The 144179-nt window shown below is 43.7% G+C and overlaps 2 protein-coding genes across 2 annotated transcripts; one reads left to right on the forward strand and one right to left on the reverse strand.

Moving 5' to 3' along the window:
- Window positions 1-23353: 23353 nt before the first annotated feature.
- On the forward strand, window positions 23354-65215 carry UBXN4 (UBX domain protein 4). The gene is made up of 13 exons (XM_062186157.1): window positions 23354-23544; window positions 32421-32523; window positions 35782-35810; window positions 36711-36829; window positions 37526-37700; window positions 42292-42385; window positions 50580-50634; window positions 52048-52212; window positions 53036-53163; window positions 56342-56444; window positions 58982-59113; window positions 60042-60241; window positions 62967-65215. The coding sequence occupies exons 1-13, from the start codon at window positions 23463-23465 to the stop codon at window positions 63103-63105; spliced, it is 1524 nt and encodes a 507-aa protein (XP_062042141.1). The 5' UTR covers window positions 23354-23462; the 3' UTR covers window positions 63106-65215.
- A 2321-nt stretch (window positions 65216-67536) lies between these two features.
- Window positions 67537-114711, reverse strand: LCT (lactase). The gene is made up of 17 exons (XM_062186172.1): window positions 114072-114711; window positions 105653-105732; window positions 103271-103354; window positions 98995-99097; window positions 96916-96994; window positions 91043-91757; window positions 85002-85647; window positions 81034-82584; window positions 80108-80376; window positions 77285-77575; window positions 76756-76954; window positions 74234-74436; window positions 72379-72488; window positions 71977-72111; window positions 69777-70000; window positions 68424-68654; window positions 67537-67759 (listed from the first exon to the last, which is right to left on the reverse strand). The coding sequence occupies exons 1-17, from the start codon at window positions 114709-114711 to the stop codon at window positions 67539-67541; spliced, it is 5781 nt and encodes a 1926-aa protein (XP_062042156.1). The 3' UTR covers window positions 67537-67538.
- Between the last annotated feature and the right edge of the window lie 29468 nt (window positions 114712-144179).

Genomic DNA, 144179 nt, shown 5'->3' on the forward strand with positions numbered 1-144179 from the left:
GTCAAGTGGGAGCCTACATGCATCATTGCTGATAGAAAATACAAACAGACCTCAGCAGAGGCCGACCACAGAGACTTGGTGAAACGGCTTGACCTCTCCCCACCTGGCCCTGCCCCAATCTCAATGTATTTCCTGCCCTTTAATTCACTACCATGCCTTCATATGCTCAGGCTGCATCATAACTGTTTGCTAAGTATTTCCCCCTGCTGTGTCTGCACTTGGGTTAATTTTGTTTTAATTGCGCCAGCATAAAAATACTGAAGGAGAGGACCTGTGTTGTGGCATAGCAGGTTGGGTCGCTGCATGGGATGCCAGCATCCCATATGGGTGCCGGTTGGAGTCCTAGCTACTCTGCTTCTGATCCACCTCCCTGCTAATGGCCTGAGAAAAGCAGAGGAAGATGGCAGAAATGTTTGGGCCCCTGCCACCCACATGGGAGATCTGGATGAAACTCCTGGCTCCTGGCTGCAGCTTTCTGGGGAGTGAACCAGCGGATAGAAGACTTCTCTCTGTGTCTCTCCCTCTCTGTAACTCTTTTCTTTTTTCCCTTCCCTCCCCTCCCCACCTCTCCCCTCCCCTCCCCTCCCCTCCCCTCCCCACCTCTCCCCTTCCCTTCCCTTCCCTTCCCTTCCACAGGTAGAGTTATAGACAGAGAGAGACAGAGAGAAAGGTCTTCCTTCCGTTGGTTCACCCCACAAATGGCTGCTATGGATAGCGCGCTGTGGCCAGCGCACTGTGCCAATCCGAAGCCGGGAGCCAGGTGCTTCCTCCAGGTCTCCCATGCGGGTGCAGGGCCCAAGCACTTGGGCCATCCTCCACTGCCCTCCCGGCCACAACAGAGAGCTGGACTGGAAGAGGAGCAACCGGGACTAGAACGTGGCGCCCATATTGGATGCCAGCACTGCAGGCGGAAGATTAACCAAGTGAGCCATGGCACTGGCCCCATAACTCTTTCAAATAAATTAATCCTTAAAAAAAATTTTTGGAGGAATTTAAGGAAAGAGAACTTTCGAATCAGAAAACAGAAAAGTAATAAAAGCTTGTCTTGGCAGGGAGGTAAGGGGAAGCGCTAAAATAGATAAACCATTAACTAAATAGTGAATTATGTTTAGAAGCCCGTTGGAATCATCTCTTTGCTTAACCACTCAGAATTTGATGGTTTAAAACAACAAACTTAGGAATCAAGAATTTGAGTGAGGCTCAAAAATGGTGGCTTGGCTCTTCTCCAGTTGATAGCTGCCCTCTTGATCAGGCTAGGCTGGGTTAGAAGTTCCAAAGTAGCCTCACTCACATATCATTCCTGCATGTCTGGGGTACAGAGGCTGGCTCTCAGCTATGATACTTCATGTCTCCATGTGGGCAGTATCTTCATGAGCAATCTATCATCTTCTGTGGTTCTCCACATGGTCCTTCTCTGTCTCCTTCTCTGTTACTCTTTCAAATAAATAAATCTTTAGACCTATTTAAGAGTGAGAGAAAGTCTGAGCCAGTTCTCTGCTAATGTGCCTGGAAAAGTAGCAGAAGATGGCCCAAGTGGTTGGGCCTCACACGGGAGGCTCAGATGAAGCTCTTGGTTCTTGGCTTCAGCCTGGCCCAGCCCTGGCTGTTATGGCCATTTGAGAAATGAACCAGCAGTTGGAAGATCTCTGTCTCTACTTCTCTCTGTAACTGTCAAATAAATAAATCTTAAAGAAGAAGAAGATGATGATGATGACAACAATGTAAAGGGCTCTTTTTTTTATTTTTTATTTCATAAATGTGAATTTACAAAGTGCAACTTTTGTATTGTTGTGGCTTCCCCCCCCAACCTCCCTCCCTCCCGTTGCCCTCCTCTCTCCCTCTCCCTCTCCCATCCCACCCTTTATCGAGTTTCATTTTCAATTGCCTTCATATACTGAAGATCAACTTAGTATATACTAAGCAAGGATTTCAACAGGCTGCACTCACACAACCGCACAAGGTATAGGGTACTGTTCGACTAGTAGTGTTTTTACATTTCATAGTAAAACACGTTAAGGACAGAGATCCTACGTGGGGAGCATGTACCCAGTGACTCCCGTTGTTGATTTAACAATTGGCACTCTTATTTGTGACGTCAGCAATCACCTGAGACTCTTGCTATGAGCTGTCTAGGCTATGGAAGCCCCTTGAGTTCACCGACTCTGAAGTTGTTTAGTCAAGGCTGTGTCACAGTGGAGGTTCCTTCCTCCGTAAAGGGCTCTTCATACCTGGTCTTGGGAGACTCCAGAATGTCATGTCTAGTGCCTTTTACTGGTCATAAGTCCTAAGGCCAGCCTCCAGTCAGATGAAACAAACTTGTTGAGAGAAGTGGCAAAAGTGGGTAGGATGAAAAAATATGGTTGCACCCATCTTTGGAAATAATTTACTATGAGCACAAGTACACAAGAAAAAGTCTGACTCTGCCTTCAAATCAGACCCCATTGCACCATCCTCTACCTCATCTGCTGACACACCCTTCCTTACCAGTCTCCCAGCTACTCTCATGTGTACACAAAGGCCCAAATGATCGTAAAGAATCCACCCATGGTTTCCTGTTACTACCATAGCAAGCTTATTTAATGTTAATTAATTAATTTTCATCTACTTGAAAGGGAGAATGACAGATCTTTCATCTACTGCCTCACCCCCCAAATGCTAATAACAGCCGAGCCTGGGCCAGGCCAAAGCCAAGAGCCCAGAACTCCATCCAAGTCTCCCACATGGATGGCAGGTGCCCAACCACTTAGTCCATACTCTGCTGCCTCCCAGGATGCATCAGCATGGAACTGAATTGGAAGTAGAAGCAAAGACCCAAACGGGCACTCTGAGAGGGGATACAGGCATCCCAGATGGTAGCATACCAGATGTGCCACAACACCCCCCCCCCCAAACTAAGATTTTTACCTTGGCTCATGATGTAGGCTCCACTAATCACATGTTGGAAAATCTAAGGAGTGACAGAATTTCTGCTATGTGCAGTTCCAAGAGATACCAAAACTGAGCCTTACTTATCCTTCTGAGAGTTTGTGAGCAAATATCCTTGAATAGAGTAAATTCTGCTTGGAACTAAGATCTCTGATGCACCACTATTATCTTCCAACTACTGGGATTCTATTTTGTTTTCTAAGATTTAGAATCCTGATTCCCTTAAATCTCTCCTAACCACCATCTGTGGTTGAAGTCTTTATTGTGTCTCACTCAAATTATTGTAGTCACTTTTTGTTGGGTGGAGCAACTTAGAGTTTGAACTTCCCTGCTTACAAACCTCTGATAGTTCCTATTTTCCACAGGACAAAGCTCAAATCCCCTATCATCTGACTCTTGGGACATTCTACCACTTTCTCCAGCTCTAGTGTATAAACCACACTAACAGTTTGCTAACTAAATCACACTTACTTCTCAATTACCACATGTTCTCTAGTGCCTATTACTCAGCCTTTGATCATGCTACAGGAAGACTCACCTCTTTTCTTAGTGTCCACAGGACCTTCAGGGTCTAGCCCGACTGATTCTTCCTTTGTGCAGCCTTCTGACCTCCTAATCTGCAGAACCCGTCCCCCTTGCCTGTGCTATTGCAGCGATCTGTATTAAATTAGTTAGGTGTTCATGTGTCTGTCTCCACAAGGGCAGAGACCATGTCTTACTATCAGCCAGGCAGTGGTGATGCTTTGCTTTTTTTTTTTTTTTTAATTATTATTTTTTGACAGGCAGAGTGGATAGTGAGAGAGAGAGACAGAGAGAAAGGTCTTCCTTTTTGCCGTTGGTTCACCCTCCAATGGCCGCCGCGGTAGGCGCGCTGTGGCCGGCGCACCGTGCTGTTCCGATGGCAGGAGCCAGGTGCTTCTCCTGGTCTCCCATGCGGGTGCAGGGCCCAAGCACTTGGGCCATCCTCCACTGCACTCCCAGGCCACAGCAGAGAGCTGGCCTGGAAGAGGGGCAACTGGGACAGGATTGGTGCCCCGACCGGGACTAGAACCCCGTGTGCCGGCACCGCAAGGTGGAGGATTAGCCTATTGAGCCACGGGGCCGGCCAGTGGTGATGCTTTTAACTGCAAATAACATAAAACGGGGGTTACACAATGACATTATTCTACATAACACAAAACCCTAAGGTGGGAATGCTTCTAGGATTAGTTAATACAGTTTTTCAAGTATACCACCGAGGATCTGGGTTCCTTACGTTTTTTTCCTCCACCATCCTGTGTATGCTGACTTGTTCTTTGGGGCTAATTCTTGTCATACCTACTGCAGTTCTGGATGTCATCTGCAAAGTGACAACATTCAGAATCAGGAATGAGAACATCTCTGCTTCATGGCTTTCCCAGAAGATTCCTTTTCACCTCGTGTGAACTAGAATTACATCATATCCCACTACCTGAAAAGATCACTAGATTGGGAGAGTGATAGTACTATAATTGGTTAAAGCAATCGAGATATGCCCCCTCAAGGGTGAAATACTCAGGCCTTTCTGAAAGATAAGACTGTTTGTAAGGATAGAGCCAATAAAAATAAAGTTGTTGGCAGGGAAGATTGGATCGGTAGTTAGAACTAAGACTGTCCCAATCACTTTAATTTGAGAGGCAGAGGGCCCGGCATTATGGCATAGTGGGTTAAGCCACTGCCTGCAGCACTGGCATCCCATATGGGCACCAGTTCCCATCCCAACTGCTCCACTTCTGATCCAGCTCCCTGCTAATGGCCTGGGAAAGCTGCGGAAGATGGCCCACATGATTGGGCTCCTGCCTCCCACACATGTGTGAGACCAGGGTTAAACTCCTGGCTCTTGGCTCCTGGCTTCAGCCTGGCCCAGTCCTAGCCATTCCAGCTACCTGTGGAATGACCCAGCAGATGGAAGATCTCTCTCTCTCAAATAAATAAATCTTTAAAAAAAAAAAAAAGGATAAATTAATTCATTTACCTGTTGACTGCATATAGAAGACCTAATTGAAATCTGTATGATGCCAAGGGAAGAAAGGGCCACTGAATTGGAAGATCCTGATTCCCTGAATGACTGAATGGAGCAGAGCCCTTTGCACAAATAGCCCTTTGTATCTCTGATAGACATTAGTCTGTGATTGTGATGTGGGCATGAGCATATTACTTTCCAGACCAGGTTCTTGTGTCACACAGAACTAGGAATTCTGAACACAGGCTAATAACATGTGCAGACAGGAACAAGGTTTATTTAACAGTGAGAGAGAAAACATACTTTCATGCATCAGTGTGGGCTGCCCAATACAGAGAAATAACTGTCATGCATGGGCCAGAGGGTTGCTCAAAGACAGTGAGACGGAAAAATGTGAGTAGCATCCCCAAGTATGGGGTGAAGAGGGCTGTTCCTCGTTTCCAGACTGTCTTGTGAGGGAGAGCGTGGTGCTTTAGCACGTGAGAAGCTGTCTGAGAAGATTATGACACCTCCATCAACTTCATTCGGGGCTGAATATCCCTATAGTCTCATCACTTCTCACACTTCTTGTTCCATATGAAACAGGTGCATCCTGGGAAAGGGGATGTTGGACTGACAAGTAAAGGGACAGCATTAAATTGTGAGGCTTACAGAGACTTCCAGCTCACTCAGACCTAACCTGGCTGCCTAGTTACACCACATCAATTGGAATGAAAATAAACTGTGTTAAGCCACTGAAATTTTAGGATTGTTTCCACATGTAATTTACCATATGCCTTAGACATTTTCCCCTCCTGCCCTCTTCTACATTTCCTGGTTAATTTGTACTCATTCTTCAGATCTCAGTTCAAATATTACTTCCCTCAGGTAGCCCCGTCTACCTCCACAGCATCCTATTTCAGTCTGCCAGACTAGGTCATTTCTACCAGTAATAAACTCTAATAATACCCTGCACCTGTTCTTCAAAGTATGCATCCCAATGGTAATTACAAAAGTAATTGGCCAATTAGGTTGCTTAATATTTCTCTACCCATCAGAATGTAATGCTCAGGACAAAGAAAACAGCTACTGCACTTCTTGATTACTACATCTCTCTGGCACCATCCGTGCCTTCCTCAGTAAACATTTGTCCAGTAACTCAGGGAGGAAATGATCTGGTGGAGTCAAATACTTTGAAGCTTGAAAGGCACATGCTATTCCTGCTTAGCATGATTTTGGCAGTCAGTCAGACATAATGGCTAACATTTGTAAAGCATTTAGCAACCATGTGCCAAGTACTCGGTAAGCACTTGCTTGCAAGTGTCTCTGTGTGATCCTCACTATGGCCCTGAAGGGTGAATTCCATCCTTATCCTAGTTCACTTGTCAGGCAACCAAAGCATCAGAGAGGTGAGAAATCTGCCCAAGGTCCTTCAGCTTATAAATGCTGGTAGTGGTCATGAACCAGGCAGGCTGTTTCCAGAGTTAATTACAACCTGGTAATGCAGAAGTTATCATTTTTTTTATGTGTCTGACTTAACTAAGTCTACAGGAGACTGCAAAGAAGAAAACAATCCTTTCTTACTCGAGAAAATTCAGTTGCTGCGTGAGTGAAGTTTGGGACACATTCAGATGTTCTTTCCCTTTTTTAAAATGTTATCTGCATTCATAAGTCTTACATAGTAACTAAACTTTTTTTTTTTTTTTTTTTTTTTTTTTTTACAGGCAGAGTGGATAGTGAGAGAGAGAGACAGAGAGAAAGGTCTTCCTTTTTGCTGTTGGTTCACCCTCCAATGGCCACTGCGGCCGGCGCATCTCGCTGATCCAAAACCAGAAGCCAGGTGCTTCTCCTGGTCTCCCATGCGGGTGCAGGGCCCAAGCACTTGGGCCATCCTCCACTGCCTTCCCGGGCCATAGCAGAGAGCTGGCCTGGAAGAGGGGCAACCGGGATAGAATCCGGTGCCCCAACCGGGACTAGAACCTGGTGTGCCGGCGCCGCATGGCAGAGGATTAGCCTGTTAAGCCACGGTGCCGGCCATAAACTATTCTCTTACTAGTCTTTGAACAAGTGATTTTGCTCTGTATAATCACCTTACTTCTCACTCTTGTCATCCAGAAAACACAATAATAGTATTTTTCTTTACATGCTTTTTTATTCAAGAGATTTTACAATAGAAAGTCATACAGCCTTCTCTAGTGGTAGACAGTTGCAAGGCTTTCTATGAGATAAAACACTTCTTTTCTAATTTTTCCCCCAAAGAAACCTTTTATTCAATGGATACAGATTTCGTAAGTACAACTTTAGGAATACAATCAGTCTTCCCAGCATACCCACCCTCCCATCTCCACTCTCACCCGCCTGCTCCTCCCTCTCCCATTCACAGTCCCATTCTCCATCAAGATTAATTTTCTTTTTTTTTTTTTTTTATTTTTGACAGGCAGAGTGGACAGTGAGAGAGAGAGACAGAGAGAAAGGTCTTCCTTTGCCGTTGGTTCACCCTCCAATGGCCGCCGCGGCTGGCGCACTGCGGCCGGCGCACCACGCTGATCCGATGGCAGGAGCCAGGTGCTTCTCCTGGTCTCCCATGGGGTGCAGGGCCCAAGCACTTGGGCCATCCTCCACTGCACTCCCTGGCCACAGCAGAGAGCTGGCCTGGAAAAGGGGCAACCGGGACAGAATCCGGAGCCCCGACCGGGACTAGAACCTGGTGTGCTGGCGCCGCAAGGTGGAGGATTAGCCTGTTGAGCCACGGCGCCGGCCATGATTCATTTTCAATTAACTTTATAAACAGAAGACCAACTCTATACAAAGTAAACATTTCAACAATTTGCACACACACACACACACACCAAAAAAAAAAAAAAACAACAACAAAACCTGCTTAAGGACAAGTTTTACAGTTCATTCTCATAACTCATTGAGGACAAAGGTCCTGCATGGGAACTAAGTGCACAGTGACTCCTGTTATCAATTTAACAATTGACACTCTTATGTATGACACACATCAGTGATCACCCCCCCGACTCTTTTTTTCTTTTTTTTACTTGAAAGAGTAACAGAGAGGAGGAGCGAGAGAGAGAGAGAGAGAGAGAGAGAGAGAGAGAGAGAGGTCCTCTTTCTGCTGGTTCACTCTCCAGATGACCACAATGGCCAGAGCTACGCCAATCTGAAGTCAGGACCCAGGAGTCTTCTCTGGGTCTCTACATGGGTGTAGGGATCCAAACGCTTGGGCCATCTTCCTCTGCCCTCCCATGCCACAGCAGAGAGCTGGATCAGAAGTGGAGCAACCAGGACTTGAACTGGCACCCATACGAGATGCCAGCACTGCAGGCAGCGGCTTTACCGGCTACACCACAGCACCAGCTCCCACCTCAGGCTCTTGACATGAGCTGCCAATGCTATAGAAACCTTCTGAATCCACAAATCCATCAGTATTTAGAAAAGCCCATAAGCAAAGTGGAAGGTCTCCCTTCAGAGAAAAGTACATCCTTCTTTGACGGCCACTTCTTTCCACTGGGGTCTCACTCACAGAGATCCTTTGTTCAAGTCTTTTTTTTTTTTTTTTTTTGCCACAGTGTCTTGGCTTTCCATACCTGGAATGCTCTCATGGGCTTTTCAGCCAGACTAGAATGCCTTAAGGACTGATTCTGAGATCAGAATTCTATTTAAAGTGATTATCATTCTATGAGTCTGCTGTGTGGACTGCTTCCCTTGTTGGAAAATTCTCTCCTTTTAAATTCTGTTATTATTACCTGACACTTGATCCTATTTATATGATCCCTTTAACAATCCTGTCTATATATTCACTTTAACACTCAATATGTTCATTTTAACACTTAATATGGCATTTTTACCACCCAGCTTAATGGGATTTGTGGTCCCATGGCAAGTTTTTAAAATGTTCTCTTAGAAGTAAGTCCATAAGTATGTGTGCAGAACTATACAGTTTTACTGTTAAAAGATTACTCCTCCCTCTCTTATTCCCTCTTATTTTTACTGAGATCTATTTTAAATTGACTTTATGATTAACTCCATTTTAAGTAAAAAGTTTAACAAATAGTATGAAGAAGGAAAAAAAAAATTCCTCAACAGTCAAGACAAAGGCCGTTCAAGTTATTGCTTCTCAAAGTGTCAATTTCACTTCTACAGATTTCCTTTTAGGTGCTCTATTAGATACCACAGATCAGGGAGAACATAAGGTATTTGTCCCTTTGGGACTGTCTTATTTCACTAATAATGATGTTTTCCAGATTCATCCATTTTGTTATAAATGACTGGATTATTTTTTAGCACTGTGTATTATTCCACAGAGTATATATCCCATAATTTCTTTATCCAGTCTTCATTTGATGGGCACTTAGATTGATTCCATGTCTAAGCTATTGTGGATTGAGCTGTAATAAACATGGGGGTGTTTTTATTTGTTGATTTCATTTCTGTTGGGTGGCTGTGTCATATGGTAGGTCTATATTCAGATTTCTGAGGTATCTCTAAACTGTCTTCCAAAATGGTTTTACCAGTTTACATTCCCACCAACAGTGGATTAAGGTACCTTTTTCCCCACATCCTTGCCAGCATTTGTTGCTTGTTGATTTCTGTATGAAAGCTATTCTAACTGGGGTGAGGTGAAACCTCATTGTGGTTTTGATTTTCATTTCCCTGATGGCTAGTGATCCTGAACATTTATTCCTGTGTTTGTTGGCCATTTAGGGTTCTTCTTTTGAAAAATGCCTGTTTAAGTTCTTTGCCCATTTCTTAACTTGGTTGTTTGATTCGTGGTTGTGGAGTTTCTTGATCTCTTTATATATTCTGTCTATTAGTCCTTTATTGGCTGCATAGTTTGCAAATAGTATCTCCCATTCTCTCAGTTGCCTCTTCGCTTTCCTGAGTGTTTCTTTTGCAGTACAGAAGCATCACAATTTGAAGTAAGCCCTTTGTTAATTTTGGCTTTGATTGCCTGTGCCTCTGGGTCTTTTCCAGGAACTCTTTGCCTGTGCAGGATCTTTCAGGGTTTCCCAAATGTTCTCTAATAATTTGATGGTATCAGGTTATAGATTTATGTCTTTCATACATCTTAATGGATTTTTATGTAATGTATAAGTAGGGGTCCTACTTCATACTTCTGCATGTGGAATTCCAGTTTTCTCAGCACCATTTGTTGAAGAGACTGTTCTTGCTTCCAGAGATTGGATTTAGCTCCTAGGTCAAAGATAAGTTCATTGTAGATGTTTGGATTGATTTCTGGGGTTTCTATTCTGTTCCATATGTCTATCCACCAGTTTTTGTACCAGGCTCTTTTGGTTATAACTGCCCTGTAGTATGTCTTGAAATCTGATTTGAGATGCCTCTGGCTTTGTTTTTGTTGTACAAGATTGCTTTAGCTCTTTGGGATCTCCTGTGTTTCTATATGAATTTCAGCATCATTTTTTCCATATCTGATAAGAATGTCTTTGATATTTTGATTGATATCGCATTGAATCTGTAAATTGCCTTCTGAAAAATGGACATTTTGATGATATTGATTCATCCAATCCATGAGCATGGAAGATTTTTCCATTTTTTTGTACCTTCCATTTCTTTCCTTAATGTTTTGTAATTCTTATCGTAGAGATCTTTGACATCCTTGGTAAATTTATCCCAAGGTATTTGATTTTTTTTGTAGCTATTGTGAAAGGGGTTAATATTAGAAGTTGTTTTTCAGCTGTGGCATTGTCTATGTACATGAAGGCTGTTGTTTTTTTTTTTTTTTTTTTGACAGGCAGAGTGGACAGTGAGAGAGAGAGACAGAGAGAAAGGTCTTCCTTTTTGCCGTTGGTTCACCTCCAATGGCCGCCGCGGTTGGCGCGCTGTGGCCGGCACACCGCGCTGATCTGATGGCAGGAGCCAGGTGCTTCTCCTGGTCTCCCATGGGGTGCAGGGCCCAAGCACTTGGGCCATCCTCCACTGCACTCCCTGGCCACAGCAGAGAGCTGGCCTGGAAGAGGGGCAACCGGGACAGAATCCGGAGCCCCGACCGGGACTAGAACCCAGTGTGCCGGCGCCGCAAGGTGGAGGATTAGCCTAGTGAGCCGCGGCGCCGGCTTGTTGATTTTTTTTTTTGAAGATTTATTTATTTATTTGAAAGAGTTACACAGAGAGAGGAGAGGCAGAGAGAGGTCTTCCATCCAATGGTTCACTCCCCAGATAGCCGCAATGGCCGGAGCTGCACCAATCCAATGCCAGGAGCCAGGAGCTTCTTCCGGATCTCCCACACAGGTGCAGGGGCCCAAGGACTTGGGCCATCTTCCACTACTTTCCCAGGCCACAGCAGAGAGCTGGGTCAGAAGAGGAGCAGCCAGGACTAGAACTGGTGCCCGTATGGGATGCTGGCACTTCAGGCCAAGGCGTTAACCCGCTGTGCTACAGCACGGGTCCCAAGGCTGTTAATTTTTGAGTATTGACTTTATATCCTGCTAATTTACCAAACTCTTCTACGAGTTCCAATAGTCTCTTGGTGGAGTCTTTTGGATTCCCTGTATTTAGAATCATGTCATCTGCAAGTAGAGATAGTTTGACTTCCTCTTTCCCGATTTGAATCCCTTTGATTTATTTTTCTTGCCTAATGGCTCTGGCTAAAATTTCCAGGACTACATTGAATAACAGTGGTGACAGTGGACATCCTTGTCTGGTTCCAGATCTCAGTGGGAATGCTTCCAGCTTTTCCCCATGCAATAGGATGTTGGCCGTGATTTTGTCATAAATTGCCTTGAATGTGCTGAGGAATATTCCCTCTATACCCAATTTGCCTAGAGTTTTCATCAAGAAAGGGTATTGTATTTTATCAAATGCTTTCTTTGCATCTATTGAAATAATCATATGGTTTTTGTTCTTCAGTTTATTAATGTGATGTATCATATTGATTGATTTGTAAATGTTGAACCATCCCTGCATACCAAGGATAAATCCCTCTTGGTCTGGGTGAATGATTTTTCTGATGTGTTGTTGTTTTTGACTGGCCAGGATTTTGTTGAGGATTTTTGCATCTGTGTTCATCAGGGAAATTGGTCTGTAGTTCTCTTTCTCTGTTGCATCTTTTATGGGTTTAAGAATTAATGTGATGCTGGCTTCATAGAAAGAATTTGAGAAGATTCCCTCTCTTTCAATTGTTTTTGAATAACCTGAGAAGAATTGGAGTTAGTTCTTTAAATGTCTGGTAGAATTCAGCAGTGAAGCCATCTGATTCAATTTCTGTCTTGGTAATAGGTCTATTTAGGCTTTCTGTATCTAGTTTTATTGATTTGGGTCTTCTCTCTGCATTTTTTGGTTAGTTGGGCCAATGGTGTGTCAATTTTGTTTATGTTTTCAAAAAACCAGTTCTGCTGGTTTGAGTCCTGGCTTCTCCACTTTTGATATGGCTTTGACCTGGAATTTTTCCATAAAAGTTCCTATTTTTTATTTTGGATTTCCTTTGTGCTTTTACTGGGAGATTTCTTTCCTTTACCTTTTTTCATAATGATGACCATGTTTCTGTGTTTCTGTGTGCAGCACATCCTTAAGGATCTTCTGCAGGGCTGGATGGGTGGTGACAAATTCTTTCAATTTCTGTTTGTTATGGAAGGTCTTTATTTCACCTTCATTCACAAATAAGATCTTTGCATGGTATAGTATTCTGGTTTGACAGTTCTTTTCTCTTAAGACTTGGAATATATCTCACCATTCTCTCCTAACTTGTAGGGTTTCTGATGAGAAGTCCATTGTGCGTCTAATTGGAGGTCCTCTGAAAGTAATCTGATATTTCTGTCATGCACATTTTAATAATCTTTTCTTTATATTTTACTGTGCAGAGTTTGATTTTAATGTGTTAGTGAAGATCTTTTCTGGTCATTTTTTTTTTAATTTATTTTATTGATTTGAAAGAGTTACAGAGAAAGGTAGAGACAGAGAGAGAGGTCCACCATCCACTGGTTCACTCCCCAGATAGCCGCAATGGCCAGAGTTGTGCTGATCCAAAGCCAGGAGCCAGGAGCTTCCTCTGGGTCTCCCACATTGGTACAGGGGCCCAAGGACTTGGGCCATCTTCTACTGCTTTCCCAGGCCATAGCAGAGAGCTGGAAAGGAAATGGAGCAGACAGGACACGAACTGGCACCCATATGGGATGCTGGCACTGCAGGCAGAACCTTTACCCACTATGTCCCAGCTTCTCTGGTCATGCCTATCAGGAGTTCTATGTGCTTCCTGTACTTAGATGTCCCTTTCTTTCTTCAAATTGTGGAAATTTTGTTATTATTTTACTAAAAAGTCCTTCTTATCCTTTCTCTCTTTCCATACCTTCAGGAACTCGTAGAATACATATGTTGGGTTGTTTGAATGTATCCTATAGATTCCCAACAGTGTTTTTTAGTTTTCTAATTTTTTCTTATTGTGATTGGTCTGACTATGTAATTTCCTGTGTTTTGTCTTCTAAGTCAGAAATTGTTTCTTCTGCTTCACTGATTCTGTTGTTAAGGCTTTCCACTGCCTTTTTTATTTGTTCTATTGAATTCATTTCCAATATTTCATTTTGATTTCTCTTTAAGACCTAAATTTTGTGGGAGAAATTTTCTTTTATGTAATCTCTGGATTTCATTATTTCACACATTTGCTTCTGATTACTTCTAAGTAATCCTATGATCAATTTTTTGAATTCTATTTCTGACATTTCTTCAATCTCATCATCTTCACAATCTAGTATTGAATTGTTGTGTTCTTTTGGGAGTGTCATGTTATCTTCCTTATTCTTGGTTTTTGAATTGGTGGGTTTGTTATTTGGCACTTGTGGAGATACTGGTTGGTTTCTTCTTTATTTTTTTCATTATAATGGCTTTTATCTTTGGACTATGTGTGGATTAGTAGAGTGTCTGCTTTCAGGGAATACCTAGAGGCATGTGGTGGATGTGGCCAGGGAGCTGTGCTCAGTGCTCCAGGGTGAAGGGCTTGTCTGAGGTGACACACCAAGGTTTGGCATTGTAAATCTCCTTTTTTTTTTTTTTTATCAAAGGGGAGATTTGTTCTCTTCTTTTGTTGTGTACTCAGCTCTTAATTCCTCTCCTTGAAGGAGACCAGTGCCTAGGTACTAGCCCCAGTGGGCTATAATATTCATCTGCTCTGCCACAAGGACCACACAAAAGATCTGTGCAGTCTGCAGTGTAAGCTCAGATTCCCCAGCAATGTCCCTCACCAGGTAACCAGAAAGCTCTGAGCCCTAATCATGTGGAGCCTCCCACAGTGACTGCCCAAAGTCTCATTCACACCTTGAGTCCTCCCCTACAGCCTCAGTGTTTTCACAGTCCTGTCACACAAGCCTCCCACATTCACGAGCACCCAGCCCTGTCTGTTTTCCCCACCACCAGACTCAAGAGTCTCTACTTGGCTGGTTGCTGGGCACAGAAATGAGCTGGCATAGCTGTTACATATGTCCAAAGCAGCACCTGCTTTCTATCAGCTTTTTACAGGATGCCATTGAGGGGTGATCAGAGAGAGAGAAAGCATACCCCTCCTTTGTTTTTTCTCTTCTAGTTTGGCAGGTACACTATCCCCCACAGGACTCCAAGCTGGATTCCCTATAGGCTCCTCCTGCAGCTTTTTCACCAGTAGCTTGGGCTGCTGCAGTCTGGTCTCACCTCACTCTCCAATGCTGGTGTGGAGGCTCTCAGCTGCTGGGGTCCTGAGTTGTGTACATCCTCTCCCTCCACATAGGTCCACTGGGTTCCTCCAATTTGCAAAGAGTTTCCTCTGCTGTTTTCTCCCTAACTCTTCCCTGAGTCTGCACTCTTTCCACTTTATTAAAACTATCTTCTCCTAGACTAGAGCAGCAAGCTGCCTCCCTACTCTGCCATCTTAATCCTAGTCCTTCTTTTCCAATTTTTTTTAATGGCTTTATCTTGGAGCCAGAATTAAGGTGCAGCAGGTTAAGCCACACTTGGAATACAAGCATCCCATATCAGAGCACTGATTCAAGTCCTGGGTGCTCCGCTCTGCTTTTGTTTCAGCTCCCTGCTAATGTGCCTGGGAAGGCAGCAGAAGATAGCCCAAGTGTTTGAGCCTCTGCCACCCATATGGGAGACCCAGATGGAGTTCCTGGCTCCTGGCTTCAGCCTGGCTCAGACCAAGCTGTTGCAGCCATCTGGGGAATGGGCTAGCAAATGGAAGATCCTTCTTTTTCTGTTGCTCTCCCACTCTCCCTTTCAACAAAATAATTCTTAAAGAAAAAAAAAATTCCTAAGCAGGGAGAGCACCCATATGCTTGCTCACTTCCCAAATGCCTACAATGTCCTGAGGTCAGGAGAGGTGGAAGGCAGGTTACTGAAAAGCTACTCAGTCCAGGTCTCTTGTGTGGCAGGAACCCAACCATTTAAGACACTGTACCTCCCCCCAACATCTGCATCTGCCTTAGTTGGGACTTGAACCTAGGTACTCTGCTGTGGGGCCCAGATGTCCTAACCAAACCAACTTAGCATCTTAACTGTTAGGCCAAATGCCCACCCCCACTTATATTTTTTCAAAACAGGATATGAGTCTCTATATTTCAAGGTTGATGGAATAAAGACATAAGCTCATTGCCCAAAAGATAGATAAACATTGGAATTCATTCCTTGCCCTTGAATCTCAATTGGGTCTCACACCCTATTGCCTTCATCCCCCACCCACCATGGCCACCTGAAAGACGAGTTGCTGGAATAGCTGAAAGACAAGTTTCAGGAATTCACCTCCGCCTGCTACACCTACCCTCACCCCCATCCCTAGCCCTCCTAAAATATAAAAAGGCCCAGCCCCTGGGGATCAAGGACTTCTGCCAAGTGTTCCATCAATGCACGTGGGCATGGGTCACCCACCTCTACAAATTTATTTTCTTTGAATAAGTTCAGTCTGGCTGTAAATCCATTCACTGCCTCCTCTCTATTCTGTGCCTCTTTTCCTAACAAAGGTAATATTATTAACCCAGTTTCAGTAAGAAATGTAACTTAAAAAAATCTGTTTACTTAAAAGGCAGAGTTATGGAGAGAGAGAATGTGTACAGCAGGGACATATACTTGTGCTGGATGTGCACAGTAAGAACGGTAAACTCAAGTACTCAGTGCAGCTGGAGAGTAAGTAAATGAATATGTGCAGATATTTAGCTTAGGGACTAAGACACAGCTAAGATGCCCACATCCCACATCAGAGTACCTGAGCTTGGTTCTTAGATCCACCTCCGGACTTCAGCTTCCTGCTAATGCAAACCCTGGGAGACAGCTAGTCATGGCTCAAGTCATTGGGTTTCTGCCACTCATGTGGGGGATGTGGATTGCATTCCCTCTTCCTGGCTTCAGCCGCATCTTAGCCCCAGCATTTAGGGAGTGAACCAGTGGATGGAAGCACACTTACTCTCTCTCCCTCCCTCTCTTGCATGTGCACACACTCTCGCTCTTTCTTTCTTTCTCTCTGTCTTGGCTTCTCAAGTACAATTTTTAAAATAAAATCTTGTACAGGCACAGTAAGGACATCATCAGGAAACCAGATTCATTGTATGGGCTTCAGCACAAGTAGGATGAGAATATATCTTACGTATTTCATCTTTCATATTACATTTTCACAAGATCTGTAGTTTTTGTTAGTAAAACGGCACAGTTTTATCCATGGCACGTTCTACACCCCGACACTATCCTAGGCTCTAGCTCCCCGCTGCCATGGCTGGAAGCCAGGTGGCCACATGGCCCAACCACTGGTGTCAGCTCCACCCCAATCCTAATGGGATTCCCTGCTCCTCCTTCCCTGCCCCCCCTACCCCCACCCCCTGCAAAGTTTAAGAGGACCTGTTCCTGAACACGTGGCTATCTATCGATCTCTTGATCTTTCTCTCTCTTGATCTCTTACACTCTCTTTCTCCCTCTTTTTCCTCCTTTGCCCCTTCTCTCCTGTCGGGTTTCCCCCAATAAACCTTTTCCCTTACTTCGATGTTTGGTGTGTTTTGTGGCGGCCTTACAGTTTTCAAGATGTTAGTATTCAGAATCTTAATTTTTGGTGTTGTGATTTTCAGGATTTTAGACTTCAAGGATTTTGCTCTTTGAGAATTTCAGCATTAGGGATTATGACATTCAGGTCATGCCTTTGGGATTACTCTGAATATCAGTTCTGACTAAAGGAGTTTTACAATACAGACTCATGATTCTTTCCCATAATTCCTATTTTTCCCAAGAAATTTGATTCTGTTATGCCCAGTTCAGTCATCCCCAAAGACCACCAAGGAGCCGATACCGCTGTAAAGCACACGAGAGTTTTATTACAGGTCCAAGCCTGGTCTCTCAATCAACACCGACGCAGTGGGTCTGAATTGAGAGCCCCGACCCTTTAGTTAACAGGGTTTTTATAGGGTTTTTAGAGACATTCTATACATTATGGTACCATTTAGCAAATCATCTCATCCCTCAGGAAATTCAAAGGACATCTCTTAGAACTGGCATCCAGTGGCAGGAACGGACCTACTAAAGGTGGTTGGATGGCTTTAGGGTTGATGCCTTTTGAATTGATTGGCCGAAGCATAGGGTCCGAGCTGCTGGGGTGTACGTGCCGAACTGCAGGGTCTCGGGTAGCTATCAATCAATCACCTTATCTGCCCTGAGAAGACACCAGGGACTCTAGGTATTTCTCTGTTATCTGTTAATCGGCTGTTGCTAGGAGAGTTTATTGCAAGGGGAGTTCATTTATTTACTTTTAGGAGCTTCTGGCTCAGAGTTCAGGGCCTGGTCAGGCCCAAGTTACAAGATGGAGGCCTAATTAAAAATAGTTACACCTTGATCGAGGCTTAGGTCTCACAATTCCATATTATTTAAATTTGTACTCATTAAATAAAAGGTTTCTAAAAAATTTTTAAGAAAACCAAAAATTCCTTATTGCTAACTCTGAGCCCTTCAATTAAGCCATTACCTCCCCTTCACCTTTCTATTTATTTATTTATTTGACAGGTAGAGTTATAGACAGTGAGAGAGACAGAGAGAAAACTCCCCCTTCCTTTGGTTCATCCCCCAAATGGCTACCACGCTTCCTCCCAGTCTCCCATATGGGTGCAGGAGCCCAAGCACTTGGGCCATCCTCCACTACCTTCCCAGGCCACAGCAGAGAGCTAGACTAGAGAGGAGCAACGTGGACTAGACTGGTGCCACAGGTGGAGGATTAACCAAGTGAGCCACAGCGCCAGCCCTCTTTGTTTTTCTGCATGCATTATTGTTCATTCTATTGCTAATCTCTTGAGTTCCTTTTTCCTTTGTTCTTTCTCACACTGCCTAGAGCCTACAAGCCTGGATAAACCAAAGTCTGTTTTCTCAGTGCCTACTACTGTGGATTGCTTGATCACTTGAGAAAATCACAAAAGTGTGAAATTTAGAGCCACCAATTTCACCTGGCCCTCAGCATTGCTTGTCCCTATGTTTCCCCAGTCCATTTGTCCTCCAACACTCAGCAATGTTTTGTACCTTGTTTCCCTGTACTCATGGTGCCAATTTCCTTTTTTTTTTTTAAAGGTTTTATTTATTTATTTATTTGAGAGGTAGTACAGACAGAGAGTGGGAGAGTCAGAGAGAAAGGTCTTCCATCCACTGGTCCACTCCCCAAATGGCCACAATAGTAGGAGCTTGGATGATCTGAAGCCAAGAGCTTTCTCCAGGTCCCCACGCGAGTGACCCATCTTCCACTGCTTTTCCAGGCTGTAGCAGAGAGCTGTATCAGAAGAGGAGCAGCTGGGACATGAACTGGTGCCCATATGGGATGCCGGTACTGCAGGAGGAGATGTAGGTCACTACGCTACAGTACTGTCTCCTGTGCCAATTTCTTTACTTTTCCCTCCTCACTCTCAAAAAAACTTTTAATAGGAAAAAAGTTAAAGTCTTCAGATGAAACACTTCCTCACATTGTTATTATCCTTAAACTTACAAACACATATGTCTCAAGTTATTTTTCCTTTCCTCTTTCTGCTATCTGCCTGTGTTCTGGATCCCACCCCAACTATTTGGAACAGTGGCAAATACAAGAGGCAAAATCCAATTTCCAGTAGCCTAACCAAAGAGTACAATGATTAATAAAACAAAAAGTGTTACGTCTGAGTGGTCCCAGGATTGGTTCAGTAGCTCTGTGATGTCATCACAGATACAAGTTCTTTTCAGATTCCATTCTTAGAGCCCAGGCACTGTCTCCTCATAGCTGCAAGATGGCTGCAGCAGTACCAAGCATCATCTGCATGCAACCACATCCATCAAAAAAGGGTTGTGCTGGCCGGCGCCATGGCTTAACAGGCTAATCCTCCACCTCGCGGCGCCGGCACACCGGGTTCTAGTCCCGGTCGGGGTGCCAGCTCTTCCGGGTTGCCCCTCTTCCAGGCCAGCTCTCTGCTATGGCCCGGGAAGGCAGTGGAGGATGGCCGAAGTGCTTGGGCCCTGCACCCCATGGGAGACCAGGAGAAGCACCTAGCTCCTGGCTTTGGATCAGCGAGATGAGCCGACTGCAGCGGCCATTGGAGGGTGAACCAACAGCAAAAAGGAAGACGCTTCTCTCTGTCTCTCTCTTTCTCTCACTATCCACTCTGCCTGTAAAAAATAAATAAAAATAAAAAAAGGGTTGTGCTTTCTTCCATGTGTCTCTTTTTGTTAGGAAAATTTTTTTCTAAAAGTGGCCCCCATTTCCTCCAAGGTCTCACTGTCTACAAGGGGAGGTTGAAAAAACAAGTATCTGGTAGTTTTGCCTCTTAGCAGAAAATGGACTTAGCCAGCAAGGAGTCATGGAGAGGAGGTAGAAGACTGATTGATGAGTGGACTTGTTGGACCTCTCAGTTGCAGAGATGCCCACTTGCTCGGGAGGACGCCCAAAGATCCAGACCAGTTGATGCAAAAAGCACGAGGTTTTTATTGAACGTTTGCGCAAACGGGCCCCCACCTCAGGCAGTGAGGAGCCCTGAGCGGCAGTTTCACACAGGTTATATAGGCAACGAATTAGCATATTCCTAATGCGCATGCATAGGATTGGTCAGTTCAGAGGGACCATTAGCATATGGAATGCAGTGGCAACACGGGATTGGCTGGTTCGGAGGGACAATTAGCATATGGAATGCAGTGGCAACACGGGATTGGCTGGTTCGGAGGGACAATTAGCATGCTGAGGAGAGTGCTGAGGGAACCAGCTGAGGAGAATGCTGAGGAGAGTGCTGAGGAGAGTGCTGAGGGAACCAGCTGAGGAGAGTGCTGAGGAGAATGCTGAGGGAACGTGCTGAGGAGAGTGCTGAGGAGAGTGGCAGCTCTGCTCTGGGCATGCCTAGAGGTTCTCTGAAGGGGATTGACTTTTCCTTCCCAGAGAACGTCCTGCCCGCTGGACTCTGGGGAACATCTAACCTCTTAAGAAGCCCCTGATATCTGCCCAGGCCTAGTTTCTTGTCCCTCTCCCCCATAAGGGTCCTTCAGACTATTGACAGAATTTGCCATATAGCCCATTTTCCCACCCATCTTCATAGAGTCTCCCTCTTTTCTTTGTATCTAGCCTAAGACTAGCAGCTTTTCATCAGCATTTAATCTTGTGTTAATCTCTCATGTGTTAAAAAGGCTCTCTCCCAGTCCAAATCCCTACCCAGCTGGCATCCTTTCTTCCTTTTATCCTCTTCACTCACTGACTCCCTTCTTTACCTCTTTTCTACTCTCCGCCATCTGGCTTCTACACAGAACCCACCAAAACTGCTCTTGCTAAGCTTATAATTGCCTTTATGTTAGTGAAGACATTGACAGTTATTAGTCTCCTATTACTCTAATAGCAGCATTCAACATAACTGCTCTCTTCTCAAAACTTTCTCTACCCTGGGTTCCTTGGATACCATACACTCTCCCATTTTCCTCTACCCCACCCCTCAGCCTTTCCTTCTGGTCTCCTTTCCTGGTTTATACCTTAAACAATCCTGTAAGTGTTGGAGGTCTTAAGAGCTCAGTCATAGTCTTGTCTCACCCCACTTTTCACAATTTCCTTAAGCGACAGCATCCGCTAGTGATTCATGGATCCTCTGAGTATACAGAAATCTTAAATTCCCATCTATTGAGAGCTGTTTGCTGAGCTGCAAGTCCAACGCTGTCTACTTAAGGTCTCCACATGAACGTCTCTCTAGCTCTCCCAACACAAGTCTAACATGGCACTCCAGTGGCATACCCCTTCCCACCAACTCGCTCTGCCTTTAGTGTCCCTGTCTCAGTAACAGAAACCTGAAAGCCTTTCTTAACTCCCTCTTCCTCAACCTCCACATCTCATCAATCAACAAAACCCTTGGGTCTGCCTCCAAAATATCAGAAGTGTCCACTTCTTCTCCCCTCACACATGGACAGCAGCCTGTTTACTGTTCACATTTACCCATCCCACCACCAATCCAACCTGTTGTCATGCTGTAATTGGAAAACACAAGTCGTAAATGTAGCTCTTCTGTTTCAAATTCTTCAATGGCTTTTTTTGACTACTTTGAAGAATGTCTGTAATCCTGAACATGACTTCCGAGGCCTCACTTATCTTGGCAGCCCCATCAGCACCACATTCCCCTTTGAGTTCTAGCCACACTGGGCATTTTTCCGTCCAACTGCTCTGTGTTTGCTTGCTGTGGATGCTACACAGTAGCTTCCTCTGCCTGGAATGGTCTTCTCCACTTGGCTAGATATCCCCCACATATTACTTCCTCCCGGAGGCCTTTTCTGACCTGGTTACTCCATGTTTGGTCCCATCATCACCTGCTTCAACAACACTCTGAATTTCCCTTCTGGGGGCATTCATCATCACTGGTTCAATGTCTGCCTTCGACTGTGCGGTCACAAAGGCAGGGAGGGACCGTATGTCTCACCTTAGCACTTCCAAGAAGAGTGCCTAGCTCATTATACATAAATACTTGATGAATGAATAAAAAGTTCCACATGATTCTTAGGATACTTTTTAAAAAATATTATTTAAAAATGTTTAATTAGCTTCAGTATAGTTTATAGACACAATTCTTAGAATAATATTCCCTTCCTCCCTCCTTCCTCACTCTCCCTCCCGCTGTCCCTCTCTCTTGTTTTTAAGTTTTTGAGATAACATCTTTTTAATATATTATTATTATTATGTTATTTATATAACAGTAAAAAGGCTTAATGCTTCAACAAATAAGAAGTTTAACAACTAAATTATACAACCCCTTAACAGTTATTAGGAACCATGCAATTCCATTAAAGTATTAAATGTTGATCATTTTTATTTGAATGGCAACCAACCACAAGTACCTTATGTGGATTATAGGCCGATATTATCCCATAAAATGGGAAGTGAGATCATTTTCTTTTGTACTGCCATGGAAAGTGGCTGGAAAATAAGTCATTATTCTCTGATTTTGTGTTTCCTTTAGTGTAGCCATAGTTAGCCTTTTAAAAAAAATATTTATTTATTTATTTGAAAGTCAGAGTTACACAGAGACAGCAGGAGAAGGAGCTAGAGAGAGAGAGAGGTCTTCCATCTGGTTCACTCCCCAGATGGCTGCAATGGCCAGAGCTGCGCCGATTGGAAGCCAGGAGCCAGGAGCTTCTTCCGGGTCTCCTACGTGGGTGCAGGGGCCCAAGGACTTGGGTCATCTTCTTCTGCCTTCCCAGGCCATAGCAGAGAGCTGGATAGGAATTGGAGCAGCCGGGTCTTGAACCGGCGCCCGTATGGGATGCTGGCGCTTCCGCCGGTCCGTTCTGTCTTTGTCCAGGAGGACGGCATCAACCCGGAGCGCAACGTCATGGTGGGCGACCGCCTGGACCCGGACATCCTGCTGGGCGCCACGGTTTCAAGGTTTTGGAATGATCTTTACCCGGTGTCTAGGAAATTCAAGGTCTTTATTGTACCAGTGTCTCCCTCCAGGTTGTATGGTATTGCAGAGAGACCGTGGTGGTTTTTATCCTGTCTTTTCTACAGGATTGGGCTCAATTCAATAAAAACCGAAGCCTGGCAATACATTCCTACAAAGCCCATTTAATTCCATGCGCGGACGAATTCCTCCACTTTCAGGGTTTCAGTGAGGAGAACAGGGCGGCACTGTCTTTCCTCCCTCTGTCCTTCATCGCGTAGTGGCTCTCAGTACTGCCCCCTTCAGTCGTGTCTCGGAAAGTAGTCACATTTTTTCCACAATATGGAGGCCCACAAGCCTAAGAAGACTACAATTCCCGTCATGCCTCACGGCAGGCGCCTCCAAACGTGCCGTAGCGGTTACTCATCCTTCCAAGGCCTCCTTCCACTTCCTGGTCTGCGGGACCTGAGGTTCTAGCGGGAGCGCGCACGCACCGACTCGCCCACGAAACAAGGCACTGGGGCCCTGAGCCGGCGGCGACGTGTGGCGTCACGTGGTACGGGGCGGTCCCCACACGCGCGCGCCTGCGCACGTCGCAGTGGGCGGCCGACGGGCGTGCGCGCTAGTGCGGAGCCCGAGCCGGAGGCGGGGGCCGGACCAGCCGGCGCTGCGGGGGCTGAGGGGCCGCGGGGCCCGAGGAAGCGGTTGGGCGGAGCCAGCTCCGGGACCGCGGCGACTACACCCCGACCGAGCGCCAGGGCCCGACCGGAGCGATGTTGTGGTTCCAGGGCGCCATTCCGGCCGCCATCGCGTCGGCTAAGAGGAGCGGCGCGGTCTTCGTGGTGTTCGTGGCAGGTGAAGGGGGCGGGGGCCCGAGGTGCGGCCGGGACAGGCTCTGCGGCCTGCCTTCACCCTCTCGTTAGCTCAGCCGCCGGTCTGCCGCCCTCGAGACGCGGGCACCTCTCGGCTCTGCGCCCGACAGCCCCGCGCCCAGGGTCGGCGGCAGCTTCCCCCCGCCGGGTGCCCCGCAGCGGGCGTGCAGACGCCCAGCGCCAGGCTCCTGCAGGCCGCAGGCGCCTCAGCCTTGCCTTCTTGTGCGGAAGGGCACGGGCGGCCCGCCCGGGACTGCTCAGCGCCTCTCGGGGCTGTCTGGGAGGCGGCGGGCCTGGCAGCCAGGCCGGAGGCCTCGGCCGGGCTTGGGCGCCCTCCTGCGTGCGGCGGGCGCGCCCCCGGCGGACCCTGGCGCCCCTCCCCGGCCCGAGCACCTTCCTCGGATGCCTGAACGCCCGTTGATTCCTCCTCCGTGGGTGGGGGAGGGACGGACCATTAGGCGAGCAGTTGGGCTGCTAATTGGCTGTGGGCTGTCAGGGAGAAAGCTGTGTCATCGGTTGAGCAACAAAGAGGAACCACCTGATGGTCACGGTTGCCGGCGTTGGTGTGCTTCTGACATGTAAACTTTACGGCGGCTTTATAGGGGCGTTTTTTTTTGTTTTTTGTTTTTTTTTTAACGGCAGTATTGAGAGAGGCTGTCTAATGTGGGATACTCTGCTCCAAGTGGAATTTTTTTCGTCCCCCTGACGGTCTAAAAGTAGTAGACATAAAGTCTTCGGTTCTTCTGTTTTCCTAGCCCAAAGTCCACATAGTTTTGAGAACATTTACGAACTCATTTACCCTGAGCTGCTCTCGATGATTTTGCCCCACGTTTTGCTGTTTTATTTTTGAAATTTGTACAGATTTAAGAAGGCTTCCTCTATGGCTTTCTTTGACTGCTGTTAATGTAAAATGTATTTCTTCAGTTATTTGTGTTTGATAGTGGCTTAGAATTCATTTCACGACTTTGAATAGTTCTATAACTTGATACACTGCAATGAAAACCAAGTTGCTGAAATATTTTACATTAATGTTTTATTAAATTTTTGGCTGCATGCTGTTTCTGAGAAAAGCTTGAGTAGTTTGTCCTCTGAGGGGAAAAGAAGTGGATTAAAAATGAAGTTAAATGACATTATGCTTTTTAAAAGTGTAGTAATGAGTTGATGATCCTTTAAATTGTATTGTTCACATAAAATCCCAATTGATCTTCGTGATAGGTAGAGCAGATTTTATTATCCCCAAGTGGAAATGATTTGCACCGAAAAGAAATTACATCTTAAATTTGATTTACATTACATTTTTTAACAGCTTCAGCAAAAGTGTCTTTTTGTTTTTCAGGAAAAAAACTAAACACTTAAATAGTCTGTTTATGTAGTAATTTAAGTTGATCAGGAAATCTAGGATTTTGGTAATTTTTTTTAAAAGATTTTATTTATTTATTTGAAAGGCAGAGTTAGAGATCTGCCATCTGCTGGTTGACTCCCCAAATGGCCACAACTGCCTGGGCTGGGCCAGGCTGAAGCCAGAAGCCAGAAGCCAGGAGCTTCTTCCTGGCCTCCCATGTCGGGGCAGTGGCCCAAGCACTTGGGCCATCTTCTACTGCTTTCTCAGGCCATAGCAGAGAGCTGGATCAGAAGTGGAGCAGCCAGGACTTGAACTGGCACCAATATGGGATGCGGGCACTGCTGATGGTGGCTTTACCTACTATGCCATAGTGCTGGCCCCATGACTATGAAATATTTGCCGAATACTACTAGCTATCTAACAAAGGAATCTGTCCCTAGACCTGTTCCCGAAAACAGCTTTTACAGTTTAAGCTAGTTAATCCCCAACAGTAAGTAGGATTAGTGTCGTTCTAGGAATGTGTACACTGGGCTCATGAAACTAATGCTTACAGATTGCTTGAAGCTTTGCTCATTACTTTCCTTCCTTCCTTCCTTTTTTAAAAGATTTATTTATTTACTTGAATGGAAGAGTTAGAGCTAGGGAAAGACAGATATCTTCCATCCACTGGTTCACTCTTTACATGGCCACAGTGGCCAGGGCTGGTCTGGTCTGAAGCCAGAAGCTTCATCTGGGTCTCATGTGAATGCAGGTACCCAGCTATTTGGGCCGTCTTTCCCTGCTTTGCCCATAACTTTGAAGAATATAGCCAGAACATCACTTTTTTTTTTTTTTTAAGATTTATTTATTTGAAAAGTCAGTGGGAAAGAGATCTTCCATCTCTCCCCAGATGGCTATGACAGCCCTAGTCCGGGCCAGGCCAAAGGCAGGACCTTCTTCTGGGACTCCCATGTGGGTAGCAGGTACCTAAGCACTTGGGCCATCTTCTGCTTTTCCCAGGCTATTAGTAAGGAGTTGCATCCACAGTGCAGATGCCGGCATTGCAGGCAGTGGCTTTATCCACTGTGCCACAATGCTGGTTCCCAACATGATTTTCTTAGATATGAGACCTCAATAATAATTTACCAACTCATTGGTGAATTAAAAATATATTTTATAGCTGGAAAAAGTGGCCTGAAGGCTATACTTACTGTTGGACTATTCAAATGTGAAGCATTTTAGGCAAAAGTTATTGTTATTTATTTTTAAGATTTATTTATTTCAAAGGCAGAGTGACAGAGTAAGGGAGAAACAGATATCTTCCATCTGCTGGTTCATTTCCCAAATGTCCTCAACAGCCAGATTTTGCCAGGTCCAAGCCAGTAGCTGGCTCTCCCACATAGTGGCAGGATCCCAAGTACTTGAACCATCCTCTGAAGGGGAGCAACTGGGACCTAAACCAACACTCCAGTATGGAATTTTTTTTTTTTTTTTTTTTTTTTTTGACAGGCAGAGAGGATAGTGAGAGAGAGAGACAGAGAGAAAGGTCTTCCTTTTTGCTGTTGGTTCACCCTCCAATGGCCGCTGCGGCCAGCGCATCGCGCTGATCCGAAGCCAGGAGCCAGGTGCTTCTCCTGGTCTCCCATGTGGGTGCAGGGCTCAAGCACTTGGGCCATCCTCCTCTGCCTTCCTGGGCCATAGCAGAGAGCTGGCCTGGAAGAGGGGCAACCGGGATAGAATCCGGCGCCCCAACCAGGACTAGAACCCTGTGTGCCGGCGCTGCAAGGTGGAGGATTAGCCTGTTAAGCCACGGTGCCGGCCTCCAGTATGGAATTTAATATGGGATGCCATCCTGGGAAGCAGCCACTTAACTGTTGGCACCACAACACTGGCCTCTGTGCTTGTTCTCTGTAAATTCCTTCACTGGATACTGCTGATAGCACCAAGGATGACTGTTTTCTCCAGAAATGTTAGGCCTGCCTACCCAACTTCAGAGCATAGTTGATAATTTGGTTAAAAATAAACTATAAAGATAATGAAGTTGACAATCATTCTACTTAGTATTAAGTACTAAGATCTCATCGAGGTGAGTGTTCAGCTTTCTACCTCACCTGGTCAAGCAGCTGTTCTCCCTGGGCTGAGCCATGGATAGACTGATCATGGGAGTGACATTTGGGAACTCAGCCGCAGATACAGCATAGTTGAGGGGGTGAAAAGCACCAGCTTCACAAGCAGGTCGCAGTCCCAGCCGCTCACATAACTGTCTCCACTCGGATCCTTCACAGGCCTGAGACTCAAAAGATTACTGCCCAAAACTTTTTTTTCTCTCACTGTTCTCTGCAAGTGGCACCACCACACATCTAGTTAGATAAACCGTAATTCTGGAGTCACCGTTGACTCTTCAGTCTTGTCTTGTGCTTCCTATTGTTGATTGCATTCCGCCATCACACAGATCTTTCCCTCACACAAATTCATTCTGCTTGGTGAACTTTTCTAGCTGCTCTTTGTGTGGCTTAGCTCTTTCATCCTTCATGACTTATCTTAAATGTCATATCAGAGAGGACTTCCTGACTGTTGTAAAGACATACCTCTTATTCTTTCATAGTTTTTTTATTTTTCATAAATTTTGCCACTATTTATAGTTGCTTGTTCAATTTTTTTGTAGTTTTTTTTTTTTTTTTTAATGTCCCATTGAGGGCAGACAGTGTCTCATTGTTTTGTATTTAGTATCTAGCCCAATGCCTAGAACAAAATAAATGTGAAATCCAATAGTGGATATATAAAAGAATGGATGAAAAGGATTCCTCACTCTTCACAGCCTTAAATGTTTATAGTAGAAGTGTTCCCATATAGATTAATAACTGATTCACTTACTTGGAATTTTATAGTGTTCTCACCACATGGTGTCTGAAGATACATTCAGAATGACCTCACTTGCAAATGACAGTTTTCCTTCATTCTGTCTCTTCAACAGCTGGGAGACTACTAATGGGGAATTCATATTTAGTCTTGATCTGTGGATGCATTCTAGTTCTGTTTTTCAGTGGCCAGATTTCTCAGACCTGGATTCCTGGATCTTATCTCGCATAAAGTATATTCAACTTAATAGTCAAGTATTGTAGGAAATTTAGCCTACCAGGTGTGTGGCAGGTACTTAATGTATGCTAGATTCTGTTGTAGGAATTGAAGTCTTTATCACTAGATAAAATGGAAAACAATCCTTAACCTTGTAGAAGCTTCATTGATGTTGAGGGAGACAGACAATAATAGTAACAGACAATAGTAATAATAACGGACAGTAGTATAATAGAAGGTATGAGTAGTACAGAAAACAAGAGCAGGAGGTAAGGGAGTTTTGGGAGTGTCTAAAAGGTATAGTTTTGTCTTTTTTTTTTGACAGGCAGAGTGGATAGTGAGAGAGAGAGACAGAGAGAAAGGTCTTCCTTTTTGCTGTTGGTTCACCCTCCAATGGCTGCTGCGGCCGGCGCATCGTGCTGATCTGAAGCCAGAAGCCAGGTGCTTCTGGTCTCCCATGCGGGTGCAGGGCCCAAGCACTTGGGCCATCCTCCACTGCACTCCCTGGCCACAGCAGAGAGCTGGCCTGGAAGAGGGGCAACCGGGATAGAATCCGGCGCCCCAACCGGGACTAGAACCCGGTGTGCTGGCGCTGCAAGGCGGAGGATTAGCCTGTTAAGCCACAGCGCCGGCCAAAGGTACAGTTTTAAAGTAGGTGGTTATGGAAAGCGTTACTGAGAGGGTATTATCTGAGCAAATATTTAAGGGCATTGAGAGTAAAACATACAGATATTTTGGGGAAGAACATTCCAGATGGAGGAAACATCTAATACAAAGACTTTATTTTTAAAAATATTTTGTTTTATTATTTATTTGAAAGACAGAGTTACAGAGAGAGGTAGAGACAGAAAAAGGTTTTCCATCCACTGGTTCACTCCCCAGATGGCAGCAATGGCCAGAGCTGCACCTATCCGAAGCCAGGAGCCAGGAGCTTCCTCCGTCTCCTACGCGGGTGCAGGGGCCCAAGGACCTGGGCCATCTACTGCTATCCGAGGCACAGCAGAGAGCTGGATCAGAAGAGGAGCAGCCGGGACTAGAACTGGCGCCTATGTGGGATGTCGGCGCTTCAGGCCAGGGCATGAACCCGCTGTGCCACAGCGCCAGCCCCTAATACAAAGACTTTAAAGCTGGATTCTCTTTGGTAGTTTAGGAATAGAGAGGAATAACAAGAAAGTAAAAGGAGGTTAGAGAGGTGATCCGTTGCCTGATGTGTATGGCCTCCTGAACTTTTGCTTTGAGGAATCAGGGAGCCGCTGTAAGATTTTGAGCAAGGGGTTCATATGATTTTTTTTTTTTTTCTAAAGGATGTTGCTATGTCAAAACACTCAGCTGGGATACTATTTAGGTGGTATTTTAGTCATTTAGGTGAGATCTGATAGTTTGGATCAGGGTGGTAGCAGTGGAAAATGTGCCAAGAAATCGTTACATTCTTAATGTATTTTGGAGATAGAATCAACTGAAATCAAGGATAACTAAGGTTTTTTTAGTCTGAGAACTGAAAAGAATGGAGTTATTGTAAACAGATAACTGAGATGGGAAAGCAAAGTATATACTAAATTGAGGAAGGAAGGGGCTGGTGTTGTGGTACATGACATCCCGTGTGGGTGCTGATTCACATCCCCACTGCTCCACTTTGATCCAGCTCCCCACTAAGGGCCTGGGAAAAGCAGCAGAAGATGGCCATTTGATTGAGCCCCTGCTACCTGGTGTGAAACTCCTGGCTTTGGCCTGGCTCAGCCCTGGCAGTTGTGCCATCTGGGGAGTGAACCAGCAGATGGGAGATCTCTGTTTCTTCCTTCTCTGAAAGGCGTCTGTTGATGCCTTGCTGATGATCTGAAAAGGCAGAGTTACAGAGAGGCAGGGAGAGAAGGAGGGAGGGAGAGCGAGAGAGAGAGGTCTTCTATCCGTTGATTCACTCCCCAAATGTCTGCAATGATTGGAGCTGGACCAATCAGGAGCCAGGACCTTCCTCCGGGTCTCCCCTGTGGGTGCAGGTGCCCAAGGACTTGGGCCATCTTCTGCTTTCCCAGGTTATAGCAGAGAGCTGGATCAGAAGTGGAGCAGCTGGGACTTGAACTGGTGCCCATATGGGAGTGCCAGCACAGCAGACTGGGGCTTTAACTTGCTGAGCCACAACACCTGCCCCAATAAGTAAATCTTTTTTTAAAAGATTTATTTTATTGATTTGAAAGAATTACAGAGAGAGGTAGAGACAGAGAGAGGTTTTCCATCCGTTGGTCAGAGGTCTTCCATCCGCTCGTCAGCAGAGAGCTGGGTTGGAAGAGGAGCAGCTGGGACTAGAACTGGTGCCAATATGGGATGCCAGCACCTCAGGCCAGGGCTTTAACCCACTGTGCCACAGCACTGGCCCCACCCAATAAGTAAATCTTTAAAAAATAAATTAAGGAAGGAAGGAAGGTGCATATAGGACAAAACACCTTATAAAAGAGCAGGTAAATGTTTCATTTCTTGAAGATTTATTTATTTGAAAGGTAGAGTGACAGAGAGGAACTGACAGAGGTAGAGATCTTCTGTCCATCCCCAAATACCTACAAATACTGGGCCAACCCTGGCTGAAGTCAGGGGTCAAGAACTTCAGCTGGCTTGCACAAATAAGCTGGATTGGAAGCATGGAGTAGCCAGGACTCAAACTGGTACTTTGGTAGAAGATGTAGGCACCCCAGGTGGTAGATTAATCTGTGCTACAGTACCTGTCTCTGATCTTATTTATTTATTTTTTTTAAGATTTATTTATTTGAAGGAGTTATAGAGAGTTAGAGACACACACAGAGAGTGGTCTTTTATCTGCCAGTTCATTCCCCAAATGGCTGCAATGGCCAGAGCTGAGCCAATCTGAAGCCAGGAGCCAGGAGCTTCTTCTGGGTCTCCCATGTGGGTGCAGGGGCCCAAGTACTTGGGCTTTCCTCTACTGCTTTTCCATGTGCATTATTAGGGAGCTGGATTGGAAGTGAGCAACCAGGACCAGAACCGGTGCCCAAATGGAATGCCAGCACTACAGGCCAGGGCTTTAACCTGTTGTGCCACAGCACTGGCCCCATCTGATCTCATTTTTTAAAAAGCAAAAGCAAAAGTGGTCTGAAACCACCCACATGGGAGACCCAGAAGAAGCTCCTGGCTCCGGATTGGCGCAGCTCTGGCCATTGCGGCCATCTAAGGAGTGAACCATCGGATGGAAGACCTCTCTCTCTCTCTCTACCTCTCTTTGACTCTTTCAAATAAATAAAAAATAAATCTTAAAAAAAAAAAAAAAAAAAAAAAGGCCGGCACCATGGCTTAACAGGCTAATCCTCCGCCTTGCAGCGCCGGCACACAGGGTTCTAGTCCCGGTTGGGGTGCTGGATTCTATCCCGGTTGCCCCTCTTCCAGGCCAGCTCTCTGCTATGGCCCGGGAAGGCAGTGGAGGATGGCCCAAGTGCTTGGGCCCTGCACCCGCATGGGAGACCAGGAGAAGCACCTGGCTCCTGGCTTCGGATCAGCACGATGCGCCGGCTGCAGCGGCCATTGGAGGGTGAACCAACAGCAAAAAGGAAGACCTTTCTCTCTGTCTCTCTCTCTCGCTATCCACTCAGCCTGTCAAAGAAAAAAAAAAAGAAAATCTGTACATTAACAAAGATTGTTCATATCTGAGAGAGCACTTAGGTGTGCTAACCTCAGAAATACTTTTCAGTGACTTAGTCAAGTTTCCCTCTGCCCACATATAAAAGTCTAGACATTATAGGTTTACACTGGAATCAATGTTGTAATAGAATCTTTACAACATTTTTAATGCTGTAGAGCAACAGTATATGAAATAAGCATATATTAAGCGAACAGCTTGATGGCTTTTTACATGCAGATATACCTGTATATCTGTCATGCAGATCAAGATACATAGCATTTCAGCACCCCTGAAAATATGCTCTTTACCAGTCATTAACATTGCTCTCCTCCATCAAGGTAGCCACTAGGCTCAGTTCTTCTACCATAGATTGATTAGTTTTGATCAAAATGAATTGTATAGTAAGCATACCTACAGTAAAGGTAAGTCCAAAACTGAAAACAGAACTATACCTGCATTTATCTTCCTTGGACATAAAGGGTATTGTACTTTTATTTCCTAAAATTATATATATATGAAAGCCAAAATAGAAACTATATGTTTCTTCCCATAAATTCTTATAGTTATAACGTTTCTGTTAATATGATAATAGATAATTTGTTGTAATTTAAAATAATTTGGGTGCCTTTCAGAATTTATGTGTTATTATCTAACTGGTATTTTTTATTATATGAAAAATGTGCAGTCACATTGCAATTTTAGAAAATTCAGTTTTTCAAACTGGTAGAAAATAGTATTTATGGGATTATATTTTATATTTTATTTTTATTTAGTTCAAGTTTATGGGGAAGAGAATTTGCAGTCAGCAGATCCTAGCCTTATGAATCCTTGAAATGTTTTACAGGTGATGATGAGCAGTCTACACAGATGGCTGCAAGTTGGGAAGATGAGAAAGTGACAGAAGCATCTTCAAACAGTTTTGTTGCTATTAAAATTGATACCAAAAGGTTTGCATATGTTTTAACACTAACGACTTTGTATTGTATAATCATGGTCTTTGGTTGTGACTTACAGCGGTGTTCTTGGCCTATAGTGATGTTGATGTTTATTTGTGGATATGTAAGGTGTATTGGGAATTTAACTCCTGAATTCCATTTTCATCATTATATCTTGCTGAAAGAATTTCATGTTTTCCTAGTCTACCTTAAATGCAACATGCACCAGGGATACAATAATAGTTTATGTAATCTCTAGCTTCCAAGAACTTAGAATAACTAAGTTCTGAGTTCAGTTAAATAGCTAAATCATACATTTTATATCTCTGAAAGTGAGTGAATATATGTTTATTCTTTTGGGTCCTGTTTTAATGAATACAGTCATTTAATTTGGTGGGAATGAGGATATTTATAGGTCCCTCATAGTAGCTGATATTCACAAGTCTGTTTATTTCTCCATTCTTGCTCTTCACTTTTTTATGTTATTATTTTCATTATATTTGGAAAGCAGAATGGCATAGAGAGTTTCTCCATCTACTGGTTCATTCCCTGTATGCCTGCAAACCAGCAGCCCAGAATTTGATCTGGGTCTCTCATGAGGAAGGCAGGGACCCAAGTACTTGAGCCATCATCTGCTGCCTTCCCAGGATGCATTCACAGAAATCTAGTTTGGAAGCAGAGCTGGATCTCAAACCAGATGCTTCTGTATGGGATGCAGGCATCTCAAGTGCATCTTAACTGCTTCCCCAAATGCCTATCCCCGTCTTCACCTTTCTTTCTTTCTTTTTTTTTTTTTAAAGATTTATTTTAGAGAGCTGAGAGAGAGAGAAGTCTTCATCTGCCAGTTCACTCCCCAAGTGGATGCAAAGGCCTGAGCTGAGCCAATCCAGAGCCAGGAGCTGCTTCTGGGTCTCCCATGTTGGGGCAGGGGCCCATGTACTTGGGCAGTCCTCCGCTGTTCTCCCAGGTGCATTAGCAGGGAGCTGGTTCGGAAATAAAGCAGCTCGGATTCAAGAACCAGCACCCTTATGGGATGCTGGCCCTGCAGGCCAGGGCTTTTAATGTGCTGCGCCATAGCACCAGCCCCCATATCTCCACCTTTTAAAAACATTTTTATTATAGGAAATTCCAAACATGATTGGAAATAATAGTGTGATTAGTTGCATGTGTTTGTCAACTAGCTTTGATAAATTATAAGCTCTTGATCAAACTTACTTCATCTATACTCTCACTCATTTCTACCATTCCCATGTAATCCTTTTTTTTTTTTTTTTTAATTTATTTATTTGAGAGGCAGAGAGAGAGAGAGGTTTTCCATCTGCTGATTTACCCCCCAGATGGCCACAATGGCCAGAGCTGTGCCAATCCGGAGCCAGGAGCTTCCTCTGGGTCTTCCATGTGGGTACAGGGGCCCTAGGACTTTGGGCTATCTTCTACTGCTTTCCCAGGCCACAGCAGAGAGCTGGATCGGAAATGGAGCATCTGGGACTCTAACCTGCGCCCATATGGGGTGTCGGCACTTCTGGCAGTGGCTTTACCCGCTACGCCACTGCCCCATCCCTGCATGTATATATTTTTTAAAGTTTTGTTTATTTGAAAGGCAGAGCAACAAGAGAGAGAGAGACGAGGGGAGGCAGATAGAGAAGAATTGTCCATCTTTTGGTTCACTTCCCAAACTCCCTCAGGAACTAAGCTGGGCTAGGTTGAAGCTAGGAGTCAGGAACTCCCTCTGGGTCTCCCATATGGGTAGTGGGAACTGAAGTACTTGAGCCATCTGCTGCTGCTTCCTGGATGCATTAGAAGGAAGCTGGATCAGAAGTACAGAGTAGCTCATACACAGACCAGGTATTCTGATATGGAGTGTGGGCATCCTCAAGCACTGGCTTAACCTGTTGTACCACAACATGTGTCGCTGTTTTTTTGATTGCACTCCTGTTAGTGACATTTAGTTTATTCTGATTTTGGTTTGGTTGTGGGTTTTTTTCCCCCATATCTCTTAAGACTACCTCATATCTCTTCTATCAGAAGGCATATATTCCCTGTCTCTTTATGATATTCGTAGCCTTTGGTGATCACTGTCAGTGGATGTTAAGATGTAGTGGGTTAAACTACCACTTGGCTTGCCCACATCCCATATTGGAGTGCTGGTTTGAGTCCTGGCTACTTTGCTTCTGATCTAGATTTCTGCTCATGTGCCTGGGAAGCAGCAGGTGATGGCTCAAGTGCTTGAGTCCCTGCCACCCACATGGGAGACCTAGATAGAGTTCCTGGCTTCTGGCTTCAGCCTGGCCTAGCCCTAGCTGTTTGTATTTGGGGAGAGAATCAGTGTATGGATGGTCTCTGTCTTTGTCTGTCTCTGCCTTTCAAATAAGTGTATTTTTTTTAAAAGAATAAATATTCAGAAATTTACCTGTAAGCTTGTAAAATAAACTTTTTACTTAAAATTTTTCCAAAATAACAAAATTGTTATAAAGCAAATCATAGTATATATGCCTCACAAGTTAGTGAACTGTGTATTTATTGAGCTGTAGTGTGTTTTTTAAAAAAATAGAATCTGTTAATTTTAAAAAAAAAATGTATTTATTTATTTGAAAGGCAGAGTCAGAAAGAGGGAGAGAGAGATCTTCATCCACTGGTTCATTCCTCAAATGGTCACAGTAGCTGGGGCTGGTCCAGGCCACAGCCAGGAGCCAGGAGGTCAGGATCTTCTTCGTGGTCTTCTGTGTAGATTTAGGGGCCCAGACACTTGGACCATCTTCCACTGCTTTCCCAGGTGTACCAGCAGGGAGCTGAATCAAAAGTGGAGCAGCTGGGACTTGAACCTCTACCCATATGAGTTGCTGATGCTGCAGGCTGTGCTTAACTCACAGTACCAGCCCCAGAATCTGTCAATTTAAGTGTACCATATAATTTTGTTTATATTGTATCCTCTGGTTCACTCCCCAGTGGCTGCAATGGCCAGGGCTGGGCCAGGCTGCAGCTTCGAGCTGAGAACCCCATTCAGATCTCTCATGTGGGTGCAGGGGCCCAAGCATTTGGGCCATCCTTTGCTGCTTTCCTAGGCAAATTTGCAGGGAGCGGAGCTAGATCAGAATTGGAACAGCTGAGACTCAAAACTGGCACCCATATGGGATGCTACTTTTGCAGATGGCAGTTTAACCTGCTTTGCCATAGTGCTGGCCCCAGTACAGTAAATTTTATAAAGACAACTTAGTATTTGGAAAACAGTGCATTCATGTAGTGATTTTCTGTTTGATTTTTGTTTTACAGTGAAGCCTGCCTGCAATTTTCACAAATCTGTATCCTTTAAATGAAGAATTGGTTATTTGTGTGTGTATGTTTGTGTGTGTGTGTATGTGTATGTATGTGTATTTACTGCTTATTTGCCTTCTGGTTAATTCATTAAATATATTATTCATTTTCATTTAGGAAGTCATGTATTCTTGTTAACAGAAGCTTCATATTACTAATTGTCCTGAGATGATATAGGTCATGACAGAATTGGGATTTTTTTTTTTTTTTTTTTTTTTTTTGACAGGCAGAGTGGATAGTGAGAGAGAGAGAGACAGAGAGAAAGGTCTTCCTTTTTGCCGTTGGTTCACTCTCCAATGGCCGCTGCGGCCGGCGCATCGTGCTGATCCGAAGCCAGGAGCCAGGTGCTTCTCCTGGTCTCCCATGCGGGTGCAGGGCCCAAGCACTTGGGCCATCCTCCACTGCCTTCCCGGGCCATAGCAGAGAGCTGGCCTGGAAGAGGGGCAACCGGGATAGAATCCGGTGCCCCAACCGGGACTAGAACCCGGTGTGCTGGCGCTGCAAGGTGGAGGATTAGCCTGTTAAGGCACAGCGCCGGCCAGAATTGGGAATTTTTTTAATGAATATCTAATAAGCAATATTCTGGAACAGTTTGGTTAGAATGTTAGAAGTAAACGGCAAGAGGCAGCTGGTAGCAGGATGTTACGATAAAGGAGATAAAGTTACGATAGAGGAGAATGTAGTAGATGTTCTTCACTCAAGTGTGCTGTACAAATCACATGTAGACTACAAGCATAACGTTGGGGTAGCTGGAGTTATTTTATAAACATATTAACAGATTATTTGGGAAATTCACAAGTATAATTTGTTTTTCTTTGTTATCCATATTGTTTCATAATTTTTCCTTCTGTTTCACTTGAATTGTTAAACTTAATTAAACTGTGCAGACCCAGTAGTATGTGTTCCATCCAGTTTTTTTATTGGAGACAGTGGAATTCCCTTGGAAGTAATAGCAGGAAGTGTTTCTGCAGATGAGCTGGTTATGAGAATTCACAAAGTCCGACAGGTGAGAAGGAACAGACTACTGCTTTCATAAATAAGTGAAAATGGAATAGCAGGAATTCAGTGGTATTTTTGGAGCCTGTCTGTATATTCTTGAATGTGCTATGCTGTTAAATGGTAGTAAGGACCATTTTCCTGAACTGAAAGTAGCATTATGAAGTTACAGATACCTATACCTAATAGAAGGTAGTTCATTAAATTTGTAGAAAATAGAAATAAAGATGAGTTTATTTTGTTGCAAAAACATTTGGAATTTATGAAATTTTTTAAGCCTCTCTTATACCTGAGTGATCTCTTACTCTCTATCACCCCCCTGCCCTAGCTTCTTAATGACATCATCATTGTTTTGTTGCAAGAGAGAGTTGCTGTTGACATGCCTTAAGGAATTTACACTCAATAATTTCTTATTTCTATCCACTTTGAGTCAGTGGCTAATATAACTTTATTACTTTTTGTTTGAATTCTGATTTGAAGGGAAATTAGTACTGTGTTTAAAAGAATCTTTTTTACACTGTAGACAGTTTCAGTTAAATTCCATGGTAAGATTATGTCATATTACACATTTTAGATTAATCTACTAATTTGAGTTTAGTACTTCTTATATAGGATATAAATGGACTTAACTCTTACTTAGATCTCTTTTGCAATGGTAGGTATAGATTCTTACCTGTTAATTAAATTGCAATTTGTTTTTCTCTAGATGCATTCACTAAAAGGTGAAACGTCAGTGGCTAACAGCAGCCAGTCAGAAAACTCAGTCTTTGCTCCATCTGCCTCTTTTGAACCTAATAACACTTCTGAAAACTCTCAGTCCAGAAATGTAGAGCTTTGTGCGACATTGTCCACTTCTGATGCAAAGTCGGATACTGCAGCAGGTAAGTTTCAATACACCTTTTTGGATATAAGAGAAATATTCCCAGGGGGCGAGTTTAGCATAGCTGTTAAGATGCTGTTTGGGATGCTTGCTTCCCATATGGGAGAGCCTGGGTTGGAGTTCAGCTATGCTTCTGATTCCAGCTTCCTGCTATTGAGCGCCTTGGGAAGAGGTAGGTGATGACTTAAAAACTTGGTTTGGGCACCTGGCTTTGGCCTGTTTGAGCCCTGGCTATTGTGGATTTTGAAGCAGTGGATGGAAAATCACTGTCTCTGTCCCTGTCTCTGTTTATTTGCCTTTCTCTCTCTCGCTTTTCTCTCTCTCTCTTTTTTTTTTTTTGAAGATTTATTTTATTTATTTGAAAGACAGAGTTACATAGAGAGATAGAGACAGAGTTCTTCCATCCTCTGGTTCACTCCCCAGATGGCCACAACAGCCAGAACCACGCCAATCCGAAGCCAGGAGCCAGGTGCTTCTTCCAGGTCTCTCACACGGGTGTAGGGGCCCAAGGACTTGGGCCATCCTCCACTGCTTTCCCAGGCCATAGCAGAGTGTTGGATTGGAAGAGGAGCAGCCGGGACACGAACCAGCACCCGTATGTGATGCCAGTGCTTCAGGCCAGGGCTTTAACCTGCTGTGCTACAGCACAGGCACACCTCCCCCCCCCCCCCCCCCCCCGCCGCCTTTTTTTTAATTAATTAATTTATTTGAAAGAGTTACACAGAGAGGAGAGGCAGAGAGAGAAAGGTCTTCCATCCGCTGGTTCACTCCCCAGATGGCCGCAACAGCCAGAGCTGTGCCAATCAGGAGCCAGGAGCTTCTTCCGGGTTTCCCACACGGGTGCAGGGGCCCAAAGACTTGGGCCATCTTCCACTGCTTTCCCAGGCCATAGCAGAGAGCTGGATCAGAAGTGGAGCAGCCAGTACTTGAACTGGCGCCCATATGGGATGCTGGCACTGTAGGCGGCGGCCCCACCCACAATGCCACAGAGCCAGCCCCTTCCTTTCTCTTAAAATATAAATAAAGAAAAATTTCTAAAAGTGAAAGAAGGCCTTTAATGTGTGTGTGTGTGTGTATATATATGTGTGTGTATATATATTTAAAAATATATATATTTGTGTTTAAAGATTTAAAGATTTGATTATTTGACAGATTTATGTATTTATTAAATATTTAATTTTTTATTTGAAAGACAGAGTTACAGAAAGAGAAGAAATGACAGATTTTCCATTTACTAGTTCACTCCCCATATGGCTGCAATGGCAGGGCCTGGCAGGCCAAAGCCAGGAGCTTCATCTGGGTCTCCCACAAGGGTGGCAGAAGCCCAAGCACCTGGGCCATTCTGTGCTACTTTCCCAGGTGGCAATAGCAGGGAGCTGTATCAGAAATAGAGCAACTGGGACTGAACTGGTGCCCACATGGGATGCCAGCATTCCAGGTGGTGTCTTTACCTGCTGTGTCAACAATGCTCGTCTCAAATTAATATTCTTAAAAATATTTGGGGGGGCCGGTGCCATGGCGCACTAGGTTAATCCTCCACCTGTGGCGTCAGCATCACATATGGGTGACAATTCTAGTTCTGGCCGCTCTTCTTCCACAGCTCTCTGCTGTGGCCTGGGATAGCAGTGGAAGATGGCCCAAGTGCTTGGGTCCCTGCACCCACACGGAGACTGGGAAGAAGCTCTTGGCTTCTGGCTTTGGATCGGCTCAGCTCCGGCTGTTGTGGCCATTTGGAGAGTGAACCAATGGAAGGAAGACCTTTCTCTCTCTCTCTCTCACTGTCTGTAACTCTACCTGTCAAATAACTAAATAAAATCTTTAAAAAATTTTGGGAGCCAGCACTGTGGCATCCCATAAGGGTACCAGTTCATGTCCCAGCTGCTCTATTTCCAATTCTGCTCCCTGCTATTGCTGCCTGGGAAAGTAGTGGAGGGTGGCACATTAGCAGGGAGCTGAATCAGAAGTGGAGCAGCCAGGTCTCTAACCAGCACCCATATGGGATGCCAGCGGCTCTACCTGCTGTGCCACAACGCTGGCCCCTATATATTTGTGGTTTTTTTTCCCTCAAATTTGTCTAGCCTAAAATTTTAAAGATTGTCTTAAATAGATGTGTGTGTCATTTTAAAGTTTTATTTATTAATTCAGAATACAGAGTGAAGGAGAAAGAGGATTATTAGAAGTATTACCTTCTGTCTCTCAGGGTGTGCATCTTCAATAATCTGGAATCAAGAGTAGATCCGGGACTTAAATCCAGGCACTCTGATATGGGTTGTGGGTATCCCAAGTAGTGTCAAAACAGCTAGGCCAAATGCTTGCCTCAAGATAAAAATGTAAAAAAAGCCCATATAAAAAGCCCACAATTCCACAGCTAAAAGCTAGATAGTTTTCTAGTTAATTCCTTTTAACCTCAGTTATCTAGACAGTATTTATGATGTTTTTCATTTTGTTTGAATTATAGTCCAGTATATTGCTGTTGGTTGTTTGGACTTTTAATATATAGATTCCTATTCTTACTGGTAGTTTTTCTTGCAGTACGAAGGTTGCCACATCCTTATGGTATTATGTAAATATTTTTCTTTCGTCTTATTTTCCCTAAGTTGACAATTAAAGCTACAGGTTTGATCAGATTCAGCTTTATTAGCTATTCTTTCTTGGCAAACTGTTACTTGAAATATACATAGGTAAATATAAATATTTCCATCAGGAGATACATTGTGCCTAATAATCCAACTGACTTTTTAAATTTCTTGTAATAAATTTTCATTATGTTTGTATTTTATTTGGTTTTAGTTTATTGGATTTTTTTTTTTTCATTTTAGAACTTTGTTTTCAGTAATTAGCAGTTAAATAGGAAGACTAGTAAGCTATTTCACCCATTTTTTGGATTACCCATAAAGTTACAAATATGTAGTCTGCACCTTTGAGTCATTTATAAATACCAGAGACAAAACTCTGGCATATAATTGGGAATCTTCCTCTGACATCTGTTTGTTTCTCTTTTATCATGATTCACAGATGCATTTAAATTTGCTTTTATCCATACTTTTTTTCCTAGCTTGTCTAGGAGATGTCTGTAAAAGTTTTGTTAAATTTGTTGCTGATACCAAATACATTATGTCCTTAGGCATTCATTTTATTTACTAAAGAAATTTGGTTAATTTCCTTCTTAACACACACTGGCTTCCAGAGGTTATCATTTATTCAGGGTTGCATTCAGTGCTGTGCTGGTACATGTTTAACAAAAAGCTCTATTGCAGCTAATATATGTAGTATTTGCTAATTTGCTAGGATTGAGTATTTCCACTATGGCTGTTTTCAAGCTACCACCCTGGATGCAAACATAGGAATACATGTGTTTCATTGGCTCAACTTAATACTAATGATTTCTACTACTGCTATGATAACTAAAGCATTTACTATGTGCCAGTCTTAGTAATGTTTTAAGCATTTTACTTTTATTGTTTTTCTGATAACAACTATATGAGATTTTTTTAAAAGACTTATTTATTTGAAAGAGAGGAGAGACAGATATTCCATCCGCTGGTTTACTCCCCAGATGGATGTAATAGCTGGGACTGTCACAGGCCAAAGCCAGGAACCAGGAGTTTCTTCTGGGTCTCCCGTGTGGGTGGTAGGGGCCCAAGGACTTGGACCATCCTTTGCTGCTTTCCCAGGCACATTAGCAGGGAGCTGGATTGGAAGCCCAGCAGCAGGGACTCAGAACTGGCACCCACATGGGATGCTGGCACTGCAGACAACAGTTTAACCTGCTATGTCACAGAGCTGGCCCCAAGAGAGATTAAATAATTTACTGAAGTGTTCAAAGGAGGTCTTGGACCACAATGCTTCAGAGCATTGTGGCTCTGAAGTCCTTACTTTTCCATTGATCTTATTGGTAAAGAAGAACAGGTTGGTAGCAAATGGTCATAAGGGAAATGACAGAGCTTCTGAAAGGAAGTACCAGACCATAACTATCCTCTGGAACAGGCAAGAACAAATCCTATTCTTCAGGAATCCCTAAAAAAATACTGGTATAGATACAAAGAGGCTCTCTTAAGAAATCACTCTCAGTAGCAGAAGTGTGTCTCTTCTTGGACCAAGATAATTCTAGAGGCATACCAACATCAAACTGAGCTGTTTGATAGAGTAGTCATGGGTACATATGGCTGAGTTAAAAGTGCAATTAAAAATTTAACCCTTCACTTGCAATAGCTTCGTTGTAGGTGCTCATTAACCACATGTAGCTAGTGCCTAATGTTTTGGACATTGTAGATATCGGGCAGTGCTGCTCCAGAGTGAAGCCTACTACTGGCCAGGTCTTCTGCCTGATTGCTGTCTCTTCATGTTAGACTTCTGACCTTTGGTGGCTTGGGGAACTGCCTTTTTTCATTCGTATTCTATTTTATCTCTACCTAAACTTGAGAAAACTTCAGGATTAGTAATAGCTCATTTCTTATCTCCTGTTCTGTTCTTAGGGGAAATATATATAATATTTAAGAAACATGATTGTTAACAGACAATCCAGAAGATTTATATCTTTTAAAAATTACATTAAATGCGGTATTCTTATTTCTTTTTATTTAATAATTAAGGAGGAGAAAGTTCAGGCCGTGCCACTCCCTCTCAGGAGCCTAGTGGATGTTCAAATCAGAGACCTGCAGAGGATCTCACCGTCAGAGTGGAAAGGTTTGCTCTTATTTTTGCAAATAGCATTTTGTTTAAAAAAAAAAAAAAAGACAGTGGTTTTCAGGTTTTTTTTTTTTAAGATTTATATATTTATTTGGAAAAGTTACAGAAGAGCGACAGACAGATCATCCACTGGTTCACTGCCCAGATAGCAGCAACAACAAGGGTTGGGCTGAGCCAGCCTGAAGCCAGGGGCCTCTTCTGTGTCTTCCATGTGAGTGGCAGAGGCAGGACTCAAACTGGTACCCATATGGGATGCCGGCATCACAGGCTGCAGCTTTACGTGCCGCGCCACAACACTGGACCCTCAGTTACTTTATTTGAATGAAAGCTAAAATTACACAAGATTTCAGAATTCAGGGTTCTAAGTTTTTGATCACATGATGAAATTGTTAATGTCTGTAAGAATTATATCCTAATGATAAAGCTTCACTGTATTTATGAAGTTGTCAGTCAGCTTCAGGTCTGATGTATTTTGATCCATGTGTTTTACCATCTGTTCCTTCTTTTATCTCTCTATGCATTAAGGATAATAAGCTCCAAATGGGCAAGAACCTCAGCTCTTTTTATGACTGTTCACTGAGCCCAGGTTTTACTACATAAGTGGGTATCTACTGATTGTCCCTTTTTCTTAGTAATCAAACACATAGTTTCGAGTTTAGTATTTTTGTAGTACAGTAATTAATCATAGAGGTTGATGCTGTGTTTCTTAAAGTTGTATGAATTAATGGTTAATAGGTAGGCAATACTTTTAATACTGGTTTTAAAACATCTAACATTATATGGAGATTTTAAAAATTACTTAGATTTGATTTTTCTTGTTCATGTTTGTACACTGGAGAAATGGAGGTCACAGTAATTAATAATGACATTGGGTATTTGAGTTTGCCCATAATTTAGTAAAGATTGGCTGCAAATTAGCAAAGCCTAGGTTTTGATCTTTATAGGATTTGGAGCAGAGCCAGACCTTGAGGTGGAAAGCAGGATAGATCCCCTCAAAGTGGGGAGGAGATGGCAAATGACATAAGGCTGGAAGAGCAGCAGCAGGAAACTGAAGTTCTCAGGCTCATTCTCTTCTGTTTGTTTTACAAATATCAGGTTCCCTGCTGTGCACCCTGACCTGTACCAGCTAGAATGACATGAAAATAAAAAATTTAGAGAAGGGTTTGAAAACTTGAGGCAAGGCTGTGGGGTGGGGGCAATGCTTTTTCAAATGCTATTTAGGTGCAGTGAAAAAGGGGAATTTCTGTTATTGTTTTTTAATGGTTCCTATTGTGATGTAAGAGCATGTCAGCTGGTGCATACCTGTATGGTTCTGCAAGTAGGAAATAATGTACCATTTTCACTTAATAATTTTTACATGTACACACTGATGTTGATGTGTTGTAGTTAGTATAAACATATACTAAAGAGCATATAACAAAATATTTAACTCTGAAAGAGGACTACTAACAGTGAACATAACATAATCATAACATTAACGGGGAATATTAATAGTGAAATTGGATGAAATGTTGACACACTCTTGATAATGAAACATTTTTTGCTATTTAGGTAACTTTTTTTAAAAGATTTTATTTATTTGAAAGGCAGAGTTACAGAAAGGGGTGCAGGCGAGAGAGGGAGAGATCTTTCATCTGCTGGTTCATTCCCCAAATGGCTGCAACATTCAGGGCTAGGCCATACCAAAGTCAGGAGCTAGGAGCTGCTTCTGGGTCTCACACATGGGTGCAGCGACCCAAGGTCTTAGGCCGTCTTCTCCTTCCCCAGGCACATTGGTAGGGAGTTGGATTGGAAATGGAATAGCCTAGACTCTAACCAGTGCCCGTATGGGATGCTGGTATGACAGGCGGTGGCTTTACTTGCTACACCACAGCACTGGCACCAATTTAGATAACTTGAAAAATTCACATTATATGATCATGTACTTAAAATCTTTTGAGCACTTTGGATTCTTGTTGGTAAGATTAAATTATCAGACCTTGCTTGATCTATAAAACCTATGTCCTAGTCCTAAGTAATCCACCAGCTGAGATTCTGCATTTAATTCTTCTGAGTTCATATCCAATTATGAATCTTGTTCCTTTTGTGGAATCTGATTGACAGTGGCAACTAATAACTCCAACCTATGTTTTTTGTTTGTTTGTTTGTTTTTTTGACAGAGTGGACAGTGAGAGAGAGAGAGAGAGACAGACAGAGAGAAAGGTCTTCCTTTACCGTTAGTTCACCCTCCAATGGCCGCTGTGGCCGGTGCACCGCGCTGATCCGAAGACAGGAGCCAGGTGCCTCTCCTGGTCTCCCATGGGGTGCAGGGCCCAAGCGCCTGGGCCATCCTCCACTGCACTCCTGGGCCACAGCAGAGAGCTGGCCTGGAAGAGGGGCAACCGGGACAGAATCCCGACCGGGACTAGAACCCGGTGTGCCAGCACCGCAAGGGGGAGAATTAGCCTATTGAGCCGCGGCGTTGGCCTAACTCCAACCTATGTAATATTCCTATCTCAGATGTCTTTTATTCCCTCAGGGTTGACTTAATCTTTACCATCCTCTGCAGTATACTCTCTGATGCTCTTAATAACCCCTAAGTCATCGCCTTCCATCCTCTGTCGAATGGGTGGACTCTGAAACTCCTGAGTACTGTTTCCCTGTCTCTCACAACTGAGGCACTTTCTCTGAACTCAGATAACTTGGACCCATCAATCCCTGTGTTATAATCTGACATTTAGAAGTTTTAATACCAAACTATTTAAAAAAATGTCATGCATTTTTCTTTAACCTTGATGATACTTGAAAATATATTTCACACCAATTAAAAAAAGTCAGCCTTGGCTGGTGCCGTGGCTCACTAGGCTAATCCTCTGCCTGCGGCACCAGCACTCCAGGTTCTAGTCCTGGTTGCTCCTCTTCCAGTCCAGCTCTCTGCTGTGGCCCAGGAAGGCAGTGGAGGATGGCCCCAAGTGCTTGGGTCCTGCACCTGCATGGGAAACAAGGAGGAAGCACCTGGCTCCTGGCTTCGGATTGGCGCAGCATGCTGGCCATAGCGGCCATTTTGGGGGTGAACCAATGGAAGGAAGACTTTTCTCTCTCTCTCTCACTGTCTAACTCTGCCTGTCCAAAAAAAAAGTCAGCCTTAATATTTCACAGTGTGGACTGACAAAGATAAGGTTTTGAATTTCCTCTCAGGCTGTAACCAATCCCGAGATCTATTTCCAGAGACCATCCTTTTGGAAAACAAAGTACTCCACACTACGTTCTAGGCATTTTTCTCTAACTTTCTGGAAAATTTGATTGGGGGAAAGGTAATTAAGCCAAATCGATGTCAGCTCAGAAACTCCTCCCTTCTTGTATGTAAGAACGTGATTTTTCAGTCCCCCCATCCCCTTAGTTTTAAACTACCTTTTGTCAAATGAGTGAACTTAATTTTTTTGAAAAATAGATGGGCACTTTGTAATTGAAATCTAGATTTTTGTTAAAATATTTAAAGATATATAATGTTTTATTAGTAACATCATATGTGCAAAGAATCAATGAGTCACATGAAAATACAGTATAGGAAAGATAATATGAGAGCACTTTAAAAATATTTGTGGGAGGGGAAAGTGTTTGGCCTAGTGGTTAAATCCCATTTCTGAGTGCCTGGGTTTGAGTCCTGGCTCTGCTCCCAATTCTAGCTTCCTGCTAATTCTAACTCTGGGAAATAGCAGGTGATGCTTAAGTAGTTGGATCCATGCCACTCATATCACGTAAGACCTGGTCCAGCCCCAGCCATTGCAGGCATCTGGAGAGTAGACCAGCAGACGGTAGCTCTCTCTCTCTGTGTCTTTCTCTTTCTGCCTCTCAAAGCAGTCAAGCAATAAGTGAATATTTTTTTAAAGTTTGTAGAAAGGTATAATTAAAAGATGTTTATTTTGCTACAAAAACTTTGGAAATGCTTGCAGATTTTTTCAGTAATGTGCATTTTCCATAAGCTTTTTTATACTCATATGTATGGATTTCAAAGTTTTTTTGTGGCTAAATAAACTTTTTTTTTTTTTTTTTTTGGACAGGCAGAGTGGACAGTGAGAGAGAGAGACAGAGAGAAAGGTCTTCCTTTGCCGTTGTTCACCCTCCAATGGCCGCCACGGCCGGCGCACCGCGCTGATCCAAAGGCAGGAGCCAGGTGCTTCTCCTGGTCTCCCATGTGGGTGCAGGGCCCAAGCACTTGGGCCATCCTCCACTGCATTCCCAGGCCACAGCAGAGAGCTGGCCTGGAAGAGGGGCAACTGGGACAGAATCCGGCGCCCCGTCCGGGACTAGAACCTGGAGTGCCTGCGCCGCAAGGCAGAGGATTAGCCTATTGAGCCACAGCTCTGGCCTAAATAAACTTTTTTTAATGCTATTTTCTATGAACTTTTTGAAATGCCTTCAAATACAGTACCCTCAGTTTGAATTTCTCACTTGAAAAGTTTCAAACCTCAAAGTCAAAGAATGGTGTAACTACCTTTATTTTTTCCTTTTTCCCGATCCATTTGAAAGTTAGACATCGTTTAACTTCATCCCTAAATAACTAAATATGTATTTCCTAGGAATAAGACAATGGCTGAAGCTCTGTTGGCTCTGGGTTAGGGATCTAGCCTAAGCCATGGCCAGGATCCTGTGCCCAGAGATCCATGTGCTGCCCTCTTCCTGTTGTCCAGGTAGCCATAATGGTAGATACAGATATCCAGATGCTTAAAGTGATGAAACAGTTTGTCATTGCAATTAGATGCAATGTGAATTTTCAACCAGATTAGAATAAAATTGCATGTGTTTTTCTCAGAATTATACCAGTGGTATGTAATTAAAAATATATTTTTAGATATTAGCACAATATTATTACAATAAAAAAGTGTACATTAGTATAGCAAGATAATCTAAACATGACCCATATTCAGATTTCCCCAATTGACCCAACAATATTCTGTATGACTTTTTTTCCCCCTGATTCAAGATGCAGTCAGGAATCTTTGTTCCATTTAGCTTAATCTCTTTGAATCCAAAACATTCCCATTTTTTGCATTTTTTTCATGAATTGGACATTTTTGAAGAGTATAAACTAGTTGTGTTCTAGAATGTCCCTTGAACTAGTACTTGTTCCATTATTATTATATTCAACTTAAACTTTGGAACATTACTTACATAATGTTCTTATTGTTAAAAAACTCAGGAAATAACTAATATCAGATGTATGCATTATTGGTGATGTTAATCATCTGATTCACATGGTGCCTATTGAATATCTTCATTATAAAGGTTCCCCTGTCCCTTAGTAATTAATAGGTTATCTGTGGAGTAATTCTGTGAAATAGTATTCTGTTTACAATTTTCACCTAGTGATTTTGGCATTCATTGGTTTTTGCTTGATGAATTATTTCACTGAGAGATAAAAATGATCTTTTTTTAATAAAAAGATGTTTTGTATTAATTTGAAAGTTATAGAGAGGGAGGAGGAGACAGAGAGAGATCTTCCATTCTGTCATTTGCTCCTCAGCTGGTTGCAGTAGCCAGCACTGGGCCAGGCTGAAGCCAAGAACTTCATCCAGGTCTCCCATGTGGGTGGCAAGGACCCAAACACCTGGGCTGTCTTCCACTGCTTTTGAAGGCCATTAGCAGGAAGCTGGATCAGAGGTGGAGCAGCCGTGACTGGAATCAGCACCTATGTGGGATGCTGGCTTCACAGGTTTTAGCTTTACTTGCTAAATAACAACTGTGGACTCTCATTTGTTTTTTTTTTTTTTTTTTACTAATTTTATTTCTTCTACATTTATTAGCAGACATTGTTCTATAGAGAAGTGCTTTGGCCCACATCCTCTGCCTCCCTTTTTTCCTAGTAAACTCACTGGATATCAGCAACCAAATCAAGAAGTGAAGAGTTATGTGCAAACTATCCCAGTGTCTCTGCTCCATTATGGCTTCCCTCACCAAAATAACCACTGTCCTGGATCTAACACTGTAGACTAATTTTTCCTGTTAGTGAACTTCATCACGGAAATCACACCACATGTACTCTTTTTGTGTTTGGTGTACTTTGTCAAAAGCTTTGTATTTGTGAGGCTCATCTGTGTTGATGGATGTGGCAGCAGAGGATGTCCCGTTTGCTGTAGAGCATTGCATTATTTGAATATAGCGTGATTGATTTATCCATTCTACTTTTAATGCATATGGGACTGTTTTCAGTTCAGGACTATTAATCATAGGGCTGCTATGCAGAATAGTCTTATATATGCCTTGGTGAACATATGTGCACATTGTTTTTGAGGTATATATGTAAGACTGGGAGTTTCTGGCATGTAGATACTGGCCAATCTTTCCAAATGGTTATGTGAATTTATAATTGCTTTTAGCATTTACGATATTTCAGATATTCTCTTTTTTCCTCTGAGGTGTTTCCTTAATTTTATTTATTTATTTTTTTTAAAGACCTATTTATTTGAAAGATTACAGAAGAGGGAGGGGGAGGCAGAGAGAGATCATCCATCCTCTGGTTCCTTCCTCAGATAGTCATAGTGGCCGGGGCTGAACAGGGCAAAGCCAGTAGCTACTTCCAGGTTTCCAGTGTGGGTAGCAGGAATCCAAGCATTTGGGCCATCTGCTGCTGCTTATCCCAGGCCATTAGTAAGGAGTTGGATTGGAAGTAGAGCAGCCAGGGTGAAAACTGGTGCTCACATGGGAGGGATGTTGGTGTCGCAGGCGGTATCTTTACCTGCTATGCCACAAAACTGGCCCCTCTCTTATGTGTTAAAATCTACTTATTTTCTTTGGTGTACAGATTGTTCCAGACTTGACTGTCCCAAATGGAACAGGCAGATCTTTATATCAGATCTTCCTTCTGGCCTTTTGACATGTTCCTTTCTTTTTTTTGTTGTAATATTTTATTTATTTGAAAGAGTTACACAGAGAGGGAGAAGGAGAGGCAGAGAGAGAGAGGTCTTCCATCCTCTGGTTCACTCTGCAACGGCTGGATCTGTGTCGATCCAAGGCCATGAGCCAAGAGCTTCCTCCAGGTCTCCCGTGTGGGTGCAGGAGCCCAAGAACTAGAACTGTCTTCCACTGCTTTCCCAGACCACTGCAGAGAGTGGGACTGGAAGTGGAGTGGCTGGGTCTCATATGGGATGCTGGCACTGTAGGTGGCAGCTTCACCTGCCATGCCACAGCGCTGGCCCTGACATGTTCCTTTCATTCTTTGACTATTTCCTTGATTGCTGACACAACTTGTCTAGTTGAGGTTTTTTTATATATACTTTTTTAAAGATTTTATTTGCGAGGTAGAGTTACAGAGAGAGGAGAGACAAAAAGGTCTTCAGTCTACTGGCTCACTCCTCCAAATGGCTGCAACAGCCAGAGCTGAGCTGATCCAAAGCCAGGAGCCAGGAACTTGTTCAGGGTCTCTCACATGAACGCAGGGGTCCAAGGACTTGGGCCATCCTCCACTTCTTTCCCAGGTGCATTAGCAGGGAGCTGGATAGGAAGTGGAGCAGCCGGAACTCGAACTGGTGCCCTTATTGGATGCCGGCACTGCAGGCCAGGGCTTTAATTCTCTGCACCATAGCACTGGCCCCTCTAGCTGAGTTTTAATAAATGCATACATCTGTGTAACTCAGATGTCTTTCATAGAAAATGCTTTCAATTTTTAAAGATTGAAATGTAATTCACATACCATAAAATCTGAAGGTTATATTGAGTTTAGTAGATTCTCAAAGTTGTATGATCATTATGACTGTGTAACATTAACATCGTTAGTTTTTTAATTGAGGAACTTCTGATAGTTGAAAGTCAATTTAATATTATTATTAGTTTTATAAATGGTAACCTTAACTCTTTAGCTTTTGTTTTTCAGTTTTATGCTATGTTGCTGCTTACTTATACATGAAGATTAAAGCATTTTGTAAATCATTGTACATATATTTAAAAATTTATTAATATTTTTAAATCAGTATCAGGTAAGCTGGGTGGAAAAAGAGAAGTCTAATAGTAAGTAGGCCCTAAAAGCTGAAAGTAGGCTCCATCTACTCTTGAATTTCTTTAGGGCCAGAGGCCAGGCAGGTATGTTATTGCTGTATCTTCAGGGACTTTTCTTATTGGTTTCTGTATTTCCCCAGTTGTTTTCACTAAAGAAACCTCCTGAATATGTTTTATATTAATATGATGTGTCTAAAGTGTATTTTTTTTTTTAATATAGACTTACAAAAAAACTTGAAGAAAGGAGAGAGGAGAAAAGGAAAGAAGAAGAACAGGTAAAGTTACTGGATTTAGCATGGTCTTACTCTTCTGTTAAGGGAGGGAGTGTTTGATTCTACTCAATCTGGCAGACCTAGTATGGTTTCCTAGTTATAGTTTAGTGTTCAGCACAGTGAAGAGAATTAGCTTCTTTCTGTACTGGTATCATAGTGTGTTCTTTGGTGTTGGTTTTGTAAATTGGTAGGAATAAATTGGGTCATCTTCTGTTCTATAATGAATCTTTGACGCTAAGGATAAAGAGACTTGAGCTAAAATTGGCTTGAGTTGGAAGATCATATTTTATCTGCTTTTCGTGAAAAAAGAAGTGCAAAGACATTATACTGAAATTTTCCTCTGTGTTGCATTCTGGTACACCATTCATTTTCTTCACACTGTGCTCCTATCTCTGCATCAGCTTTTTGGAGTTCTAAAATAGGTAGGTATCTTTTCCTTTAAGTTAAGTTAATGACTGCCATATTCTTCCTGAGGGCAGTGTATTTGCCCTGGAAACCAAAAACTTGTAATGCTGCATGCCTCAAAACTACACCGACTGCCTTCTACTCTTAACAGCCACTGGCGGTGATTCACAGATTGATAGACATTCGACTTTTAACCATGCCTTTCAAATAAATTTTTAGATATGTTTATTTATTTGCAAGGTAGACTGACAGAAATAGAGGGGCGGGGAGAGAGTTATCTTCTACCCCCGTGGTTCACTGTCCAAATGGCCACAATGGCCAGCACTGATTCAGGCTGAAGCCGGGGTCAGGGAATCCATCTGGGTCTCCCACATAGGTTACAGGAGCCCAAACACCCAGGACATTGTCCACTGATTTCCCAGATGCATGAGCAGGGAGCTGAATTAGAAATGGAACATCTGGGATTCAAAGTAGCACTCCGATATGGGATACAGATGTCACAGGCAGCAGTTTAACCTGCTGTGCCACAGTGCTGGCCCTCAAATAAGTATGTTAATTTTTTTTTTAACCAGATCCTTATTTTGTGTGAGTCTTTTTATTTTTTAAAGATTTTTTTTACTTTATTTGAAAAATAGAATAACAGAGAAAGGGAGAGATTATCTTCTGTCTGCTGATTGACTTCCTAAATACCCACCACAACCAGAGCTAGGCCAGGCCAAAGCTGGGAGCCAGAGACTCCATCCGGGTCTCCCATGTGGTGACAGGAACCCAAGCACTTGTGCCATCATGTGCTGCTTCCTAGGTGCGTTAGCATAATGCTGGATTGGAAGCATGGAGGAGCTGGGACTCAGAGCAGGCACACTGCTGCGGGATGAGGACTGCCCAGGTGGTGGCTTAGCACTACAGCACTCCGCATACTCTAACTGGCTTTCTCTACATTCAAAATAATGTCTAGGGTAAACTATCAAAATGTGTTTTTGACTGATAAAACTTACTTTCTCTTTATTCCAGAGAGAAATTAAGAAGGAAATTGAAAGGAGAAAAACTGGAAAAGAAATGTTGGATTATAAAAGAAAACAAGAAGAAGAATTAACAAAAAGAATGCTAGAGGAAAGAAACAGAGAAAAGGCAGAAGATAGAGCAGCTCGAGAACGTATAAAACAGCAAATTGCATTGGTGAGTTAAGTTGTTTTATTGTTTTTATGGCTTTAAAATTTTTATTTATTTATGTGCGGCAGAGAGTGCCTTCTCACCTGCTGATTCATTCCCTATGTGTCCACAGCAACCCTGGCTAAGTCCAAAGCCATGGGTCTGGAACTCAGTCCAGGTCTCCCACATGAGTGGCAGGAACCTAAACACTTCTGCCTCCCAGAGTCTGCATTGGCAAGAAGCTGGAGTTAGTAGTGGTACAAGGCATTGAACCCAGGCACTGGGATTTGGACACAAGTGTCTGAGCTAACATCTTAACCCCTAGAACAAATGCCTGCCCTTAATTTTATTGTTAATGGTTGACTCTAGGACATTTGTGCACTTTCTTTTCCTTGGAAAATTCTGGATTAATTTCAAAGATTCCCTAGAAAACAAGATAAGAATTGGTTATCTAGCAGTCCTCTAATGACAGGTGTTCTATTTTGAGATGTTTAAAGGATATAGGCACATCATAAAACTTAAGATGGTTTTGCAACAAGTGCTTTCAGAATCAGTTTTAATAAGTATGAAAAATATACTTATCTTAATATTGTTTATTTGATCATTGATCATTTGTTGTGTGTCAGACCTTGTTCTAGGCTGTTGCAATTAAGTGGTAAGCACTTTCATGTCTGTTTATTAGTAATTCTGTTTCCTGACAGATGATGAAAAATACCAGATTCAGAAGGATGAAGTTCATAAATAGATTTAAGAAATTTCTTGGGTTGTTGGTGTTTGTACCTTGTGTTCAAGAGTATGAATAGATCATTCTGGCAATGAAAGATGATTAGTATCCAATAATGTTTTAAAGGACCGTGCTGAGAGAGCAGCTCGATTCGCAAAGACAAAGGAAGAAGTAGAGGCTGCCAAAGCTGCTGCCTTGCTGGCCAAGCAGGCAGAAATGGAAGTCAAGAGGGAATCGTATGCAAGAGAAAGAAGGTATTTCTGCTTTTTTTCGTACTGAAACATCTCTGTGTGCATGGGAACTGGTTAATATTTGTTTTCTTCTCTGTACTTTTCTGTATTTCATTATTTGACAAACATACTACTTTTATAATCAAATACTTTTTAGTTTTTCAAAATAATGAAATATGTATTGAATTTAACAGAATTGTAAGACTTGTGTACTAAAAACTACAAAATATTGGTTAGAGAATGAGGAAAATATATTGAAAGATATACCTAGGCCGGCGCCGCGGCTCAATATTGCGGCACCAGCACACCAGGTTCTAGTCCCGGTCGGGGTGCTGGATTCTGTCCCGGTTGCCCCCCTTCCAGGCCAGCTCTCTGCTATGGCCCGGGAAGGCAGTGGAGGATGGCCCAAGTGCTTGGGCCCTGCACCCGCATGGGAGACCAGGAGAAGCACCTGGCTCCTGCCTTCGGATCAGCGCAATGCGCCGGCCGCAGCACGCCGGCCGCAGCACGCTGGCCGCGGCGGCCATTGGAGGGTGAACCAACGGCAAAAAGGAAGACCTTTCTCTCTGTCTCTCTGTCTCTCTGTCTCTCTCACTATCCACTCTGCCTGTCAAAAAAAAAAAAAGATATACCTAAGTTCATAATTTTAGAGAACTGAGGCCAGCATTATGGTGTCATGCATAAAGTTGCCATCTGCAATGCCAGCATCCCATATGGGTGCCAGTTCAAGTCCTGGCTGTTCCATTTCCAATCTGGCTCTCTGGGAAAAGCAGCAGAAGATCACCCAAGTGTTTGGACTCTGCCACCTGCATGGAGAGACCCAAATGAGGGTCCTGACTCCTGCTATCTGCCTGACCCAGCCCCCCTGGCCATTGTGGCCATCTGGGGAGTAGCAAACCAGTGGCTGGAAGATTCTCTCTCTCTCTCTCTTTCTCTCTCTCTCTGTAACTGACTTTCAAATAAATAAATAAATCCTTGAAAAAAAAAAAAATCCAGGATGGAGAAACCATCTGGAAATATTTAAATAATAAATAGAGGGCTTAATGTTATTGAGAGACTAATACTTCCTAAACTACTCTATAAATTCAACACAATCTCTGGCAAAAATTCTAGCTGGCTTTTTTTCTTTAGCAGAAATTTTAAGATTAAAATTCCTATGCTACAGCAACCAAGACATTGTCAAACCAGCATAAGGATGGACATATGGATCCATGTAACCAAATTGAATCTCTAGAAATGAAACCCTTGCTTTATGATCAGCATACTTTTTGAAAAGGGTACCAAAACCATTTAGTAGAAAAGGAAATTTTTACAACAAATGATGCTTGAACAACTGGATGTGTACATGCCAAAAGAATGAATTTGGAACCTTTCCTGACACTGTATAACAAGTTAACTCAGAATGGATCATCTGCCTACATGTTTAAACTTTGAGAAGCAAAAAAATAAATAAATAAATAAAGATCATGGGGTAGGCAGTAGATTTAGACATGATACCAAAAGCCCAAACAAAAAAAGAAATTGACTTAACTTTTTGCTTCATCAAGAAAGTGAAAAAATGAAGCCAGCACTGTGGCAAAGTGGGATAAACTATTGTTTGCAATACTTGGATCCTATATCTAGAGAGCTGGTTTCAGTTTCAGCTGCTCAGCTACTGATGCAGCTCCCTGCTAATGTGCCTGGGAAGGAAATGGAAGATGGCCCAACTGCTTGGGCCCCTGTCACCCATTTGGGAGACCAGGATGGGGTTCCTGGCTCCTGGCTTTTACCTGGCCCACACCTGGCTGTTGAAGCTGTTTGGAGAGAGCCAGTCAATAAAAGACTTCTCTCTAAAAAGAATAAATATAAACTTTTTTTTAAAAAGTAAGAAAACAAGCCACAGAATTGGAGAAGATATTTGGAAACCATATGTTTGATAAAGAACTTGTATCTAGATTATAAAAAGAATTCTCAACATCTAAATAAAAAAAAAATTCAAATATATAGAAAGGATTTGAACATTTTTCCAAAGAAGATACACAAATGGCCAATAGGAACATGAAAAGAGGTTCAACATTAATAGTCATTAGGGAAATAAGTCAAAACTACAATAAAATAAATGCCATTTATCACTACCTAGGGTACCTAAATATAAAGAGACAATAAAAAATGTTGACAAGGGTGTGGAAAATTTGGAACCTAAACCCAGTATGAGTAGGACTGTAAAATGGTAAGCCACTTTGAAAAAGAATTTGGGCTCTCTAGGCTAATCCTCTGCCTGCAGCACCGGTACCCCGGGTTCTGGTCCTGGTTGCTCCTCTTCCAGTCCAGCTCTCTGCTGTGGCCCAGGAAGGCAGTGGAGGATGGCCCAAGTCCTTGGGCCCTGCACCTGCATGGGAGACCAGGAAGAAACATCTGGCTCTGGCTTCAGATCGGTGCAGCGTGCCGGCCGTAGCGGCCATTTGGGGGGTGAACCAACCGAAGGAAGCCCTTTCTCTCTGTCTTTCTCTCTCACTGTCTTAACTCTGCCTGTCAAAAAAAAATTTTTTTTGGCAGTTCCTCAAAAAGTTAAAACATAGAGTTAAATTGGGATCCAGCAATTCCACTCTTAACGCATTTATCTAAGAGTTATTGAAAACCTGTCCACACAAAAACCTATATGTGAATATTTATACTAGCATTGTTCATAATAGTCAAAATGTGGTAATAACCTAAATATCCATCAGATGAAGAATGGATTAACCAAGTATGTATCCCACACAATGGAATATTATTCAATACTGATGCATATATGGATAAACCTTCAAACCATAACGCTGCATGACAGAGCCAGTTCACATATTGTGTGATCCCATTATGTGGAATGTGCATACTAGGCAAATCCTACAGGGATAGTAGATTAATGGTTGCCAGGCACTAACGGAGGGAAATTTGGGCAGTAACTGCTGCTAAGTTCAGGATTCCTTTCTGGGGCGATGAGATGTTTTTGCATTACAGAGTGGCAATAGTTGCACAACTCTGAGTGTATTAAAAACCACTGAATTGTGCTGTTGGCAAATTTTGTGTTATGTGAATTTTATCAGTAAAGCTATTGATAAAAAGTAAGTGAAAAGATCTGACGTTGTGAGACAACCTATTGTCATTGCACACTTGCAGTTCCACTTCCACTGATATTGCCTGAGCATATGTAAAGGTACCTTTTTAAAATTTTGTTTTTTCTTAGCACTGTTGCAAGAATTCAGTTCCGTCTTCCTGATGGTTCTTCCTTCACAAATCAGTTTCCTTCTGATGCTCCTCTAGAAGAAGCAAGGCAATTTGCTGCACAGGTAAATTTCTGTCTGTAATCACAGTCATGAGGTATAGCTTATCCAAATGTAGGAGGGAAAGGCCCCAAAGAAGTACTCAAGAATGAGAGTAAATTGTGACTTCTGTCCTGGAGGAATGTACAAGACACTTCTGGATTGTCCATGTAGCTTTGTTGTGTATTAGTGCATATGGGAACAACATATTTGCCAAAATAGAACCCTGCTAATACTGTTTCATAAGTTCTGGAAACTTCTCACTGATCAGTATATTTAGCTGCAGAAGTGAAAAGCAAGAGGTTTCCCAAAGGTGTAGTCTGAGACAGTTGTCCCATTTCCCTGAAAAAGAAGCAGTTTTTCTTTTTCTTTTTTCTTTTTTTTTGACAGGCATAGTTAGAGACAGAGAGAAAGGTCTTCCTTCCATTGGTTCACCCTCCAATGGCTGCCGCTGCCAGCGCTATGGCCGGCACACCGCGCTGATCCAAAGCCAGGTGCTTCTCCTGGTCTCCCATGCGGGTGCAGGGCCCAAGCACTTGGGCCATCCTCCACTGCCTTCCCGGGCCACAGCAGAGAGCTGGACTGGAAGAGAAGCAACCGGGACAGAATCCCGTGTCCCAACCAGGACTAGAACCCGGGGTGCCGGTGCCGCAGGTGGAGGATTAGCCAAGTGAGCTGTGTTGCTGGCCAGAAGCAGTTTTTCATGGTCCTCTCTTCATTTTCTGCAGGTTATGTAGGGGTTAGGATCAAGCATGTTTATTTGATACTAAGTATCTTCTGGTTTTTTTTTGAAAGATTTATTTATTTATTTGAAAGTGAGTTACAGAAAGTCAGAGCCAGAGAGAGAGAGAGGTCTTCCATCTGCTGGTTCACTGCCCAAGTGGCCACAATGGCTGGAGCTGATCAGATGCCAGGAGCTTCTTTTGGGTCTCCCACACAAGTGCAGGGGTCTAAGCGCTTGGGCCATCTTCCACTGCTTTCCCAGGCCATAGCAGAGAGTTGAATTGGAAGTAGAGTAGCCGGGACTTGAATCGGCACCCATATGGGATGCCAGCACTGCAGGCAGTGGCTTTACCTGCTATGCCACAGCACTGGCCCCACCAAGTATCTTCTTTAGGAATTTATGTCTCAAAGGTGGCCTTACTCAAAATTGAATGGGATATGAAATTTTTTTTCAAAGGTCGCACTGCATTTCCTTTTTTATTGGAAAGGCAGAGAGACAGATAGATCTTCAGTCCATTGGTTCATTCCCCAAAGCCCTCTTAACAGCCAGGGTTAGGCCAGGCTGCAACCTGGAGCTTGAAACTCAGTCTGCATCTCCCAGGTAGTTAGTAGGGACCCAGGTACTTCAGCAGCAATCACCTGCTGTCTCTGAGGATGTCTATGAGCAGAAAGCTAGAATCCTAAGTGGAGCTGGAACCTGAACTCACACTGAAGATCTGAGTGTTGGGGCTGGCGCTGTGGTGAGCGGGTTAACGCCCTGGCCTGAAGCACCGGCATCCCATATGGATGCCGGTTCTAGTCCCGGTTGCTCCAGGTAGGTTATTTCATTCTTTTTTTATTTGAAAGATTTTATTTATTTAAAGGCAGAATCAGAGGGAGAGACATACATTGTCCATCCAGTAGTTGACTCCCTGAATGGTGACAAAGGCCAGGGCTGAGATAGACCAAAGCCAGGAGCTGGGAGTTTCTTCCAGGTTTCCCACATGTGTGCAGGGGTCTACACACTTGGGCCAGCCTCCATTGCCAGGCCATTAGTTGGGGGCTGGATCAGAAGCAGAGCAACCAGGACTTGAACGGGTGCCCCATTGGAATGCTGGTGTTGCAGGCAGCAGCTTTACCTGCTACACCGCGGCACTGGCTTTCCTGATTTCATTCTTTACCTTGAGACCTCCTACAATGTGTGATGTGTCCCAAGTTTCCCTGCTGCTAGCATTTTCTATTTTTGTTAGGCCCTTCAGTTGGAGTGAGAGCCGTAAGAAGTATGTGAAAGACCTATACTACAAAAAGTTAGGATTTTACTGATATAGTGACTTAAAAATTGTGAAGCTGCCCAGTTTCTAGATGCAGAAATATGTGTAGGATGAAGGGACATTGTGGAACATTTCTGCCTTGAGGTGTCGAAATGAAAACTCCTGAAGTAACATCTATCAGGGAAAGACTGGTCTGTTCCAGATTTTTAATAGGAAGCCCCTGTAATCCAAGCATGTATTTATGAGACCAGCGCTTGCCAGTGCAGAATGAAAACTTTAATGATGAACTGCAGCTCTAAAGGAGAGAGACATAATTGTTTTTATTCCATGTATTTCGTATGGTCTTAGCAACCATTCTAGCTATTTTGTGGTCATTTTTTAGTTATAGAAACTTTAAAAACTTTGGATTTGGTAGTTCCTTTAGCTGCTTTTTTGCAATGCAGTTTTTGTGTTTTTTTTTGAATTTGCATTAACTTTTAAAATTAAGGCAGTTTTTATTAAAGCAGTGATTTTAGATGCATTTGAGTAACTTAATACCTTGTTTTCAATAGGCAACTTTGTAAGTTTTTTAAACTTTTTGTTATGTTACAGACTGTTGGCAACACTTACGGTAATTTTTCATTAGCAACCATGTTTCCCAGGAGAGAATTTACCAAAGAAGATTATAAAAAGAAATTACTGGATTTGGAACTTGCCCCAAGTGCTTCAGTAGTACTGTTGCCAGTATGTATATGCATGTATATAGTTTTTCTGCTCTTAAGCATTTTCTCTTTTACTCTTGACTGTACTAGGCCTGACCATTTCTTTAAATTAGAAGAAGGGCAAAGATGTATTGTGGGCAGTTAAAATTCAAATTATCCAGAAACTATACCAATTCATTATTCTGTTCTCCTATGCTTATAATTATATTGCTGATATTGCTATATAATTAAATTGCTGATATTGTTTGTGAGGCACTAAATAGTTTAATTTTCAATTTTTTGCCTCACCTATTTTTGTGTTCAAAAAATGTGCAGTAGGAGAAGAAAACAAAAATTGTAGAGTATCTGACTCACCCATATATATCTTTAATTATGTGTAGCTCTACCATACTCCTGGCTTTTAAAAACATAATTTTAACATAAAATTAACATTTTCAAATAGATTGTCCTTTGTGATCCTCACAACAGTTTTTATTCTCTGGTGAAAGAAATGATTGCCAGTGTTGCATCTTAATTGCCAGAGCCGTGATGGAGCCTGGGTCTACTGTGCCCTGCTCTAAACTGGAGCCCTCCACCTAGCTGAAGCAAGTAGCCTGTGCTAGAGATGCGTTGTGTTCACTGAAGTTTGCAGCCTTTCCTTTTCAGGAATTGACTAGCCAGACAGACTTTTACCGAAGTAAATTAACTTCATTACAAAAGTTGTATTTTTCTAAAAGTAATTGATTCATTCCACCAATTACTTGTATATTATAATTACTGTTTGAAAAGTCAGAGAGCTCTGAAGGTTCCCAGAAGTTTATATATGTTTAAGAAACAGCAAAAGATGGTAATTTTACCTTCTTGCCTTAGACTAAAATCTGTAGAACCTTGTTTTCTGGGTAAAAGATTTCATCTAGGACCTGTGACTATGCTGATGTAGTCTTTATCTGTGTTGATTTCTTAATTTCTAGGCAGGCAGACCTACTTCATCCATTGTACACTCTTCCAGTGGAGACATTTGGACATTGCTGGGGACAGTACTTTACCCATTCCTTGCCATCTGGAGATTGATTAGCAATTTCTTATTTAGTAATCCTCCTGCACAGACTTCAGTACGAACATCATTGCCGGAAACTTCAAACCCTGCATCATCTAGCAAATCAGAAAAAAGGTATCTCTTTGTATTTTCTCCAGTTGTAAAACATCCTAAGTATGTCCAGTACCTATTTTTTTTTTTTAAAATATTTTATTTATTTGAGAAGTAGAGTTACAGAGAGAGCCAGAGGCAGAGAGAAAGGTCTTCTATCTGCTTGTTCACTCCCCAAATGGCTGCAACGGCCGGAGCTATGCCAATCCAAAGCCAGGAGGCAGGTGCTTCTTCCTGGTCTCCCATGCGGGTGCAGGGGCCCAAGGACTTGGGCCATCTTCTATTGCTTTTCCAGGGCATAAATAGCTGAATTGGAAGAGGAGCAGCTAAGACTAACGCCAGTGCTCACATGGGATACCAGTGCGGCAGGTCGAGGCTTAGCCTACTGTGCCAGAGCACCGACCCTGTCCAGTACCATTTTCAAAATGAGAAATTGTAGGTAGTTTGTCTTCCTTCTGTGTATGTTCTCCCTAGTTCCCACAATGGAGTGGAACAAACCAGATGTCCTGAAACTTTGTTTTAAACGTTTTGATTTTTTTTTTTTTTACCATTTTATGAATTTATTTTCATTTCTATTTGAAAGAGAGGCAGACAGAGATCTTTAATATGCCAGCTCACTTCCCAGATGCCTGTAACACTGGGGCCTAGGCAGGGCTGAAGCCAGGAGCCTGTAGTTCAGTCGGTCTCACCTGTGGGAAGCAGAGAGTAAAGGACTTAAAACATCATCTGCTGCTTCCCCGGATGCACAGTAGCAGGAAGCGGATGGGAAGCCAAGTAGCCAGGACTCAAACTAGGCACTCTGAACTGGGACGTGAACATCCTGAGTGGTGACTTAAGCACTGCACTGGATGTCTACTCCTGAAACTGTATTACCTTGTCTTTCGGGAAGCTTGCTCCCTGAGTTTTCTCAGCCTTTCTGAAAATGAGTCTGTGAGAGCATTGTCATCTCCTTTGTCTTGCTAATTTTGCTTAATGAATTCCCTTTACCTTGCTAACTATGAAAGCACGTTGTTTTTTCCCCAGCTATGTAGTATCTTTCTGCTGACCATGTTTTTCCTGATGAGACATTTCATTCCATTAATTGCTCATGGTCATGTTGCATATAATTTATTTCAAGGAATCATTTCGCTTAGGTGATTTTAACCCTGGTGGCTCTTTGATTGGCTGCCTCAGTCTTACCTGCATCATTCAGAGAAGGTCCAGATTGAGGAACCTTGTTATTCCCTTGAACATAGTACCTCTATCAGGTTATTTTGAACTAATGCCCTAAGAGGCCCTGTTGTTTTGCAGATACCAGAGGTTAGGATGGTAATGCAGACAGTGTTGCCAATTTTAGCTCTTACCTCTCTGTTAAGATTGTATTTGGAACGGATTGACAGGAAGTGTTCTCCCAAAAGGGAAAAACATGCAAATAATTAAATAATAGCACAAATAATGTATGACTTGCTCCTGTTAAACACTTTATTAGGCATTATCTCAACTCATCACACCAATCTTATGTGATAAGTAGTGGAAATCCTTGTCCCTGTCTGCTTTTGGTATGGAGATCCCTAGACTTGTGTTCTATTGATGATTCTGTAGATAATGATTTAAATAAATATTATGAATGGGCTGTGATACAGCCTTCATCTTTTCATTTTATTTGAGAGAGAAAGAAAAGGAGAAATGTTACATCTTCTTCGGCACTTCCCAGATGCCCATAACAAGCGGGGCTGGGCTGTGACTGAGGCCATGAGCCTGAACTCCATCTGAATTTCCCATATGGGTGGCAGGGGCCCATGTATTTGAGCCATTATCTGCTGCCGCCCAGTGCACATGAGCAGGCCACTGAATCAGAAACAGAGGAACCAGGCACTCCACTATGATGCTGGGATCCCAAGCAGTGTCCTAATCGTTATGCCAAATTCCCACCCCTTAATTTATTTAAATATTAAGCAGGTAAACCAGTTAGATTCTTGGTAAATTACTCAGGTGAGGATAGAGGGAAATTCTCTAGTCTTAGAGCAGCATTCAAACTAAGCTGTTTTTAGCACTGAATTATACACTCTTAGAGATGAATGGGTAGAAGCATTTAATCTGGAGTGACTTTGCTAAGGGATAGTGTTCTGTGTGAATTTTAAGATTCTCTTGCACTTTCTTTTCCAAAATAAAGAATTAATTAGAAAAATCAGATTGGGGCAAAGGATGCAATGAATAAAGACCTAAGAAGATAGAAAGCTTGTTACAGCCCCCTCTCTGTTCTTGACAACCCCTTCCCTCCCCAATTCTTGAGTTGTAAGATTTTGTTAGCTTAAGTTTTGTTCATTTTTCCTACAATTTTCAAATCAGGAAGTACTGTTAATCCTTATTTAAAAAAAAAGATTTATTTATTTATTTGAAAGAGTTACACTGAGAAAGGAGAGGCAGAGAGAGAGAGGTCTGCCAGCTAACCTGTGACTAAAGCCTTGGGTGGCCTCTAGATCACATTGCATAAATGATATAGTCATACTCTTTTAAAGCTCAGTAAGTCATCTGGAAACACATGGAAATGGAAATGTGATTTGGCTGATTTGCTTAAGAAACTGAAGTTAAACTACCAAAGACTAATAAAGGTATTCTGCACTGGTAGAGAATTCTCTGCCATGGCATTTTTTTTTTTTTAACTGTGGAGTTCAAAGGAAACTATAGTTGTCTGTAATAACGGAAGTTTGAAAGAAAGTTTTGTTACTGTGGTTTTCATTTTACATCATCTTTTTTTCTCCATTCTTAGAGAACCAGTCAGAAAAAGAGTGCTGGAAAAACGTGGGGAAGACTTTAAAAAGGAGGGGAAGATATACAGACTGAGGACTCAAGATGATGGTGAAGATGATAACAACACTTGGAATGGAAATTCTACTCAGCAGATGTAGTGCCACAAGTACAATACGTGCAATAATCATTCTCTTAACGATTTAATGCAACTAAAATTCTCCTGGAGAAGTGGGACTGCTTAATGCTTTCCAAATGGTCTATAAAGTGTCTTTTTATTAATGCTTAGTGGGTGTGGGTTCAAGCTGTTTAACTCAGAAAAGGCAAGACCTATCATAACTGGCTGCTGGGTCCTCGCGTCCACGGTAACCCAGTGCAGAAGCCTGGAAGAGAAGGCCTGTGGCAGCCTCCCTTCCCCAGCGTCTTACTCCCCGTGCCCTGCAGGCCTGTGCTCGCAGGTGGCACGTTTGCTCCCAGACTCTTAGGTCCCAGAGTCACTGGGATGTTACTGAGCAGGTGCCCCTGAGTCAGCATTCTAACGAGCTAGTCAGGTGATCATTTCTGTTTGACTTTTCTCTTTGCTCATTAGCTGCAAGCAAACTCTTGTAGTTTTTAAACACTGAATAAAAAATTCTTTTCCAAAAGTCAGAACGATCTTATTTTTGCCTTAAGTTTTGTTTTCCTGGCATCTGCTGTTGTACAGAGCTCTATTGAGATTGTATGTCTGATTTTCCGCCCAGTACAGCCCTGGCGCTCTCGGGAAAGTAGCCGGTCGTCTACTCTTCAATATCTCTGAAGAAGAAACTCTGTGACACACATTGATGCCAGGTACTGTCCCCCCAAGCCAGCAGGCATCGCTTGCATGTCGTTATGGTCTTTGTTCTCATCCACGCAAACAGTTGCTGGTCCCCCACCTAGTTCTCTCTCTCTTCCTCCTGAAGTCTGGGCCTTGACAATCACACTGTAAGGTCTTAAAGCACCTCTGGTGCAGGACAAGAAATAGTGTCAATCAGGCCTCTACTCATTGGGTTATTGTTAAGAATTTGTCTTAATCGGACTTACTGCTACTTTATTCTTGTGTTTTTGGTCGTAGAGACCACTCAAGTAATGATGTTTGAAAAGCAGTCAGAGTGGTTATTCCTGTGTGGAGACTGGAAGGAATCGCTCTTATGTGGACATGCCAGCAGACTCTGGCTTTATTTTGTAGTGGGAAGAAGAAATAAGAATTTTTTTTAGAACAAACTCTGTGTGTTTCACCTATGAAATAACAATGACGTTTAAAGAGGGCAGCAGTCACTGTTGGTAAGGAGGATGTGAGGCAGGCATTGGTGTTGGTGCTTTGAAAACCACTCAGATCTTCCTGAAAACTGTCATTATCAGAAACTTCAGCCATTTCATAATCTGATCCAATAATATTTTTCCAACGAACAATGATAAATACAGCTACAGTTTAGGTACTCATTAAGTGTAATTTATTTTACTTAAGAACTGGAAACTAAACGTTTTCTGCAGAATGAATGAATTTCTGAAGAGAAATGGTACAATTCACCCTGTTTATTGAGCACTTGTTAGGTGTTGGGGGAAAAGAAGCTGGATACAGAACTATAGTTCCCATAAGACCTCAGCTATGTAAACTGATTTTGTATATAGATACAACTATGTATTAATATTTATGTAAAGAAAGAAGAAAACACAACAAAGCATTAATAATGGTAAGAGTGGTTGTTATATGTGATTTTAGCTTTCCTTTTGCACCCTTACATTTTCCCAGTTTGCTGCAGTGACATTATATCCATAATTTCAAAAGTGAGTTTGGAAAAGAAAATCTTAGCAAGCATCCCATTTTAAAGTTTCATCATTTTAAGAACAGCAATAAGGTGATTTAAAAAAAATCTGTCACATGTGCATGACTGCACTAATAGCTATTAGAAATACATTTGCAGAAACAGCAAGTACCTCAAATCTGTTTGCCTTCAAGACAGTAAAATATAAACCTTAGAGAATGGTTCATAACAAAATGGTTCATTATCTCTGAGTGGGAGGATCCCTCCTCAGCTATTACCTTTTTAAAAAGTAGATATGGTAAAAAGTTCAAATCAGCATATAAGGCTGTAACCTGAAGTCTGCCTGCTTGGATCTTACCCTTGGCACTATTCCCCAGAGGAAGCCTCTATTAATAGTTTCTTATGTACTTTTCAGAAAATTTTTATGCATATGTAAGCAAATATGTAATCTTTATTTTTTAAATAAATGGGATCATATTATATCTACTATCCTGTATCTTGCTGTTTTTACTTAGTCTTGAATATCTTCTCTGTCAACACATAGCTACCTCATCTTATTAGTGGCCACAAAGCATTCTACTTGATGAAAGAACGTTGTACCCCAACTTATTATTCGTGCTCTGGTGGCAGTCAGTGGTAATTGTAAGTTGTTTCTGTGCTACAGTGAATATCCTTGAGAGGAGGTAATTCTCATTGTGAAAGTATACTTTTAGTATATGTTGGTTTATTCACCAGGTCCAAGGATATTTGGGTTATGGAAGACACTGCCTAAGCTTTCAGCCCCTAATACAAAATGTAAGCCAAAGCTATAGCTCTAAAGGTTGTATGAGTCCAGACCTCCACCAGCAGGGTGTGAGAACGTGGTCTCCCCACACCCTGGCCAACACAGTCTAACCATGCATTCTCATCTCTGTCAACACCATGCCTGAAAACCTTTATTACACATTTGACATGTATTTTGTTTAACACTGATGAAACGGAGCATATTTTCATGTTACTGGTCATTTTGATTTATTTTGAAATTGTGTTCTTTGCCAGTTTTTTTTTTTTTTGACAGGTAGAGTTATAGACACAGAGAAAGTTCTTCCTTCCATTGGTTCACTTCCCAAATGGCTGCTACAGCCGGCGTGCTGCGCCCATCTGAAGCCAGGAGCCAGGTGCTTCTTCCTGGTCTCTCATGCAGGCGCAGGGCCCAAGCACTTGGGCCATCCTCCACTGCCTTCCCGGGCCACAGCAGAGAGCTGGACTGGAAGAGGAGCAATCGGGACTAGAACCTGGCACCCATATGGGATGCCGGCACCGCAGGTGGAGGATTAACCATGTGAGCCATGGTGCCGGCCCCTGCAAGTTTTTATTTTCATAATTTTTCTTATTTATTAGGTTGTTATATATATTAAGAAAATTAGCCCTTTGATAGCATATATTGTAAATATTTTCTCCCTCTTTGTCTTTTGGTGAATACAATGATAATTTTTTTTCCACAGTATTTAGGGGGTCATATTTATCATTGGGTCCAGAGTCTTATAAAATTCGTTACCCATTTCAAAATTTTTTTGTATCCCATTATTTTCATGGTTTTCTTCTTATGTTTCATTCTGGTATCCAAGAAAGGTGTCTGGCTCCATGCTATATTCATAGCTAACGTCCTCAAGAGCTAACCTGTTGACCCAGCACCAGTTATGGAATCATTTGTCTTTCCCCTATGATTTGGATGCCCCCTCTATGTCATACTCTGCTGTCTTATATAATTGGATCTGTTAGGCTCTCTTTATTAATATTTGTATTTGCTCATTGCTGCCAACCTGTTTCAATAACTAGCTTTATGATAAGTTTTAATACCTACCTCAGATTTATCCTGGTTCTTCTTAAGAGATTATTTCATATGTGAATGTTAAATTACGTTGTTGCTGTTCTCCCCACCCCAGTGCTAAGATTACTTTTGAAATTAATGCCTAGGATACTGACTTTTTATATTGAGGAAGTATCTTTAATGTCAGTTTATTTACCTCTCACCCTCATCTAACAAACATTTTCTATCTATTGATGTAGGGAAAAAAATGCTTGCATATCACAAGTCTTGTAACTGGCAGGCTGAGACTCAGAATGGTGGATGTTTTGATAAGAATTTTCTGTAGACAACAATTCAGGTAAGGAATGCTTATTAGAAACAAAATTTCGAGCATGAACACATCTTTAAAATCAATAGGAAGTTGCATTATTAGAAAATAACATACCAGCTCCCTAAGAAACCATATATGTGGACCAAGTAAATTTTTAAAAATAATTTTTAATATTTTTTTATTTGACAGATAGACAGGAAGCTTGGTAAGAGCCCCAAGTGGCTTGTGTGGCTGCCTCGCTTCTGATGCACCCACCTTCTCACAGACAGACAACCGTAGGAGATAGGACACGGTGCATGGTATTTTTATTTTCTGGGAATGCCAAGTAGGAGGCTAGGGGGGAATTGAAGAGAGGGCAGGAGATGAATGACTGTGCAGGCTGTCTGCACAGCGGAGCTGATTCCTCCTTATGAGAGGATTTCTGTGGTTTCAACTCAGGATCCCACCTTCAAAATTTCTGAAACTTACAACACCCTGGTTAATTTCAATTTGGTGGTTTACAGACCACCAGACCAGTTCAGTATCTGTGCACTTCCAGTACTCCCAGTATAGGGGCAATATACAACATTTCCAGTTTAATCAGAACCCAAAATCCTTCAAGATTCGAGTCATCTCAACAAGAGAATACAAGACCTGAGGAGTTTGGTGGCTGGCACAGGTATAACAGAGAAAGTAGGCCTGTGTGACTTGTCAGAATGAAGAAACAGGGCTCAGTTCCTGTTGGCTTAGTTGTTTTTTCCTTTTCTTGGAGCTCTTGCACAATGCGTAAGACAAAAACGCCAAGCCACAGACTCCAAGCAGCATGAGAGAAAAGAGCACGTACAAAGCCGTCTCTGCTTCCGTCGAGCCGAGCGACAGCCCCAGGAACTGGACTTCCTCCTGGCTCACGGGGCTCATGGTGGGGTCAGTGTCTAGGGAAGGACAAGGGAGAGCAGTTTGTGCTGTGGTTCTCATTCATTGATCACACCCACGTGCCCTAGAGTAGGCCCAGGCCGGATCCCTGGGGTCCAGAGGCTACGTGTTCCCCAGATCTGCACGGTGAGGGTGAGTGCCTTGCTGAGTGAACATGCCTGTCCCTTTCTCTGTGTGGCAAGAGCCTCTGGCTGAGCTAAGCAGTTTTCTATGGTAAACGTCTGTATCAGCAGTTGGGATATAATCTAAATTGGATCACCCCACACTGGCACAGTGACTTAGACTTTCGCAGCATTCGACACACGTTGGCCCCATGTCGTCCAGGCCCTCCCCGCACTTTTCCAGTTCTTCAGCTGGGTCCTTCCCAGCTGGCAGAGGCACCTGACCTCTTGTCTGAGGTCACACAGCAAGGCAGTGGGAGGGCTGGAAGAAGAACCTAGACCTGCTTTTCCCACACCAGGGTTCAGTTCTGGGGGATAACATTAGCCCCAAGTTTCCTTTGTTCATCCCAGGAGTGTCTGAAACATTCAAAAAAATAAACACTGGCCTAATGAATGAAGGGGTTGGAGAGGCAGAGGAACATAACTAGCTGGACAAAAGAGACAAGCCCTCACTCTGGCCCCTCATCCTTTAGTTTTCATCCCTCCCAGAGCCCCGTCTCACCTTCTGGCTGGAGGAGACAAGGGTGAGGCCCCTCTGCAGGGTCGGGGAAGCCATTGCACCGGACTATGGAGGCGTAAAACTTGGCTGACTCTCTGGGGATCCTAGGCAGAGAAGGGTCACTGTAGTTCACAAAATGCAGACCAAACTTATCTGAGAAGCCAGTGGCCCACTCGAAGTTGTCCATCAGAGTCCAGACTGTGTATCCTCGAAGGTCCACCTTGTCCTGCACAGCTGCGCAAACACAGTTCAGGTTTCAACTTTCCTTGTCCCAGTAAGACACCTCTGCCAGGTCCCCACAGCTTTCCCTGCCGTGTACTGCAAGTGGAGGTGAACTTTGTTCTTAGAAAGTGCAGCCTGCCCCTCTCCCGTGTGCTGTGCCACCAGGATCTTTCTTAAAGACAGTCCTGCATATCTGTGTCAGGACGCAGGCTGACAGCTAATCTCACTGGGGCATCTGCATTGCAAGATACCAGCCTTGTTCAGTGCCATAGGTTAGTGCTCCTCCTGCACTAAATAGAGGGTTCTGGGGAATGGTGTCCTGTTGCAGTGAGCTAAGCTGCCTCTGCCGCCACCAACATCCTGTGTCTGATCATGGGTTCAAGTCCTGGCTGCTTCTGCTTCTGATATAGATCCCTGCTGATGCACCTGGGAAAGCAGGTGGTCCTAGGACTTTGGCCTCCATCTCCCTCATGGAGACCCACATGGAGCTCCAGGTTCCTGGTTTCCCTTGGAGTAGCTCCAGCCGTTGTGGCCATTTAGGGAGCAAACCAGCAGATGGAAGTTTTCGCTCACCCTCTTTAACGTCCTCGGTCTTCCTCCATACCTGATTTTCAAAGAAAAAAAGGAAGAGGAAGAAAGGAAGAAAAAAGCGGAATGAAGGAAGGATGGACGGACAGAAGGAACGAACAGAGAGCGCCCCAGAGGTGGATGAGAGATGTTATATTTTCTAGCCATCCCCTTGGCCTGCTGCGTGGCTCTCTGTTACTCAGCATGGCTTTCTGTCCCCTTACTCTCATGGTCCCATCTCCAGTTGTTAGGGCTGGGCCAAGGGTCTCAAAGTTTGGTTTGGGGAACGGAAGACCCTACATGTGGACAACCGCACAGCCTGCTCCTCCTGGCTCTTCACAGTCCATCCTCAGGAAGGAGAGAGGACAGCAGGACACTCAGGCCGGGAGCAAACATTTAGGGTGTTGGGAAAGTGGCTTTGCTTGCTGAGCTTAGAGGAAGGAAGACATTCAGGATGTGGCCCAAATTTGAAAGGCTTTACTGTGGAGGTGGTGGTGGGGGGTAGACATTCCCCTCCTGCAGATGCTGGCCATGTTTCCAACAGTGAAAGGGGTGGACCTGGCATACCTTTGAGGGCCTCGTTGATGTAACTGCGGAGGTAGTAAATCCTGGTAGTGTCGTTGAGGTACGAGTCTCCCCGATGGGACACCCCGTTCTCTGTTACATAAATCGGAGGGTTGTTGTACTCCTCCTTTATCCAGTTCAGGATCCTCCTGAAGCCGAAAGGTGTCATCTTCAGCCAGAAAGAGCCAGAGTCTGGCCAAGAGCGATCTACGATGGAGGCAACTCCCCTACGAGTTCAAAAACTAAAGATCAGGTGGTGTTCTGTGAATCCTAAGGGGGTCTTTACACAAAACATGACTTCGTCTAGGAAAAGCCTCAGGTTTTGTCTAGACTCAGGGTCATACAAATGCCAGAACAATCCAATTGCCTCAGATTCTCCTCTTTTCACTTCTGGTTGCCCCCCTCAATGCTGTCGTAACTCTTGAAAGCCCAGGAAGCTCTCTGTTCTGTGAGCTCTCTCTGCCTGTGCAGAGAGGAGTGGTCTTGTTTGTGGAACTGAACCCTGCACGGGTTCCCTGTTGACAGGTGACATTCAACACTAGATGTGAATGACTGTGGCTGTCCCAGGCTCCAGTCCTCCAGGGATTGCTTTGTCCTCAGAGAAGTGGCTCCCCTGAGTCACCTGTCAGTACCCCACGCAGGTCACAAGAAGGGCCCTCATGTGTGTGGTAAGCAGGAACAGACAGGTGGGGACCTTCAGCTGTTCCAGACCTTGGCCTGTCCTTCCAGTAATAGACAAGGAGAGAACAGCTTATGCCACAGGAACGCATGCCGGACAGGATGTGCAAAAATGACGTCCCAAGAGTCCTACAGTCCAAATAAGGAGCAGCTGTTTAGATACGTCTTAGCTCCTTATCCCTCAGGAAAACGTGTTATTGGTACAAGGGGCATTCGTGAGCTCACACAGCTGGTTACTGGGGAGAGAGTCACAGGCCAGAGGAGGCACCAGCAGTCGCGTGAGGGAAGATGAACAAACAGGTGCTCTGGAGCTTCTCCAGTCTCAGCAAGTCAGGGTGCAGTGCAGCTGGAGAGGGGGTGTAGGGCCTTGTTTCCAAAGAGAACATGGACAGATTCCAGAGCTACTGGTATGGGAAGATGCTGGTCAGACATGGGACAAAACCTAGAATACAAGGAATTTTTAAAAATATTTTCACTTGTTTTGAAAGGCAGAGAGACAGAAGAGAGAGATCTTCCATCCACTGGTTCATTCCCCAAATGTCTACACCACACAGAGCTGGACCAGAAGTCAGAAGCCTGGAACTCAGTCCAGGTCTCCCAAGTCGTATACCTGAGCCATCACCTGCTCGCTGCTGGGCTACACAGTAGCAGGAAGCTGGATCAGAAGCAATGAATCTATGAATTCAACCATGCACTTTAATGATATGCAGATATTCTGAGTAATGTCTTTATCACTACAAATGCTTGTGGATTCCTATTTTCTGATGCTTCCATTGTGAATATATTTGTATAATAAAAATAACACCATGACCTATCCCAGCATTCCATATACAGGAAATTTATAAAGACAGAATGAGCAATAACTATACCGCTTATGGTAACTGAAATGTGTATGCTGTTGAAATATTTGCAGAATTGGAAAGTTGGGACTTAACAGGTTAAGAAAGGAGAAAGGGTGGGTCTGTGTTGAGGCCCAGTGTGTTAAGCCACTGACATGCCTCTCAGGAGTGCTGTTTCGAGTCATGGCAGCTCTGCTTCTGATCCAGCTCCCTGCCTGGGGGAGCAGCCGAGGATGGCCCCGTACTCCGGCCTGTCACCTGTGTGAGACCGTGATGGAGTTGTAGAATTCCGGCTTTGTCCTGGCCCAGGCTCTGGTTCCTGTCATCTGTAGAATGAGTCGGTGGGGGAACATTTCTATGTTCTTCTGTCACTCTGCCTTTCAAATGAGGAAAATATTTTTTAAGGAGAAAACTTTTTTCTTTTTATTAAAATACATGTGAGAAATGAAGAAAATTTGGCTTTAAAGGAAACCTAGGTAAATAAAAACATTTTTTCTTGAAAATACTTTTTAAAAACCAAGCACATCTGCCTCAATAGAAGCTCCTGGAAATCCTAGCATTGTCTCACAGAGAGCTTGCTAGAGAAATCAACTGCAGTATCATCTGGCGAGCATGTTCAAAGATCTTTTGTGAGCCTTTGCAGCCCTTTGCAAAATTTGCTCCATGCACCCTCTGGACAGACTTACCTATCTGCATCATAGGAGGAGATGATGGAGGGGTAGTTGAGATTGTAGGCCAGGACAGTGGTGTAGTGATTGAACCCAAAAAAGTCATAGGTGCCATTGATCCTCCTCTTCTCACTCTCTGTGAACTCTGGGAGCCTGGGCAGAAACAGCCAGTAAGGTGGGGGTTCAGGGCCGGCGCTGTGGCATAGTGGTAAAGCTGCTGCCTGCAGTGCTAGCATCGCATATGGGCACTGGTCCAAGTCCTGGCTGCTCCACTTCCGATCCAGGTTTCTGCTATGGCCTGGGAAAGCAGTGGAAGATGGCCCAAGTCCTTGCTTAACTTCCTAGCAAGCAAGGGAGAATACATGAAACGCCCTTCTGAACCAACACCCATGCTTGCACCACCTGGTCCCAAAACCCTACCGAGACACGTTGCGCCCCGCAGCCAAGCTCCTCTCACGGATCCGCGTCTTCATCACCTCGTTGTAGTCCCCGTTCTTGAAAATGGGGTGTGCAAACCAGCCTCCCAGAAACTGCAGGATGGGGAGAGAGCACAGTCAGCCTTGGCATTACAGGGGAGCCCCCAGCAGATCACAACAACTGTTCAGCAGTCGCTGGCTTCACAACTTCCCCTCCTTTCTCCCTGACTCTGGAACTTGAACTCTGCTCTTCTCCATGGCCTGTGCAAGCTGCAGCTCAAGTGCCAGCAGGCCTTACCACCTGTGTCTGTAAAGCTGCCACCTCACTGAGAGCTGTGCCCTGGCCTCAGTGATTACAGCTGGGCGTGAGAGGGACAGAAGTCAGCACTGGCCCTGGCACCCTCCAGTCTTCCTGGCCACTCTAGAAAGGTCCTCCAGAAGCAGAGGAACAGACTGGAAGCCTCCAGGCCCCAGATCTGCTGTCTTATCAGAGACACTGAACCAACAACCTGGTCCTTCCTCATCACAGTGCCTAGGGGTCAACCAGAGCTTTCAGGAAAGGGCTGAATTGCCAGGATTTCCTTGCTGTCCAGGCAAAAGACAACCCTTCCGTGGCTTTGGGTTCATAGTCCCAAGGTGTTGAACTTTTTTTTTCCTTTATGAGGTCAAGGCCATCTTTACTGTAGGGTACATGGCACCTAAACACTACCAGAGAAGCTTCTCCCATGTCTCTAGATCCTCCCCTCCCCTGTGGCTGATGCTTAGGATGAGTGGGGAGGGTAGCCTTCCACTCAGTCAGCAATGAGCACACACTCCTTGATAAAAGAGGTTTAAGTGCACTTCAAGGTAATAGCTCGGACCCTTCGCATTCCACCACACTTCTACAGATTCTAATAGGATAATATCTGTTGTGGTCCTGGGCTGCTGCAGCGTGACAGTCTACCAGTCAGGGGCTCAATCTAATACAGCACAGCCTGACAATTCCTGAGTTCTGGGGTTTTGGTTTCAGGGAAAATAGGATTGCTCTAATTCACCATTTCTGTGAGTGAAAGGAGGGATGAATTCATTCTGTAACAACCCATCCCACAACTGACTAGCAAGCCAGAACAGTAATTTCTTTCACTGATTTGTTGAGCTCTCCTGGAAAGTTTGGCAAACCAAAGCCCCAGGAATTCCCCTGAGAGGGTCACAGCGCCACAGTCTGCAGACTTCTCAGAGAACCAAGAGCACAAAGCAGTCTGGCAAAGAGACTCTGGCCTTTCTCTCCTGATGCTGAAACATGGGAGAGGACGCCTTGCTACCCCTGCAAGGAAAGCTGTCGGCACCTGCTCACTACCAGTGTCTCTACTTCTGGGGCGAAATTCCACAACAGAAATATGCCTCTCCCTGTATTGCCATGAAATTGACAAAGTAGGGGGGGGGGGACTAATGTGTGTTACAGAACCTCATTCCTGGTTTAAGAGATTCTAGGCTGCAGCAAATAAAATTAGAGGGTGACACCTTAGAGGTGCTTTGTGACACCGTACCCTGCTCTGTTTGCTAGGGGACAGAAGACGTACAATTTCTGTTACTTAGCTTCAAACCAACGTTTATTACATCCAATAAAGACTACATGAAGGAATAATTTTTTAAGACTTAAAAAGAAACCCAACTCCCCAAATTTACCCCTTTCACTATAGCAAACTTGCGATGTGGCTAGAGCATCTCTAGTTCACAGATTTAAAAAAACCAAGGCAATGTGATTTTCCTCAGCTCACAAAAATCACAGAATCCTAAATATCTGCTTCACAACCTATTTCTATTAGATATGACAGGAGGGGGGAACAGACATAAGAAAAATGCCCAAAGGAAAACCAGACCTGAACATATCTCTTGGCTGCCTCCACGTCCTCTTGGTTGGAGGGGTCCCTGGGCTCAGCCCAGTCACTGCTGATGGTGATGGAAATCACACCTCCTTGGCTGGCCCGGTACACGTCATTGTACAGATGCCAGGCCTCAGCGTGAGCCTTTATTAAGTTGTGGCCAACAATGTAGGGAGCAGTGCCAGGCCTAAAGGAGATCCCTGGAAACACACACACGGATGTCAACAGACAGTGCATAGGGACAGGTGTTACAGTTCCCTGCCTCAGAGGGGTCCTGTGTGTCAGAGAAAGAGTGCAGGTTTTGGCATTAGAAGAGTGGAGTTGAAATCCTAGCTCTACCTCTTGCTAGCTGGCTTGTGACTTTGGGTGAGTAACTCAACCTTCCAGGTTCTTCCTCAGTGAAAGCATGAAGAGAATGCTTGTGAGAAGGAAATGAAACAGTGTGTATGTCTACAGAGAGAAGGCCGTTGATAAATGCTGGTATCTATTCTCTTCTTCCCAAATGTGGCTCATCCCTCTCGGGCAAAATACCTGCACCAGTGTGCCTCAGGAGTTGGCAACCTGGAACACCTGGGGGCCACGGTGAGCTGGGGTTGGAGCACACAGCTGAGGCAAGCAGATGACACCGAGAGTCTAGGAGAGCAATGCTGCGACAGAGGCCACCCCTCCCATGCTGAAGGAGTGGTAAACTGAGGCACCACCCCAGGACTGGCAGGAAATGCGTCGGATGATGGTGCAAGGCCCATTTCCCTGGGCTCAGTCAGCTTTTACCATGATCCTGGGGAACCCTGTGTCTGAACACCAATCTACTCTCCTAAAGCTCAGAGCTAGAGAAAAGGGAAGCCAGATGGTTCTCAAGGGGCAAAGACAGCTCCATAATGCCTTTCAGAGCACTTATGGTGGGGTGGGCATTTGGCCCAGCAGGTTAGATGTCTCCTGGGATGGCCACATCCCTAATGGGAGTGTCTGGATTTAAGTCCCAACTCTGCTCACAAATCCAGCTTCCTGCTAATGGGCACCCTGGTAGGCATCAATTAGTTCAAAATACAGCAGACCTAGACTGAGTTCTGGACTCCGCCTTTGAACTAGCCAGCCCTGGTACTGCAGACAAATGGAGAGTGATCCAGTGGATAGGAAATCTTTGTCTCTTTCTCTCTGCCTTTCAAATTAAATGAAAATTTCAGGGCTGGCGCTGTGGCATAAGAGGTTAATTCTCAGCCTGCAGTGCCGGCATCCCATATGGGTGTTGGTTCGAGTCCTGGATGCTCCTCTTCCAATCCAGCTCTCTGCTATGGCCTGGAAAAGCAGTGGAAGATGGCCCAAGTCCTTGGGCCCCTGCAGCTGTGTGGGAGACCTGGAAAAAGCTCCTTGCTTCTGGCTTTGGATCTGCTCAGCTCTAGCCATTGCAGCCAATTGAAGAGTGAAATAGCAGATTGAAGACCTTTCTGTCCCTCTCACTGTCTGTAACTTGACTCTCAAGTAAATAAAATCTTTATTAAAAATTAACTTTTTTTTTTTTTTTTTTTGGACAGGCAGAGTGGATAGTGAGAGAGAGACAGAGAGAAGGGTCTTCCTTTTTGCCGTTGGTTCACTCTCCAATGGCCGCTGCGGCCGGCGCATCGTGCTGATCCGAAGCCAGGAGCCAGGTGCTTCTCCTGGTCTCCCATGTGGGTGCAGGGCCCAAGCACTTGGGCCATCCTCCACTGCCTTCCCGGGCCATAGCAGAGAGCTGGCCTGGAAGAGGGGCAACCGGGATAGAATCCGGCACCCCGACCGGGACTAGAACCTGGTGTGCTGGCGCCGCAAGGCGGAGGATTAGCCTGTTAAGCCACGGCGCCGGCCAAAAATTAACTTTTCAAATGATAAATATTAAAATCCACTTTTTAAATAAAAAAAGAGCTCTTATAGTCAATGTATATTGGAATTTAACAGTTTTGTACTTTGGAAAAGTGGTAAGTTCCATATCATAGCAAATGGTAGGCATCATCCCAACAGGGACCACACAACTCTCCAGGGTGAAGCCCACACTTATCTCTGCAGCAGGCCTTAGTGCAATAGCTTCATCCACGCCACAGGGGAGACAGGCCCTGCACAGCCTCGTGTTGGTTCAAGTCAGGCTTCATGGCCATTCAGTGTGCTCAGCTCAGCCAAGTCAATCACTGTTACCTTTAGGATTTGGGAGTTAGGAACACAGGCTGTGGACCTGTACAGCCTGACAAACTGTCCTTTCCTACATGAATTTTCCTTTCCTACACGGATTCATCCAGGTCCCCGAGCTCACAGAGCTTCCCACCTGAGCAGGTCAGAGTCACAAAGCAAAGGAATGAAGTCCTCCTGAGGATCTGAGATGCGAAACTCACGCTTAGCAAATGTGTCAGGGTGGAACATCCAAAGCCTTGAGCAAGAGGCAGGGTGTGGGAGGCTCTGCCATGGGGCTTTCTTGGCCACCTCCTTCCATACCACCTAGATTTATTTCTTCAAGATACTAAGAGCTGATAAGTCAGGCCTGACTCTCTTACCTGGGGCTGATACCCCGTAGCCATAGCCCTGGTTGGCAATGACATAAGGCTCATTCAGCGTGATCCAAAACTTCACCTTGTCTCCCAGCCTCTGGAACAGCACATCTGCATACTCCCTGAACCGCTGCACAATGGTCTCATTCTCCCAGCCTCCAACATCCTGGAGCGCCTGGGGCAGGTCCCAGTGGTACAGGGTCACCTGTGAAAAAAGCCAGAGCCACAGTTCCATTCATTGTGCCTTCTATGGGAAGCACAAACATCTGCTAAAACTGAGGATTAATTATGAGACAAAGGCTCAGACTTTTCTTGAGTAGCAGGAAGAGGCAGGGTAAGTTACTTCTAAGGAGGGGAACAGGTCAGGGTGGAGAACAAACGTCTTGGATGTTTGTAAAATTCTGCACCATGTGAATTTAGTGGCAATTCAAGAATTAAGTTTGAAAACAGTGTTTTGCTTTCAGTGTAAATGTGCTCCTGTCCCACAGCCTCTGCTTGTGGACTTCACCGGGGCCAGGCCAGGGCCCTCCCTCACCTGGGGCTTGATGTTGGCGGCCAGAAGCGCGTCAATGAGCCGCACGTAGTAGTTCAGGCCTGCTTCGTTGATGTAGTTGGTGGTTCCGTCAGGGAGGATGCGAGACCAGGAGATGGAAAAGCGGTAGTGGGTTACGGCCAGGTTCTGCAGGGTGACCACGTCCTCAGAGATCTTGTGGTAACTGTCACAGGCCACATCTGCGATGTCATCGTTCTCAATCCTCAGCCGTGTGTGAGTAAACGTGTCCCAGATACTAAGGCTTTTGCCATCTGCTCTCCATGCACCTTCGATCTCACCATGACAAGAAAGACATGGCTGAATTCAGTCTCAGTCAAACCCTCAGAGACTCCTTTCTGTCTACCTGTGAGTGCCAAGACAGGATGTTTCCCAGCCTCACCTCCTCAGGAGCCTTCTCTCGCCACCCCTCTGATTTCTGAACTCCTCTAGCTTTCTGTACACCTGCACCTACATTACATCACAATTTGCTGTTGTGAGTGTCTAAGTTTTTGTCTTTCATCCTGCTGTCCCAGCGATACACTGAGCAGTGCCTTGTGTTTAGTGGATGCTCACTAAAGATTTGAATACACAAGTCCTTGTCCTGACCCTCACCCCCCGTAATGCTCAGATGCAAATTGAGAAATAACTGACCATAGTGAGGACATTAGCTGCCATATTTTTCACAACTGGAGAAAGGAGATGCAAATGGCGAAGATGGGAAGGTTACATTTAACCCTGTAGAGTTGGAATGGAACTGGAAGTATCAGTGTGAATATCTGGTTTTTAATATTCATAGAGATATGGGTGGGTGTAGAAATATGTAAGTGTGTGTGTATGTGTGTCTGTGTACATGCAATTTCCTAACTCTGCCACTTGAGGGGACTGGAAGTACTGACACCACAGTGTGGTGATAACAGTACCCAGATTTTGGCTTCTAAAGGCCATTCTCAGTCAAAAGGATCCAGGACTAATGACAAAAGTTGCTGATTTGGGGGTTGGTGTGGTGATACAGCAGGTTAGGTCACTTCCTGCAATGTTGCCTCCTATATCAGAGTGCAGGTTCAAGTCTTGACATCCCCAGTTCCAATCCAAACTTCTGCTAATGTGTATCCTGAGGCAGCAGATGATGGCCCAAATACTTGTGTCCCTGCCACCCACATGGGCGGCCTGGATGGAGTTCTGGGCTCCTCGCTTTATCCTGGCCCAGCCCTGGATGTTTAGGCCATTTGCAGATGGAAGATATCTTTCTTTCTTACTCTCATTATCTGTAGCTCTTTCAAAAACATAAGTAAATAAATATTTAAAAACATAAGAATCCAGGAAGGTCTACAGCATATACCCTAGAAAAATCCCTAATTATTCTTGTGTCCAGCCAGAAACCTATGGAGCAGGTTTTTTTTTTTTTTAAGATTTTTATTTACTTATTTGAAAAGTGGAATTACAGAGTGGGAAAGACAGAGGTATATAGAGTCCTTCCACCTGATGGTTCATTCCCCAAATAGTTCCAGTGGCTGGGGCAGGGCCAGATCAGAGCCAGGAGCCAGGAGCCAGGAGCCTCATCCCAGTCCTTCATGTGTTTGCAAGGGTCCAAAGACTTGGGCTATTCTCCACTACTTTCCCAGGCACATTAGCAGGGAGCCGGATCAAAAGTGGAACAACTAGCACTGGAACCACCACTCATATGGGATGCAAGCACTGCAGGTGGCGACTTAACCCACTATGCTACAGCGTTAGCCCCAGAGCAGTGGTTTTGACCCTGGGTCATTTTTTTCCCATGGGGACACTTGGCAATGTCTGGAGATATTTTTAGTTGCTGCACCTGGGGGAAGAGTCCACTGGCATTGGTGGATACAAACGAAGGATGCTGCTTAACATCCTACAGAGCACAGGACAGACCCTGCAACAGAGCGATCCATCCAAAACATCAGTCAGACTGCAGCTGAGAAGCTGGGCCACTGAAGATTCTGTTTGCCTGATAAGCAGAATCCCACCTCTGACATCTTGGTGTTTGCTTCAAGTGAATGTTTCCCACAAGGTATTTGGAAAGCATCCAAGATGACCAAGCACTGGGATTTTCAGGAACCCAGAGAATATGATACATTGAAAGTATTTATGTTTTATTGTTAACTGATTTCAGTTAACAAATATGTGTATGTAGCAGAATTTCATATGAGACTTTCATTATAATCTGCTGGTGTGGATGTCTGGGAGTAGGTACTGCATATTCATCAGGGAGAAACCTGTGGGCTGAGAACCCAGACTCAGTTCAGCTCCCACCACTGGCCCTGCCCTGGATCCAGGAGCATACACAACCAGCTCCTCTATCAGCAAAGATAAATGGAGGTGGGAGATGGACAAAGGGCCCCACTGCTCCTTGCCATGCAAGTCACTCTTTGCTTTTAATCTTTCAATTTTCTAGGAAAAAAAGAAATCATTGTTATTTTTTGTATTAGTGGATCACTTGGTATAAATAACTTAACAATCTGAAGTTATAGGGCATCATAAAAAGTCCAGACTAACATTTCGATGCAATTTGAGTGAACTTCCTGCTTGGAAAGAGAAATCAAGGTGTCCATGGATATTGTTCCTATTTGTGTGTCTTTGCCCTTGTGTTTCTGCCCAGGCTTCACCTGTTCCACCTGGCCCTACAAGTGTATCTCAGCACAGTTCACCTAACTGTGTTGACTGGGATCCCCACGGCATAGGACTCCCTTGCAAGAGTTATTGAAAAACCCTACTTTTGTGCCTGCCTTCCACAGCACCAAGCCCAGCCCCAGTGCATGGCAGCTGTGCAGTATGGGGTGTGCACCTCCCTGAACTCCTCACCTGATAGGCAGAAGTAGCTGCACTCCAGACGAAGCCCTCAGGAAACTGTCCATACACAAACTCATCCTCACTGGGCAGTGGCATGCCGTTGTTGGTAATGAGTTCTGTGTAGTAACCGGCTGAGATTCTTGCTGTGCGAGGCCTGTTCGCATTCTCAAAGTCAACATGATACAGTCCAAACTTGACTGTGTAGCCTCGAAGCCACTCAAAGTTGTCCATCAGAGACCAGGCAGAATATCCTCGAAGGTTGACACCATCGAGCCTGTAGGCTGGGAACATTCCAAGGGGAGCAAAGCAGAGTTTTAACCCAGGAGGCAAGAACCCCAAGAAGCCCAGGCAAGACTGGCTCCTTCACTCAAACAGTGGTTCTAAACAGTCAACTTGTACACAAAGGAGCCTATGCCCTGAGAAGAACAGATCATCTTTTTGATCTTACTTTTTGCCATCTCTGACAAGCCCACAGCAAGTATTAATGACTAATCTTCACAAAATCAAATTCTATTAGGTGGAGATATGTCTGAAGTTCAAGGAACTCAGCCTGTTTCAGAGGTTAAGCACAGAGGCACAAATCAGAGAACAGTGGCTTTTTCAAAGGTACATGGAAACCACTAGAATATCAGTTCCATGCTTTATCTCTAACACTAAACCAGAACATGTCACATGGTAGTAGCTCAAGAATGAGTGAGCAGACTCACAAAAATGGTCTTGTGGGGACTCTGTGCTGTACATTTGTGCTCTCTCTGCCGAGACGACCACAGTGTTTTAAAAGCTTCCCAAGCAGGTGAAAGCCCAAGAAAAGCAAAGTGTTTTGAGGTTAGAGGACAAAAGTTAGAATGGTCAATGGTTTGTAAATCACCCTGCCAGACCAAACACATGACATATGGAATGCGGGAAGATTTTGTAAGGAAGATCAAGACCTCACATACCTTTCAAAGCTTCATTGATGTAGGTTTTGTAGTAAAATATCCTGTCAATATCCTCCAGTCTTGGATTTGTCAGGCCTACCCCGTTTTCTGTGATGTAAATGGGGATGTCTCCATATTCTTCCTTGATCCAATTCAGGAGTCTCCGTATTCCAAAGGACGCAGCTCTGTTCATTGCCGTGGTAGGCCATGATGTGTCCTCCTCCTCAGCCAATTCCTGGTCATCTTCGTAGGAGGGTGGGTTGAGCGCGGGTGTCTTATGCTGTACAATTTTGGAGGAATAGGAGTTGAGGCAGAAGACGTCAGCTGTACCCCTAATGTAGCTCTTCTCTTCCTCAGTGAAGCTTGGCAGGCGGGACATGGCTAAGTGTTGGAGTTCACTCCTGTTGCCCACTTTCCACTTCATGGCATCGGGATAGTCTCCAGTTTTAAAAATGGGGTGGGCGTACCAGCCCAGGGTGAACTGCATCTTTCTGTCAGCTGCTTCCACGTCTCTTAGGACATCCGGTGACTTGGGTTCTGCCCATTCTGCGACAAGACTCAATGAGATGACCCCGTTCTGATTCTGCCTGTATTTCTCATCATACGTGTGATAGACTCGGGCATGAGCTTTGATGAGGGCATGGCTGATCCTATAAGGTGCCCAGCCTGGGTCATTCACATTTGGGGGAAAGGTCCCAGAGCCGTAACTCCACCATGAATAGTACGTGGGCTCATTAAAGGTGATCCAGAACTTGACTCTGTCCCCAAACGTCCGGAAACAATAGTCTGCATAGCTGTCAAACAGATCAATCAAGGAAGGATTCTCCCAGCCTCCTATATCCTGGAGGGCCTGGGGCAGGTCCCAGTGAAACAGTGTCACCATGGGAAAGATACTGCTTGCCAGCAAGCCATCGATCAGCCTGTTGTAATAATCAACACCATGACTATTGATAGAACTGTTTGTCCCGGTTGGGAAAATGCGAGACCAGGAGAGAGAGAACCGATAGGCTTTCACCTTCAAAGCTCGAAGCACATTCAGATCAGCATCCAGTTGGTTGTAGCTGTCGCAGGCGATGTCTCCTGTGGAGCTGTCCGTCACACCGTTCCCTGGGGTGTGAGTAAAGTTATCCCAAATGCTGGGCCCTTTGCCATCAGCATCCCAAGCTCCTTCAATCTGATACGCTGAAGAGGACACACCCCACAGGAAGTCATCCCGGAAGGTACCGTGATAGAACAAGTCTCTTTCAAACTTGGTCTGGCTGGAGAACTTCTCCCAAACCACTTTAGCCTTGGAGGGCACCTCTGATGGGAGGGACGAGGCTCTGGGTTTGGAAGGCAAGTGTGCTGCGTTAGGTGGCAGTGGTGGCTGTACTGCCTTGGTGAGGAAACCATTCTTTTCAATGATGCTGGTGAGAAGGAAGGCAGATTTCCTGGGAGTTCTGGGCTTGCTGCTCTTGTTGAAATTGACATGGTATAGCCCGAATCTCTGGCTGTAGCCGGCAGGGCCTTCAAAGCCATCAATGAGGGAACGAGCAATGTAAGAACGAACATCCACTGAGTCCTCCTTGATAGCTGAGAAGAGCAAATCTCCATTACTTTTGCTGCTTTCTCAAAGTTTTCCTTTTCACATGACAGTTTGAAGTGACTTGGATTGCCCCCAAATCTTACCCTTTCTTTCTCAAAAATACATCCATAAAGCGTTAGTCCACTTCTAGGGCTCTATATCTCAATCCAAAGGAGCATGCTTGTCCTGAAAGTAGTTCTAGAGAGAATGTGCTTTCTCCTTGGTGCCTTTATTTCATATAAGCTACATAAGTCACTTAGTCTGTTTTTTTTTTTTTTTAAATAACATGCTTTTGCTGTTACTTGTTTACAGCTGGTAATGCTGACATAAAATGACACATTCCATGCTTAAAAAGAAAGGCGGGGCCAGCGTTGTGGTGTAGCAGGTTAAGCTGCTGCCTGCAGGGCTGGCATCCTATATGGGAGGTGCTTTGAATCCCGGTTGCTGCACTTCCCATTCAGCTCCCTGCTAATGGCCAGGGAAAGCAGTAGAGGATGGCTGAAATGCTTGGGCCCCCAAACTCATTTTGGTGATCCAGAAGAGAATCCTGGCTGCTGGCATCAGATTGGCTCAGCTACAGCCATTGTGGCCATATGGGAAGTGAACCAGCAAATGTAAGAACACTCTCTGTCTCTATCTCTGCCTTTCAAATAAATAAATCTTTTAAAAAATGAATAATTTCTTAAAAAAGAAAGAAATATGTTAAATTTCTGTTGTTCTAAACTGCCAAGTCTGTGGTATTTTGTTACAACATCCCCAAGAAACTAATACACCTGCTTCACCTCTGATTTGCCACACAACAGTCCAGTCATTCAGCCAAGAACCAAAGCAATAGGCAATTACTGAAGGCTCCAGCTTAGAGCCAGGAAAGGATGAAGAATTAATTTTATCAGACTATAAATCTCTCAACAAACATTGTATAAGAGATAGGTAAAGTTGCCCATTGATTCACTAGATAAGTTTTGTTTTGTTTTGTTTTTGTTTTTTGACAGGCAGAGTGGACAGTCAGAGAGAGAGAGACAGAGAGAAAGGTCTTCCTTTGCCGTTGGTTCACCCTCCAATGGCCGCCGCGCTGATCCGAAGCCCGGAGCCAGGTGCTTCTCCTGGTCTCCCATGGGGTTCAGGGCCCAAGCACTTGAGCCATCCTCCACTGCACTCCCTGGCCACAGCAGAGAGCTGGCCTGGAAGAGGGGCAACTGGGACAGAATCTAGTGCCCCGACCAGGACTAGAACCCGGTGTGCCGGCGCCGCAAGGTGGAGGATTAGCCTATTGAGCTGCGGCGCTGGCCACTAGATAAGTTAATGAGCACTTACTTTATCTCAGGACCATGCTAGGCTCTGGGGATAAAAAATGAATAAAATTATCACAGCTCAGTGGGTGGAATGGAGAACTGGGCCGGAAACAGAAAGGCCTCTGGGCCCCCTCCTGGTGCGTGTGTGGGTGTGTCACTCAAACTCTCAGTACTTCCATTTTACAGTTGTCCAGGAGGATAGCATGTGCCCTTTATTTACTGCTTGAGGCTGTTCTGAGGATCACGTGAGATAATGTCTTAAAGGAATTCCAAGGTTATGAAGATTACGGAGTTGTAACTGAAGTTGACAAGAGTACAGGTGGAGGATGGAGGGGGTGTCTGACCTCAGGAACAGTGGCAGGTGGGTTTCCTTTCCTTACCACCGTGTCCAGAGCAGGCAGGCATCTCTTATCAACTATTTTCTTGGAATTTAGACAAGGCCTTGAAACAACACAGCCTTCTAGGCAAACGGCTGCCATTCACTACTGACTGTTTAACACCCACCTGTGAGATGAAACCTAGTTGCCATCCTTTTTCACTTGGGATAAAAAGGCATAGATACAATATGTTAGGTAATAATGGGACTGCAGGTATGGATCAGTTGGGTTAAAATGAAGGACATGGGTTGGAGACTTTATATCTTATTAAAAGAGATGGAGATCGGTGAGGTTAGAGCAATGGGTGATGGAGTCCCTTGCTAAGTAACCTAATGTCAAACTGTATGTCTGTATCACTCTATATTTCAATTCTCATGTTTTGTAGATTGAGTTCCCTATGTAAAGGAATATTGTTTGAATATTGTGTGAATACTGTACCTCCATAGTTTTGCACAATGTATGGAAAATAAGCAATCAATAAATATTTTCTAAATAAATTAACTGAAAATGATGAAGCTTGATGGCTGGATAGGACTTGGATGAGCAGATGTAGATGGAAGATATTCTAGGGAATACAAACATGAAATAAAGGAAGAGAGACTTTGGAAAAGAAAATTAGGAGGATCAGGCAAGGGACTCCCCACTGTTAATGCTAATATTGTCTTTTTGTCTCCATTTCCCACTAAACAAATCTCTGAAGACTTGGAGGAGAAGTACCACCCACCTTCCAATCACCAGCAGATGCACTGTTCTTACCCTTGAGCACCTCATTGATGTACTGATTGAAGTAGTCTACTCTCAAGGAATCATTGAGGAGATTTTCACTCTCCCCTATGGGCATGCCATTCCCAGCCAGGTAGATTGGAACTTTTCCTTTGGTGTATTCCAAGGATACAAACTGCAACAGTTTCCTTATACCCCAGGGCACCACGCAAATCCAAGGAGACGAAGTCTGGGGCCATGCAGGGTCCGTGTGTTGGGAGAAGCCTCCGATGGTATCATAGCTGGGGATGCAGCTGTCTTCTGGGGCCTTGCTGATGAGGCGCGACGTGTAATGAGACAAACCCAGAAAATCAGCAGAGCCTTTTAAGAGCTGCTTCTCTGTGTCGGTGAACTCCGGGAGCTGTGCGACAGGACTAGGGCACTGTTTACCCATTTGCTGGAGCTGAGCCTTCATGGTGGCTGGGTAGTCCCCATCCACAAAGATGGGGTGTGCAAACCAGCCCAGCATGAAGTGCAAGAAGCGCTCAGAGGCTGCAAGGTCCTCAGGACGCTCTGGAGACAGGGGTTCTGCCCAGTCTGAGTTCAGCACAATGCCCACACGGCCCTGCTGCTGTGGGCGATGGTGGCTGTTGTAGTGGTGCCAAGTCCTGGCGTGGGCCTTCAGGACCAAGTGAGCCACCTTGTGGGAAGAACGGAGGAAAACAGTGCTTAGTAACAACAGCAAGGACAACAGCAAGACTAACAAGCCAATAACAAGTTAACAGCAACAAGGTTATCAAGCGAACACCAATGTCAACAATAGCCACAAGCCAGTAAAGATACCAGCAACAAAGTCAGTGTCAAAACTAATATTATCAAGTCATCAACAAGTCAGTGACAGCAACAATTCAATAATAATGTCAGCCAGTCAACTACCCGACAAGTGAGACAGATAACAAGATCACTAAGTCAAAAAAAAGTTCACTAAGTCAACACCATCAAGAGCTTAATACTGATGTCAACAAGTCAACATCAATATCACTACCAACATCAACTAGTCAATGGCAATGTCAGTAATATTAACTGTCAGCAATATCAATAAATCAACAACACTGTTGACAACAATATCAGCAATTCAACATCAGCATCATCAACAAAGTCAACACCATCAACAAAGCAAAAACAACCATATTAACAACAACTCACATACTGAGCACCTACTGCTCAGTGAATTTTTTATCCTCACAACCACCTCATGTGGAAATTACAATTATTATTAACACTTTACAGATGAGGGAACACGACCCAGAAATGTGTTAAAACTTTACAAAGCTCATAGTTATAAGTAAAGTGAGAATATAAAATCCAGGCAGTCTGATTCCAGGTCTGCTATTGTCACCCACAATGCATTTCTGCCTCTGTCCTTATTAAGTAATTTCTGACAAGTTAGTTCATGGACAGGAATATTTTAAGTAATATACAAGGGAGAGGCCTACTCTTTTTTGCCCACTTATCCTTTCTACTGATTGAAATCTGGAAGAAAAATCATAACCAGAAATTTCCTCATAGACTTACCTCATGGTCTTTTTTAAGATTTATTTATTTACTTGAGAGGTAGAGTTACAGACAGAGGGAGGGAAAGACAGAGAGAAAAGTCTTCCATCTGCTGGTTCACTTCCCAAATGGCTCCAATGGCTGGAGCTGGGCCAATCCGAAGCCAGGAGCTTCTTCAGGGTCTCCCACGTGGGTGCAGGAGCCCAAACCCGTGGGCCATCTTCTACTGATTTTCCAGGCCATAGCAGACAGCTGGATTGGAAGAGGAAGCAGCCAGAACATCAACCGGCACCCAAATATGATGCTGGAGCCACAGGCCAGAGCTTAGCCTACTGTGCCACAGCACTGGCCCCTACCTCATGATCTTACAAGTCAACAGCTTCCCTTGTTGGAGCATCATGGGAAAATGTAGGTAAAAGAGATCTATCCAGAAATGTAACAAGCCTAGATTTAAAGCCTGCCTTTGCCACTAACATGTTTTACAAACTTGGAACATCTGATCTCTTAACTTCCCCTTCCTTGTCTGCAAGCAGCTACAGATGAGGGATTTGAATGACAGGGTTACATAATTAGAGTATGGACTGTACCAAGCAGAAACCTAGAGTGCAGGGGCAACCTTACTGGATCTTAGTGTTCTTTCCTTTTTCCTTTTAATTATCTAAATATGATGACACTGACTTTTGAAGAATTCCATATCAAAATATGCCCTACAGACTGAAACTCTAGGCTGCTTCCCATGCCCCAAACCTAAGTACTTAACCAGGTTCTACACTCAATGGCAAACTGTGCACCTTTCCCAAAGTCAGCAATGCTTCCCTTCTACACTCGTCAGTGTCAGATTGGGAGCTCAATGGGATATTAGACGACCATCATAAATGGTCACTGTCACAATGTAATATTGTGGAAAAGTGCTAATTATATGATGTAAACGAAACAAAGAGCACTAAGCTGAGGTGTACTGTGACAGTGCCATGACTTCAGAGAAGCCTAGCCTGGAAAGAAACACTGGTAGAATGACAGAAATTGTTTCCTCAAAATTTTTCCTTAAATGGTTGCTATGCAGGGCTGGCACTGTGGCATAGCAGGTTGAGGGGCAACCTGTAGTGCTGACATCCCACATGGGCATCAGTTTGATTCCTGGCTATTCCACTTCTAATATAGTTCTGGGTTAATATGCCTGGAAAAGCAGCAACATATGACCCAAGTGTTTAGTCCCTTGCACTCATGTGGGAGATCTAGATGAAGTTCCTGGCTCCTGGCTTCAGTCTGGCACATCCTTGGATGTTGTGGCTATTTGAGGAGAAAACCAGCATAAGGAAGATTTCTTTCCCTCTGTCTCTGCTTCTCCCTCTCCCTTTCTGTGCTTCTACCTTTCAAATAAATAAACAAATCTTTTTTTTTTTAAATAGTTGCTATGGGCCGGCGCTGTGGCTTAACAGGCTAATCCTCTGCCTTGCGGTGCCAGCACACCGGGTTCTAGTCCTGGTTGGGGCGCCGGATTCTATCCTAGTTGCCCCTCTTCCAGGCCAGCTCTCTGCTATGGCCCGGGAAGGCAGTGGAGGATGGCCCAAGTGCTTGGGCCCTGCACCCGCATGGGAGACCAGGAGAAGCATCTGGCTCCTGGCTTCGGATCAGCGCAATGAGCCGGCCGCAGTGGCCATTGGAGGGTGAACCAATGGCAAAAAGGAAGACCTTTCTCTCTGTCTCTCTCTCTCTCACTATCTACTCTGCCTGTCAAAAAAAAAAAAAAAAGTCATTTAAATAGTTGCTATGGACTGAATCATATGCTACCTCAAAATTCATATAAAGCCCTAACATCCAATGTGCTGCTACCTGGGAAGTAATTAGCTCTACATGAGTTCATGAGGCTGTATCGCTCACAATGGTCAGTGTTCTTGTAAGAACAGACACAAGAGAACTCTGCTCATCTGTGTCTCCCTTCTCCCCACCTTACCATATGAGGACACAACAAGTAGGTAGCTGTCTGCAGACCAAAGCACTTGGGCCATCTTCTACTGCTTTCCCAGGCCATAGCAGAGAGCTGGATCAGAGAAGGAGCAGCCAGGAATAGAACTGGTGTCCATATGAGATGCTGGTGCCTCAGGTGGAGGCTTAGCCTACCATACCACAGTGCTGGCACTCAATCATTTTTTCATGGCATTCCGCTCACCCTAACAATGGAGATTTTGAGTTGTGCTCTAATTGTATGACTTGCATAAGTATCACCTCCCCTAAAAGTTTGCAATACATCAAGGGCATAGCTGAGTTTCTCTTCTTAACACCCAGCATGGAATGCAGGAAGTACTCAACTTTTAGAACAGAACTCTAAATGTGACAGGGAACCACACCAATATGTCTATCTTGAAGGATGTTGCAAGAAAAAGCTGGTGGGTTTTCTAGGAGACTCTGAAGAAAGGGGGGGGTGCACCTAGAAGCCCCAGACTAAGCCATTTTAAATTTTGTCCTCAGAATGGCATTCTCTTCCTGCTCAAGCAAGGTCCTGACCATCTTCTGGAAAACCAACTTCTCCAGTCAGCATAGTCCCTGGCCAAGAACCAGTGATGAGCTAAGGCACAGGCATACGGCCTACTCAGAGTTAAGAGACAAAGGGAGATGTCGCTGAATGTTAGGAAGAGACCCAATTTCTTTTGTGCTGGTCTTGAACTATGAAAGCAAGGTCAATGTCAATGAAGGGAACAAGAGAGGGGAGCTCAACACTGTTTGGGTCCTGGTGACATTACCTCTGCTCTGACCAAACACCACCCCAAGCAAGCTAAAACCAAGAGTTTTCAGTTTCCTAAAATAATAAGTTCCCTGATTGCTGAAGTCAGTTAAGACTGTTTTGTCACTTGTCACTAAGAGTTCTGGCTGACATGGGAATCTCACTTCAGAGTGAAGAAGTCTCAGGCTCAAAACATGGCTTCTTCTATCCGGCAAGCTGCTAGTGATGCTGCTGTGATCACATTGTGTATCCCCTTTGAGAATCAGCGCCCTCATCTTTTAGTGCTATCCAGAGGATGTTAAGAATACTTTTGGGGCCCAAACTGTGGTGCAGTGGGTTAAAGCCCTGGTCTGCAGAGCCAGCATCGCATATGGGCGCTGGTTCTAGTCCCAGCTGCTCTTCTTCCAATCCAACCCTCTGCTATGGCCTGGGAAAGCAGGAGAAGATGGCACAAGTCCTTGGGCCCCTGCACCCATCTGGGAGACCCGGAAGGAGCTCCAGGCTCCTGGCTTCAGATCAGCGCAGCTCTGGCTGTTGTGGCCAACTGGGGAGTGAACCAGCAGATGGAAGACCTCTCTCTCTCTGTCTCTGCCTCTCTGTAACTGCCTTTCAAATAATAAAGAATTGTCTTTTGGGGCCTGTGCTGTGGTGCAGCAGGTTAAAGCCCTGGCCTGCAGCATGGGCATCCCATATGGGCTCCAGTTCTAGTCCCAGCTGCTCCTCTTCATATCCAGATCTCTGCAGGGGCCTAGGAAAGCAGTTAAAGATGGCCCAAGTCCTTGTGCCCCTGCACCTGCATGGCAGAGCTGGAAGAAGCTCCTGGCTCCTGGCTTCAGATTAGTGCAGCTCCAGCTGTTGCGGCCATTTGGGGAGTGAACCAGCGGAAGGAAGACCTTTGTTCTCCCTCTGACTGTAGCTCTCTCAAATAAGTAAATAAAATCTTTAAAAAAATTGTTTTTCAACTATTGGCTTTGTGGTACAGGGGTTTAAGCTGCTACCTGCAAAGCCTGCATTCCATAGGGGTACTTTTTCAAGTTTCAGCTTTTCAATTTCTAAACCTGCTCCCTGATAATGTACCTGGGAAAACAGCAGAAGATGGCCCAAGTCCTTGGGGCCCTCACCCACGTAAAGGACATGGATATAGAGTTCTGGGCCCCTGGCTTCAACCTGGCCCAGCTCCAGCTGCTGAAATAATTTGGGGAGTGAACCAGCAGATCAACAATCTCTTTCTGTCTCTCCCTCTCTGTACTTTTCAAATAAATATTTTTTCTTAAAGATTTATTTATTTGAAATGCACAAAGAAGTAGAGGCCAGAGGGAGGGAAGGATAGAGGAGAGAGAGGGGAGAGAGGGAGATCTTCCATCTGCTGGCCCATTCCCCAGACTGCTGCAATGGCTGGAACTGGGCTGGCTTGAAGCCAGGAGCCTGGAGCTTCCACATGGGTGCAGGGGCCTAAGTACTTGAGCCATCTTCTACTGCTTTCCCAGGCCATAGCAGAGAGCTGGGTCGGAAGTGGAGCAGCCAGGTCTCAAACTGGTGCCCATATGGGATGCTGGTATTGCAGGCAGCAGCTCCAACTGCTATTGCACAGTGTTGGTCCCTATAAATAAATCTTTTTTTTTTTTTTAAAACGTTGTGTTTAAGGCTAGCATGGTTTCCAGACAAAGTAATGTGACCACAATTTGTGGTTCATTTCCTCCCTCTGATTAACGATCAAAAAGTAAATATTTGCTGATGGGAAGGAGACAGATAAAATGACTTTCTTCCAGTCAAATACCCCTTCTGCTTGGATCAGTAGGAGATGCAGAGATGGGAATACCTGAAATGAGGCGATCCCTGGGTCTGAGATGCCTGGTGCGTGGTGGCCGGTGCCATAACCCGCATAGCTCATCACCCATGGCTCGTGGAAGGTCACCCACAGCTTCACACGGTTCCCGAACGCAGAGAAGCAGAAGGCTGCGTAGTCCACAAAGGCATCCACCACGCTCTCATTCTGCCACCCTCCTTCATCCTGTAGGGCCTGAGGCAGGTCCCAGTGGAAGAGCGTGGCCATGGGCTCAATGCGGGAGTCCAGCAGGCTGTCGATCAGCTTGTTATAGTAGGCGACGCCCTGGGGGCTAGGGCTGCTCCCGCGCCCCATGGGGAAGATCCGGGACCAGGAGATGGAGAACTTGTACACCTGAGCCCTGAGGCCGCGAAGCAGGGCCACGTCAGAGGCCCACTTGTAGTAGCTGTCACTGGCCACCTCCGGTGTCGCCTGGCCCTGGGCAGCTTTTAGATGCCCAAACTGATCCCAGACACTGGGTCCTCTTCCGCCCTCAGCCCAGCCTCCTTCCACGTTCAAGGCTCCCGTGGAGACGCCCCACAGGAAGCCTTGGGGAAAAGTATCCTGCAGGAATGCATCCCTTTCTGCCCTGGGCTGGTGAGCAAACATTTCCCAGACTCTCTGGTAGGCCGACGCAGGGGCTGAGTTGCTGGCAGCTCTCTCGTGGTCTATCTGAAGGGCCAGGCTGTCAGTCAGAAAGCAAGATATGCTGTGGATGGAAGAGACATAAAGGGACATAGTGATTAATTCCCTGGGGGTTTACAAATGCCCCCACAGTGACGGACAGTGGCATTATCATTAATGAGTGAAGATTCCAGAAACACTGAGTCAAAAAACATATCCAGCAAAGTCATGACTGGCAAATGGGAATATCATAACTATTACCCCTATTTGTTGTTGCAGCTCTTGCATGAGTACAACAGTAATAGTGCTTGCTGTTCTCTGTATTAGATTGTCCTTGAATACAATCTTCAGTTGCTGGAGCCACAGTTTAATTTCTTTTTTATGTATTGTGTACAAAACACAGCTACTAATGATGATTTCAGGGCCAGGTGTTTGGAACAGCAATTATACCACCATGTGGGATGCCCACATCACATACTGGAGTGCCTGGTTTTGTCCAGCTCCGTTCTCCAGGCTCAAATACTTGGGTTCCTGCCACCCACATGGGAGACTCATGGAGTTTTGGGATCCTGGCTTGGGCCTATCCCAGTCCTGGCCAGTGTGGGCCATTTGGAGAGTTAATCAGGGGATGAGAGATGTCTGCCTCTCTCTGCCTTTCCCCTTCCCCTTCTTCAAGATCTTTTTTTGTTTGAAAGTCAGAGTTATAGAAAAAGAGAGGAGGACAAAATGGGGGGGGGGGGAGGAAGGGAGATGGGGGGAGGGAGAGAAGAGGAGGGGTGAGGGAGGGGGAGAGCATCAGCAGATCTTTCATCCACTGGTTCACTCTCCAAATGGCCTCAACAGCTGGGGCTGGGCCAGGCCAAAGCCAGGAGCTAGGAGCTTCTTCTAGTTCTTCCTCACAGATGCAAGTACTTTGGCCATCTTCTGCTGCTTTTCCCAGGCCATTAGCAGGAAGCTGGATCAGAAATGGAGCAGCCGGGACATGAACAGGGACCCATATGGGATAGCAGCATTATAGGTGGTAGCTCTACCCACTCCACCACGAAACTGGCCCTGTCTGCCCTTCATATAAATAAAATAATGGAAAAATTTAAAAACAAATTGATGACACCATTTTATTGAGGTTTGATTTTGTGCTGTCCACTCTGATAAGAATGCATATGTATTATTTAACTTCTACAGTAAATCTATGAGGTAGATACTACAACTATTTATCCTTATGCTATGGGGGGAAACTGAGAATAAAGAAATGAGTAACTTTGGAGTTTTCGTGCATCAGCAGCCGTTTACCATCTGGTGCAGAAATATGCCAATAACTGAACCTCTGGTACAGCTCTACTGATGTGTGCGCCAACTAAACACCAGCCTGGGCTCCACACTCCTTTCTTCTTAATGCTTCCTGGATTCTGTGCGTACTGACAGGATCTAAAGCACCCATCTGAGATCGCTGAGGTAGGGGGCTTGCTAAGATGAGAAGGCAGTAAGATTGGGGCCTCGACTCCTGAAAATTTAACTAACTTCTTGACCATGAGCTGGAAACTGGTGGAGCCACAGCTGTGCTTTCAATCATCACGCCATCACGTATTTGTATAGATTTGATGATACTTGTGTTTATGTATATACAAGTACATATATTTGAAATGAAGTACTACAGAAAAGTACTAAACTTATATGCAATTTTTCTGTTTCATTATAGTCTGTTCCTCTTACTCTCCCATTCCTTTTTTCTTTCCTTCTTTCTTTTTTCTCAGAGGGAGGGAGAAATTTTGGTTGCTAGTCTCTAAATTAATTTCACAACTAGTAAGTCATGTCCTGGGGCAGGCATTTTGTGCAGCCCTGGTTATTGTGGGTATCTGAGGAATTAACCAGTGGATAGAAGAACTCTTTCCCTTTGTACTTGCCTTTCAAATAAAACAAAAATTATACAACTAATTTTTTAAAAGTCATGTTCTGCATGCCAACACTGTACCACAGCGTGCTGTGAATGACACCAGCAGAGGGCAGCCTTGAGCAAAGGTTGGCAGAAGTAGGTGAATTGGCCAAGAGATGTTAACACACAAGTTGAAAATGAGGCTTAGCACAAGAGCATCTTCCTTGTCTGCAGGCCATTGTATGGAAAGGGAGTTATGTACAGATCAAGTTGCCCCGAGTGCAGAAATGGCAGAAGCAACAGGGCCACTACAGAAAGGCCTCCCTCCCAAGGAGCAAAGTCTGCAAAGGAGCCTTTCAGACCTCAGCCCTCTGTCTACTCAGATTAACTGCCCAAGGGGAGATGACCACCTATGGTGTGGCTCATCCCGAACATTCTCATCGCCCTGGAGTCCAGACAGGGGAGTGTGTGCCACCCTGGTGCTCAGCTCCAGCTGCTCGTACCCTCACTGACCCAAACCTCCAGACTCTGACTCTGTCCTCCTGCCTTGGGTGAGACGAGCTCTGAGGAGATAAATCAACACCTCTGGGTGCAGGAGGACCTGCCATGCAGATGTTGGTGTGGGGAGTCCAGGGTCTGCCTAACCTGGGGGGGGATTTCCCAAAGAAAGCCTCATGCCCGATGCCCATGGCTTCTAAGTCCCTCTCCTGCAGCCTCACAGCGCCCCACACAATGCTCTCTTCCACCTCTGCGGACCAGTGCTGTGTGTCTCCTGTCACTCTCTGGTGTGACAGTCATTTGAGTCTCTGTCTCACCTGCAGGGATCAAACTTCTCGAGGGAGAAATCTATGTTAGCCGTCTCCAAAGCCCCTCCCCCTGTGCCACATCCACCTGAGTAAGGGCCCTGGGTGTCAATTTCAAGGTAGGACAAGCGGGCCTGGTGAAGTACCTGGGTCAGGGTGGTAGAGAGGGAACCTCAGCGCTGGTGCCACTTGTGCTTTGCAAGCACTGAACTCCCAGGAAACCCATTTTGTTTTGGCCTTTGAGTTTCGTTCCCAGGGACACAGCCCAGCACCCTCGGCTGGCCCCATGTGTGGTCAGAGAGCAGCTCCACCTGTGTTCACTGCTCTGCCTGCACTCCCAGCCCACAGCCTGAAGTCCAGCAGCGGCCCTGGGTCTGCTGACTGGAAGAGTTGAGAAGAGGAAAGAGAGAGGGAGGTCACAGCTCAGAACAGAACAACTACTCCAAGAGGACAGGGATAGGAGGTGGTGGCACTGATGTTGATATGCTTCGGAGGTGCATGATAGGAGAGCTCCAGCTGGGAGTCTGGAAGCCCAGTCTCCAGCATTTGCTGTTCCTTAATGCTTGCTGTGTAACATTCACGTGTGGAACACATCCCTGTGGTGTAAAGTTCTGGGAAACCATATCACCCTTTACTTGCCCAGCTGAAAAGCATTTTAGGATCTGGGTGCTTAAGATTGCTACAATATTCGGATAACCTCAAATAGGCTCTGATTTTTAAAAAGTGTAACATTTACAAACTTTGGAACTCTATCATTCAGTAAGAAATTATTTGCAGCTCACTGCTGATTAATATCTGTTCCAAGTATTCTGCAGCAGCTGGCTTTCCTCTCTTCTCTCTCTCAAGGATGACATGTCACATCGAAAGTGCAAAACTTGGGGCTGGTGTTGTGGTGTAGCAAGTAAAGCCACAGCCTATGATGCCAGCATCTAAATACGCACCAGCTTCCTGCTAAAAGCCTGGGAAAAGCAGCAGAGGATGGCTGAGTACTTGGGCCCCTGTCACCCAACTGGGAGACCTGGATTAAGCTCCCAGCTCCTAGCTTCGGCCTGGGTCAGCCCTGACCACTGTCGCCACATGGGGAGTGAACCAGCAGGCTGAAGACCTGTGTCTCTCTCTCCAACTCTTTCAAACAAACAAACACATAAATCATTTTTTAAAAAGATGTGCAGAGAGGGGCTAGTGCTGTGGCATACTGGGTAAAGCTGCTGGCTGCAATTCCAGCATCCCATCAGGATGCCGGTTTAATACCTGGCTGCTCCACTTCCAATCCAGCTCCCACTAATGCGCCTGGGAAAGCAGTGGAAGATGGTCCAAGTGCTTAGACCCTTGCATGCACGTGGAAGACCCAGAAGAAGCTCCTGCCTTCAGTCTGTCCAGCCCTGGCCATTGTGGCCATTTGGGGAGTAAACCAGCAGATGGAAGACTTCTCTCTCTGTGTTTCTCCCCTACTCTCTCTCTGTAACTCTGCCTTTCAAATAAAAAAAAAAAAAAGTGCAGGAACTCCTGTCACGTGACTTCAGTGGGGAAGTCAGATCTATCTCTAAGCTAGTCTTTCACCAAATGCCCACACTACATGAGCATCTTTCTTTCACATGCTCACACCTCCAAAGACACCTTTAATTTTTATTTATTTAAAAGATGAGAGGAAAGAGAGAAAGTGAGAAACGTATCACTCTTCCATCTACTGCTTCACTCTCTAAATATCTGTAATAGCCAGGGTTGGGAAAAGCTGAAACCAAGAGCCAGGAACACAACTGGGGTCTCCCATGTGGGTGGCAGGGACCCAAGAACTTGAGGGAACATCTCTTGCCTCTTAGGGTAGTATTAGCAGGAAGCTAGAATTGGAAGCAGGCTCAGACTCAAACCCTGGGACTCCAATAACTCCAATATGGCATGTGGTTGTCCCAAGAGGCGATTTGACCATGGAGCCAAATGCCTATCCCACTCTAACAGGATCTTTTTTTTTTTTCTAAAGATTTATTTATTTGAGAGAGAGAGAGAGAGAGAGAGAGAGAGAGAAAGTCTTCCATTGCTGGTTCATTCCCCAAATAGCTGCAACTGCTGGAGCTGTGCTGATTTGAAGACAGGAACCAGGAGCTTCTTCCAGGTCTCCCACATGGGAGCAGGGGCCCAAGGACTTGTGCCATCTTCTCCTGCTTTCCCAGGCCATAGCAGAGGGTTGGATTGGAAGTGGAGTAGCCCAGACTCCTGGCCCCTATATGGGATGCTGGCACTGCAGGCAGTGGCTTTACCTGCTATGCCATAGTGCTGGCCCCACTCTAATAGAATCTTAAACTAGAAGTCAGGGATTCAAGTCCCAGCTCTGCTGGTTGTACGCAGCTGGGTGAATGGAAAGGTGAGAAAGCCAGACTGTGTAAGGCCCAGAGTAGAACTCAGTGAGAGACGATTCTCCCTGTTTTCTCTCTGAGCCTTCATTTCTCTATTCTATTGAGTGGCTATAATAAATCCACTGGCCTGAGAGTCAGTGACATCAGTCCCACGAGATTACACACGTGCAAGAACAGCAGGACACTGTACCAACATCAGTTACTGAGAGCTAACATTACCTTTTCTTGGAAGTTGATGAACAGCTCAGAAACGCATTAACATCAAACCCAAGGGTGAGCACTTGGTCTTTATTTATGGCTGTAAGAGAAGCAGCTTGATTAACCTGAAGCCAGACCAAGAATATGCACATCGAGAGTCAACAGATTCCCTCATTCACAACCAAATGCAAGCAATGGCTCCAAGCACCTCTGGAAAATCCAAGGGCCAAGTGTTTAAAATGTCAGACGTGACTTCTCCTTCATATAACTTCAAACAGTGGGTCTCACACTTCAGCATAAATCAACATCACCCACAGAACTTGTGCTGATACAGGCTTGGGGGCCCACCTTGAGTCTCTGATGTAGCAGGTGTGTGATGGAGCCAAGGAAGATGCATTTCCTTTTTTTTTTTTTTTTTCTTTTTTGACAGGCAGAGAGGACAGTGAGAGAGAGAAACAGACAGAAAGGTCTTCCTTTTTCCATTGGTTCACCCCCCAGTGGCGGCTGTGGCCGGTGCACCACGCTGATCCAAAGCCAGGAGCTAGGTGCTTCTCCTGGTCTCCCATGTGGGTGCAGGGCCCAAGCACTTGGGTCATCCTCCACTGCACTCCCGGGCCACAGCAGAGAGCTGGACTGGAAGAGGAGCAACCAGGACAGAATCCGGCGCCCCGAGCAGGACTAGAACCTGGTGTGCTGGCGCCGCAGGCGGAGGACTAGCCTAGTGAGCCGTGGTGCTGGACGGAAGATGCATTTCCAACAAGTTCCCAGGTGATGCTGACATTGTGGGTGATACTGGTGGACACAACTTGGAGACAATTGACTTAGAAGAACTCAAATGTTAGAAAAGAGTGGATGTTTTCAAACATTTGGGGTAAAATATGTACGATCCTAAAAGTAATGATTTGACCCACAGAAAAAGCAGAATTTAATAAGAGAACTGGTGGGGTTGGCACTGTGGCATAGGGGATAATGCTGCTGCCTACAGTGCTGGCATCCCATATTGGTGCTGGTTTGAGTCCTGGCTGCTCCATTGCTGATCCAGCTCTCTGCTATGGCCTGGCAAAGCAGAAGATGGCCCAAGTCCTTGGGCCCCTACACCCATGTGGGAGACCCAGAAGAAGCTCCTGCCTCCTGGCTTCAGATTGGCCTAGTTGTGGCCATTGTGTATGGCCATTTGAGAAGTGAACCAGTGAATGGAAGAGAGTCTCTCTCTCTCTCTCTCTCTCTCTCTCCTTCTCTCTCTAACTTTGCCTTGCAAATAAATAAATATTTTTTTTTTTTAAAAGAGAGAGAGAACTGGTTACACTATCATAGGTGAGTTAGGGTGAGGGTTGTTCAGTGGGGTCTGTGGATAAGGGCCAGGAGGACATTGGTGTTACCCAGTGCTGGGGGGCCTACAGGATAAAAAAGAACACTGTGGATTTCTCCTGTGGTCTAACTATGGGGTGACAGGACTGAACATCAGCCCTTGGCCTGTGCCCCTCTAACCCCTTTCTGCAGAGCCTTCAGTGGCCTCTAGACTCCATACCTTAACAGCCCACTCCTCCCCTGACTGGACCAGAGCAGCCTCCTGATCCACAATCAACCAATCAGATTCACTCTCAAGAATAATCTGAATGAAGAGACAATGAGAAGATGGTTTTTGAGCTGTGAGCCCAGACCTGAAGGTTCTTAGCATCTTGGTCAGAGGTTTGCCAGGGTTAAGGTAATGAGGATGTGGATCAAGGGCGCTGTCTGGAGACAGAGAAGCACCAGGCAACCCTGCCAGGAGGGGCAGAAATGAGGGACTTGTAGGGAGAGGTAACTGAAGGGGGTACAAAGGTAGAGATTGGCTACCCGCTTAGAACTCACACTGGAGCCTGACGGTGCTTATTTCCGTACGAAGCATCCTGGGCATTCCTGCATAGAAGCTCTCCTCTTTCTTGGGACAGGGGGTGCTTGCTGCAAGGCAGCATCAACAGGAAGGCAGGAGATACCTGGTGCATGGGAGGTGGCTCTCGGACCAGCCTCCTCCCTCAGAAACCTCAGAATTTGAGAATCCTACCCACCAAACCAGTGTGCCAAATGTCACTCAGAACCTCTCCCCAGTCTTCCACTCACCTTCAATAAAGCTGAAGAGCAGGCTGGCTGGGCTCTTCCTGGAGGAGGGGCAGTCCTGGAGTCTCAGAGTGAAGATGAAAACTTTCACTTTTGGCTCAATGGTCTGGGAAAGATAAGCAACAACAAGTAAACCCAAACTGCCTAGGAAGTGCCTTCTGATAATGTACAAAATTCCAATATCAAAAGCTACCTCACTCATTCTTGCTTTGGAAATGATCTCTAGCCATCTCAGCTAATTCAGTGCATACTCCAGAATGAGCAGCACTTTCAATGACACAGGCCAGGATCCTCACCGAAGGGTCACCCCCAGTTAGTCCTTCATCACAGGCCCAAGAGGCAGCTCTTCAAGCCAGGACTACATTAGGATCAGGAACAAGGCCATTCACTCACAGCAGGAACCAGCGTTAATCAAGAAGATTAATTAAGATGCCACCAGTATGATATCTATGGGCATCTGAGGTCTGTTTCAAGATTATCCCTACAGGGAGTGAGGAGAGAAGGGTGTAGTTCAGACCACACCAACCTTGGGCCAACAGCTTTGGAAGCTGTCAATAGCTTCACAGAGGTTCATTCTACTTTTCTACTTTTGGATGTATCTGAAATTTTCCATAACAAGAAGTTAAAGGAGTTGTCAGGATTACATTTCTTTTTTTAAATATTTTTTTTATTTTTTGAACGACAGAGTTACAGAGAGAATAGAGACAGAGAGAGAGGTCTTCCATCTACTGGTTCACTCCCCAGATGGCCACAATGGCCGGTACTGCTCCGATCCAAAGCCAGGAACTAGGAGCTTCCTCCAAGCTTCCCATGCAGGTGCAGGGGCCCAGAGATTTGGGCCATCTTCTACTGCTTTTCCAGGCCACAGCAGAGAGCTGGATCAGAAGTGGAGCAGCTGGGAATAGAACCGGCGCCCATATGGGATGCTGATGCCTCAGGCCAGGGCTTTAACCCACTGCACCACAGCGCCAGTCCCAGCATTATATTTCAATACATGTAATTTCTGTTTCTAGACGTTTCTGTATTAAGAGAAACATTTCAAAGCTGCCATGTTTAAATAACCTGTTTTGGGAAGGTCATGGTTTGATCAATTTTTCCACATTAACTTCTTCTTCCTCTGAGCAGTTAAAAGCTACTAATACAAAATTAAAAAAATAAAGCTACTAATAGGGAGTTGTGGTATAGTTTAATTCTCCACCGGCAATGCTGGCATCCCATATGGACAGCGATTTGAGTCCTGGCTGCTCTACTTTAGATCTGACTCCCTGCTAAAGTGCCTGGGAAAGCACAGGATGATGGCCCTAGTCCTTCTGCCCCTGACACCCATTTGCTGTACCCAGATGAAGCCCCTGGCTCCTGCCTGGCCTAGCCAGGGCCATTGCGACTATTTGTGGAGTGAACCAGTGGACAGAAAATATCCTCCTCCTCTCTCTCTCTCTCTCGTGTGTGTGTGTGTGTGTGTGTGTCACTCTCTGTGTAACTCTGCCTTTCAAATACATAAATAAATCTTTTTTGAAAAATGCTATTAATAGAGGCCAACTGCAACAAATTCAAAAGAAGCAACACAGTCTTCATTTTCTCAAAGCTACCTGGGACCAAGTCCATTGTTTACAGAGGAGGCATCTGAAGCCCTGAAGAGCCAAATGAGTTGGCCCCGACCACACAGTCACTGGACAGTGACTCCCCAGGTCCCTCGCTCTTTGCTTGTACTGGGTGCCTGCAGGAGAGCCATGTAGTTGAGGGTGACCTGTTCAAAGAACCAAAGTTCCTTCCTTCCTGAAAGATCTTTACACAGGGCGGGGACACCTGTAGTGTCACAGGATGGTACGGCTGGAGGAGCCTTGGAGACTCCCTGTCCTGTCTCTGTGAAGTGAAGAACTCCCTGGGATGACAGAGCCTTTTCTGAGAAGCGGATGTGAGATCCCCTGTGGGCCTCCTGCAGAGTTCAGACTCTGATATGACCTGGCTCTCCACCCAGGTGCCAGGCTTGATGATGTTCCCAGGATCTGAGACAACTGTGTGCTGTCAGGGCCTGGGAAGCTTGTGAGGGTGCACAGTACTCTGGGGGAGTGCACGGAATAGGAGCAGGTGCCTGCTGCCTCCTGCAATGCCGCCAACCCACCACCTACAGGAAGAGGTCCCTTTAAGAGGACAGTAGGGTACCAGTACGAGGAGGGAATATGTTGAGAAGGCCACCGTGGACAACATGGTTCAGGGTCCCATAGACACAACCTGGCCCCTCTGTTCAATGAGGACCCTGCTGTTCTTCCTGTCCTGCGTGTGGTAACCATGCTTGGGAAATGCTGCCTGGTATGTACCAGAGCCCCAGAGAGGAAGACTGCTCTTTGGCACAGCTGTTGCCACTTGTCACTCTGACTCTCTGAGCTGCAGCTGAGCTGGCAGGTGCAATGGGTGGAACTGAATCCCTAACAAGGAAACAAAAGGAGCAAGAACAATTGCCTGGCATTTAATCATAATAAATGGCTGTTTTAAAACAGAAAGTTTTACTAGGTGGCTGGCTGGCTGTGGACTGAGGCTTCACAGTGTTGTTCAGACACTGGTGGGAGCAGAATCTTGACAATGTTGTGACATAAAATGAGAACACTCCGGACCACATCCTCAAGCATAAATGGCACCAGTTCTGCTGCCTGCCTCTCAAAGGCCTGCTGCATCTGTGTGACTGAGATGGTTTTAGAACATGGGCAGTGACTGAACCCCTTAGTTTAGCAATATTTTCTGGTTGAATTCCTCATGGACGACAACAGGTAGATTTAGTCAGCATGGGTATAAGCTGACCTGGAAGACAGCACAATGCTGTTGAAGGCCCAGAAATCTTGGCCACAAGCCCACAAATTCAGGCTCTGGGTTGCAAGTAAGTTCAGGTTCAGGTGAGAAGGTGTTTACAAAAACAACTAACATCATTTATGATTAAAAAATGTCACACCTGTCATAATGCACCTACACAGCTTAGATTTATCTTTGTTTTGAGAAGCAGAGTGTTGTCCAAGAATGAGAAGGCCCTGGTTCTAATCCCAAAATCAACACTCACTACTCAGAATCTGTACTTGGCTAAGTTTCCTAAACCTTGGAACATGTTGTGGGGTAGAAACCATGTGTGGACTAAGCTCCTTGCACAGTGGCTGGCATGAAGCACTGTATTCATAGAGTTCTTGTGGGTACACTGATTGTCCTTGATTGGATCATCTTACTGTTTGTAGATAGGAAAAGCAGTGGTGTCTACACTGGAGGCTGGAAGCACAGACATTGGGATTGGATTGATGCTTGTGTACCCATTGCAAGTCTCCTGCCTCAGCTTCAATGTAGCTGGGTCACTGCTTGGCATTACTGACTTGCCCTTTCAATGGATGGTTCCTTGGATAAACCATTCTCCTGGTGGTGGAGGTGGTGGGACTCCAAACTGAGAGTTGTAAATAGGGATTTCACAGCCTGCCTCCTGATAGGCACAGGACTAAAAAGAGAGAAAAATGGTTTCATGCTCCAACCTACAAAGCCAAGAGTTCTTATATGAGTGAATCCTGGTGGTCAGGTATCTGCAGAGAGGCCTGAGAGAAGGCCACTCTTCAGGGTTATGCACAGGAACACCAGTAGGACTTGGAAGGTCCAAGAGAAACAACTATGGATAGTCAGTTATTTCCCGTAAGGAAATGGGAGATAGTTGGGACTCCAAGAAGTTAAGTAAGGAAGTCACACAGCAAGAGCCAAGTATAAAGGACAGTTGGGTAGGAGGCTTCCAGCACAGCTCTCTAACAGGCCAGCAACGTGAGACTTGAGAAAGACAGAAAAACAATAGTGGGTATGGTAAGCAGACTCCTGAGGTTACTGGAAGGTCCCCATAGTTGAAATTGAATCAATAGACTTTGGTGTGAAATTTTTAAAAATTTTGGTAAAATAAACAACATAAATGTTATCTCACCAATATTTAAGAGTAAAAAATCAAATCACGCTTTTGGGTAAAGCTCACCACCACTGGCAAATATTCTTCTTATAACTCAGAATGAACAATGGGTTTCAGTTCTCAGAAGGTTTTTTTCCATGTGACTATTTTCCTTCACAAGATAGCCCTGTTATCCTTTCCAGGAGGACTGCCTGACAGCCCAAGCTTCTCGGGATGCCTTCGATGGGAACCCCAAATGCCCCTCAGTAGGTCTTCTGACTGTGGGTGCAAGTCCAGTTTATGCATTAGGCAAACCATTAAATGTCTAATATGCTCTCAGGAAACTTTATCATTAATAGCCAGTATGAAAAGATCTCAAATTACCTGCAATTTGCTCAGCTTCTCTGGTAGACTCGTCTCACTTTGGCATTCATAAGACAAATCAAGAGAGAGGAAATCAATCGAGTCCTAGAAATAAACAGGCCATTAGAACATAAGCATTTTCAAGACAAAGAGTTGCTCAGAGTTACCCTTTTCTGTTTTCCTCCTTATTACTAAAATGATTAGTTCAATATGGAATTCTTCAAGGGAGAAGGAGGCAGGAGAAAACACAGGGATGGAGTGAGAATATGTGTAGCTTTGCGTGTGTGGAGGGCTGCCTGTGTGTTGATGGGAATACACTATGTGCTCAGCCCAGGGCTTGGCACAAAGAAAGTACTCAATTAAGTGTATATGATGAGAGGGCTGAAAGTGAATGAATGAATGTGCAGAAATGGTTGGTTCCCATCAATGTAGTGCAGCACCAGTGGAGATTGTTGGAGGCAATGGCTGCTCCTGAGTGGTATAATCCTCGTGGCTCACACATTGCTCTCATGGGGGCAGTAGAGCCCTCAGCTGTCACAGGCTCCATAGTGATCTCTGCAGGCCCTACCGATATTTTGGTTTCTGTTTTAATTTTAGGCCATATGAAGCCCACTCAGCCCTGGTGTGGCCCATTCTACTAGCCAAGAGCACAGCCGTCATGGTCCTGGTCCTTGACGTGCTCATCCACCCTCTTAATAAGGATTACTCCTCTGCCCTATCACTGGCCTGCATGTGCTCAAAGAACACCAGGTTCACAGTCAAAACACGTGGAGGACTGAGGATAATGGCATCTGGTGAGAATCAGGTGCACTGTGCTTTACAATTGATTACCCACATGCTCCCTACTGCTTTCCCAATCAAGTTATCAGTGTTGGCTAAAGTCTTACACCGTCGCTCCATGCTGGCAATTATCACTCAAAGTTTCCCCTACTCAGCCTCTGTGATCTTGCTTCTGTGCGTCAGTTCTGTACAATACACAATAATTGAATTCCGATTTCTGAAAGTCACTGTCGTAGGTTAAATAAATTGGAGAGTTTCACTTAAAGATGTATGAGATACACAGAGCGTACAAGTTAATAGGAAGGTATAGTAAATGTGACAGTTAAGATGAAGAAAAGGCAGCTAAGTCAGAAGTTAGAAAAAGTTCACACCAGTCATTCTCAAACTTTGGTGAGGATTAGACTCATCTGGGAACCTGGAACCCTAGGAAGGCTCAGGTTCAACCCACGGTGGTCAGCTTTGGTCTGTGTTCTTAACTACTCCCAAAGTTATATACAGGCAAATGCTTGGGAACCACTGGGCTGACAGATGGGGAAAGGGTACTTAAGTTGAGAGAGGGATTATTAGTAAGTGGGCCTCCTAAAGGAATGCAAATTCACATGGACGTTAACAATCGGTAGGATTTTTCTGGAAGCTTTGTGGAAGGATGGAGGTCCGGAAGACATCAATTAGAGAGTGCAGGAGAGTGGGAAGCAAACATACCAGACACTAAGACAGGAAGTACAGTGGGTGTGCATACATGCACACACACACAGGAAAGCTCAGAGGGATTGGTACTTCTTTAGGGGAGCGTGACCTCTATCAGGGAATGCATCAGATTTGCTGTTAGATTACCCAGAAGCACTGATGGCACATACAGGGCAGAAAGGCCAGTTCAAAGGCTACTGCAGGACAAGCATTTTTCTAATCAATACCCAACTCTCCTGAGTACACAACTGATAGTTGTTATCACTCATTGTAAAATAGTTTACATGGCATCTGACCATGTAATATGCCTGGGAGTTGTTTACCTAAGGTCTTATCACATGTGGACTGGTCAGTCTAAAGACTGGAATCTGACACATGGGTCCCCAAGAATGTCCAGAGAGTAGCAAGCAGGGCAGCATCTCCAGCACCTGGTCAATTCCAGATAACTACAGAAATTAGCATTTTTTTCTGATAGTTTTCCACGTTGCCCCACAGTCAAAAAAGAGGCTAAGCTGTTGACTTCTCAGATTTTTCAATATTTTTTTTAAAATCATAGTCCAAAAGGTACAGTTGGAAGATGCAGAAGGTAGGATGGGTACTCCAGGGAGCACACTTGAAAAGCTCTTTTACCATAAGATCTGTTTTTCTATTGACCAATCTCTTCTCCAGGAAACTATTCTGGACCCTTTTAATAAAAAAATCAAAGAAGCAGAGGCATGTGGTGTTTTGTGTGGGTGAGGTGAACTGACCAAGCAAGAGCTGGAACTACAACAAAAGAGATTTTGTTTTTAAAGTAATCATGAATCTAGAGAATGTACACTACTCAGAAGAGGCATCTGCAAAACTGTCAAACCAAAAGTCAAAAATGTCCCTCTTCTTTTTTAACACTTAAAACCACAACTTTCCCTGGCTGTGCTCTCTGTGGGCTCTTATCACCTTGGCAAGTGCAGACGTGGATGGTTCTAGCAGCAGCTCCGAGATCTCTTCAGCCTGGAGGACCACAGAGACCTTTCCTCCTGAAACCAAGCAGAGGAATCGACAGCAAGTGAGTGAGGGCAGGGGACTGACTGCGGAAGCCACTGGGGCATGCATTTCCTTTCTATTTGATGTTCACCAGCTTTCCAAAGTATTTCTGAAGAAATCACCCACATGACTTTCCTCCAGATGAGTGATTTTAGAAAACAAGGTGAGTGGGGCCGGTGCTGTGGCATAGTGGGTAAAGCTGCCGCCTTCAGTACCGTCATCCCATATGGGTGCTGGTTCAAGTACTGGCTGATCCACTTCCGATCCAGCTCCATGCTGTGGCCTGGGAAAGCAGCAGAGGATGGCCCAAGTCCTTGAGACTCTGCACTCGTGTGTGGTGGTGGTGGTGGGGCCCAGAAGAGGCTCCAGGCTTCAGATCAGCCCAGTGCTGGCCATCGTTGTGGCCATTTGGGGAGTGAACCAGCGGATAGAAGACTTTCCTCTCTCTGCCTCTGCCTCTGTAACTCTGCCTTTAAAATAAATCTTAAAAAACAAACAAAAACAAAAACAAGGTGAGCTTACAAAACTAATGTTCCTTTATAGAATGCTTTGTATAAATCAGGACTATAAAATGCAGAGCAGTTGGAATATTCTTCTGAAATGAAGCAGGTGGGGCTGGCACTGTGGTATAGAAAGTTAAGGCTCTGCCTGCAGTGCTAGCATCCCCTATGAGCACCACTTCCAGTCCCAGTTGCTCCACTTCTGATCCACCTCCCTGCTAATGTGCTTGGGAATGCCAAAGATGGCCCAAGTACTTGGCCTCCACACTACATGGGAGACCCCAAAGAAATTCCTGGCTGCTGGCTTCAGTCTGGCTCAGCCCCGGCCATTGAGGGAGTGAATCAGAGGATGGAAGATGTCTCTATCCTTCCATTTCTGCTTTTCAAATAAATCAATAAATCTTAAACAAACAAACAAGCAGTTACCTTGCCCTGCCACAAGCAAGACAAGAAGGGGCAGAGAGAACTCAGATTTACTGATTTATCTGAAAGGCAGAGAGAGAGAGAGAGAGAGAGAGAGAGAGAGAGAGAGATATGTTGGTTCACTCCTCAAATTGCAGCAACAGCCAGAGCTGGGGCAATCTAAAGTGAGGAACTAGGAACTCTATTCATCTCCCACGTGGGGACAGGGGCCAAAGCACTTGGGCCATCTTCTGCTGCTTTCCCAGGCTCATTATCAGGGAGCTGAATTGGAAGTGGAGCAGCTGGCACTTGAAAGAGCACCCATATGGGGTGCTGGCTCTTTACCTGCTATGCCACAGCGCTGGCCTTGAGAGAATTCTGTTCTAAACTTCTGTTTTTACAGGCAGGTTGCTCCCAGCAAACTGCTGTTACTTGGTCTTATTCACCATACCAACATCAACAGAATCCCTACTGTGCATCAAGGAGGAAACAAGTAAAATATAAACGTGTGTAGCTCATACCCACTTGCTTTGCCATATGTGACCTATCAGTCATTCTCAGACTTTTGTGTTGCTCAGAATTGATGCCCACGCTCAGAGATTCAGAGTCAGGAGATGAGGAAGGCCCAGGATTATGCATTTTAATGTACTCCTCCCTCGGTGAGTCTGATGCACCCCACAATCACTGCTGGAGCTGGGATTCCTCATTCAGTGTTGCTATTTAACATCATTCTTCATCCCATAGTGGACTGCATGTTCCCTGAGGACTGAGACTTCAACATTTCTTCAGTTCCCTGAAGTATCAAACTTAGGGCTGGATCTACAGAAGGACCTGTGATTTGGAAACACTAAGGAAAAACTGCACAAAGCTAGGTTCAAGACTGGAATTATAGAATAATGTGACTGAGCTCTCTCTCATCCAAATTGTCCACAGGCAGAATATAAATCCACCTAATGAAATCACCACTACCAATCACAACAGTGTTTATTTTGTTAAGCATAATGGAACTTTGAAATCATCTGAGTATGAGACATTCAGTTTACATTTTGATAACATAATTTTCTAGTTACCTGATGATCATCCCCAGTGGAATCATTTCACCTTTCACAAATTTCCAGGCTTCAGCCTGCCTGTCTCTCAGCAGAACACACGTTCTCTTGGGGTGGCACTTTGGCGTACAGTTTACGCCTCTGCTTGCAGTGTCAGCATCCCATTTGGACACTGGTTCAAGTTCTGACTACTTCACTTCTAATCCAGCTCCCTGCTAATGCACCTGGGAAAGCAGCTAAGGATGGCTCAAGCACTTGGGCCCCTACACCCATGTGGGAGACTGGGAAGAAACTCCTAGATCCTGTCTTCAGCCACGCCCAGCCCTGGCCTTGCAGCTGGGGAGTGAATCAATGGATGGATGGAAGACTCTGTCTTTCAAATAGTTAAATTAATTAAAAAAGAACACATGTTCTCAATCTGTGTTTAACATTACAAAACATACATTATTATCTAGAGGCCAATCAGTCTCTAGGCATAATTAACTAAGAAATCATTTCTATTTTGACATTGCAAGCTGATTTTATAATTATACCTGAAGTCTCAGTAATTCTCATGGTCAGGGTCAGCACTGTGGTGCAGCTGGGTTAAAGCCACAGCCTGGGGGCCAGCACCATGGCTCACTAGGTTAATCCTCTGCCTGTGGCGCCGGCATCCCATATGGGTGCTGGGTTCTAGTCCCAGTTGCTCCTCTTCCAGTCCAGCTCTCTGCTGTGGCCCAGGATGGCCCAAGTGCTTGGGCCCTACACCCACATGGGAGACCAGGAAGAAGTGCCTGGCTCCTAGCTTTGGATCTGTGCGGCGCTGGCCGTGGTGGCCATTTAGCGGGTGAACCAACAGAAGGAAGACCTTTCTCTCTGTCTCTCTCTCTCACTGTCTATAATTCTACCTGTCAAATAAATAAATAAATAAATAAATAAATGCCACAGCCTGCAGTGCCAGCAATCCATATGGGTGCCAAATTTGAGTCCTGGCTGCTCCATTTCTGAGCCAGTTCACTGCCTGGGAGGGCAGTGAAGGTTGGCCCAAGTACTTGAGGCCCTGTACCCACATGGTAGACCTAGAAGAAGCTCCTGGCTTCTTGCTTTGGCCTGGCCCAGCCCTAGTCATTGTGGCCATTTGGAGAGTGAACCAGCAAACTGAAGATCTCTGTCTCTCCTGTAACTCTGCCTTTCACACAAACTAATAATCTAAAAAAATTCTCATAGCCTACAAAATAATCAGTATGGTTTCCTCTCTGTTCCCAGTGAATGCATAAGCTATATCTTTTAAAATAATGCAAAATGCAGATTACTAAAGACTAGGTTCTCCTTTTAAGCTTGCAATTCATATTTTCTTTGGGACTGAAAGTGGGTAATTTTTCTGATGCATGATAATTTACCTCAAAATTTTTGCTTAGTGTGATTAAAGAAGATAGGTGTTCACATCTATAAAACTCAAAATTGAGCTTTATTTTTGGTGAAGAATTGACCATATTTGGATTGTGTAGAAAATCAGCGCACGGAACTGTGGTAAGTTCATATCCCTAGGAGGCATGCATGACTAGTACTTTTAGACCTTAGTAAAGGATAAACTCATTTTCGTTTCTAGCACAAAGTGGTCATTCTTCCAAAATCCACTGTGGGTTTCAACACAAAAGATCCCCCTTCTCTTTTGCCTGAATGTATCAATAAATCTGGCCAGTAGTGGGTGCAGGGCTAGGTTGCCAGTTGAGATGCCCACATTCCATATCCAAGTGCCTGGTTGAAGTCCTCCTTTCTCCAATTCGATCTAGCCTCCTCCTGATGAGCAACTTGTGAGGCAGCAAGTAATGGCTTAATTACCTGGGTCCTTGCCACCCATGTGGGAGACCTGGTTTGGATTTTGGGCTCCTAGCTTTGGCCAAGCCTAGCTTTGGCTATTGAGGACATTTGTAGAGTGAACTAGCAAATGGAAGATCTCTAAAATAAAATGAAAATAAACAAAAATTTAAAATCTGACCAATAGAGAACTGCCAGGATCAATTCTTCAAGCACTGTGTCCTGGAGTGGGATAAGGATCATGGAGTATGTCCTACATATGATTCTACTCTTCCCACCCTCCTCCTATCCCAACCTCTTTTTTTTGTATTTTCCCCTAGGGAAGCCCATCTAATGTGTTGGTAGGAGGCTTGTAATAACACATGAAAAGTTTAAAAACGAATAACATTGGGTTTGTTAAAAATTGTGGAAAAATGTAAGTGACAAAATTTTCCATTTTAAACATTAAGTGTAAAACTTTGTGGTGTTAACTACCTTCACACTGTTGTGCAGTCATTGCCATGGTCCATATCTCCATGACTCTTTCATCTTCCCAAACATAAATTCTGTAACCATTAAACAATAACTCATCATACCCATAATTACTTATCTACTTTATGTCTCTATGAATATGCCTGTTTTGGGTGAAGTACTTCATTTGAGAGGAATCATACATCATTTGTCCTTTTTTGGTCTGGCATATTTCATTTAAAATAATGTCTTCAAGATTCACCTATGTTGTAGCATGTATCAGGATTTATTTCCTTTTTAAGGCTGAAAAATATTTCACTGTATGTGCATACATTTTCTTCATTCATTCATTTAGTGATGACTGCTTGGGTTGCTTCCGCCTCTTGAAAATATTGTGCGTGCTGTTGCTATGAACAATGATCTACAAATGCTTGTGTCAAGCCTTTATTTTCAATTTTTTTCGTGTATATATCCAGAAATGGAGCTGCTGGATCATATGGTTGCTTTATGCTTCATGAACTTTTTGAGGAGTCATTACACAGTTTTCCAGTGGCCGCACCACTTTATATTCCTGACAGCAATGCAAGATGATCACAATTTCTCCACATGCTCATGAACACTTATTTTTTCTCCCTGTGTATATGTTTGATTACAGTAGCAGTCTCAATCAGTATGAAGTGATATTTGATTGCGTTTTTGAACTGTATTTCCCTAATGATCAGTGATGTTTCATGTATTTATTGGCCATTTATCGATCTTTGGAGAAATGTCTATTCAAGTTTTTTGTCTATCTGATAATGGGATTATTTGTTGTTGCTAACAGAGAGTTGGATAAGAAGTGGAGCAGCTGGGACTTGAACTGGTGTACATATGGGATGCCAGTGCTGCAGGCTGGTGCTTTAACCCGCTGCGCCAGAGCACTGCCCCCCACATGTTTTCGTCTAAGAGTTTCATAGTTTTAGCAGTAAAATTTATGTCTTTGATCCATTTTAGCTATTTTTTATGTATGCCATAAAGTAAGGATCCAATTTTATTCTTTTGCACATGGATATCCAGTTTTACTGCACTAGTTGTTGAAAAGGTTATCCTGTCCCACTGAATTATCTTGGCAGTCTTGCCAAATATCATTTGGCCATATTTAGCAGGATTTTATTTCTGGACTTTCTATCCTTTTTCAAAAATCTGTATGTCTGTTTTTATGCCAGTTCCACAGTGTTGATCTCTGCAGCTTTGCAGTAAGTTTTGAAGTCAGGAAGTATGAAGTATCCAACTTGGTTTTCCCTTTCATACATTATTTTGAGGGCTGGCACTGTGGTGTAGCAGGTAAGGCCACCACCTGCAGTGCCAGCATCCCATATAGGTGCCAGTGTGAGCCCCGGCTGCTCCACTTCTGATCCAGCTCTCTGCTACGGCCTGGGAAAGCAATAGAAGATGGCCCACATCCACATGAAAAGACCTGGAAGAAGCTCCTGGCTCCGGGCTTTGGATTGGTCCAGCTCTGGCCATTGTGGCCAACCAGAGAGTCAACCAGCAGATGGAAGACCTCTCTCTCTCTGCCTCTCTTTCTCTGTGTAACTCTGACTTTCAAATAAATAAGTAAAATCTTAAAAAAAGATTATTTTGGCTATGTAGAGTTCTTGAGACTTGAATTTAAGGGTGGATTTCTTCTGTTTTAGAAAAAAGTCTACAGGATTTGGATATGGACTTTATTGAATCTGTACATTGCTTTGTGTAGTATCTTAAGAAGTCTTTTAGTCTATGAAGACAGTGTATTTTCCATCTATTTATGCCTTCTTTATTTTCTTGAAACAATTTTCTGTAGTTTTCAGCATAAAAGTGTTTTGGCTCCTGATTAAGTTTAGGAAATAACTTTAAAATTATCTATTTTAGAGACAGATTGAGAGAAAGAAAGAGAGCGTGAGAGAATCTGCCACCTACTGGTTCATTCCCAACATATTTGCAACAATCAGGACTAAGCCAGCCATCACATCAATATAAGATGTTAATATAGGGGAAACTGGTACGGGGAGAGAGGGGCTTTTGGGAATACTATGCCATCTGATCAATATTCTGATTTAAAATGGCTCTCAAAGATAATGTCTATTAATTTTTTACAGTTTTGATAAAAAGAAAAAACTTTTATAAGCCATGAATGGCTCTCAATTTTGCAGATTATTTTTGCCTATTTTTTGTGTTTTTTTTGTTTGTTTGTTTATTTATTCACTTGAAAGTGAGAGTTATGGGGGGAGGTAGAGAAGGGGTGGAGAAACTGAGAGAGACAGGGATCTTTTTTTTTTTTTTAAAGATTTATTTATTTATTTGAAAGTCAGAGTTACAGAGAGAGGAGAGGCAGAGAGAGGGAGGTCTTCCTTCTGATGGTTCACTCCCCAGATGGCCACAATGACCGGAGCTGCGCTGATCCAAAGCCAGGTGCCAGGAGCTTCTTCTGGGTCTCCCACATGGGTGCAGGGGCCCAAGGACTTGGGCCATCTAATACTGCTTTCCCAGGCCATAACAGAGAGCTGGATCGGAAGTGGAGCAACTGGGACTTGAACTGACGCCCATATGGGATGCCGGCACTTCAGGCCAGGGCATTAACCTGCTGCACCACAGCCCCGGCCCCGACAGGGATCTTTCATCTGTTGGTTCACTCACCAAATGGCCACAGTGGCCAGGGCTAGGCCGGGCCAAGGCCAGGAGTCAGAAGCTTCGTTCAAGTCTCCCACATGAGTGACAGGGGCCCTACCACTGGCCCATCGTCCACTGCATTAGCACAGGAGCTGGATTGGAAGTAGAGCAGCCAGTACACAAACACATTGGATGCCAGCATCACAGGTGACCGTCCTACCTTCTACATCACAAAGCAGGACCCTATCTTCAACTTTTTTTTTTTTTTTGACAGGCAGAGTGGATAGTGAGAGAGAGAGACAGAGAGAAAGGTCTTCCTTTTGCCGTTGGTTCACCCTCCAATGGCCACCGCGCACTGCGCTGATCCGAAGGCAGGAGCCAGGTGCTTCTCCTGGTCTCCCATGGGGTGCAGGGCCCAAGCACTTGGGCCATCCTCCACTGCACTCCCGGGCCACAGCAGAGAGCTGGCCTGGAAGAGGGGCAACCAGGACAGAATCTGATGCCCCAACCGGGACTAGAACCCAGTGTGCCGGCACCACTAGGCGGAGGATTAGCCTATTGAGCCACAGCGCCGGCCCCTATCTTCAACTTCTTAATGATTATTCTTTAATCACACACAAAAAAATCATAGCATTACCAAATAAAATGACTCCCCAAAGAATGGGTGCGGAGAAGATGCACAAGAACTGAAGAACTCTGAGATTCACAGAGCTGGGGAGGGATGGGGCACAGTGCAGGAGAAAGATGACTACATTTGGAAACTACTCGAAAACACTTGGAAACTCTAAGAAAGAAAACACAGTTTTAAGTAGTTATGACTACTATTACTATGCTATCAGAAAAGTCAGCCAAAAGAAAAGATTGAGAAGTTTAACTTAAAGAAAGAACTTCTCATCAAAGACTCTATGAAAATAGCATGAGGCCAGCATTGTGGCACAGAGGGATTAAACTGTTGCCTGCAACACCAACATTCCATATGGGTGCCAGTTCGTTTCCTAGCTGTTCCATTTTTTATCCAGCTCCCTGCTAATGCACCTGGGAAGGCAGCAGAGGATGGTACAAGTATCTGGGCCTCTGCCACCCACATGGGAGACCTGGATAAAGCTCCTGGCTCCTGCTTTGGCCTGGCCCAGCTATGGCCAAATCAATCAGCAGATGGAAGATATTTCCCTCCTACCTGCCTCCCTCCCTCCCTCCTCTCTCTCCTTCTCTTGCTTTCTTTCACTAACTCAGTCTTTATTATGAATAAATACAGTATTTTTTCAAAAAGTGAACATGTTTATAAACCAAGAATGACTTCAATTCTGCAGATTATCTGTGACTTCTTAACGACTGTCCCTCAATCCTAAAATAAAAATCATAGCATTAATGAAATGACCACACCCCAAATAAGTGCAGAGAAGATGTACAATTACATGAGAATTTTGAGATTCATGGGACAGGGACATGCAGAAGCATGAAAACATTTGAGACAGCTCAAACATTTGGAAACTCATTTGTACTCACCCTGAGCAGCGTATTTTTGGTGGTAAATCTCATAGGCTCTTCTGTGGGCCTCAGTGAGGAGCTGCAGACGCGAAGCTCTTGACTCCTGCTGAGGGAGCTCCCTTAGGGCTGCCTCCAAGTCACTAAAGGTGAGCCAGACCCCCACGAGGTCCCCAAAGGCCTGGAAGGCGAAGGTGGCGTACTCAGCGAAGAGGTCGGCGAAGACGGCGCTCCTCAGGGCGCTGCTGGCACGGAGGGGCTGGTGGTGCAGGACGACCATGGGCTGGAGCTGCGCGGCCCTGAGGGCCTCGAGGAGCTGCCGGTAGCACCGCACTGCGTTCCCATCTGGGTCTCCGGAGCGTCCTGCTGGGAGAAGCTGTGCCCACGACAGAAACACTTTATAGTGGGTGATCTCACTGGCACGAAGACTGCTGAAATACTCCGGCAGGAAAGCGGGCAGTGGCTGGGAACAAACATAAAGGTCTTTGCCCCCTGCTGCAAAATCAGGAGTCTGGTTTCCCTGTGGGTACTGCAGGCTGAGCAGTAGGCTAGTGGTTAGAGGCCCTGCAGCTGAAATGAAATTGCTATCAGATTCCCAGTCTGACCCCCGGCAGGAGCAACTCAGGAGGACAGGAAAGACTATACTCCAAAAGAGCTCCATTTTCAAGGGGCTACCAGGAGGTACATGGAAGGACCCCTGGCTTTATAGCTCCAGCTGATGTTATAAAATACAAAGGGATTATTGGCAGTTAATATTTAACCAGGTTATCTAGGATAAAGAAATCAGTGCCTGGCTCAGTAATGTAACAGATATAACCATCGAAAGGCAGTAAGAAATAACACAAAAATTTCAAACTTTCCACACAAGCAGAGGAACCTAGGAAAATATCTGAAGAGAAAGAGTTCTTTACATTTTTGTCTTACAAAAGATGTCAAAATTTGTCCACATAATAGACAATATATCTTTATTTTCCCCTTTAAGAATGGGTAAACAATACATTTTGTAAAATATTTCAACAACATAGAAATGCCTATGAAAAATTTGCAAATCCCTCTTTATCCTCTCCCCTTGCTTTTGTAGGATAAAGAACAATGGGCTTCCTTCCAATTTTCTTTGTCTGCATGCCTTAATGGTTACTCAGAAGTCAGAATGCCTGGATTTAGTATTATCTGGTAAAAGTTACATCTCTGTGCTTATTTCATCACTCATAGAAAACGCTAATTGGGGTAGGCATTGAAATGCAGTGGGATAAACCATTGCTTGGGATGCTAGCGCCCCACCACTGTGGTAGGTATCCCAGTTCCTATACTTCCAATCAAACTTCCTGCTAATGTGCCTATAAAGGCAGTAGATGTCCAAGTACATACATCCCTGCCACTTATGTGGGAGACCAGAACAGAGTTCCTGTCTTTTGCAAGGATTGGGTAATGAACCAGAAGACAGTGCATTTCCTCTTTCTCTCTCTCTTCTCTGTTATTCTGCCCTTCAAATAAATTTTAAAAATTTGTCTAAAAAAGAAAATAATTAATGTCAGGAAATTAAGTGGCTCATTCTTGTTGCATGTTTAAAACAATGCAACTGAATGATAATCATTACGACTTGGGGTCAGCGCTGTGGCATAGTGGGTTAAGCTGCTACCTGCAACACCAGCATCCATAGGGCACCAGTTTGAGTCCCAGCTGCTCCGATTCTGATCCAGCTCCTTGCTATTGCACCTGGGAAAGCAGAAGAAGATAGCCCAAGTGTGTGGGTCCCTGATACCCATGTAGGAGACCAGGAAGAAGCTCCTGGCTCCTGGCTTTGGTTGGTCTGTTGCAGCCATCTGGGGAGTGAACCAGCAGATTTAAACTCTCTCTCTTCTTTCTTTCAATAAATTAACAAATCTTTAAAACAAAAACAAATTAGGCTCAAATTTAAATCCTACCTACAGTTAAAAATATGCCTCAATCTCTCTCCCTGAGTAGCAAGTTATAAAATTTCATTTTTTTTTAATTTTCAAACTTCCATTAATATACCAATTTCCTAGATATGAAATTCTTCAGGTTAACTGGTCATTTGTTTTCCTTCTGGGATTTGTGTTCATATCCTTTCTCCATTTTTATTTTAGCCTGCTACTCATACAAAAACTTTTACTAGAGTTTGGATATCAGATATTAAAACAAGATATAGGGGGCTAATACTGAGGTATAGTAGACTAAGCCTCCACCTGCAGTACCAGCATCCCATACAGGCACCAGTTCTTATCCTGGCTGCTCCAATACAGCTCTCTGCTTATGGCCTGGGAAAGCAGTGAAAGACGTCCCAAGTGCTTGGGAACCTGAACCCATATGAGAGACCTGTAAGAAGCTCCTGGCTCCTGCTTGGCTCAGCTCCGGCTGTTGCGGCCATTTAGGGAGTGAACAAGCAGATGGAAGACCTTTCTCTCTGTCTCTTCCTCTCTGTCTATAACTCTCTCAAATAAATAAAAAAACAAAATCTTTTAAAAAAACATGATATAGAAAATTTTCTCCAACTTTTAAGTTGGTTTATGTCTTCAAGATACGTGACCTGGTACCATAATTTTCTAAAGCCCCCATGTCAAACCAATTTAAGTATTTCTATATTTTTATTTTAACCTTTGCCTTAAATTTATTTAAATCTACATTTTGTTTTTAACCTTTAGCTGTGAATTCTGTATATGTGGCATAGCAGGATAATTTCTAACATGTTGTTGAATATACCATTCCTCCCCCAGTATTTGAAATGCCACTTTATCAGTAATGAAAAATCTGTACATGTAGAGGTTTCTGGACTTTGATTAATTTATCTATTCCTGTGCTGGTACCACATAATCTTAATTGCTATAGTGTAGCAAGTACTTTTTGTTTCTGATAGGACAAGGCCTCTCCTGCCTTGTTTTTTTTTCTCCCCCAGAATCTTCTTGCTTATATTGGCATATTTTCTTTTCCATGTGACCTGGATATATTTCCTTTTCAGAACATCTACATCTACCTCATTTTTGTGTGTATCCCACAGTATAGCTATAACTTACATAATGATTTCCTTATCCATAGACATTTGGTGGGATGTGTAATACATAATGAAAATGCATATTTACAGATTAGTTGACAACTTAAAATATTCAAACTTTCCCATTCTGGAATATGTCTGTCTCCTTATCTGAAATATTTACCTGTCTTCATAAAGATCTCATATTTGTTAGCATAGGCAGACAGCTAGATACAAGTGCAGCCAAGATGTCCCGGGAAGCTTCCAGGACTTTCCATATCCTCTGGTGAGGCTTCATTGTCTACTAATCCTTCACCTTCCTGACAAGTATGTGTGAAGGGGCTGGCATAACCATTCCACTTTGGAACATTGGTTCAAGTACTGGCTGCTCCAATTCCAATCCAGTTCCCTCCTAATGCACCTGAACTTACAGATTGTAACCAACTCCCAGGGAACTGTCAGTCTCAGAAACTGCCAGGATCATTAACAGTAATGTTGTTTCTTGGAAGAGAGTCACAAGATGGGGGGACAGCTTATATTATAGAATATTACATTTTTCCCTTAAAAAAAAAAAGCAGTATGAAAGCAACCTTTAGGTTGGTGCCATGGCTCACTTGGTTGATCCTCTGCCTGCGGTGCCAGCATCCCATATGGGTGCCGGGTTCTAGTCTCGGTGGCTCCTCTTCCAGTCCAGCTCTCTGCTGTGGCCCGGGAAGGCAGTGGAGGATAGCCCAAGTGCTTGGGACCCTGCACCCGTGTGGGAGACCAGGAGGAAGTGCCTGGCTCCTGGCTTCGGATTGGCGTAGCTCCGGCCGTGGCAGCCATTTAGGGGGTGAACCAACGGAAGGAAGACCTTTCTCTCTGTCTCTCTCTCTCACTGTCTATCTGTAATAAAAAAGAAAAAGAAAAAGAAAACAACCTTTAGACATTCATCTTACAGGACAGAAATGAATTAAGAAAGACCAACAAAGCAATGCAATAAGTTTTGTTCTTAAACTGCCTAAAGAAAGAACAACTTTCATGTACTCTGATAGACAAGTTGGAGGAGCTTAAGCTGAGAGAACTGTGCCTGACCAGGAGCAGCTAGCTGGCAGGAGGGGTAGAACTTGGGTGGAGAAGGTCCTTGGTACCCCTGCTTCTGGCACAAGTTCCAGCATGCAGGCAGTCTGGGTAGGCAGTGGCATGTCCAGTGTACCTTGAGTCCGAAAGGCAGGCATATTAGTAGCCTGGTGCCTTGGTTGCTGAGTGGGAGCAGCGGCCACCACTGAGGCATGAAGGGGTCAGGCATGAGCCGCCATGACTTCATGGTGAGCCTGTCTCTCAAGGGTTGTTACTCCATGGGAGGATCCAGGGAGGTAAAGGTGGTGGTAGGGCCCCTTGCCACATATGGACTAACCAAGTGCCAAGAGAGACAGCAACAGGGCACACCCAGGGGTCAGTTGCAGGAGCGACCCTGAGGTTGTTCTGGGGAGATAATGAAGGTCTCACCTGAGGTGCCATTGCCTGTGTTCCCCTGTCCTTGTGCTCCCCTGGTTCAGCCCTGAGCCTCTCTCCCAGGAGCAGGCTGCAGCCCGGATGGCAAAGTCCCTGCTAGCTGAGGCCCTGAGAAGCCAGCTCGCTAAGTTTGCGTGCTCAGGCTGTGTCTAGGTGAAGTCAGTGCAGGCATCCTTCCTCCTTTCATGCCTGCTAAGGTTAGGGTGCCTCGGGCAGTTTGGCAGTCTCTCACTCAGCTCTTCTGTCTATAGGACTCGCCTGTTGTATTGCTCAGATACTTGTTCAACTACGCAGCATCTTCCTTTTCCTCTTTGTACAGTGTGTCCCCGGGGTTCAGAACCGACACCTTGGCTTGCACTTGTGCATAATGAACTGTGGTAATGATAAAAGCACATCTGACCTGCCCTGTAAACCGCCAGCTACAGAAGGTGCTTTAAAATGACTGTAATGTGCCTTGGACTCAGATTTTCAGAATCACATATCAGCGTCTTGCTTCTGTTCAGTAACTGATGTGATCAATTTATTGGTTCCTCAATCCATCTGATGTTCTTCTGCACAATTTGTGTAGTAGTAACTTTCATTTTTCAAATTGTTGATAGTACTGTTTGAATTACAAATGCAGTCTCAGTTTCACTCAGAAGTTTATTCATTGGGCTCTTATAACTTAAGGAATAGTATTGTTATTTAGTTATTTGAATAAAGTACTTGATGTACATTTCTCAAGTTTTAAATGAGAAAAGTTTTGTATTTCATTTTCCGTGGGGTATTTTCTAAATTTTTAGTCATCCAAATGGCAGATAGACAGATGATCTTTGATTTTCTAGCTTACTCCACCAATGCCCACAACAGCCAGGCTGGAACTCTTTCAGGGTCTCCCCTGTAGGTGGCAGGAACCCAAGTATTTGGTCATCACCTGCTGCCTCCCAGTTGCACTAGCAAGAAGCTAGATTTAAGGCAGAGTAAGGACTTACTCACAGACAACCCTAAAGGGATGCAGGCATGCCAAGAAGCTTAAGTTATTGGCCAAAATGCCTTCCCTAGCAGCAGAATATTTCATTATGAATCATAAATTTCAGTTAAATACAAAGATTAAGTATCTAAGGTGGGGTTTTAAACTGCTGTATTCATCATTCCCTAATTTGAAATTTCCAAAGATTTACTTGAAAGGCAGAGTGGCAGACAGAGATCTTTCAGCCACTGGTTCAGTCCCTAAATGGCCCCCCAGCCAGGGCTGGGCCAGGATGAAGCAAGGAGCCAGGAAATCCAACAGGGTCTCCCAGGTGCGTGGCAGGAACTCAAGTACCTGAGCCATCATCTACGGATTCCCAGGTACATTAGCTGGCAGCTGGATTGGAAGCACAGTAGCTAAGCCTTACATCAACACTCCCAGTGTAAGATGTGGTTGATCCAAGCAACAGCTAACCCATTGTGCTATAATGCCTGTCCCTGATTTGATTTTTATTTAGTTATTTGCTTTGAAATATCACATATTTAATTACTTGGTAGAGGATTTTTCTTATTTTTCAATTTCCATCTACAAGGATAGTTAGGGTTCCAATTTTGCATGATCTATCTCAAGGATGAAATTTTTTTTTAAAACATAAAAAGCAACCATTGGTAACAATGATTATGTTAAAACTGTTTATATGTCATTAATTAAAAATAAATGACTACCAAAGAGAAAAAATAAAAATAAAAAAACACTACTCTCTTTAAAAAAACCTGGAATTAACTTCAGAAAGTTAGATCCCAGATCTTTATTTTTCATACTCATTCTCTAATGACTCCTTAGCAGGGGTGGGGAATGTTCAGCCTATGTGCCATATAAGGCCATGAACTCATTTGGTTTGGTTCTGCCAAGGCAAAAACTGGTGGGACTCAAAATTCAATAAATCTATGGGTTAATTTTTTTGAAAGGCAACCATGTATTAGATACAAGAATATGAAAAGAGGGAAAAGAGGAGGGTGGAAGAGGGGGAGGATTGGAGTTTGCATCAGAAGTCAGTTGTGGAAACACATAAATGCCTACTTTTAAACATTTACATTTAAAAGGTGAACATATACATAGATCACTTATCCTTTACAAAGAAATAAAAGCAGACTTGTTTGGCTGAAATAAAAGCAAACACACACACACGCACACACACACATGAAAAACTCCCCCACGAACCAAAAAGTCCATTGAGAATTTCCCATTTCCATTCAGAAACTTGGCTACAGAGTGAAACCCCACTACTCCGGGGTGGAGCTGAGCATTGCAGGGAAAGCTCTTCCCTGGGCCTGCATGAAGTTGGGGGCAAGGCCAGGAGCCTCAGCCAGCCGAGTCACCTCCTGGCCACTTGGCAGCCATCAGACTGTGCTCTCTCTAACCTCCAGTGCTCCACAGAACTAGCTGGAACTGCCAGTGCTAAGAGTCCACAAGACACAAGAGAACAGAACTACGACTGCCAGGGGCCATGACAGCAGGTTAATTTTTGATAATTTTGAATATCCAAATGGCCCTGGGTAGAAAAAAGATTCCCTAAGCCTGCCTTACAGGAACCAAATCCTAAACTTTAATGCCATGCTTCGATCCCTTTACTCCATATTAAGCAAAAAGGAACTCAGGAATAAACAAATTTTTAAAAAAGGTTTATTTATAAGAAAGGGGGGGGGGAAGAATCTTCCATCCTCTAGTTCATTCCCCAGATGGCTCCAACAGCTAGAGATGGGTGAGGCTGAAATCAGGAGCCAGGAGCTTCATCCAGGTCTCCCATGTGGGTGGGAGGGGCCTAAATACTTGGGCCATCTTCTGCTGCTTTTCCCAGGCCCTTAGCAGCAGGCTGTATTGGAAGTAGGGCATTTGGGAAATGAACCGATGCCCACATGGAATGCCAGTGCTAAGGTAGCAGCTTTACCAGCTATGCCACAATAACTATTTTTTTTTTTAAAGTAGTATCATCAAAAGAGAATTCACTTGGAAGTTTTTTCATCTGAGCTAATAAAAACAAAAGTAGATTTTCATTTAGCTTCAAATCTTTTTTTTTTGTTTCTTTTTTTAACTTTTATTTAACAAATATAAATTTGCAAAGTACAGCTTTTGGATTACAGTGGCTTTTCCCCCACCAACTTCCCTCCCACCTGCAACCCTCCCCTCCCCTGACCCTCTCCCATTACATTCGCATAAAGATTCATTTTCAATTATCTTTATATACAGAAGATCAATTTAGTATACATTAAGATTTCAACAGTTTGCACCCACACAGAAACATAAAGTGTAAAATACTGCTTGAGTACTAGTTATACCGTTAATTCACATTGAACAACACCTTAAGGACAGAGATCCTACAGGAGGAATAAGTACACAGTGACTCCTGTGGTTGACTTAACAAATTGACACTCTTGTTATGGCATCAGTAATCTCCCTAGGCTTTTGTCATGAGTTGCCAAGGCTATGGAAACCTTTGGAGTTCACCAACTCTGATCTTATTTAGACAGGGTCATAGTCAAAGCGGAAGTTCTCTCCTCTCTTCAGAGAAAGGTACCTCCTTCTTTGATGGCCTGTTCTTTCCACTGGGATCTCACAAACAAAGATCTTTCATATAGGTTTTTTTTTTTTTTCCCACAGTGTCTTGGCTTTCCATGCCTGAAATACTCTCATGGGCTCTTCAGCCAGATCAGAATGCCTTAAGGGTTGATTCTGAGGCCAGAGTGCTATTTAGAACATCTGCCATTCCATGAGTCTGCTGTGTATCCTGCTTCCCATGTTGGATCGTTCTCTCCCTTTTTGATTCTATCAGTTAGTATTAGCAGACACTAGTCTTGTTTATGTGATCCCTTTGACTCTTAATCCTATCATTATGATCAATCATGAACTGAAATTGATCACTTGGACTAGTGAGATAGCATTGGTACATGCCACCTTGATGGGATTGAATTGGAATCCCCTGGCACGTTTCTAACTCTACCATTTGGGGCAAGTCAGATTGAGCATGTCCCAAATTGTACATCTCCTCCCTCTCTTATTCCCACTCTTATATGTAACAGGGATCACTTTTCAGTTAAATTTAACACCTAAGAATAATTGTGTGTTAATTAAAGAGTTCAACCATAGTATTAAGTAGAACAAAAAAATACTTAAAGGGATGAAGTATTAAGTTATTCATCAAAATTCAGGACAAGGGCTGATCAAGTCACTGTTTCTCATAGTGTCATTTCACTTCAACAGGTTTCCTTTTTGGTGCTCAGTTAGTTGTCACTGATCAGGGAGAACATATGAAATTTGTCCCTTTGGGACTGGCTTATTTCACTCAGCATGATGTTTCCCAGATTCCTCCATTTTGTTGCAAATGACCGGATTTCGTTGGTTTTTTTTTCTTTTTCTTTTTATTGCTGTATAGTATTCTATAGAGTACATGTCCCATAATTTCTTTATCCAGTCTACTGTTGATGGGCATTTGGGTTGATTCCAGGTCTTAGCTATTGTGAATTGAGCTGCAATAAACATTAAGGTGCAGACAGCTTTTTTGTTTGTCAGTTTAATTTCCTTTGGGTAAATTCCAAGGAGTGGGATGGCTGGGTTGTATGAGCCTAATAATTTATCATCTCTTATGACACAATACAATTGTGTAGCAATCAGAAGTGGCCTATGCAAATATAGCTTGTGTAAATGACTCAGCACATTCTCTGTGCCATGAAAAGCCTCATATTCTTCCATCTGCCTGAGGTGAAGCACAATAAGGTTAAATATTTGGCAGTACTGAGAGGCCCAGTCATAAGCATGGCTTGGAAACAGGATCTTCATTTACGGCTTCACCACAGCCACTGATTCCAATCAAAGGAGCAGGGCCTGTGAAAAATTAGCCACCTGAATGCTGTTTCAGTGCCTGCAACATTCCCTTATCAAGTTATTATAGATTTATATAGACTGATATTCTACCTATACTTAGTACTAATTCCAAAACAAGTACATAGTTATACATAGCACATTACAATTTTACAGACTTGAAGCATCAACTCTACTAAGGAAGCAAAAACTAACATGGGGGCGGAGCCAAGATGGCGGATAGTGAGGACGTGCGCCTTAGTTTGGGAAAATAAAGTTTCATAAAAGTGGAATTACTGTAGCCTCAGGAAAAGACTCAAGAAAAAAACTGCAGAGGAAACGCTTCCGGATCTAGTGGATGTGACACAGAGGACTTACAGGGAGCCCACCGCGTGGAAAACCAACCGAGATGAGCCGAGCAGCGGGAGACAAGCCAGAGCCACAGAATCTCGCCAGCGCGGGAACCAACGGAGGAGGGTAAGACAAAGACCTCAGAAACCCGAGACATTGGGGGGGGGGGAACAGAGGCCTCTCCCTTCACTCACCAAGCAAAACAAAGAGCACCGCGATTTTACATATGTAAAGCGCAGCCAAACTCAGTAACTTTAGTGAAACCCGAGAACACATTGAGGGCTGCATAAACTCTTTGTGTGGTCCCAGGGGTAGATCAAACGAATACTCACAGAGGCCAGATTTCAACTACCCTCAACTCCACTCCCAACTGAGTCAAAAAAAAAAAAAAGAGAGAGCAATCCAGCAAGGAGCAAGGGAGTGAGCAATCTGGGAGAGTCGCTCTTTGCACAGCCTTAAACCTGAAGAATCAAGCATAGCTCTCTGGCCACACCCATCACAGCCCCTAAGGATCCAACAAAGCAGACAGCTCACTTAGAGGCATAGTATAACGAGAAAAAAAACACCACAGCAAAAAAAAAAAAAAAACAAAAAACAAAAACCAAAACACCATTAATTATCTCCAACATGCCAAACAACAAACATAGAAGCCGAGGTAACAAGAGCAAGGAAGACACTATGACGCCCCCAAGTGAACAAGACACGCCAATGCAAGATTATGAAGATGAAGAGATAGAGGAAATGCAAGAAGCAGATCTCAAAAAATTTATAAGAACATTAAGAAGTTCTCTAAAACAAATTCTTGAACTACAGAAATCCTTAATGGACAAGATAGAAAATCTCTCCCGTGAAAATGAAATATTAAGGAGGAATCAAAATGAAATGAAACAACTAGTAAAACAGGAAACTGAGATAGTGACAAAAAGCCACAATGAAATGAGGAACTCAACAGATCAAATGGCAAACACATTAGAGAGCCTTAAAAACAGAATGGGTGAAGCAGAAGAGAGAATATCGGAATTAGAAGACAGAGAACAGGAAAGGAAACAGTCAAATCAAAGAAAAGAAGAAGAAATCAGAAATCTAAAAAATACTGTCAGGAATCTACAGGATACTATTAAAAAACCGAACATTCGGGTTCTAGGAGTTCCTGAAGGCATGGAAAGGGAGAAAGGATTAGAAGGCCTTTTTAGTGAGATACTAGCAGAAAATTTCCCAGGTTTGGAGAAGGACAGAGACATCCTAGTACAGGAAGCTCATAGAACCCCTAATAAACATGACCAAAAGAGATCCTCACCACGACACGTCGTAATCAAACTCACCACAGTGAAACACAAAGAAAAGATTCTAAAATGTGCAAGAGAGAAACGCCAGATTACTCTCAGAGGATCTCCAATTAGACTTACAGCTGACTTCTCATCACAAACCCTACAAGCCAGGAGAGAATGGCGAGATATAGCCCAGGTACTAAGAGAGAAAAACTGCCAGCCCAGAATATTATATCTTGCAAAGCTCTCATTTGTGAATGAAGGTGAAATAAAGACCTTTCACAGCAAACAGAAATTGAAAGAATTTGTCGCCACTCGTCCAGCCCTGCAAAAGATGCTTAAAGATGTGTTACATACAGAAACACAGAAACACGGTCACCAATATGAAAGAAGGTAAAGGAAGGAAACCTCACACCAAAAGATCACAGGAATCTCAAACCATATATTAGAAAATATCTTTGGCAAATGGCAGGGCAAAGTTACTCCTTCTCAATAGTCACATTGAATGTTAATGGCTTGAACTGTCCAGTTAAAAGACACCGATTGGCTGATTGGGTTAAGGAACAAAACCCATCTTTTTGCTGCTTACAAGAAACTCATCTTTCCAACAATGATCCATACAGACTGAAAGTGAAAGGCTGGAAAAAGATATACCATGCCAACAGAAATGAAAAAAGAGCGGGCGTAGCCATCTTAATATCAGACAACATAAACTTTACCACAAAAACTGTCAGGAGAGACAAAGAGGGGCACTATTTAATGATTAAGGGATCCATTCAACAGGAAGATATAACGATTATCAATGTATATGCACCTAATTACAGGGCACCAGCTTATTTAAAAGACTTGTTAAGGGACTTAAAGGGAGACTTAGACCCCAATACAATAGTACTGGGGGACTTCAATACTCCACTCTCAGAGATAGACAGATCAACAGGACAGAAGATCAACAAGGAGACAGCAGATTTAAATGACACTATAGCCCAAATGGATCTAACAGATATCTACAGAACATTTCATCCTACATCTAAGGACTTTACATTCTTCTCAGCAGTACATGGAACCTTCTCTAGGATTGACCACATACTAGGCCATAAAGCAAGTCTCAGCAAATTCAAGAGAATTAGAATCATACCATGCAACTTCTCAGACCACAAAGGAATGAAATTGGAAATTAGCAACTCGGGAATCCCCAGAGCGCGTGCAAACACATGGAGATTGAACAACATGCTCCTGAATGAACAATGGGTCATAGAAGAAATTAAAAGAGAAATCAAAAATTTTCTGGAAGTAAATGAGGATAACAGCACAACATACCAAAACCTATGGGATACAACAAAAGCAGTGTTAAGAGGAAAATTTATATCAATAGGTGCCTACATCAAGAAATTGGAGAGGCACCAAATAGATGAGCTTTCAAGTCATCTCAAGGATCTAGAAAATCTGCAGCAAACCAAACCCAAACCCAGTAGAAGAAGGGAAACAATTAAAATCAAAGAAGAAATCAACAGGATTGAATCCAAAAAAACATTACAAAAAATCAGCCAAACGAGGAGCTGGTTTTTTGAAAAAATAAACAAAATTGACACCCCATTGGCCCAACTAACTAAAAAAAGAAGAGAAAAGACCCAAATCAATAGGATCAGAGATGAAAAAGGAAACATAACAACAGACACCACAGAAATAAAAAGAATCATCAGAAATTACTACAAGGGCTTGTATGCCAGCAAACAGGGAAATCTATCAGAAATGGACAGATTCCTGGACACATACAACCTGCCTAAATTGAGCCAGGAAGACATAGAAAACCTAAACAGACCCATAACTGACACAGAAATTGAAACAGTAATAAAGGCCCTCCCAACAAAGAAAAGCCCAGGGCCAGATGGATTCACTGCTGAGTTCTACCAGACATTTAGAGAAGAACTAACTCCAATTCTTCTCAAACTATTCAGAACAATCGAAAAAGAGGGAATCCTCCCAAATTCTTTCTATGAAGCCAGCATCACCTTAATTCCTAAGCCGGAAAAAGATGCAGCATTGAAAGAGAATTACAGACCAATATCCCTGATGAACATAGATGCAAAAATACTCAATAAAATTCTGGCCAATAGAATGCAACAACACATCAGAAAGATCATCCACCCAGACCAAGTGGGATTTATCCCTGGTATGCAAGGATGGTTCAACGTCCGCAAAACAATCAACGTAATACACTACATTAACAGACTGCAGAAGAAAAACCATATGATTCTCTCAATAGACGCAGAGAAAGCATTTGATAAAATACAACACCCTTTCATGATGAAAACTCTAAGCAAACTGGATATGGAAGGAACATTCCTCAATACAATCAAAGCAATATATGAAAAACCCACGGCCAACATCCTATTGAATGGGGAAAAGTTGGAAGCATTTCCACTGAAATCTGGTACCAGACAGGGATGCCCTCTCTCACCACTGCTATTCAATATAGTTCTGGAAGTTTTGGCCAGAGGTATTAGGCAAGAAAAAGAAATTAAAGGGATACAAATCGGGAAGGAAGAACTCAAACTATCCCTCTTTGCAGATGATATGATTCTTTATTTAGGGGACCCAAAGAACTCTACTAAGAGACTACTGGAACTCATCGAAGAGTTTGGCAAAGTAGCAGGATATAAAATCAATCCACAAAAATCAACAGCCTTTGTATACACAGGCAATGCCACAGCTGAGGAAGAACTTCTAAGATCAATCCCATTCACAATAGCTACAAAAACGATCAAATACCTTGGAATAAACTTAACCAAGGACATTAAAGATCTCTACGATGAAAACTACAAAACCTTAAAGAAAGAAATAGAAGAGGATACCAAAAAATGGAGAAATCTTCCATGCTCATGGACTGGAAGAATCAATATCATCAAAATGTCTATTCTCCCAAAAGCAATTTATACATTCAATGCAATACCAATCAAGATACCGAAGACATTCTTCTCAGATCTGGAAAAAATAATGCTGAAAATCATATGGAGACACAGAAGACCTCGAATAGCCAAAGCAATCTTGTACAACAAAAACAAAGCCGGAGGCATCACAATACCAGATTTAAGGGCATACTACAGGGCAGTTGTTATCAAAACAGCATGGTACTGGTACAGAAACAGATGGATAGACCAATGGAACAGAATAGAAACACCAGAAATCAATCCAAACATCTACAGCCAACTTATATTTGATCAAAGATCCAAAACTAATCCCTGGAATAAGGACAGCCTATTCAATAAATTGTGCTGGGAAAATTGGATTTCCATGTGCAGAAGCTTGAAGCAAGACCCATACCTTTCACCTTACACAAAAATTCACTCAACGTGGATTGAAGACTTAAATCTACGACCTGAAACCATCAAATTATTAGAGAGCATTGGAGAAACCCTAGAAGATATAGGCACAGGCAAAGACTTCTTGGAAAATACTCCAACAGCACAGGCAGTCAAAACCAAAATTAACATTTGGGATTGCATCAAATTGAGAAGTTTCTGTACTTCAAAAGAAACAGTCAGGAAAGTGAAGAGGCAACCGACAGAATGGGAAAAAATATTTGCAAACTATACTACAGATAAAGGGTTGATAACCAGAATCTACAAAGAAATCAAGAAAATCCACAACAACAGAACAAACAACCCACTTAAGAGATGGGCCAAGGACCTCAATAGACATTTTTCCAAAGAGGAAATCCAAGTGGCCAACAGACACATGAAAAAATGTTCAAGATCACTAGCAATCAGAGAAATGCAAATCAAAACCACAATGAGGTTTCACCTCACCCTGGTGAGAATGGCTCACATCCAGAAATCTACCAACAATAGATGCTGGAGAGGATGTGGGGAAAAAGGGACACTAACCCACTGTTGGTGGGAATGCAAACTGGTTAAGCCACTATGGAAGTCAGTCTGGAGATTCCTCAGAAACCTGAACATAACCCTACCATACAACCCAGCCATCCCACTCCTTGGAATTTACCCAAAGGAAATTAATTTGGCTAATAAAAAAGCCATCTGCACATTAATGTTTATTGCAGCTCAATTCACAATAGCTAAGACCTGGAAGCAACCCAAATGCCCATCAACAGTAGACTGGATAAAGAAATTATGGGACATGTACTCCATAGAATACTATACAGCAGTAAGGAACAATGAAACCCAGTCATTTGCAACAAGATGGAGGGATCTGGAAAACATCATGCTGAGTGAATTAAGCCAGTCCCAAAGAGACAAATATCATTTGTTTTCCCTGATCGGCGACAACTGAGCACCACAGGGGAAACCTGTTGAAGTGAAATGGACACTATAAGAAACAATGACCTGATCAGCTTTTGTCCTGACTCTAGATGTACAATGTAATACTTTATCCTTTTTAGTATTTGTTGTTGTTGTTGTTGTTCTAGTACTAGTGGTTGAACTCTGTAATTAACACACAATTATTCTTAGGTGTTTAAATTTTAACTGAAAAGTGATCCCTGTTAAATTTCAGAGTGGAAAAAGAGAGGGAGGAGATGCACAATTTGGGACATGCACAATCAGTCTTGCCCCAAATGATGGAGTTAGAAATGTGCCAGGGGATTCCAATACAATCCCATCAAGGTGGCATGTACCAATGCCATCTCACTAGTCCAAGTGATCAATTTCAGTTCACATTCGATGGCTTGGATAGGTCTAAGAAACAAAGGGATCACACAAACAAGACAAGTGTCTGCTAATACTAACTGATAGAATCAAAAAGGGAGAGAAAGATCCAGCATGGGAAGTGGGATACACAGCAGACTCATAGGATGGCAGATGTCCTAAACAACACTCTGGCCTCAGAATCAGCCCTTAAGGCATTCGGATCTGGCTGAAGAGCCCATGAGAGTATTGTAGGCATGGAAAGCCAAGATACCATGGAAAAGAAAAAAAGAAGAAGACCTAAATGAAAGATCTCTGTTAGTGAGATCCCAGTGGAAAGAACGGGGCCATCAAAGAAGGAGGTACCTTTCTCTGAAGGGAGGAGAGGACTTCCACTTTGACTGTGACCCTATCGGAATAAGATCAAAGTCAACGAACCCTAAAGGCTTCCATAGCCCTGGCAACTCATGACTAGAGCCTAGGGAGATTACTTCGCCATGAACAGGAGTGTCAAATTGTTAAGTCAGCAACAGGAGTCACTGTGTACTTACATCCCATGTGGATCTGTCCTTAATGTGTTGTCTAATGTGCAGTGATGCTATAACTAGTACTGAAACAGTATTTTTACACTTTGTGTTTCTGCGTGGGTACACACTGATGAGATCTTTACTAATTATATACTGAATCGATCTTCTGTATATAAAGATAATTGGAAATGAAAAAAAAAACCTGGTGTTAAATTGGAAATGGCATAGAAAATTAATTAATTTTTAAAAAAATATTATGTAGGATCTCTGCCTTTAATGTGCTGTACACTCTTTTTTTTTTTTATAGTTTTTTTTTTTTGACAGGCAGAGTGGACAGTGAGAGAGAGACAGAGAGAAAGGTCTTCCTTTTGCCGTTGGTTCACCCTCCAATGGCCGCCGCGGTAGCGCGCTGCGGCCGGCGCACCGCGCTGTTCCGATGGCAGGAGCCAGGTGCTTCTCCTGGTCTCCCATGGGGTGCAGAGCCCAAGCACTTGGGCAATTCCTCCACTGCACTCCCTGGCCACAGCAGAGAGCTGGCCTGGAAGAGGGGCAACCGGGACAGGATCGGTGCCCCGACCGGGACTAGAACCCGGTGTGCTGGCGCCGCAAGGCGGAGGATTAGCCTGTTGAGCCACGGCGCCGGCCATGTGCTGTACACTCTTATTTAATGCTAGAACTAGTACTCCAACAGTATTTTTTTTTTCACTTTGTGTTGCTATATGGGGGCAAACTGTTGAAATCGTTACCTAATATATACTAAACTGATCTTTTGTATATAAAGAGAATTGAAAATGAATCATGATGTGATTGGAAGGGGAGAGGGAGCGGGAAAGGGGAGGGTTGTGGGTGGGAGGGAAGTTTTGGGAGGGGGAAGCCATTGTAACCCATAAGATGTACTTTGGAAATTTATATTCATTAAATAAAAGTTTAATAAAAAAAAAAACTAACATGGCATCAATGTCAGGAGTGGGAGACGTCAAGATTTCATGATTTGGGAGCCTAGATGGCAGTATAGCAACAGGACATTCTGAATCACATAGGGGCAAAATAGATAATAAGGAGAGGGGATACAAGCTGGCAACAGAGCCATCAGAAATTTGCGCAGAGAAGCCCAGGAGTCCAACAGAGACTGGGTAAATCCATGCTGAGGGTGCAAAAAGAAAGGGAAGTGGCAATGGTGCAGTGGAGGTGTGCCAGAGGCACAGCGGATAAGCCCAATGGGGAGAGTGATGCCATCCCCCAGAAGCCCAGGTGAGATGTGAGGTCATGAGTCCATGGATCTGTGGATAGCAGTGGGTGGGGGAGGCTGGTGAACTGCATTTGAAGTTCCAAGCAGGAAGAAAGAGTAGGTATAAGGGAACAAATGGAGAGGTCAGGCATGCCCTTGTCCATCTGTCTCCCCCCTCCACCCAGCTGGACCTGCAGTCTGTTGGGAGAAACCATATTGATTGTTTGCATCATCAAAGGTAAGCAGGGATGCTACTGCATTTGCCTCCTGTGCACATGCTCATCAATTGTGGGGGCCAATTCACAACACCCCCAACTTGGGAATGAGGGTCACATTTCAGAGTAATTTCCCCCCATCACGCAAAATGTACAACAAGGAACAGTCCTAAATTTTGAAATCTCGAGCTCGTTCCACACACCAGTGAGAAGCGAGCCTGGCCCCAGCAGGCGGGGCTTAGTGCACCAGAGCTCTCATATCAACCCTATCAAGGTGAGCAGGACTCCCGGAGGCAGGGCTGTGTGCTTCCACTTGCAACACACAGACACATAGCAACTCATGGCAGATGGAAATCTCACCACAATTACATACACAAATTAAAGAGAAAAGCAACCAGAAAAACTGAAAAACAAAGAAAAAAACCTAAATAAGAATAAAGAAGACACTATGAGACCCCAAAGGAACATTGCAACTCTTTAATAATCGAAGCTGAAGATGAGATCGAGGACATGCCAGAAACAGAATTCAGAAAATTAATCATCAGATTACATAAAAGCAATCAGAAATAAATTCATGATCTAAATGAAAAGTGCTCCCAAGAAATTGAGATATTAAAGAGAGGTCAGAATGAAATACTAGAAATGAAGAATTCAATAGATCAAACAAAAACTGCAGTGGAAAGCCTTAACAATAGAATATGTGAGACAGAAAAAAGAATATCAGAACTAGAAGACAAATTTCTGGAAATACAGTCAGACCAAATATAAGAGGAAGAAATTAGAAAATTAAAAAACATGATTGGAGAGATACACGATTCTATCAAACGACCCAACAAATGCATCATAGGAATTCTGGAAGAGAAGGAATAGAAGGCTTTAAAGAAGTAATAACAGAGAACTTCCCCAATCTGGAGAAAGAGATCAAATTACAGGAAGTACACAGAACTCTCAATAGACATGAACTGAGAAGATCTTCACCATGACACACTGTAGCAAAACTCTCCTCAGTAAAACATAAAGAAAAGATCTTAAAATGTGTGCAAGAGAAACGACAAATCACATTCAAAGGAACCCCAATTAGACTCACTCTCTACTTCTCATCACAAACCCTATAGGCAAGGAGAGAATGGCAGACATATTCCAAATCATAAAAGAAAAAAAACTGTCAACCCAGAATAATGTACCCTGCAAAACTCTCATTTATGAATGAAGGAGAAATAAGGATCTTTCACAACAAAGAGAAATTGAAAGAATTTTTAACTACTCACCCAGTCCTACAAATGATGCTCAAGGATGTGTTAACAAACAGAAACAGAAACATCATTATAGAAGCAGATGAACATAGAAGATGATCCAGCAAAAGTAAAAATGAAATTCAAAATCCATAAACAGGATTATTATTATCCATAAACAGAAATGTGGCAGGGCAAAGTTAGTACTCAACAATAGTAACACTGAATGTAAATGGTCTCAACTCCCCAGTTAAAAGATACAGACTGGCTGAATGGATTAAAAAAGAAAACCCATATATTTGTTGCCTACAAGAAACACATCTTACCAACAAAGATACACACAGAGTGAAAGTGAAAGAATGGAAAAAGATAATCCATGCTAACAGAAACCAGAAAAGAGCTGGTGTGTCCATTCTAATATCAGACAAAACAGACTTTAACACAAAAACTGTTAAAAGAGACAAAGAAGAACACTATATGATGATTAAAGGATCAATTCAACAGGAAGATGTGACTATTATAAATGTAGGCGCACCTAATTACAGGGCATCTGGCTATTTAAAAGAAATGTTAAGGGACTTAAAGGGAGATATAGACTCAAATACAATAGTAATGGGGGACTTCAATACCCCACTCTCAGCAATGGACAGATCAACAAGACAAAAATCAACAAGGAAACAACAGAGTTAACTGAAACCATAGACCAAATAGACCTACCAGATATCTACAGAGCCTTCCACCCTACAAACACAGAGTACATGGAACTTTCTTGAGGAATGACCACATGCTAGGCCATAAAGCAAGTCTCAGCAAATTCAAAAATAATCAAAATCATACCATGCATCTTCTTGAACCACAATGCAATGATGCTGGAAATCAACAACTCAAGAATCTCTACATCATATGCAAACAATGGAGAATGAACAACATATTCCTGAATGAACAGTAGGTCATAGAAGAAATCAAAGAGAAATCCAAGAATTTCTGCAAACAAATGAAGATGGCAATACAACATACCAAAATTTGTGGGATACAGCAAAAGCAATGGTAAGAGAAAAGTTTATAGCAATTGGTGCCTACATCAAAAAACTGGAAAGACACCAAATAAATGAACCATCTATGCATCTCAAGGATCTAGAAAAACAACAGCAAATCAAACCCAAAACTAGCAGAAGAAAAGAAATAATTAAAATTAGAGAAGAAATCAACACAATTGAAACCAAAAGAATACAAAAGATCAGCAAAATGAACAGCTGGTTATTTGAAAAAATAAACAATACTGACAAACCATTGGCCCAACTAACCAAAAAAGTAGAGAAAAGACCCAAATCTCAATACAATTAGATGAAAAAGGAAATGTAACAAAAGACACCATAGGAATAAAAAGAATTATCAAAAATTACTACAAAGAGCTGTATGCCAACAAAATGGGAAACCTAGAAGAAATGGATAGGTTTCTAGAAACATACAACCCATCTAAACTGAGTCATAAAGACATAGAAAACCTAAACAGACCCATAACCAAGATAAAAATTGAATTAGTAATAAAGACACTCCCAAAAAAGGACCAGATGGCTTCACTGGTGAATTCTACCAGACACTTAAAGAAGAACTAACTCCCATTCTTCTCAAGTTATTCAAAACAATTGAAAGGGAGGGAATCCTCCCAAATTTTTTCTATGAAGCCAGCATCACCTTAATTCCTCAACCTGAAAAAGATACAGCAGAGAAAGAGAACTACAGACAAATTTCCCTGATGAACACAGATGCAAAAATCCTCAACAAAATTCTGGCTAATCAAATCCAAAAACACATCAGGAAGACCATTCATGCTGACCAAATGGGATTTATCCCTGGTATGCAGGGATGGTTCAACACTCACAAATCAATGTGATACATCACATTAGTAAATTGAACAAAAACCATATGATTATCTCAATAGTTAGAGGAAGCATCTGATAAAATACAACACTCTTTTATGATAAAAATTCTAAGCAAATTGGGTATAGAAGGAACATTCCTCAACGCAATCAAGGCAATTTATGACAAACCCAAGGCCAGCATCCTATTGAATAGCAAAAAGCTGGAAGCATTCCCACCAAGATCTGGAACCAGACAAGGATGCCCACTCTCACCATTGCTATTCAATATAGTCCTGGAAGTTTGAGCCAGAGCCATTAGGCAAGAAAAATAAACCAAAGGGATACAAATTGAGAGGAAAGAAGTCAAACTATACCTCTTTGCAGACGATATAATTCTTTATTTAGAGGATCCAAAAGACACTAAGAGACTATGGATCTCCTAGAAGAGTTTGGCAAAGTAGCAGGATATAAAATAAATACACAGAAATCAACAGCCTTGTATACACAGAGAATGCCACATCTGAGAAAGAACTTTTAAGATCGATCCCATTCACAATAGCTACAAAAAAAAAAAAAAAAAACAAATACCTTGAAATAAACTTAACCAAGGATATCAAAGATCTCTTTGATGAGAATTACAAAACTTAAAAAAAATAGAAGAAGATGCCAAAAAATGGAAAAATCTTCCATGTTCATGGATTGGCAGAATCAATATCATAAAAATGTCATTCTTCCAAAAGCAATTTATAGATTCAATGCGATACCAATCATTATACCAAAGACATTCTTCTCAGATCTGGAAAAAATGATGCTAAAATTCATATGGAGGCATGGGAGACCTAAAATAGCTAAAGCAATGTTGTACCACAAAAACAGAGCCTGAGGCATCATAATACCAGATTTCAAGACATACTACATGGCCGGCACCGTGGCTCAATAAGCTAATCCTCCACCTCGCGGTGCCGGTACACCAGGTTCTAGTCCTGGTTGGGGCACCAGATTCTGTCCCGGTTGCCCCTCTTCCAGGCCAGCTCTCTGCTGTGGCCAGGGAGTGCAGTGGAGGATGGCCCTAGTGCTTGGGCCCTGCACCCCATGGGAGACCAGGAGAAGCACCTGGCTCCTGTCATTGGATCAGCGCGGTGCGCTGGCCACAGCATGCGGGCCGCGGTGGCCATTGGAGGGTGAACCAATGGCAAAGGAAGACCTTTCTCTCCCTCTCACTGTCCACTACCCTGCCTGTCCAAAAAAAAAAAAAAAAAAAAAGACATACTACAAGGCAGTTATAATCAAAACAGCCTGATACTGGCACAAAAACAGAACAGATAGATAGACCAATTGAACAGAATAGATATGCCAGAAATCAATCCAAGCATCCACAACAATTTATATTTGACCAAGGAGCTAACAAATGGTGCTGGGAAAACTTGATTTCCACATGCAGAAGTATGAAGCAGGACCCCTACCTTACAACTTACACAAAAATCTATTCAAAATGGATGGAAGACCCAAATCTATGACCCAATACCATTAAATCACTAGTGAGCATTGGGGGAAATCCTGCAAGATATTGGCACAGGCAAAGAGTTCCTATAAAACACCCCAGAGGCACAGGTAATAAAAACCAAAATTAACAAATGGGAATACATCAAACTGAGAAGCTTCTGTACAGCAAAAGAAACAGTCAGGAAAGTAAAGAGACAACTGATAGATTGGGAAAAATTACTTGCCAACCATTCAACTGATAAAGGGTTAATACCCAGAATATATAAAGTTATTAAAAAACTCAACAACAACAATACAAACAACCCAGTTAAGACATGGGCAAATGACTTAAATAGACATTTCTCAAAAGAGGAAACCCAAAAGGCCAACAGACACATGAAAAAATGCTCAGGATCACTAGCCATAAGGGAAATACAAATCAAAACCACAATGAGGTTTCACCTCACCCCAGTTAGAATGGCTTTCATTCAGAAATCAACACACAACAAATGCTGGTGAGAATGTGGAGAAAAAGATACCCCAATCAACTGTTGGTGGGAATGTAAACTGGTAAATCCACTATGGAAGACAGTTTGGAGATAACTCAGAAATCTTAATATAGACTTAGCATACGACCCAGCCATTCCAATCCTCAGAATTTACCCAAGAGAAGTGAAATCAGCAAGTGAAACAGTTATCTGCACCCCCATGTTTATTGCAGCTCATTCACAACAACTAATACATGGAATCTACCTAAATGCCTGTTAATTGAAGACTGGATAAATAAATTATGGGATAAGCATTCTATGGAATACTATACAGCAGTGAAAACAAATGAAATCTGGTCATTTGCAACAAAATGGATGAATCCAAAACATCATACTTAGTGAAATAAGCTAGACCCAAAGGGACAAACACCATATGTTCTCCCAGATCTGTGATAACTAATGGAGCACCTAAAAGAAAACCTGTAGAACTGAAATTGACACTATGAGAGACAATGGCTTGAACATCCCTTGTCTTGACTTTTAAGGAACAGTTTATTATTTTCTTATTTTTTCTACTTGATACCATTGGTTGAACTCTTTACTTAACATAGAATTAATCATAGGTATATAAAGTCAATTGAAAATAGATCCCAGTTAAAAATAAGAGTGGGAATAAGAAAGGGAGGAGCTATACAGTTCTGCACACATTCCCACAGACTTATCCCTAAGGATAAAGCTAAAAACTTGCCATGAGACTCCAAATCCCATTAAGCTAGGTTGTAATAATGCCACTTCATGTGTTGAAGTGATCATATTATGTGTGGAATTGATCATATAGATAGGATTACATATATAAATTATATATATATTATATATATAAATAAGATAATAAATGTATATAAAAGACCAAGTGCTTGGTAATAACAACAGATAGAATTTAAAAGGAGAGAATGTTCCAACATGGGAAGCAGTCCACACGGTCAACTCATAGAACAACAAATGCCATAAACAGCACTCTAACTTCAGAATCAGCCCTTAAGAATAAGAGAGGGAGGATATGTACAGTTCAGCACATGCTCAATCCGATTTGCCCCAAATGGTAGAGTTGGAAACGTGCCAGAGGATTCCAATTCAATCCCATCAAGGTGGCACGTACCAATGCCATCTCACTAGTCGAAGTGATCAGTTTCAGTTCATAATTGATCATAATGATAGGATTAAGAGTCAAAGGGATCACATAAACAAGACCAGTGTCTGCTAATACTAACTGATAGAATTAAAAAGGAGAGGGCGGGCGCCGTAGCTTAACAGGCTAATCCTCCACCTTGCGGCTCTGGCACACCGGGTTCTAGTCCCGGTCGGGGCGCTGGATTCTATCCCGGTTGCCCCTCTTCCAGGCCAGCTCTCTGCTATGGCCCGGGAAGGCAGTGGAGGATGTCCAAGTCCTTGGGCCCTGCACCCGCATGGGAGACCAGGAGAAGCACCTGGCTCCTGGCTTCGGATCAGCAAGATGCGCCGGCTGCAGTGGCCATTGGAGGGTGAACCAATGGCAAAAAAAAGGAAGACCTTTCTCTCTGTCTCTCTCTCTCTCTCTCACTATCCACTCTGCCTGTCAAAAAAAAAAAAAAGAATTAAAAAGGAGAGAATGATCCAACATGGGAAGCAGGATACACAGCAGACTCATAGAATGGCAGATGTCCTGAACAGCACTCTGGCCTCAGAATCAGCCCTTAAGGCATTCGGATCTGGCTGAAGAGCCCATGAGAGTATTTCAGGCATGGAAAGCCAAGACACTGTGGCAAAAAAAAAAAAAAAAAAAAAAAAAAAGCCAGCGCTGTGGCTCAATAGGCTAATCCTCCACCTGTGGCACCAGCACACCGGGTTCTCGTCCCAGTTGGGGTGCCGGATTCTGTCCTGGTTGCCCCTCTTCCAGGCCAGCTCTCTGCTGTTGCCCGGAAGTGTAGTGGAGGATGGCTCCAGTGCTTGTGCTCTGCACCCCATGGGAGACCAGGAGAAGCACCTGGCTCCTGGCTTTGGATCAGCGCAGTGCACCAGCTGCAGTGCACCAGCCACAGCGGCCATTGGAGGTGAACCAATGGAAAAAGGAAGACCTTCCTCTCTGTCTCTCTCTCACTGTCCACTCTGTCAAAAAAAAAAAAAAAAAAAGGCTTCCATAGCCTTGGCAGCTCATGACAAGAGCCTAGGATGGTTACTGATGCCATAAACAAGAGTGTCAATTGTTAAATCAACCACAGGAGGCACTGTGTATTTACTCCCCATGTAGGATCTCTGTCCTTAATGTGTTGTACTATATGAATTAATGCTATAACTAGTACTCAAACAGTACTTTACACTTTGTGTTTCTGTGTGGGTGCAAATTGTTGAAATCCTTACTTAATATATACTAAATTGATCTTCTGTATATAAGGATAATTAAAAATGAATCTTGATATGAATGGGATGGGAGAAGGAGTGAGAGATGGGAGGGTTGCAGGTGGGAGGGAGGTTATTGGGGGGAAAGCCACTGTAATCCAAAAACTGTACTTTGGAAATTTATATTTATTAAATAACAGTTAAAAAAAAAGAATCTGCCCTTAAGGCATTCGGATCTGGCTGAAAAGCTGAGAGCATTTCAGGCATGGAAAGCCAAAACACTGTGGCAAAAAATGTTCTACATGAAGGATTTCTGTGAGTGAAACCCCAGTGGAAAGAAGAGGCCATCAAAGAAGGATGTACTTTTCTCTGAAAGGGAGAGAACTTCCACTTTGCTTATGGCCCTGTCTAAATACTGATACAGTTTATGAACTCAAAAGTCTTCTATGGCCTTGGCCATAGAGCCTTTGGTAATCACTGAGGTCATAAATAACAGTGTTAATGGTTAAATTAACAACAAGGAATCACTGTGCACTTACTCTCCATGTAGGACCTCTGTCCTTAATGAATTGTACTATGAGAATTAACTGCAAAATTTGTTCTCAAATAGTACTTTATACTTTCTGTGTGTGTGCAAATTTTTGAAATCTTTACTTATTATAGAGTTAGTCTTCTTTGTATAAAGTTAATTAAAAACAAATCTTAATGGAGAATGGGATGGGAGAGGGAGTGGGGGGTGGGAGGGCAGGTATGGGGGGGGGAAGAATCACTGTATTCCTGAAGTTGTACCTATGAAATCTGTATTCATTAAATAAAAGCTTTCTTTAAAGAAAAAAAGATTTCAAGATTTAAAAGTTTATTTGTACATTAGCTATAAAATAAAAAAACCCTGGCATTTCTCTGCTCTACTGCACTTAAAAAAAGTTTTTAACTCAAAATGAAAATAACAATACAGATAAGGGTTTGGACCAGTGAATTTGTCTACTACCACCATTTTGGCACAATTTCTTTCACCTTTTCAGGCATATGTATTTTATATCAACAATTTACCTGTACTTTAACTTGCAAATAATTAATTCAATTCAAGTTCATTTTTGTCTTTGGGGACAGGGATTCCATAACCCCTAACATCTACTTTTTACCATGTGACATCTCAGAAAACTTTTTGGTTCCTATATCCAGAACAGTCATATGAACAAACATCTCACCACTGATGTCACTTGGACCCTCATCTACCTCCATCTGGGTCTCTTTCTTTTGATCTAGATTGACATCAGGCATTTCTACATGACTGATTGATTGATTATTGATTATCATGTTTATGTTGGACTTAAACCAATCAAAATTAAATTCAGTCACTCTTGATATTCCCATTGGTCTCCAGGTGATCCCTCCCTGACTCCTCACCACAGAATGACACAGCAGAACAAATTCACCAGAATGGTTAAAACAGAACATAATACCAAGTGTTGACATGATTGCACATCTATCATTCACTGCAGGTAAAACATATAAATTTTTACAACTGGCAGTTTTAACTAAACAAATGCATAATCTATTACCTGAGACTTCCATTCTTCAGTATATAGTCACATAAATGTAAACATATAAGCATTATATGGACCAAAAGATATGGATAATCCTATAAGAACCCAAGCTGGAAACTAGCCAAATGTCTATTAACAGAAGAATTGGTCAATAAATTGTGGGAATTCATCAGTACTACACAATAGTAAAAACAAACAGAAAACTAAATGAAAAAAAATTATACCTTAAGTACCAAGAAAAATGGCAAATTATCAAAGAATAAATTCAACAAAAAACATGGAAAAAATCATGAAGTGAAATCATGAGTGAAACAAAAGACTTAAGCACAAAGATAACAATATTTGCAGTAGTCATCACAACTATTCACAAATGTTTGCTGTTCTCATCCTGGGCACCTGGTAGGAAGGCACTTCTCTATTCACTTGAACTTAGGTGGCCACTTAACTTCTCTGGCCATTGAAACGTGAGCAGAAGTGTCATTTCTGAATAGAAGATTAAGAGATGATATGTGGGGCTGGTGCTGTGGTGTACCCGGAGGAAGCTCCTGGCTCCTGGCTTTGGATCAGCGCAGCTCCAGCTGTTGCAACCATTTGGGGAGTGAACCAGCAGATGGAAAAATCTCTCTGTAACTCTGCTTCCAAGTAAATATATAAATCTTTTTAAAATTATTTTATTTTATTTTTTAAAGATTTTATTCATTTGACAGGTAGAGTTACAGACAGTGAGAGACACAGAGAGAAAGGTCTTCCCTCTGTTGGTTCACTCCCCAAATGGCCACAATGGAACTGCACCAGGAGCCAGGAGCTTCCTCTGAGTCTCCCCTGTGGGTGCAGGGGCCCAAGCACCTGGGCCATCCTCCACTGCTATCCCAGGCCACAGCAAACAGCTGGACTGGAAGAGGAGCAACCAGGACCAGAACCAGTCCCTGTATGGGATGCCGGCACTGCAGGCAGAGGATTAACCAAGTGTGCCACGGCACTGGCTCCAATAAATAAAAAGATATCGTGGTGACCTTTTCTCTTTCCTATCTTCTGTCACCATGGAAACGTATATCAAGACTGAACCTTTGCACCTGAATCTGAATGACATGAAGACAATAGCACTTTGTTGACCCAATGAATGTGTAGCATGAACAAAACAATTTTTTAAACAGCTATGATTTTGTTTTTTAAAGATTAATATTTATTTGAAAGAGAGAGTACAGAGAGAGAAAGAGAGGGAGAGACAGATCATTCAGAGATCATCCATTCTCTGGTTTACTCTCCAAATGGCCACAATAGCTGAAGCTGGGCCAATCCAAAGCCAGGAGCTTAAAGCTTCTTCCAGGTCTCCCAAGCGGGTACAGGGACCCAAGTACTTGAGTATTTGGACCATCTTCCCAGTACTTTCCCAGGCATGATTTTGGAAGCAGAGCAGTTGAGACTCAAACCAGCACCCATATGGGATACCAGTGCCGCAGGAGGCAGCTTTTACCTATTAGTCCACAGTGTTAACCCTGCAGCTATGAATTTTTACTGCAGCACAATCTAGCCTATTCTAACTGCTACACTATTCCAGAATAGGAAAAATCACCACAAAGTATAAATTCATTAATATATAATTTTAATAAAAAACAATAAAAGAAAAATAAAGCCAATAAATATTAACTAAGTTCATAACAGCCAAAAGAGAACAATGCATTTAAATTAACCCAACATTAAAAATGTGAAGCCCCTGGGGTCTACATCATAGTGGTATGTAGGGTTAAGACCCCATTTGCAACACTGGCATCCCAAATGAGTGCCAGTTTGAGTGCCAGCTGGTCTACTTACTATGCAGCTCTTGGAAACCAGCAGAAGATGGTCCAAGTATGTGGAACTGTGCCACCCATGTAGATCTACAGGGAGTTCTAGGTTCCTGGCTTTGGCCTGGCCTAGCCACAGCCATCGCAGCCAGTTGGGGTTGTAAACCAGCAGATGGAAAACAATGCTTAGGCTCCATCACGCTTTCTCTCCCTCTCGACCCCTGCCCAGTAACTCTGCCTTTCAAATAAATAAATCTTTTTTTTTTTTTTAAGATTTATTTTATTTATTTGAAATACAGAGTTACAGAGAGGCAGAGGTAGAGAGAGAGGTCTTCCATCCGCTGGTTCACTCCCCAGATGACCGCATCGGCCGGAGCTGCACTGATCCGAAGCCAGGCGCCAGGAGCCAGGAGCCAGGAGCCTCTTCTGAGTCTTCCACGTGGGTGCAGGTTTCCCAAGGACTTGGGCCATCTTCCACTGCTTTCCCAGGCCATAGCAGAGAGCTGGATCAGAAGAGGAGCAGCTGGGACTAGAAGCGGCATCCATAAGGCCAAGGCCTTAATCTGCTGCACCACAGCACCGGCCCCTCAAATAAATAAATCTTTAAAAAATTTAAAAGGGGGCAGCACTATGGCATAGTAGGTTAAGTCTCCACCTACAGTGCCAGCATCCTATGTGCCTGTCAGTTTCTGTCCCAGCTGCTCCTCCTCCAATCCAGCTCCCTGCTTATGGCCTGGAAAAGCAGTGGAAGATGGCCCAAGTGCTTGAGCCCTTGCACCAGCAAGGGAGACCTGGAATAAGTTTCTGGCTACTAGCTTCAGACAGACCCAGCTCCAGCTGTTGCAGCCATTTGGGGAGTGAACCAGCAGATAGAAGACCTCTCTCTATGTATCTCCCTCTCTCTGACTGTAACTCTACCTCTCAAATAAATTAAATCTTTAAACAAAATAAATAAAAGTCATGTTGAGCTAAAACTTACCTATGGTGAAAGAATTTAGCCAAGCAGCTACCTTGAAAAAAAAAATTACTATTCTGACTGCGAAAGTACATACTTTCTGGGGTGCTAAAATATTTCATGTTGTGATTTGGATGACAGACATACAAGTACACCTACATGTAAAACGTTATAAAGTCAGGCTGGCGCTGAGGCATAGGAGGTTAAGCATCTGCCTGCAGCGCCTGCATCCCATATGGCACTGCTTCGAATCCTTTTTTTTTTTTTTTTTTTTTTTGACACTGCTTCGAATCCTGGCTTCCAATCCAGCTCCCTGCTAATATGCCTGGGAAAGTAGTGGAATATGGCCCAAGTCTTTAACCCTCTGCACCAATGTGGGAAACCTAGAAGAAGCTCCTGGATTCTGTTTTCGGATAGGCCCAGCTTCAGCTGTGGCGGCCATTTGGAAAGTGGATTAGCAGATGGAAGACCTCTCTGTTTCTGCCTCTCTCTCTGTAACTCTGCCTCCAAAATAAATAAATATTTTTTAAAAAAAATTTAAAATAATGTAGAGCCCCATTTGACTAAAACACCATGGTACCAATGTAAGAGCTGATGGACTCAATGGAACACAATCAAGTTCAAAAAGAGATCTTAACAAACCAAGAGTATACAATAAAGGCATTACAAACCAGAGTCAAACAGATATTCAATAAATGATGCTGAAACAACAAGAAACAAGTAGAAAGCATCCTGTGATTCACAGCTCACACTTTATAGCAGAATATCAAACATGTGGATGATTTAAACGCAAAAAAAGGAAACATCTAATTTCTACAAGAAATCACTTTTTTTTTTAACACAATCTTAAGAGTGAGGAAGGTCTTTCTAAAAATAAATGCATAAAT

This window comes from Lepus europaeus, chromosome 1 (assembly GCF_033115175.1).
Source record: "Lepus europaeus isolate LE1 chromosome 1, mLepTim1.pri, whole genome shotgun sequence".
Lineage (NCBI taxonomy): Eukaryota > Metazoa > Chordata > Mammalia > Lagomorpha > Leporidae > Lepus > Lepus europaeus.

What these genes read in the sequence shown, in the direction of transcription:
- LCT (XM_062186172.1), bottom strand. Translation starts at nt 114,711, where the DNA reads ATGGAGCTCTTTTGGAGTATAGTCTTTCCTGTCCTCCTGAGTTGCTCC. An exon ending in TCATCAACTTCCAAGAAAAG is followed by an intron (nt 91,758 to 96,915) that starts GTAATGTTAGCT and finishes TTCCATCCACAG; the next exon opens with CATATCTTGCTTTCTGACTG. An exon ending in CAGGGATCGCCTCATTTCAG is followed by an intron (nt 85,648 to 91,042) that starts GTATTCCCATCT and finishes TCTTCCCACAAG; the next exon opens with GTGGCTCACTTGGTCCTGAA.
- UBXN4 (XM_062186157.1), top strand. Translation starts at nt 23,463, where the DNA reads ATGTTGTGGTTCCAGGGCGCCATTCCGGCCGCCATCGCGTCGGCTAAG. An exon ending in TAAAACAGCAAATTGCATTG is followed by an intron (nt 52,213 to 53,035) that starts GTGAGTTAAGTT and finishes AATGTTTTAAAG; the next exon opens with GACCGTGCTGAGAGAGCAGC. An exon ending in CTTCAGTAGTACTGTTGCCA is followed by an intron (nt 59,114 to 60,041) that starts GTATGTATATGC and finishes CTTAATTTCTAG; the next exon opens with GCAGGCAGACCTACTTCATC.